Here is a 144,179-nt window from a genome sequence, read left to right as displayed (position 1 = left end):
CTGTGTGTCAGTCCCAGTAAAGGAGGTGTTGCCTCTGTGTGTCAGTCCTAGTGAAGGGGGTGTGGCCTCTTTGTTTTCCTCATGTATTTATGTTTTTACCTACTCCTAAAAATCCTAAAAATCTTTAGAAAGTAATAAGGAAGGAGTGTGTGTGTGTGTGTGTGTGTGTGTGTGTGCGCCACACTCCCTTGTGGCATGTAGTGATATTTTCATTTGCTTCATGTGCCTTTCCATCATTAGGTTTTATAAGCCTGACAAACAAGGACTTTGATCTGAAATTATTATCAAAACTGATTTTCTCCTGAATATTACTTGTTAGATGATTATAGTGGCACAAAGTTTAGTGTTTAATGTTCTTCTTGCTTTATTAAGTATATACTGCTCTTTCCTGACAAGTACACGGAATAACACCAGCGAATGTGCGATTATTCATTTCAGTCCAAAACAGCAAATTTACAGAGTTTGGTTGTCTACATTTAGAATACATACAGTACCATGCTTTTTGTCTCTAATCTGGAATAATCCCAATAAGACATAATATAGTGGTTAAATGTGTCTGGATTGAGAGAAACTCATTTAATGGGCAAGTTTTTATTTAATGGGCTCTGCTAGGGTTTGGGCAGCATTTCAGCATTTCACACTCATGATTCACAGTAATACAGTGTTGGTAATCTGATGAGATCATTCTGGAGTGTTAGTCCAGTGTAAACACTGAACTGCACAGTGTAGGGGTGTTTCATTACTGGGATTGAAAACACTGATTTAGAGACTGGCGGAATAAATGACAATTAATGGATAGACACCATCTGGAGATTGAGTACTTGTCTAAAAGCCTGTCAGAAATCCATTAAAAGCTGCTAAGTATGGTGAAATCAGTCAGGAGTTCAGGAATCAGGAGTTGCAGAAGTGGGAGAAAGTTATAGCCCCCTCTATTGTACATGTGTCAAACTGCACTAATGAAATACCCCAGCACTAGAGGACTTTTAAGCCAGTCTCTCTGCTTTTAACCCACCTAAACTATTAATCTGATCATTTCAGCCGTTGCTCTTTGGGTGTTTTCTAGCTTAATGACTTTCAGCTCCTGGTGTGGCATACTCCTATACTGAAACTGAACTTGGATTCTCAGTGAAAGTTTCCAAGCTTATCCACCCTAATACATCTGATGTCAGTACATCACAGCCTTACTTAGCCAATTCAACACTTTTCTTCATTTGTTCTCAAGACTCCTGGGCAGCACTGACTAATTAGTCCTTGACTGGCATGAAATTGCTGAGTGAATCATCCTAATGTTAAAATCTAGTTGTGTTTCAGTGGGTGGAAACTGAATTATAGCAAACAAGTAACATTGCAATGTGAATTATTGTGCTTAACTGAATCAACTATTAGTTCATTACAATTTATTAAAACAAAAAACACATTGTTGTGTAATGCTATGTTATATTGTGTTGTGTTATGTTTTATGTTGTGTTATGTTGTGTTATGTTGTATTTTATGTTATTTTGTCATATTTTATATGTTGTGTTGTGTTTTATGTTATATTTTATGTTGTTGTTATGTTATGTTATGTTATCTTATGTTGTGTTGTGTTTTATGTTATGTTGTGTTTTATGTTATATTTTGTTATGTTATGTTGTGTTGTGTTATGTTATGTTGTGCTGTGTTTTATATTATATTTTGTTATGTTATGTTGTGTTGTGTAATGTTATGTTATGTTGTGTTGTGTTATGTTATGTTGTGTTATGTTGTGTTTTATGTTATATTTTATGTTGTTGTGTTGTGTTATGTTGTGTTTTATGTTATATTTTATGTTATGTTTTGTTGTGTTTTATGTTATTTTGTCATATTTTATGTTATATGTTGTGTTGTGTTATGTTAAATTGTGTTATGTTGTGTTTTATGTTATGTTTTATGTTATGTTGTGTTTTATGTTATGTTGTGTTTTATGTTGTTTTATGTTATGTTGTGTTGTGTTATGTTGTGTTTTATGTTATATTTTATGTTATGTTGTGTTGTGTTGTGTTATGTTTTGTGTTATGTTATGTTGTGTTATGTTTTGTGTTATGTTGTGTTGTGTTTTATGTTATATTTTATGTTATGTTATGTTGTGTTGTGTAATGTTATGTTATGTTGTGTTGTGTTGTGTTATGTTATGTTGTGTTGTGTTATGTTGTGTTTTATATTTTATGTTGTTGTGTTGTGGTATGTTGTGTTTTATGTTATAGTTTATGTTATGTTATGTTGTGTTTTATGTTATGTTGTGTTTTACGTTATATTTTATGTTGTGTTGTGTTGTGTTGTGTTATGTTGTGTTATGTTATATTAAGTTATGTTGGGTTGGGTTGGGTTGGGTTATGTTATGTTGTGTTGTGTTGTGTAATGTTATGTTATGTTAAGTTGTGTTATGTTGTGTTGGGTTATGTTATGTTGTGCTATGTTATGTTATGTTGTGTTGTGTTGTGAGTAGTGATTAATGAAACTAACTAAGGCTGTCCTTAAGGGGATCTTGACTAAAAATATTATTAACATATTGATAGTGTTCCTGATCACAACCCTCTCATACCTAACCCAGAAGGTTTTGGAATCCCCCAGGAAATGGTGATGGTGATAACGATTCGGTTCACCATTCACAAATAAAATGTGACCTGTACGGGTGAAGCGCGGCACCTTGTGTAACAACCTAAAGAAGGCTAAAGAATAGTGATAAGAGTGTGATAATATTCACACTTAGAATCAATAAAATAAGGTGGCAGTTAATTATTTAAGTACTATGGAATAAATCAGACATTCTGCCGCCTTTAAATATAATTATGTCATGGCAAAGATTTTCCACCCAAACACGTGCACACGATACCACAGAAAAGGGTAAATTTGTATAATGAAAAAATGCACCTTTGTTCCTGCTGCGCGAATCGACACACTCAAAAGAGTCGATCCGAAGGAGCCGACTCATAACGACGGCGGCTCGTTAACTGTAAAATACGCTACTTTAAGAACCTGTGCTTTAATTTCTAAACATGTGTGATAAGAGCCTGGCTATGACAAGATTTACACTTAGAATCAACCACATATTGTGGCAACTGTTTACAGACTAGTAGGTTACTAAGGAATAAATCTGCTATTCTACATATGTAAATATAATTATCTCATGACACTGATTTTCCACCTAAACACCTGCACACGATGCCACAGAATAGGATCAATTTATTACAATGTGGGAGAAAAAAAGGCACCTCTGATTCCTGCTGCGCGAATCGATTCACTCAAAAGAGTCGATCGAAAGGAACCGACTCATCATGATCGCGACTCTCCCGTGGCTCGTTGACGAGAAGAAACCAAACGAGTACGACAGGTCTCGGCTAGAATGTCAACACTCGCTTCGGGTGTCAAATCAAATTGCTGTCAGAGTGAAGTGAACACCGAGCGAGGGAGTGCGTCTGTGGAAAACTCATCAACGGAGAGAGAGAAAGCGGGGTGAGTTGTTTTACATGCACTTAAAAAGCGAGCTCATGGACCTGGAGCGTGGAGCTGATGGTGAGCTGGTGGTTGTGTTTTAATGCGGCGCAGGTACGAGCTGAGGATCTCATGCAGTTAAATGAACTCGGATTTAGTCCTGGAGACTTCATTTAGAAAACAAATGACTCTTATGAATACCTTAGTACTTCCCCCCCCCCCCCCCCCCCACTTACATAGCTGTCTATTTAGCAGCTCCATAAGTATTCTGCAAATAAGTATTACCTTGCCATGGATATACAGATAGACCTGAGTTTACATCAGTCTTTAATGATTTTACATGGAACTTCTTGCTTGGAAATCTGACACTTTCTTCTTCTCTTGTTGTTGGACATATTGGGTTGCCAGATTTGAATCAAGATTCAAGATTTTTATTGTCATATGTACTTGGTACAATTTTGTCCATTCCTCTCAAGACATCAGGGAAAAATGGCATAAGAAAACGATATAATGCAGGACAAAAACAAAACCCCCCACAAAGGAACTGTACACAATACTCAATAAGAACAATAAATATAGAACATTTCACCGTTTTAAAAGTAAATAAATAAAAACGGATGTAATACAAGTAATGTGAAGTGAGAGTAACGATAAAGTGTGAGTGTACTGTAAAGTGTAGCGTTAAAGTGACGATGCATATGAATCCAGTACAGTGTGAAATGTGCGTATGATAGGGTTAGGGTTAGTTGGGGGGTTGCAAGCCCATTTGTAGGTTCTTTTAATATAGATGTCCTGTAGTGAGGGGAGATCTGTCCGATACAAACAGTGTGTACAGTAAAATTTGCTTGTTTACACTGATTCTGCAGTAGAAATGAAAACAAATAGAAACACATAAATAAGCATGCACACAAACAAAACACAAAAATGATGTAATATTTATGTATGTGCAGCATCAAAGCAAGATAAATAGGTGATAAAAACAGACAATATATAGGCCTGAACACTACCTGACATAAATGTACTCTGGTCATATTTACATGACGTGATGTATTGTGCAGAATCATCAAGAGCATCATCATTTGTCCTGTACCATTAGTGTGTATCTTTATACTTATCTTTAAGGACCACTGATGTACCTGTACATCACATGCACCTTCACACTGTCTTATGTACTATAGGTACTAAAGATGTCTCACTCATGGTACCACCTTAACGACAAGGAAAAGTACAGTTTGGTACTTTTATTTCCGAGCGTGTCGAGTGTAGTGTAGTTATTTTAAGAAGGATATTAACATGGGAGATATGACGATATAATATTGACATCGTGATAAATTATGTCACAATACGCATTTCTATGATATTGTGGGTCATTAAATATATATATATATATATATATATATATATATATATATATATATATATATATATATATATATTATATATAAGATGCAGCTGATATGGTGTAAAAATGTTGTACTTAATCGTTAAAATGATAAATGTTAAATTTTTTTTTTATTTTTATTATTTTTTTTTTTACAGATTTGTAAATAGTTTTTCTCCTTTTTAGTGTTTTCTAAGTTTTTTTTATTAGCTGATAATCTGCTCTGTGTATCAGCCTCAGGACATCTCCAGCATGTTTAACATGGCTCCAGAGGAATTCTAATTAATCTGGCAACCCGTGTGGGCGTTTACACTGCCTACATAATGATTAAGCATGCCAGAGTGCATGCAAGAGCTTGAGGCTGTCAATCTGATCCTTGTCCTAGGACAATACATAAACATGGCCGTTTTGTTGCCTTTTATTTCTTAATGTCACTTAGGAAATGTCACATGATGTGATGTAAATGTGTCACTAAACTACATGCTGAACAATGCAGTGTTGTAATGCAATTGAAAATGATGGTTTTATGTCAGACTAGCAACACCCTGATGTGTAATAACTGGCAACTCAGTGTGATCCTAGACAAACATTTAACACAAGTATTATGGCAGGATTAGTTAGACCTAGACAATGTTTTCTCAGATTTAAATCAGACCATGTGGGTGGTGTGTGTGTGTGTGTGTGTGTGTGTGTGTTGCCTCATGCATGGTGTGTTCTTGTTTTCATTTCACAAAATTATAAACATAACAAGTGGACAGATTTCCTGTCTTTCCCAGAGTTGCTGTTTTCTTGATTTAGTCTCAAAAATAGTTCATTTCAACGACGTCTGTTTGCGCACGTGCGTAGACCACAAACCAGGACCAAATCAGCTAAATATATTTTCTGTAACCTTTGAAATTAGGTACTATACAACAATCAGCCATAACATTAAAACCACCTGCATAATATTGTGTAGGTCTGCCTCGTGCCACCAAAACAGCTCTGACCCATAGAGGCATGGACTCTACAAGACCTCTGAAGATGTGCTGTGATATCTCACACCAAGACGTTATCAGCAGATCCTTTAAGTCATGTAATTTGTGAGGTTGGGCCTTCATGGATTGTACTTGTTTGTCCTGTACATCCTACAGACGCGCGATCAGATTGAGATCTTGGGAACTCTTTGTTATGTTCCTCAAACCATTCCTGAACAATTTTTGTAGTGTGGCATGATGCATTATCCTGCTGAAAGAGGGATGCTTGGGTCTGCAGCAATGTTTAGGTGGTAAAAACATCCACATGAATGTCAGGACCCGAGGTTTCCCAGCAGAACATTGCACAGAGCATCACACTGCCTCCACCAGCTTGTCTTCTTCCCATAGTGCACCCTGGTGCCATCTCTTCCCCAGATAAGCGTCAAACACGCATCGGTCCGTCAACATGATGTAAAAGAAAGTGTGATTCATCAGACCAGGCCACCTTCTTCCATCGCTCCATGGTCCAGTTCTGATGCTCATGTGCCCATGACGGTGTACAGAGATCCTATAACAGTGCACCCCCTGAAGTGTATTATTCCTCTTTTACCACAGCTGTTTGCAATTAATAGTATTAGTAATAATAATAATAATAATAATAATAATAATAATAATACAATAAATAACATGTTATGCTTTTAAACCATTTACCATTACCTTCAATGTTGTGTAAAGTCCTTTAGACAGGTTAGTTCGCACTTACATCATAGGAATTATAAACAGTCATTCACTCACCAGCCTCTCTTTTTTTCTAAAAACAAACAAACAAACAAAAAAAACCTTCAACAACAGCAAAGAAAACCTGCAAATTGCCATGTTACAGAGTAACTGAAGACCAAGGTGCTGAAGACTTTCCTGTGGAGGAAAACGTATTGTTACCGTTACTCTCTCCTACTGTTACTGTTATAAAGCACTAACACTGGAGACTCCTTCCATAAATGTTAAATAATAAATAATCCTATCATATCATTAATCCTGGATTGTCAAGTCCCTACCATAGAAACGTGTGATTTGAATTACAGACAGAATCAGAGTCGCGAGTTCAGCAGCATTGTTGTATAGATCTGTATCGCGCCATCCTCAAACCTAATATTGCTTTATAAGCGATGACAAATAACCAAGAACGTTAACCTTTTCTCAAACGAGTAGCTCACTCGGGGAAATCTGTCCTGAACTTTATTTGCTAGCAGGCAGAATTTTAATTATGAAGAAATACGGATGCTCAGAGTCTCATGTAAATGTGAACAGGTTTTGTCATCGGCTTTCTTTGTAGCTGATTTGTGTAGACGTGAAATCAGGTCACCAACCTGACGTGTTCTTCTAAGTACACCGTTTAAAGTATGTGTTTGAGGTTATGACATGTTGTAGCAGCGTATGTGACCAGTAACATGTGATCATAACTGTATTTACGGTACAAACGCATTATGATGGAGGTCTGAGATCATTTTGGATACCGTGCTTGACACTGCATGTACATGCACAGCTAGAGTTTCATGGCTGTTTATGATTAGGTCTGTGTGCTCTGTCATTCTGATGAACCAGTTGCTCTGTGTGTTTCTGTTTACTGCCATGGAAAGAAGGGAGTGGATCGTAGAGATGACATACACCCAAAACAGTTCCACATCTGGAGCTTGTACAGTACGTTCGTTGGAAGAGTGTGGTGTACTGCTTACGGTGGATGTGTTGCATTTGTAGGGGCTTCCAGGACGCAAGAGGGAAGAAGTGTGTCACCAGAGCATCGACTGAGTGCATCCAACCCACTAAGAGTAAGCAAACTGATTCGATTCCAACACGTTGAGTCAGCGTGTGTTTAATACGGGGTGAGAAGAACAGCTTTGTGGTCTGTGGGACTTTATGTGTATTATCTGAAATCACTAAGAAACTTTAATCTCAGGAGTAGATGTTCAAATCCATTAAAGCTTGTGGCTTGTATTCAGTTTGCTGCATGTACGTGCAGCACAAAATGGCAGAAAATGAGGAAAATGTCCTTTCTGTTCAATCATCTGGTAATTAATCATAATTTTCTTCTTCAGTAAGGATAAAAAAAAAAAACAACAACATTCTGAATGCTCCGCACATATTCATATTTTTTTTTGTTGTAAACAATACTTTTAAATCAGAGTTCCTCAAACCTTATTGCAGCCAAATGCCCTGTCCGGTGTAAACGAACAATCCACAGACCTCCCTTAAGATTACAGCATAGGTTATTATTCAATAAATCCCAACTATTCAAATATTATTTACAAGCATCATATCATTTTATTTATTTGTATTGGGGTTATTAGAGTATTTAATACCCAACGTATTTAAAAATGCACATTCAGAGCAGTTTTTAACGACACTTTTCCTCATTTTATTACATTTGCAGTTAGACATACATTGATATTATTTAACATACAGTACATCTGAAAGTCAATTACACGCTTACAATCAAATCCGAACATTGAAATACGCCTAGGACAAAACTAAGAAGACGAAGCCGTTCAGTTTATAACATCAAGTTATGTAAAGTGTTTTACAGATGCTCAATAAAAAGTTACCATAGTGTGAAATGTATGTTAGATAAGACACTAAGATAATAATAATAATAATAATAATAATAATAATAAAAAGATCTAAAAAAGTAAATAGCTGTGCAAACATTTGCATGTCTCTTTTAAGAATGAAATGTATTATAATTACTTTGCATTTTTAACAGCCTCCAACCTGTTTCATGTTCTCTCAATAGCTATTATTGTAAACTTTGTAAAAAAAATTTTGTGCAGGATTGTAAATTCAAATTGTTGTGTTGTTCGGTGATATATATCGCATTTCATGCTTAAATAGAAATGTGGCGCAAAATTTTACAAATTTTACAAATACAGTAGAAGTACATTTCACGTTTATTAACTCAGAAAGCATGGGGGCGCAAACTTTTGCACATATATGTGAGCGTATAACGACAATAAGTAAACTGATACTTGTATAATTCTTTTACAATGACAGGGTGTCCCATAAGTCCAGCATCATAGCATTATATTTTTACTAATAATACACATAGGAATTTGTATATTGAGTAAAATTATGATGGACATATTGAGCAAGTTCTGTAAATAAATGCTTTTGTTTTGCAATTTTTTAAATTTATTTTTTCTATGATGCTAGGCTTTTTTAATATTCTGTATATATTGTTATTCTTTTGCACTACCTGTTATATCGGACACTTCCACACTAGAACTGTGTACTGGTCCGATCTACACTGTCAATTATTGTGCCCGTTGTCCTGTTTTAGTAGTTTAGTAGTTACTGTACTGTCCTGTATTGTTTGCACGTGCACTTGATGTACAATTTCTAGATCTTTTTTTAGTTCTGTGTTGTCATATGTGGTTAGTGTGCTGTTTTACGTAGCACCGTGGTCCTGGACGAACGTTGTTTCGTTTCACTGTGTACTGTTCCAGCTGTATATGGCTGAACTGACAATAAAAAGCCACTTGACTTGATTTGACTTGACTTAAGGGACACCCTGTATAATATTAATGAATAACAAAAGAATAAAAATCACATACCACCTGGCTATATATCACAGAGACTCAGTGCTTTCACTAACTTTGTACTAGATCACATTTCTGAATGTAAATTCTTTCTTCATGTTGTTGCTCATCAGATCTGCACATCAGGCAGAGGACACTTCTTAAAAGCAAAGGGGAGCAGGTCAGCACTCCGGAGAATTGGGACCAGTGTCGCGGTCAGCTCCGCTTCACGTCATTCTTCTCAACGAGGTCTCCGGTTACAAGGAGTGAAAACTACAGGGCAAACATCCGCCTCATTACAAAGCTGAGAAGTAATAGTCTGTGAGTTGGAGTAACTCTAACTTTCTCTTATAATCTTTTAACCTTTTTCACGTGCGACGATGGTCATAACACTTGCGCTTTATATCCAGGCAACAAGGTAATGATTAACTCAGGCGCTAATGCCACACCCGATTTAGCCTTTAACTGCATGTTGACCTTTCCCTCTTAGTAAATGGTGTAAGACAATTAAATACCATTCATATTTTCTGCCTATTGATGCATCCATTATGCCATGAGGTCTATCATGATCTGTCAATCATAGGACTCCTGTTGGAGGTGCCATTTTGTTGGATGTACGCTGAATCTGACCTTATATAGAAGCACGCCATGCCCTAATGGGTGTGTAAGTGTGTATTCCTGACTCTAAAGAAGCACTGTTTTGCTCACATGCAGTGTTAGGAGTTATTAACCAGGGCACAGTGGTGTAAGAAGGTGTGGCAGCATTTCATGAACATGTTAAAACTCACCATTAAAACGTGAAATATGAGCTCAGAACATTTACTTAGCTGAATCAGAGTTGACTCTGCCTTGCTATCTTTGGCCACAAAGACCAAGCGGGCATGCCAGCCGAGGACCACAGCAGCATTAAAATGTTGCGTGCAAGTGTGAACATGTGTGTGTGTGTGTGTGTGTGTGTGTGTGTCTGCGATAGGTAGCTCAGACAAGAGTTTAATCCCTGACCCCTCCCTGATTGTTGGTCGTGTACAGACTGTTTACTTTTATAATACGTAGTCAGAGTGAGAAAGGGCAGAATGCAGCTCATCTTGTTTGGCTCATTTGACTTGCTGCACATTTGCAAGGTATGAACACAGCCTGAGAACACTGCTGAGTTCTGGCCCAAGCAGAGAATGTGAAACTGTCAGTTATGCAACAGTGCTATGTTTTATAGCCATTTTTTTTCCCCAGGCACAAGTTCAAGTCAATCGCATTATTTAAAAACATTTGGATTTTGAGAATGATCTTTGTTAGAGCAAAGGTTCAGTTGTGTGTGATATTAATTTTCATTTTAGAAAACAAAAGTTTTGCCCATTCTCTTGAATGGTGCCAATAATTTCGGGGGTGACTGTGTGCTCAGTTGTCATGCGCTGAATTAGTAAATTGTTATTTTCTATACAGGCAGAGGAAATCTGATCCAGAAACAAGGCTAGCTGATGTACAACATCCAGAGGTACAGTAGACATTTATTTACCCTGAAGATCTAAGTAAACACAGAATCCACAAACAGCTGAGTTAAATAACCCTTAATGCATGTGGATAAGTGCTTTGGCATATTTGAAATATTTCTAAAATATTAATATTTTAAAAAGTAGAATGCACATTTCTTATGTACAAACCTTGGGTCTTATATTTCCTGTTTGTTTTTTGTTTTTGTTTTTTTTTTACAGCAGTTTAGCGAAGAGGATTTCCTAGACGACACATTAAGAGAGTCAACTAGTAAAACATCTAAAGATGTGGCGAAATCAGAAAATCATGATGTTGAGCATGACATATCCAGTCATAGATCCACGGATGGCATACAGCGTGGCTTAGCCCTCTGTGATCAAGGTCAGCCCTCAAAAAACCGCACACAGGGACAATCCGCAGGTTGTGAGCGCGTGACAGAGCTACCAGTCACAGAGATTGGAAGTATAGAGGGGCAATCAGGAGTTAATGACCCTCTAGGACAGAATGTGGAAGGAACGTATTCTCACAGTAATATAATCCCTTTTAGAGAGGATACCGGTTCAAAGGCCGACTCTGACTGCCAGGTTGCATGTTCTCCCACAGCAATAAACCAGGCCTTATCGCTGCCCTCATTCCCTGCTTCTCCTTACAGTAATAATCTAAAATCAGATCTTATCAATTCCACTGCTGCAATGTTTACTTCTACCTTAGTCTCCGTTCTTGGTCCTAATTGGAGCGGGCGACTTAGGAGACACAAGCGAGGCTTTAGTGATGTTGGAACAGATATTGCACAAAATACAATCCTGCCTACTTTGAGTCAGAATGAACAGCAGCAACGATTCCCCCTCCAGCAGATACCGACACGGGGTGAACCAGTCAACGACTTCAGCAGTCGGCTCAGGGGATCAGGAGGAACCAGCAGGAGCTCTGTTGAATGGCAAAATGAAAGCTTCTCACATCTCTCAGAATCAAAAAAAATGTTTTTGAAAACCAGTTCTTTGAGAATGAACAGACATGAAGTGGACCAAACAGCAGAATTTGGCAACCGTGTTCATGTGTCAGTGGACTCCAGTGAGGTGCCAAGGTCCACCCTGTCCCTTCAACTCAGTGACTACAGAAGGACGGCACAGTCAGTGGATCAAGGAGAGTCCTTCTCTTCATTAAGGTCTAGGCCAACAACAAGCACTTTGCTTTTGTCTTCTAGGAGGTCGAACTCAAGAAAACCCAGTCCCGAGTCCTTTCAAATGCAGAAGCAGTTATCCGCATCAATCAGTTCTCTAAATTTACCAAGTCAAAACATATTGAGGATTTCCCAACCACAACCCACCCTGGTTTCCCCAAACGATCCAGCCAAAGAGACAAAAAACATTCTTGCATCTCCTGAACAACTCTCAGCTACACACAAACCCAACCCCTTCTCCAAAAACTGGGGAGAGATGGACTCATCAAGGAAGCAGCGCTATTTAATCACGGGGGATTTTGACATGGTCAACAGAACTCCTGCTACAAATGATACAACTAGGGAAATGCTGTTTCCAAACTATACAACAAGATTCAACCATTCCGAGACTCTCAAATCAGTTCAGGATCATGGAGCAGTTGACCGGCGCATCACTGACAATACAAATTTACAGGATTCAAACAGTAAGATCCCAGAAAGATCTGCTTGGATTTCTCCAAAGGAAAATGCAAATAACAGATTTGTTTTCCCACAATTTCCCTCAAACCTGAATTCTGATAGCATACTTAAGAGACGGATCAGCAAGACATCAATGACAAGCACGGATCTTGGGCCAAGCACGTCTGTGCAGTCTAACAGTATCAGCAATATGATCAACTCAAACAAGACCAGCACTATAAGTAACACAACTAGCCCCAGAACAATCCATTCAATTGCCACCAGTCCCTCTGTCAGTTTAACTCCTGCACCCTTGATTCATGCTGACCAAAGCAACATTCAGAACTCAAGCAGTTCAGAGAAGCCTTCATCGAGCCCAGTGAACTCTATAAGGATGAAAACGTTCACAGAGAGTCTTAGCTTCTCACCTCGGAATTCGTCTTTAGAAGGAACAAGCCCATCTCATTTATGGTCAAACCACCTGAACTCTAAGAGGCAGCCAAAGGAGTCAAATCAAAGCCCTTTAGATCAGTCAAGTCCTTTATCCCCATCTGACTTTAAGCCCAGAAGAGTTTGTACTCCAAGCATCTACAAATACCTAAGGGAATCAAGTTCACCGAAGAGCACACGGGTATCTCCAGCATTGAGCTCTCCTAGTCCTCAAACCTCATCTCTAAAGCAAATACAGGAAGAGGATAAAAATTCAAGGAACCTATGGTTCATTTTTGACTCCAGTTTAGTCGAATCATATGATCCACTTTTGAAACCGGATACCAGTTCCACCAGTTCACCACAATCTATGCCACCTGACACTGGCAGAAGATCAGTGTCTCATCTTAGCAAATCCCCTTACTCCACCCTCATTTCTACAAGAGCAGCAATTAACAGCCTTTCATCTCCACCTGTGACGCGCCATCACACTAGATCTTTTTCTTACGGTAGTTTACCAGTAGATCCTAAGTCTCCCAAGGTTGAGAAAAGATCTTACACTTCTGTCCTCAGAGACCGAATGAGTAAAAGGAAATCATCACTGGGAGAAGCAGTGGGTTCTACTGATATCCAAATTAAAGCTAAAACTGTTTCCATCCATCAAGATGGCATCTCAAAAAGCTCAACAGATGCAAAGTTCCCAGACTGTCAAGCCAGCACCTTAATCCCAGACGCGACACATCCAAAACAGACTGACACTCTTATTAGAAATATCCCTCATGAGGGACTTAATGGCATATTTTTGTCTCAGGGTGAGAAAAGTAATACTTATGAGACTGACAGTTTGAATTCCAAAGAGCTTTCTTTGCCTCTAGGTACAGCCCCAGTTAGTGAAGCGGTGCAAAAAGGAAGAGTAACAGAAATCCTACAAACAAATGGGACATTCCAGGCAAGTCAGAGTCCTAACTCAAAGAGGAGCCTCTTCTCATTAAGAAGTAAGAAGGATAATGTTCTGACGTCGTCATCTTCTACAGATAAAGAGGGTTTGGCTGTTAAAAAGGTTGAGATGACAGGACTTAAAACCCCCAAGAGAGTGGACCAGATGTTGAATCGTTTGAAACTAACATTTGGTGGCAAAGTTTCAGAAGACAGTGACATGACAAGTAGGAGAAAGACTAAAAAGGAGGAGGCTTCAAATGTTAAGGCTTATGAGAGCATTAAGAAGGAAAAGGAAAGTGATGATCTGACAGTTAAAACCAAGATGAAACCTGAAGAGCTTTTAGACAGCAAGGCTTTTGAAAGAACTAAGAAACTAGATCAAATGGAGGATCTGACAGTTAAAAGACAGACGAAACCTGAAGAGGGTTTAAACAGCAAGGCTCCAGAAAGAAGTATTAGTCTAGACCAAACGGATGATCTGACAGTTAGAAGAAAGACTAAAAATGAGACACGCTTAGATATTATGACTTCTGAAACCAAGAAGAAAGTAGAGCACAGGTTTCCTACGAGTCAAACTTTGAAATCTCCCAACTCCCCCGATACCCAAGTCACGTTTATGATCGAATCTTGCAACTCTTCTGGCCCTACGTTAGGTTTCAGATATGAACAACAAGACCGCTCCCCAAATATGGATGAACAGAAAAGACTAATGGAGGAACGCAGAGATGGATTCCTGGGTAGACCCCTTAGCCTTAACTCTCCTAAGCCTGATCATATCAACTGCTATGCCACACTTCCTCCAGGCAAAAGATCCAGACTTGTCCCATCCCCGATACTTTCTCCATTTGAATGTTCTTCAGAAGACGAACAGAACGATAACGTGTTTTCCGTCCTAACAAAGGGAAATGACACCTCTCTGGGTGAGCCTGAGAATGTTGCTCAACCAGACAATGTTGTACAAGCTGGGGGGCAGAACTCATCAGGGGTGGTGCTGTCTTCTCCCTGCACTGATCTCAAGTATGGACTGAAGCGTGGACGATCTGTCTCGGTCAGCAGTGTAGTTTCAGGGCGTCCGTCCGGTCCTGGACGAATCTCGACAGGATCGAGGCAAGGCAGCGTCAGCGACTTGAGCAGCTTGGACGGCTTTGTGACCAAGAGCCGCCATTCAAGTATCAACAGTCCAGTCGGTTCGCCTGAGAATGATGTCACAGCTTCCAGTGGCCATATGTCTTATAAGGGACCTACAGGACGGTTATCATCAGAGGGTCATCACAAGAGCGCAGATAACCCTGAGGCCATCTCATTCTCATGCGATATGGAAGCAGATCCAACACCACCCCCTTCTCCGCCGCATAGCCGACATATTTCCCAAACCCCCAGCCCCACTTCAGCTAGCAACAAGACCTCGCCAGATAGCTTGTCTCCTCGTGGATTTTTACCTTCCAGGAACTACAAGTCCATGTTGTCTGTTTTTGAGGAGTCGGGCTCAGAGACCACTACCGATGATGAATACTATCTCAATAGTGATGACGAAGATGAGAAAGAAACCGAACTTTAGCGGGCAATATCGTGTGTCTTAACGAAGCTGTGTATGTTATTTGTGTGGTTAAGTTTTTTGAAAGCAGTTGTTTTGTATTTGTGCACTTTGATCGGTCTTCCTCAGGAACAAAACACAATAACAGTGTCATAATACGTCCTTCCACAGTCATTTTTAAATCATAAAAAAACCCATTGGCATCATGATGGAACTAGTGAATGTAATGCGATGAAAATCAACAAGCTGAAGCACTTGTTTAAGCTTGCCTTGGCACGGTTCATTTCTTCAACCCAAGCGCTATGTTTGAATCCATTTTCAGTTTGAGATTGTTATTGATAAACAATCATGACAATTTATGCACTGTAGGATCACAGATGATATTCAGCCTGTGTGTTTTGTAAGATAAATGTATGAAGCTTTTTTTTAAAAAAAAATGTATTGATCGTTATACACAGTTTGCCCTTCTTATTGCGTCATTCCTTCAAGCAGATAGCACCGGCAGCGTAAATGATAAAATAATTTTAATCATAGTTGAAAAGGTGAAAGCAAGATTTTTATTATTATTTTTTGGAACCACAGAACAAATATTATAGAGTACAGTATAAATTAAATATAAACGAAAAAATATCGTATCACCATACTTGACATTTTTTACAACAGTATTTTTTTTTTGCTGAGATTTTGCTAACAAAGCAAGACATGAAGTACTAGAAGTTGTTTTTATAAGATCGGTTTTAATTTCAACACACAATTTTAAAAAAATAAATTATTTAAAAATGAGACGACAAAGATCGATTTGAATGTTTAACCAGCTGCTTGCTACTTTATCTTCCTCCAAGTTTTGAAGTCGGAGATGACATTAAGCACAATACTTAAAGAAAAATCTATTTTGATACAATTCTTTGTGACATCAACATACCACTAACTTCTACTGAAAGGTTATAGAGCTTGAAAGGAAGTTGGTAATAAATCATAGAAAATATCTTTTTTTTTTTAGAATAACGTAGTATGTGTTATTTTAATGCAAACGGGACAAATAATCGCATATGAAATTCTCTGTGTCACTACATAGACAAACTACAGTTAGATATTTTAGGATTGTGCAACATATTCTTTGTAATATTTGTGAACACAGCGTTTCAACAAACCGCATTTTCCCTGAGGATATTATTTTATTTATTTATTTTTTAAAAAAAACTTGATGTGATCCAAGAAAAAAAAAAAAAACCCAGTTCATTTTGTTCAACTGAATGCAGAGACATGATTTGTTCAGTGTAACTCAGTAATCCATAAGTATAGAATAGAACACTTGGGGGTGTGCTGTTATCTAAAAATAACTAAGAACAGGGTGTGGCCCGATGTGAAGCGGGGTAACAGTTACCACCCGGACGTGGATTATTTTCCTTTAACAGCACATCCTGCGGTGTTTTATTCCTCTTACAACATGTCGATTTTCCAACAACACCGCGCCATGCTTTTTAACCAGTTACATTTAACATTGTGGAACGTCTGTATTATAACAAGTGCGTTAATATAAAACGAAACGAAAAAATCGTCAAGGGTTATAGAAAAATAATCAACACCTTCTGACCAATCAGAGTCGAGAATTCACCAGGCACTCTGTGTGGTACAGTATAAGGGTGTTCTTAGGCACAAAGCAATTTAATTAAGCATTAATAATTCACAATAAACAATTGTTCTGCCTGTTAACAGTAAACTTTGGTTGTTAAGCAGCATCATGAGCAAAAATTAGTGTATTCCATAGACAGGACAATGGTTTAAGTGTAATGTTTTATTGTTGATGCATTAACACAACTCGACTCATCCAATCAGACTGTACAACCAAAATAATGCCATTAAACGAATAAATAATAAGCACATATCTTTATTATTATCTTCATTCGGCTAAATAACGAAGCAGCAATAATAACTGCCATTACAATACCCTAATGTGCCCTATAACCGCAGTGATAATGAATAAAGCCGTGTTTTGTATTGGTAAATCAGGAACGTGTTAATGTCACTATTAAACATCAACACAAACCAGACAATATTTTCGAAAGTGAAGGTAGAGTTAAAGCTACACACCCACCATGATAGACGGTTTTGTGCTGAGCCTGTGGGAAAGGAGTGGTGGGCAGGTCCATACAGTAACTCAGTCATCATGAATGTCATTAATGAAGCCAGTCCTGAGATCAAAAACAGATCGTGCATGTGTTCGTGTGTGTGTATGTGGGTGTGTGTACATTCAGAAAATATCTTAACCACCGCCAATAAGCTTTTGTTGCTGTGTTGCTTTGGTGACGTTTGTTTGTTCCCCTCCAGTACATGTGTTGCAGGACTGTTATTGAAATTGCAATTGTACGCACAGTATGACATTGTGTATTGCTTACTTGCGTGGAGAAGGGTGAATGGATTGACCAGCTTGACTCTTACAGTAGATTTGATTGTTGATCCTGCTGTCTGATTATCACATAAAGGTAGTGAGAGGTTTTTTTTTTTTCAATCCTTCTTTTCATTAAACTGAAGGTGTATTTGGAGTGTACACTTCTATTTTCTCTGTGTCTGAACCCGGATGCTGCTGTGCTGTGCAATAAAGAGCGGCGCCTTATATTTGTACTAATTTAACATTGAAATAGTATATTCTTTATAACACATTTAATTCCTTCCTATGTGTTTACACACCTATTATAGAACCTAATATAACCTTATAATAAATATATTCTATTTTTTCAGCCTTTTAAAATGAAGTGTAGTAATGATACGTGGAATGTACTTTTATATTGTTGTTGTTGTTCGTTGGAGTAATCTGCACTGTTGCGATTATGATGTAATAAAATGTTGAAATATACTTGTACATTGTTTCCGTCTCTTTGGTTTGTATTTTAACGTTACAGCCACGCCCATACAGGCACGAAGAAGGAAAAGATGCTCAAATGCTCGTATCTACTTTGCAGGTATGTAGAAGCAATGACTCGTTTGTTATTTCCTCGAGTCAGCACCTCTATGATAAGATCAAATCGGCGAGGTTTTCATTCAATGTGAAGTTATTGTTCGTGTTCAAATATCGAATATTTTCATGCGCTGTTGAATCCTTGATTCCTATCGGTCGGAAGTTGTTGATTGATTTCCTGTAACACTGTCGTCAGAGTAGTTAATACTAACATGCTTATTATAATTCATTATCGTTTCTAAAAGAACAACATACTCGGGGAATTGTACGGCAACGCTCTGTATAAAACGTATTTTGTGTTCGTGTCTTCTGTAAGGAGATGTTTATTTTAAAATAAACTCGTCATTCTAATATAAAAAATTGGAAAATTGCACATTTTAAACTTAAATAACGAAGATTAATGAGAAGAAAACTGAAGCTTGACTTCATCGTACCACTGTGTTGATTGTTTTCCTAACATCTGTTTTATGAAGATTGAAAATACAAGACTGAAAGATTCAAATCTGATTCAAAGCTTGTCCTGCTTTATCAGATAGAGAGAGAGAGAGAGTAAACTTAATTACATTGGTTTCATAATCATATGTCTGCAAAGGGAATACAGAGAATGATCATCTCCAGTGAGGTTAAATGAGTCACAATAAATGACGAGTCTCAGACAGTTTTGTTTACATAACAGGGCTTTCACGTCCTCTCCGACCTTACGAGCTGAAGAGGAGGACAAAATGCCGATGTCATCACAGGACCGTTTGTATGACCAGGCAGCCAGAGTCATCCAAAGGACATGGAGGAAGCATGCTGTTAGTGACTTTCACGTAACACACACCTGCATTTTACTTCCTCTGTATGCTTCCAGTGTCACCAAATCAGGATATGTGTGTGTGTGTGTGTGTGTGTGTGTGTGTGTGTGTGTGTGTGCACGTTATTGTCTTTCTTAGAACATCATCATTTTCAAGTACTTCAAGAATCTCGTGAGCTTCAGAAATCAAGGTGCTCCACGTCTCCTGCTCAAATATGTCAACCCCAGAGAGGTAATTCAACTAGAAACATTTTACAGTTAAATATAAATTCAATATGTGTGCTGTGATGGATTGGCACCCAGTCCAGGGTGTACCCTGCCTTGTGCCCCGTACTCCCTGAGATAGGCTCCAGGTTCCCCGTGACCCTGTAGGATAAGCGGTATAGAAGATGGATGGATGGATATAAATTCAATATTTTTGCCACAGCGCTGTTGAATTCTCCATTCTGATCGGTCAGAAAGTGTTAATTAATTTTCTACAACAGCAGCTCTGGCACTAGTTGCAAATCACAGGATTTGTATATTAATGCACTGGTTCTAATACGTTGTCGTTTCTAGAGTAACAGCTCATTCACAGGGTCTTGTATGGCAGGTGCTCTGACATAAAAACATGACAAACAAAAGGTTTCTGTAAGGGGGAGACACTGATTTAACATTTATGGAAGGAGTCTCCAGTGTAAGCAGATTCCGACACAAGAAAGTACTGTTTATAACATAAATGATAACAGGTTACATGTTATTTAATAGAAGAAAAAAAAAGTCGTATAAGAGGAATAAAACACCCTTAAGGATGTACTGCTATAGGAAAATAATCCGTTTTGGATTCATTTATTATTTTCCTATAAGTTGAAGATGTTTTATTCCTTACCTTTATGCATACACGTAACTGGAAACAGAAGTTGCTTTTAAGATGTACTCTAATCACTTTTTTATAAGTGAATATTACTAATACACATCACTCTTAATGACTGGAATCCTATCTAGGGTGTATTCCCGCCTCACATCCAGTGTCCATCCATCCATCCATCTTCTATACCGCTTATCCTTTTCAGGATCACGGGGAACCTGGAGCCTATCTCAGGGAGCATCGGGCACAAGGCAGGGTACACCCTGGACAGGGTGCCAATCCATTGCAGGGCACACAATCACACACACATTCACACACCCATTCATACACTACGGACACTTTGGACATGCCAATCAGCCTACCATGCATGTCTTTGGACTGGGGGAGGAAACCGGAGCACCCAGAGGAAACCCCCACAGCACGGGGAGAACATGCAAGCTCCACACACATAGGGCCACGGTGGGAATTCACATCCAGTGTTCCCGGGATAAACCCCAGATTCACCATGACCCTGACTAGAATAAAAGTTGCTGAAAATGCATGAATGAATCACAGTTATTGTGTTCAGTTTCCATTATGTATTCTAATGCATCTTTGTAGGGGGCACAGTTAGCATATTTGCCTCACAACTCCAGGTATGGGGGTTCAAATCCCACCTCCAGGTACTCCCGCTTCCTCCAACAGTCCAAAGATGTGCATTGTAGTCATGTAGGCTAAAAACAGTGTACTTAGTAACTGAATCTAATCTATATTTGATGCGACTAGCCTTCTCTCAGGTTCAATGTGGAGCGGTTTAAAATGGAAAGGGAAAGCTGATTGTTCCAAGCTGCTGCATTAACCTGCTGCTGCTGTTGGGCAAAATTTGGATCTTGCTTTTTTTTTGCAGGTCCCAAAACTACATCTGGGTTTTTTTTTTTTATTTGTTTGATCCACAGTGAGATCATGCAGGCACTAATCCGTGCTCAGGATCGAACCTGCTCTGCCTAATATGCTCCTATCTTTAACAATATACAACAGTTTCATTTTCTTAGGAAATGAATGTTTGGAAAAACTAAAATTCACTCCTTTTTGCTGACACAATAATGCAAAAGATGTTAAACATCTAAGATTGTATTAAAACATACCATACCATTATAGCATACTGTATAATGGAGCTTCTATATATTCCCATAGCAGGAATGCAAAATGATGCATTATGTGATGTATATTTGTTGTATGCAATTATACACAAGTAATCTGTTGTATAAGAGAGCGCATCTTATGCTCGCTATTAAAGGATCGCATTTCAGTATGGCGTTTCAACCTTTTTTCTCATGAAAGGAAGTGAACTAAAGCAGAAAAACCTGCTACGCAAATGTATTGGCTTTCAAATGCTCTTCTCAATGGCACGGCACACATTATCGCTTCATCTGATTTATTGCAATGTTTTGTCATAGGCCGATATTTTGGATGCCGCTTCCGGAGTCTACATGCGATTCAGACTGGGCGGAGTAAGTTAGAGTTACTCTTTATGCGGATTTTTCTGACAAAACTGCATTCCAGAGGGTTACTTTCCCCATTCCCTGACTTACTGTTTCATTCCAGACCAGCTTTCCCCCAAACATCTACTACAAAATCTTCACACACAGGCCAGTAGTAGACCTGTGTGCCAGCAGCCCCAAAGACTACACACATGCCGGGCAGAAGAGAGCTGTCGCACAGCAGGTCCATAACGGCCTTCCGCTAGTTCAGGATGACCGTTCTGGTTGGTACCGTCGGGTGGAGAACAACGGCTGGAGGCTGCTGTCTGGCAAGGTGGATCAGAGCTCTGATAACATGCTGCTAGTTACATATGTCAGATCAAAAATTATGAATGTTCCTGAAGGGATTGTAAACTAAATAGATTTCTTTAATACACAGATTCTCAATCCTGCTCCTAGAGAACCCCCTGTTATGTTTTTCCTGTTCCCAACACAACTCTTCCAATGAATCTGCTGTTCAACATAGTTACTGGGTTGAGTTAGTTGTGTAAGTTCAGAAGAAGTACTAAAATGCTCAGAACAGGGGGTTCTCCACAACCAGGGTTGACCTGTAGTTTAATATATTAATGTACTGTATACAAACAAGATTTTAACCTGTTAAGCCCTTTTACATTCCCCAAAACGACGATTTATCATATAGTTACTATATGCTTAAAAATAAGAATTTTTTGATAAGGTTTTAGAGCTACCCAAAAGAGTTCTGCTTGGAGCACTCTTTCTAAAAAGGAAACACTCAAGAAAAGCTTGAGAACCTCAAGAACCTGGACTTCCAGATTTAACCTAAAATGATTATTGCTACACTCTTATAAATTGGTCTCTCTGGGTTCCTTAAAGCTTCTGTGTAGACCTCTACAAGAAAGCATTTTCCTTTCAGAGATGATCCAGAGAACTATCCAAAGCCCCTTAACTTAATATAATATTACATTATAATAGTATTATAATAATTATACATAACAACAAGGACTGGAAATTGTGGAACCATTAATGGGGCAGTCTGTATTTTTTTAGAATTAGAAATTAGACTTAGAAACCATATCATTTCAATAATACTTCAGAAATACTTGTAATATTGTAAATCACAATATTACAATGCAATAGAGCTGTTTTTTCAGAAGCTTCTGTTTACATTTGTTTTCTGGCCCTGAAATCAGCTCCGCCTCCATCTGAATCAAACCTGCTCAGATCTGTCACTTTTCCCTAAAATGCGTTCCATGAGGCGTGCAAATATTTACCTGATCAGGACAACAGGTGAAGGCTGGACAATGTTTTAACTGCAAATTGTATTTCACTTCACAGGCACTAGAAGGTTCTAAAAATAAGTAACTGCTCCTTTAATTGTTTTCTATGTGTGATGCATAATTTCGATTTCTATATGGTCTCTGTCGAAAGATTTGCCATCATGGAGACCCCGTCACTCAAGACACGAGTTCTAAAAGGACCGAGTTCCACCACTGCAAACTCATTCGACGGCAAGACGCCGAAAGAAAGAAGAAGATCCGAAAAATTGAGTGGATGAAAAAAATGTGAGAGCACCGCAAGCTGACATGGCTGCATCTAGCTTTATTATGTAATTATTCGAGCATTTGTGATAGTGTTAATACACGTTCACTGGTGTACAGGTATGAAGAAAGGGCTCTACATGCTCACACTGAGCACAGAGACACTGCAGCGCTGGTGGAGAATTCAGCTGAGGGTATGATGTGGGCAATCGAACAGCTCGGACCTGGCACCATCGTAGACTGGGAGGTAGATGAGCTGATCGAGTGGACCAATGCCCTCAACTTTGATGAGTAATTCACCTATGATTCATACACTGGCAATATCTGGATACATGATGCATTAAATATAGTTGAGTGTAAAAGTTTACAGTACTTTAAAACAATGAAACCAATTAAGCATTTAATGGAAGTAAATTATTTATAATGATATCTGAATGAATGAATGTTGAATAAATGTGGATTTTTATTCCATTTTCCTCTCAGATCTTTTTCCCGGTATCCTCCTGTTTGTTCTGGATGTTTTTTTTTCTCTTGAGGGTATGCTGTTTTAGGAAAATAATCAATGCTAGGCTAGTGTGATGATGTGGAGTAACTTTTAAGATGACAAATGCTTCATTCCTCATTCCTTATTTCTCTTATACCGGAGCAACTTGCCAATGCTAAAAAGATTTTTATTCATTAAATAACGACACATTATATTCATATTTAATGCTGTGGAACTCATTAAGGTTAATAAGTAAAAAAATGCAGCTTGTCTTGTTACTGAGAAACCACAAAGCCCTCCTTTCTAAAGAATTTCACTTTCTGGAAAACTTAATGTCACCGTTTTACCTCTGGCTCTTACAGTGTAAAGCTCTGACACTGGAGACTCCTTCAGTACAGGATTTTGCTGAGTTTTTGTTTGTTTGTTTTTGTGATTGTTCTGGAAAACTACTTGAATTGGTGAAATCGCAATTGCACTAAATTGTTTGGCAGCCATTTTTAAAAATCTGTTTATAGTCGCATTTAACGTTGTGGAAAGTTTCTGTTGTCATTTACGTTATAGCAGCTATAACAGTCGTTCCTTCACTTTGTTTTGAAGTGAATAAAAAATGTAGCTTGTTACACTGAAACTGCAAAGTGCTGATACTGGAGACTCCTTCCAAAAATGCTAAATAAACATCTCCTCACAGAAAAACCTCACCATACCATTAATTGTATGTTTTTCTTAAATAACATGTTTATTATTAAGCTTAGATTACAGGAAGAACAAACCGAAGTCCACCATGTAAGATGTTATAGAAATGATAATGTATTAGAACGAGCATATTAATATAATCCTGTGATTTGAATTACAACCAAAACTACCGCCAGAGCTGCCGTTATAAAAAAATGAATCAACACCTTCTGACCAATCAGATTTGATAATTCATGTGATTTATGTACGTGTGTGGGGATGCAAACTTTTGAGCTGAATTACTGTAGTACAGTATTTAGGCTGAACATGAATTAAAATGAGCATGCCATTTAAAACAGGTGCATTTTCCACCAAGAAACATTGGGGTGTGCAAACTTTTGCACTCAGCTGTATAATACCATTACATTTGAACATAAATGTGTTTTTATTTCCTCAGGTACATAAACGAATGGAAGCTTGTGGGTACCAGTAAATCTTCAATGCTTCAGAAAGGTAGTGGCTGCAGATTTCGTTTATTTCTTTAGATGTTTTACAGCAGCCTCTGCTGGTTGATTACTGACATATCTCTCTTTTCAGATAAGCAGCAGGTTCTCTCTGTATATGACCCCCAGAAGTTCTCCCAGCTCATGTGATATAATACCATCAGCGCTTCACTCTATAAGCCACAAGAGGGCACATTGTTAATTTACTGCAGCTTTATAAATGTGAATATATATATATATATATATATATATATATATATATATATATATATATATATATATATATGTGTGTGTGTGTGTGTGTGTGTTGTGCTGTTTAAATGTAAAATATAGGCTATATACAGTACAGTGTCTAAGCTACAGGCTTTATATTTTATATATTGTTTTATACTGGTTTATACTGTCATAATTGTTCACGACAACCAATCACTGATCACCACTGTTTACAACAACCAATCCCTGATCACCATTGTTCACTGACAACCAATCACTGATCACCATTGTTTACAACAACCAATCCCCGATCACCATTGTTCACTGATCGCCATTGTTCACTGACACCAATCACCGATCACCATTGTTTACAACAACCAATCACCGATCACCATTGTTTAAGGCAACCAATCACTGATCACCATTGTTTACAACAACCAATCCCTGATCACCATTGTTCACTGATCACCATTGTTCACTGACAACCAATCACCGATCACCATTGTTTAAGGCAACCAATCACTGATCACCATTGTTTACAACAACCAATCCCTGATCACCATTGTTCACTGATCACCATTGTTCACTGACAACCAATCACCGATCACCATTGTTTAAGACAACCAATCACTGATCACCATTGTTTACAACAACCAATCACTGATCACCATTGCTTACAACAACCAATCGCCGATCACCATTGTTCATGACAATCAATCCCTGATCACCATTATTCACTGACAACAATCACTGATCACCATTGTTCACTGACAACCAATCACTGATCACCATTGTTCACTGACAACCAATCCTTGATCATCATTGTTCACTGACAACCAATCACTGATCACCATTGTTTAGAACAACGAATCACTGATCACGATTGTTTACAACAACGAATCACTGATCACCATTGTTTACAACAACAAATTCTTTGTCCATCCAAACACTTTCATGCAGTTTGTCATGTTAACAAGAAATCGCAAAGCCTTTCATCCTAAAGAATTTCATGTGTTGTAAAATCTTCCTTCTTCATGTAACAATTTCGTAAGCCAAATAATCATGACAATCCAATTAATATGCAAATTAATCAATGACATCATCTGGCGCTTTCTGGAGACTTTTTGAGCGTGCTCTAGCTACTTTCCCATGGAAAGAGTTAGCAGCACTGGCACTTTGTATGAAACAGAAAGTAGTGCACTTTTACTGTCACTTTAGCTTCTCCTGTAGGAAACGAGAACTCGCCTGCCTCCTGAACTCGAACTTTGCACCAGGAAGTGTTAGATGAACTCTACAGAAGTCAGCTTTGATGTACGCAAACATTCATTCTGATTGCATTAGTTTAGTATTTTTGTGAAGGATAATGGATGTTCAGAAGTATTTATTGCGCATCGGCTGCTCTGTGTCGTGTTCGTGCTCTCCGACGCTGGAGACTTTGCGCTCGGTTCATCTCCAGCACTTGCTCGCGGTGCCTTTTGAAGATCTCACCATCCACACCGGAGAGCGCGTGAGCCTCGAGCTCCCGCTGCTCTACGACAAAATCGTTTTAAAAAGACGCGGCGGATTTTGCTACGAGAACAACGGGCTTTTTTCCTGGCTCTTGTCTCAGCTCGGGTTTGAAGTCGAGATTCTGTCTGCTCAGGTGAAGAATCGGTTCACCGGCGCTTACGGACCTCCGTTTGACCACCTGATCATGAAGGTGACCCTGAACGGGCAAAGGTGGCTCTGTGATGTGGGCTTCGGGGCCGGTTTCCAGCTCCCTCTTTCCCTCGAGACGGACAGTCCTCAGACTCAGAGTCATGGCGTGTACCGGGTTCGAGTTCACGGAAATCTGCTTTTTATGGAAACACAGTCAGAGAGTGATGCATCATGGGTGGAGCTGTACAAGTTCACACTTCAGCCATGTCAGAGAGAGGACTTTAAAGCTATGTGTGATTACCATCAGAGCTCCATGAGCTCCATCTTCTTCTGCAAGTCCCTCTGCTCCCTCCTACTACCAAACGGAAGGATTACTCTAATGGGCCGCAAGCTGATTATCACCCACCTGGCCAGTGAAGATGGACCACCAGTGAAGGCCATCGAAACAGATCTTACTGATGAAGAAATCACTGAGATACTGAGGGAGAAGTTTGGAATAGTGCTGATGTCTCCACTGATTACTAAAGATATTGACATTGTGCTCCCATCAGTGAACTATTAGAGTGATACACTATATGGCCAAAAGTATGTGGACACCTGACTATCACACCCATACTGTAAATCCTCATACAACCATGGGTATTAACATTAACACTGTGTTAATGTGTTAACTGGTTCCACCTTTGCTGTTATAATAACCTCCGCTCTCCTGGGAAGGCTTTCCGATAGATTTTGGAGTATGGCTGTGGGGATTTTATTCACTTTTCATTCAATCTCAAGAGCATTAGTGAGATCAGACACTGATGTCGGGCGAGGAGGCCTGGGCTGGAGTCAGTGTTCCACTTCATCCCAAAGGTGTTCAGTGGGGTTGAGGTCAGGGCTCTGTGCAGACCACTCGAGATCTTCCTTAACACACCTTAACAACAGATGGAACAGGTTTGGGCCTCTTAGTTCCAGTGAAGGGAAATTGTAAAGCTACAGAAAACAAAGACATTCTATACTGCTTCCGACTTTGACTCTGGCAACAGTTTAGGGAAGAACCACATATGGGTGTGATGGTCAGGTGTCCACAAACCTTTGACCATACAGTGTGTAATATATTATTACACATGAATCTGTATACAACAGAGTTCATAACAAGTACTGAGACTTGATCTATGGGCTATTATTTCTATCTTTTCATTTATAACCCAACACGATACATTTCTGAAAGGTGTTGACTATTTAGATGTGAAGGAAAAATGACTGAAACCCATTCTAATGACATTTGGTAATTTGGGACATATTTTTGGGGGTTTAGCTCTTTAATTTCATCCTCAAACACACAACGTTATTTATTTGTAGCATACTGATCTTTTAACACCTCAGTCTTTTAGAAAACGTAATATGAATCGATTTGATCATTTATTTCTCGCTGTAGCAGCATAACACAGGATTTCAACAAATAAACGTTGACACCTATATCTAAAACGATATGAACACACTAAGTACTCTAAGTAAATATCGCATGGACATTCCACAACATTAAACATAACTATAAACCTATGTCATTCTGTAATAAATAAATCAAGTATTCGCTGACAAATTGCTGTTGTGTGAGAGGAATAAATCACTTCAGGATGTGCGGTTATAGGAAAACAATTCACTGATAGTAAGAGCAGCTCATTACGCTTCATCACATCACCCTGTCATTGATTATCATCCTATAAATGCATGTATTCCCAAGTATTTTATTTCTTACATTATAATAAAACACAGTTACCTCAGAACTTTCTTTTTTTTTTTTTTTTCATGAGCACCATGGCTCTACAAGTTTACATTACTGATTACAACTTTAGTCATGTACTGTAATGCTTTGAGTGGGGTTTACTTAGCAAATATACAGTAGATAAATTAGAATAGAGTGGATTAAAAGGCTCAAAAACAACCATAAACAGATATTTTCCCTCCCACAAATGTATTTTAAAACGCGGTTCCAAATTACCTCAGAGGAAATTTGTCTCCTTCGGGTTGCCATAGAAAGGGGACCGTTCAAGTGAGAATGTTGAATATCCGAAGATTGGTGAAGGTAAACTAAAACAAAACAATAGAAACAAACATGCACAGGATGTGTATTGTCACATTTTTTTAAAAAGAAAAAATTATTATCAATTTTGGACTAAATTATATATATATATATATGTATAGTCGTGACAATTGCAAAAGAAGAGAAAGCTAGCTAAATGCTAATATTGTGCTCAGGCAGGAGAGCTTCCAGAAATATACAGTATAACTGGCTAATAAATATTCTTAAAATATAGTTTTTAAACTATTAAATTGTAGATTAAATAATGTGGAATAGTACTGCTAAATAATTGTGTGGCTCATAAACAACGTTAACTGCTTAATTTGTCATTTTAATATATATATTTTTTATTTAAATGCAACAGATATGAAATTACAAAATGATGACAAAGATGGCAGAAATTCAGAATATAAGAAAATTTAAATGTGGAAGATGTATAAAACAGAAAAAAAGCAATTATCTGACATTTATAATAATAATAATAATAATAAAAATAATAATGCCACATTTTTCTTGTTATTTATTGTTATTTCTATTTAAGTGCTTATAAGCGAGGCAAAAGATCCAATTTGGGTATCATTGCTCAAAAATTTCACTTGTGTGTATATATACAATAATTAAAATTGATATTTTTCATATTCTTCGTAATAAATATTAATATTCACGGTGATACCGAGTTAGATTTTTTAGCAAGATGATAAATGAAGCCAAAAAATATGTTTTAATTTATGATTTAACTTCTTATAAATATCGCTTAATTTTTTAAATTATATACACCGATTAGCCATAACATTAAAACCACTGATGGGTGACGTGGTTAACATTGATTATCTTGTTACAATGGCACCTGTAAAGATGCGGGGTATATTTATTAGGCAGCGAGTGAACACTCAGTTCTCGAAGTCAATGTGTTGGAGGCAGGAAAAATGGGCAAGTGTAAGGATATTCACAATATTCACAATGTAATGAATATCCTGATATGAATCTTTATATTAGAATGAGCATATTACTTGAAGATGAAATGAGTATTTGGTTATTTCATTGTAAAAGAAAATCAAAAAGTCTAAAATAAATAAATAAGCAATGATAGACAAATGGAGAATTACTAAAAAGATTGAAGTGATATCTTGTGTAGCAATAAAGTGACACAGTCTCAAAGGTTTTCTCTTATAATCACGTTTACACGTGTGTTTTATATTTCATTTTCTGTGCTTTGCAGGTGGCATTGCCGCTGACGTTCCCTGGATCTCTGTACCTCACGTCAGGACGTGTTTTTGCCTCCAGCGAGAACGAAGAAAGCAATTCCTCTCTGATTACAGATGAAGTGTGTATTCTGTGTTACAGGTGTTGCACATTTTCATCAGTATCAATCACTGATGCTCCAGGTTTGAGGCTTTGAGAGTAAAATATTAGGAGGTGTGTGTGTGTGTGTGTGTCTGGGTGGGTGTGTGTGTGTCTGGGTGGGTGTGTTTCAGCTGTCTCTGTATACCACCCCACACTCTCGAGTGCGGCACGTGAAGCCGGAAGTCGGCCACGTGGAGCAAACCATAGCATCAGTGAGGAAATCAGCAGAGCCGTACACAGCATGGTGTCAGGTACGAGCCAACACTAAAGGATCTCGACGATGATACACTTTATTTTCATTTCCCAGCGATGATTACTGTCATACTGTTCCTGAGAAGAAGATCCAGAGTAGAAGATCGTCATGGAGACGCTGGACTCAAAGTCCCAGAATACAACGCAACTCTTCATCGTGAGTTAGAGCAGAGACTCGGCTCGGCTAGTTAGCGATCTAAGAGATGGCTTAACATGCAAGTTTCCTTTAAACATTATATACATATACATGTAGTTGAGTGTTAGATTTTGCCCCCTCACTAGTTTATGAACGATATTTGAAAGGAAAATGTTACCAAAATGTTAAACGTGAAATCCTGGAGCGTATTAATTCACTGGACTTATCATCATCATCATCATCATCAGTAAAATCATATGAATACGTTCATTATTAATACATTGCTGACACCTGCTGGGTATATTTTGAACTGCACTAATAAAAATAAAAATGGTAAATAATTATAAAACATAAATATTGTTTCTAGGCATGGTTTTCAGAACGAATATTTGCCTATAACCTATTTATGTTTAGGTTTTGTTCTTTCTTTCTTTCTTTCTTTCTTTCTTTTTTAACATGTTTCCAGGAAAAGACATCATATGCCCTGGATAAAGCAGAGGTATCCTATTTACTGCTTCTGTCACAAACGTATTCCTGATGTGTCCGTTTCCTTTGAATTAATTAATCTTTTACATCTTTCAGAAATATTATAAGACCATAGAACCTGGTATTAATACATCTATACAGACTGTGAGAGGTGAGAAGGTGTAAAGAAATATTTTATGAATATATTTACTGCGTGCAGTATTATTTCACAGTGTGTTTTTGTTTATTGTTTCAGACACTTATGAGTTTCTGATTAATCCTCCGTCCAAGTTCTACCCAAGTGTCGGTGCTGTGGGTTTTTCTGCAATCCTCGGACTTTACCTCGCCAAAGGTGTGTGTGAAATTGATTATACTGTGAGAGTTTTCATTTTTTAAATTCATAATGAATGATTATTTCCTGTGTTAGTGAAGTGAAATGAAATGCACTGTCGTTTGTTGTCTGTCGTTTTAAGGCGGCAGGGTAAAACGTCTTCTCTTCCCCACTGGACTGATGACTCTGAGTGCCTCCATGTTCTACCCGCAGCACGCTGCCTCTCTGGCCAAGGCAAGTCTGACACAAGAAAGCCTTCAGTACAGAGGAGTTTTTGGTTTCTGGGTAACATAACACATAAAAAAAAAGGTAATCTAGTGATGGAATGACTGTTTAGTTTATGTCTGCTTTATAACATAAGACATAACAGGAACTCAATTGATTCATGGATGTTCCAGAACATTAAATGCAGCTATAAATGGATACAACATGACATATTGTTCTTTAATAAATAAAGAACTTTTTTTTTGGGAGGGGGGGAGCTCTGGATTCCATGATTTCATATAGCAAACCTTAAGGGTTCTTTACTTTGTTCCTGTAAGGGGATCCCTAAAGCAGAGATCTTCAGATATATCCGTATAGGGCGAACTGTCATTCCTAGAAAGCTTAGAATATTGATCATCCAGGTAATCCTTGTTGAAGGATTGTTCAGCTTTTTTTTTTTTTTTTTTAAACATTTAATGCTTTTTCAGGAGGCCAAAGACCAGATATCCAGGTTGGGTTCACAGACACGTGTGCTTTTGGAGGACGTGTGGAAGGGAAAATCACCTGGCAAGGAGGTAAGTGCAGAGAACATGAAGTTCTGCAATGTTTCCATCAGGGTCTCAGACGAATTCCTGATTTATTAGAAATATAACATAGCCATCTTCCCACTAACCCCCATCCATCTATTATTATTATTATTATTATTATTATTATTATTATTATTATTATATGAAATTGTGCTGTATGAAAGGTTTGTATAATCTCTTTTCCTCTTTCTCTATCCAGAAATGAACAGTCACAGGTCAAAGCAAAGTTCATCTCCAGCTAAAACAGACTTGACACTGCTTAGTTCATTCCTATCAGGTTTATTCCCATGTATATATAAATATATAGCAGTGCATACTCAGTATATGAATCAGTCCTGCAGTTCTCTACTAGTGTTTAAATGGTATTTATTGTCTGTCTGCATTCTGTCACAGCATTAAATCATAATTATATTTATGTGGCTTAGCAGTTTAAGTGCAGTTGCCCCATTTGCTCCTGATCTAGGTGATCAGCCAGCATGTGTTTTTTCCATCTGATGTTTGAGGGAAATGGATTTGAATTCAGATGTCTGCAACCTGATTAAATCTTATTTATCAGTACAGATCTTTGGACAGATAACTAGAAAAAGTATCATGAATTCAGTTACAAGTCTTTATATTTTCACGAGACCTTTGTTTGTATGTTTATATATAATATATACACACAGTTCTGTGCAAAAGTCTTTGCACATGCAAAGAAATGCTGTAGAGAAATGATGCCTTCAAAAATAATGAAATGAAATGTTTCTATATTTAAAATAAATATTATACAGTGCAGTAAACAGTGATAAATTAAACAAAGGTGACATTTCCTGTGACCCTTTGCTTTAAAAAAATATGTATATAGTAGATTCAGGTAGAATTAGTGCAGTTTTATAAGGAAATGAGCTTTAAGTTTTATTGAGCATCTTGCAGAACCAGACACGGTTCTTCTGGAGATTTTGACTATCACGCCTCTTATTTTTTCAGCAAAATACAGCAGCCTTCATTATGTTTTTGTTTGAAAAGTGTCTCTTACCTCTTAATATACTGCTTTCTTTACTGACACACAAACATTTTTATGTAATATTTCATTTTGTGCTGGAAAACTAAAACGTTTTTGTACTGACTCGATAATGTCGAAGTCATAAAAAAAAAAAAATCTATAACAAAGTTTGTACTAAAAACAATAGAGTGCCTAAGACTTTTGCACAGGACTGTATATGTATTTATTTATTTTCTATGATCTGTTTATCTTCAGTGCATTAGTAAATCTGTCAAAATCAGCCTCATTAAAACATTTGTTGTACTATTATTATATTTATTGTTGTAATTATTATATTATATTATATATTATATGATATTTATTCTGTCGTAGAAAATAATTTTTTTTTCCAAAATCATTTTCAATGTAATGATGGTAGCAACATAAGTTCTGCTAACTATCAGGATATTTCACCCGAAGCCTGGCTGCTTCTGCCAGGAGATTAAAAAGGTGTTTAGAAGTGTTTTTTAAAAAAAAAAAAAAATAAGAAAACATCTGCCAGGCGTGAGAAACTAAATTCCCTACCAAAAATTTAAAATTAAAATAAAAAAGTGCAGAGGGAAAATAATTAAAATAATGAATTCATTGAAAGCCCTTGTTGTCTGAAATGTAAGTAATTTCATCAGTATAAACGTTTTACCAAATATCGTGTCAATATCAATGTCTGTAGATATAAATTAAAAGGTTTATGGTCATTCTTATCTTTCCTGTGGTTCTTCATTAAACATTTTCATAGGTGTTTTAACTTCAGTTCCAGTCTCAGTCCGTCTGAAAGGTTACAGCTAGATGAGAAGACGAGTTCTGTGAAGTTCAACATTTTGCTGGATGTCAGTGGAACAATGCACTTCTTTCCCAAATCAGGATGTTACACGTTTGTCCAATCAGCTAGCAGGGTTCAGACTCCGCCCACTGAACAAGGACTAGCTGCACAGATATGTTTTGTGCCAGTAGCTCGAAGAGTTTGTGCAGTTTAGATAGACGGTATATACAGGGGCTCCACAGGGTTGGGTGTTGTCACTACTGTTTGTTTTCAATATATACCAGCGAGCTACAAATGAAGAGTAATACAACTGGTCTTTTTAAGTATGCGGATGACATGGTCCTGGTGCAGCCTTGTTCAAAGAGTCAATTACTGAGTGAGCAAATCTATTTTAAAAACACGATGGGCCTTGAAGATTGGTGTAAATTGAGTGCTTTGCAAATCAGCGTAAGGAATACGAAAGAGCTGATTTTTAATGTTAATTCTAGTGAATACCATGTGTTAGGGAAATTGAAGATAAATGATCATACTGTTGAGATTGGGGAAAGTTTTATTTAGGATTATATCCGATTCCAAACACCCACTTTACTCTGGATTTGTAATGCATCCATCTGGAGGAAGGTATAAGGTTCCCAAAGTTCTTAAAAAATGTTTAAACACTCTTTTATACCAGCAGCATTTATAATATTAAATGGAATTAAGTAAGGGTAAGCATCTTCTGTGAGAATGATTACATTGATTGGACGGCTGTTTGTTTGTTGTATGATTATGATTATTGTCTGTGTCTTAATTGTGTATGTGTATAACATTTGTTTTATGAGAAGCCAAATGAAAATTTCCACGTAGGTGGATAATAAAGTTTAATCAATCAATCAATCAATCAATCAATCAATCAACTGATCAAATCTTTAAGGAATTTGGACGATGCAATTTCCTATTGAACATGATATTCCAAATATTTCAAAGACTGAATATGTTCAGATTACAGGCTTGAGTAAATGGACACTAAAAATTTCATAACTTATAATGGATGACTCATGGAAAGGGATGTTTCACACGTTAATTCAAAAATAATGATAATAATGCTTAAATTCTATGGTATAGTTATATTGTGTGATTCCGTTTTTCTAAACAATGATTCATCTACTACACTTAAACGTAGACCAGATGAAGGGCAGGTCTTTTTTTTTCTGTCAGCTACGACTGGGGCTGATTTGTTTGTTAATGTGGACCTCAAACTTGTCAGTCATGACATCATGTTTTGAAACAAAACAATACGAATACAATACAAATCCTACTTTTGTGGTAATTGTTAGACACTGCCATAGTTATACAATTAATACTGATTATACAGGAAAGAATTTGAGGAATTTGAGATCTTGAAACAGAGAAAAAAAGTCAGTTTACTTCATACAAATACTTTATTTCCAGTCATAAATGGTTCTATTTCAGCTCATTTAGATGTATGCGTTCTATACACAGAAGTGCAATCGATCGAGTCCACGGCTACAGCATTTTATTCGAGTAATTTAGAACGGTCCGTTACACCAAATTAACAACAAATGAACAAAGACACGTAGTATTCCCTGATCAAAAAAGTGCATGATATAAAACACACTTTTAAAAAAAATGCAGAAAAAAATGCAGACCAATCCCAGATCGTACCCCTGCTCCACATTTACAGAGTCTCTAGGAGCGTCCATCGTGTGATATCCGATCAAGCCGTTGTGCACTGCTTTGCCTTGAGAAAAGTCTAGAATAAGAGACAGAGATAACAGGAACACATTTGTTCCCACTGGTGCACATCTTGCTTTCTTTGGACCTGCTTTGGCTGCGTGTCCCGATAAGCCACTCTATTTACTCATCTACAAATTGTACAGTCTGGGCCAGTGCAAGAACAGACATAAATCCTCGTCCCACCATATACCTGTATCATTACAGCATTTTTACATTTTGTTCTGATCCTCAATGAGTCTGAAAGAGTGTGTACAGTCCCCATGTTAGATGAACCACTCCTTCTTGTTTTCTTCGATGGTCTCGTTGAAATTGGGCTCCGAGCTGATGATGGCTGCATCGGCTGATTCGGAGCGTTCGGCCCCTTTGGACTCGTTGGTATGGTACGTTCCCTTGTGGCGGAACATGTAGCGAATCAAGAACACCAGCGTGCACAGGATGGTGAAGATCACCACGGCGATGATGCCTAAATCAAGAAGGGAGGATTGTGTGTAAAATTCTGTAAAAGTGAGAGAACATCCAAACACGATCCAAAACAAAAGATGTTTTAAGACTTTCTACCTCCGATTATTGTCGAATTACTGTTCAACCCATCCGGTACGACTCTCTCCTCGTTGTAGGGGAAATCAGCACCTACAGGAAGCATTGTGTGCTATGAATGGTTATGGCTTGTTGTGATATTAGAAGGATATTAGGGTTGAGCAATGCATTATATCACAAGGGTTCACTGATGGCATAATAAGAATGGTGTGTGACGCATTAAAAATACAGAAGAACAAACTATCCATCAATCGACTCTTCAGTAACAGTTTAGAAGGCCTTTTTTGAAATCGATTTTTTTATCATCTTGGTTTGGAACCACTCCAAACCAAATGGCTGCCATAAGTGTACTACATTAAAAGTCTGCTATGTATTACGTCATCACTAACAACCAGTAGATCAATACTGAGGTGTTTTTACACACTTAGCTTTATGTCTGCAACACTTAATATTGTATCATTATTATCAATCCTTTCTTTTTCTTTTTTTAAAATAAGACACTGGGCGCACGGTGGCTTAGTGGTTAGCACATTCGCCTCACACCTCCAGGCGTCTGTGGCGCCTGTGGCGACTGTGCGGGGGTTTCCTCCGGGTACTCCGGTTTCCTCCCTCAAAGACATGCATGGCAGGTTGATTGGCGTGTCCAAATTGTCCGTAGTGTATGAATGAGTGTGTATGTGATTGTGCGATGGATTGGCACCCTTTCCAGGGTGTACCCTGCCTTGTGCCCGATGCTCCCCTTGGATAGGCTCCAGGTTTCCCCGTGACCCTGAAAAGAATAAAGTGGTAGAGGATGGATGGATGAAATAAGACACTGTTCTTGTTCTTTACCTCCATCCAGGTTCCAGGGGTCAGTGTTCGCAGACATCGGTGAGACGGTGAGCGGAGACGCACCGCAGTTGGACTCAACCAGTTTGCCCTGATGTGAGACGGACACGGCAAGCCGTGAACGAAGAGCCGCCTTGAGAGGAGTGATGCTGTTAAACTGCAATCGGGACAGACAGCCTACGAAGCCGGGAGTGTTATACTTCTCTATAAGCACTGGGTCGATGGGACCGGTTTCTACAGAAAGCATAGAAACATACAGGGAGCATCACAACTGTAGCGCTTCTTGTACTTATAGTAAATTCATTACAGAAATCACAAACCTCAAAATTTTTATCCACTCAATAAAGTCTAAGCTAGGTTTATTAATACCGCTCCCTGCTATTTCATCTGTATAATCGAGCTACGCTGTAGTTCTGCAGGATGCAGTTTGAATTTCATTTCTCCACTTATTGATTCAGCGGACTCGAGAATGATAAATGTTTAATAGCCCTCCATCCCTGCGCTGCTCTCTCTGAGGTAACCGTGTCTATCAGGATCAAACTACATACACAGCAAAGAGTTAAGTATCATCTCGGCCACTTCCAGTAAATACGCTGCCTATCCAAAAACTACTGCAGAATTCAGTGTCCTAAAGATATCAGATTCAGAGGTGCATGAATTGCTGAATTGATTAGAGACATTGGGTTTTGCGTGAAATAAGACCCAAGTGAACATTACAGTGGTGGTTATAGGCACTAAAAATAAAGCGTGTTGTATAACGTTTGCTGGGAAATCACATTTTTATATTTGTCAAATGGATGTCATTAAAACTTAACAGTAAAGTGATTCAGATCTGATTTTATTCCAACTATTTGCTTTGTGATGAAATGTTTTGTCTTTGACAACTGCTTACTGGAGGGATGGAGGGATGGATGGATGTAGACTTTTTTAGACTTTTTTTTAGACAGAACATGGCGTGTTCTGTCTAACACGCCATGTTAGACAGAAACTGAAGGAAAAAAAAAATCAGTAGATCCAGATTCATGGCACTGATTGGGAAATATGCATTGATTTAGCTTTGAACTTGACTTGACTTGGCCTGAGCTTGCATATGACATGTGCATAAAAATGCACCACAAACCTCCACCATTCACCAGTCTGCTCACTATCCTCCACCAAACCTCCACCATTCACCAGTCTGCTCACCATCCTCCACCAAACCTCCACCATTCTCCAGTCTGCTCACTATCCTCCACCAAACCTCCACCATTCACCAGTCTGCTCACTATCCTCCACCAAACCTCCACCATTCACCAGTCTGCTCACTATTCCTCCATTCATCCTTCGCTATTCATTACCCCGTTCACTATTCCTCCACCCAACCTCCATCGTTCACCAGTCTGTTCACTATTTCTCCACTGAACCTCCATCATTCACCAGTGTGTTCATTGTTTCTCCACCCAACTTTCACCATCCACTACCCTGTTCACTATTCCTCCACTCAACCACCATAATTCACCAGTTGGTTTACGATTCCTCCACTGAAACACTGCAGTTCACCTGGCTGCTCACTATCCCTCCACCCAACCACTGCAGTTCACCTGCCTGATCACTATCCCACCTCCCAACCTCCCTAGCTTTGCTCACATTCTCCGTAACAGCACACCATCTTTGGCTCACACTCCCTCTAATAGTCAGGCAATCTCACCCATTAACTATTTTTAAAATTCATGTAAAAATATACAGTATCTATTTTCCCAAAATAAACAAGCATCCAATCTACTGTAGTGGGCTGCTAATTTATATCCATGCAAGTGTGTGGTTATTTCAGGAAAAACCTAAAAAGAAGCCAATGGGTAAAAAATTACAATTTAAGGCATTTTACGTGTAATATTTCACTCACGAAATAAAACGGATCATTATTACTGCGTTTGAGTATCTTTCTTTGTTTGTGGAAATGCTGGGAGTTAATCTGACTTACATTCATTAACACTGGTGTGTGTGTGTGTGTGTGAGAGAGAGAGTGTGTGTGAAGAATAGCCAAGCTATAACTGAGAAAAAAGGCATGTGCAGTGATGTACTCCTATTCATGGTTTTTTATGAGTTTTTCTCATCAAATATACATCACTCTTTATGAATAACATGATTGACATTGTTACATCTTAACACATCAATTACCGAGGCGAAACAGCAAGTTTTCCTTAAGCAAGAAATAATGCTTATGCCTGAGAGCACACTGATATCTATGTTTTGGATGAATGTGCCAGGCATACAATAAAACTGTTCTTTTCAGCATTACAGGACTGTCTAATCAGTAGTATATCCGTCTGATTGCCATCAGATCACGAGTGAAGGATAGGATAGAGGAAAAACTAGTTTGTGAATCAGTAGGTTAATCATCAAATCCTCCTGGTAGATTGTTATTTTAAAAAGTTAATGAGGGATAAAGAAAGAGATGGCATGTCCTTCCAGTAACCTTCTGACTGGCATGATTCTGCACTGGAAGACATACACACACACACACACACACACAGGGTCCCAATACTGCAGAACAATCTTATACACCAGCAGCGCCAACTGCAAGTACTCAGCCTCGAGCCTCAGACACAGATACCCAAAATAAGATTTAGTTCTGGCCCTCAATAACAAAGAATATATACATCTGTAAATGACACAAAGCCACACAATCATTTTCATAATTTATGAATATAATATGATATAATTATAGCATGCAGCTACAGTATTATTCTTGGCTGTTTACACAGAATAAGAACATCTGTATTACCTGAAAAGCAGCCAGGTTGCAGTGTACTCTCTCTCTCTCTCTGTCCTATCTCAAAGAAATCACCTTCCCTCCTTTCTCTCCTCCTTTATATCAACACTGTGAACCTCTTATCTCTCTGTGTGGGAGTGTGTGTATCCGCAGCTTCGAATCAGAGTGAGCTGGAGGAAAACACGGATAATGGTAGTATCTACTGGATGGATCTGGAGTCTAACCTTGTCCACTGATGATGTCAGAGAGGTGTAATACAATCAAGAGGGACCATGACTAAGACCACACACACACACACACACACACACACACACACACACACACACACACACACACACACACACACGCACATGCACACGTGTAGCTGAACCACATTCGCACAGGAGCAGATGTCATCAGCCAGCTGTCAAAGCTCAAACAGAATCAAAAGCAAAACCAGTGAGGATCAAGACCCTGTAATGTACTAGATGCAACGCTTTTATACTGAAATTATACACATACGGATTATAAGATTATATATGCAGATTATCTACATAAACAGATTTGAGGAAAAAAAAACATGTTGAATGTGTCATATATCAAGGAGGTAACTCTGGACTTCATTTCCCAGCAGCCACTGCACCATACTACATCATTGTCACATGACCACCTGCACCTGTATCACTCTATTTAACGAGCACTCATATATATATAGCCACTGTTTGTACTGCTTCCTCGTCTTACGTATTGTCTGTCTTGACCTGTGTCTCTGTACCATGTTTTGTTTGATAGTTTATGTTTAGCCTTAGCCACAGTATTTTGCCGAGTTGTCTTGGTGTCTTTGTTTTGTTGTTTGTTTGTTTATTAAACTGTTTGAAGATCTGCGCTTGCTTCCGTATCCAACTTTGTAACGTGACAGAATGAATGATATGGTGAATCTTGATTCTATCAGGAAAGGTGTAAAGGTGTTAAGGTGTAAAGCAGTAAATTTTCACACAAGAACATCTTCAGGACATAGGGGTTTATGGTTTTCATATTAGATGATCTTAGGAGATGATTTGGATCACAGTTTTCAGGCATCCAATTCAATGCTATATCATTTAAAAATAAATAACAAATATTAATAAATGGTTTTTTTTTTTTGGACATTTGACTATATTTCTCTCCAATTTGGTTCACCTGCCAATTCTCCCCATCAGCCAGATATCCCCATGACACAACAGCTACCAATCGAGGAACTGTGGCTCTAACACATGCTTCCTTTTTAAACTGCATCACAAGGCAGCATAACACACTCTGAGGAAAGCGCTATCTGCCCTCTTCCACATACAGACATCAACATCACTGTGATTGACAGGTGAAAGAGACTCTCTGTTTGGCATTGTCAGTAACTGAGCTTCACGAATGTTCCCACAATAGTGCGAATGCTATTCTGTTGCACCAACAGTCAATTCTAAAGACAGAAAAAGAAAGACACAAACGGATGAGCAGCTCCCTTCTCAATTATCTTTACAGACTCAGAACACAATGGAGTATTAACACTTTAGTCTGCAAACAATATTATATTAATCAGGATGTAATGCACGTACACACACACACAGAGTCAGTGGATCAGAATAACTATAAATCTGTTCATGACTTCTTCCCTGCAGAGGGCTAAAATGAATCATCTTCCTTGTCACCTCCCTGTACGAGCCTGTGATGGGTGATGAGTCCTTGCTGCTTTCTGCATAAACTACAGAACATAAACTTTATGAAAGGGTCCAGGAGTTATAAATCACACACACACTTTTCTTTCGGTGAGCTACCACACAGGTTTTACAATATGTACATGTCATTTTATTACCTCCAGATCTTGCTTGCTAAAAGGCGTCAATATCCTGAACAGAACAAATATAAATAAATAGATAAATATTCAATAAATAAATAAATTAATTAACCAACAGAGTGTGAGTCTGCATCTGAGGGGACGTGCTGTTACACCTCCTTGAAGGTGATTATTTTACAATAACAGCATTGTAAAACAAGTGTTTTATTCCATTTCTCTCACAGCAATTGCATCATACATCTCTGTATAGTCACATTTAATGTTGTGAAACTACATGTCCATGGATGTTAGCTCTTGTTATCATGCTATAGCAGCAAAAACATTCATTCTTTCACCACCATATGGATTTTGTATATAATGCTTCATATGTCATATCATGTGTAGCATAATGAATGAGGAAATATTACAACATCACCAACAAAATCATTAAGTGCTGAAGTATGAAAGCCAGCCCACGTGGATATGGGCATACAGCAGGGTCCTAACACCATCTAGTGGCAAAAATAATGTATTACAACAAGCAGTGATTAAATCCGGGCAAATATGAAATGTACAATGTCCAAATTCCTGAAGATCATGCGAAGAAGAAATATTCTCCCTTTTTTTCTTTCTTTATTTTGAATGATATTGTGATATGGACTAATATACAGATACGTACACCTAATCTACAGTATATTCAATTATTACTATGTAAATCTAAGAAGTTGAAGAGCAACATTGACCAACATCTACACCAATCATTACTAACACCTAACCCTATATATTTATTAGTAATTATCACCAAACTGTACTCATCTGAAAATCATTGAATGCGACATTAAACGTGTCTGAATTATTATCTTGGCTTAATGAAAGAGTTCTGTGTTATATACACCGTGTTACAAACTTTCCACATTCAGCCAATTAGGACTCACTATTTGGGCCTTATGTTAATAAATAATGATGTCATCCTGCTGCAGAAATAAGTGAGCATGACAGAAAGCGTGTTATTGCTGAGGATGGAGCTTACCAAAGACTTTTCCTAGGAAGAGAGTCTTGACCAGGTTGAAGTGAATGTCTGAGGCTTCAGGAAGAGTGTAGCTGACCGAAGGATAGTGGTCCAGCTATGGGAAAGACACACACACACACACACACACACACACACACATTATTATAATTGTTGTTGTTGTTGTTGTTCTTCTTCTTCTTCTTCTTCTTCTTCTTCTTATGGTTATAAATGTGTGAATTGCACAGACTCAGAGATTTTGCTGTTAGAATCAGCTCTCAATCTCCACCTAGTGGACCTGTACTGAAAGTACACTCTGACTGCACCGTTGTCCTTCATATTCGTTTGAAGCTATTTATTCCACCAAAGTGTGCTAAATAAATGATCCTCAGTGCTTCCTGAATTTGTAGCTCATCTCTAAGGACGTTGCTGATGAGGCGCTCGGAGTGGCAGATTCAGGAACTTTTAATGTGACAACATTTAATAGCTTTGAGCTTATTTACTTTTATCAGAAGATGCTAATGGCTGACTCTGAGAGAAAAGTCGCAGTGAAACGCTTCCCCGAGGCTCCAAACTCTCTGAGAGCCACACAGCTTAAATGATATCTGCTAATGAGTCGTAAATAAGCTCCAACTTGGCCTTGTGGAACATGAAGGACAGATTAAAAACAACAACAACAACAACAACAACAAAAACACAACAGCATTGAATTACATTTTAAAATAGTATTAGCTTTATTTATCCTCAAGGTGATACAGTAAGTGAGGAAGCCTGGATATTATTAATGATTATTAGTTATGGTCTAAAAGCCCACAGGGTCAGATGGAAAGTGCATAGATTTGAACTGACAGCCTTCTGGTGACTAATTAAGTGTTACTAGTCGCCTCACTGAGGGAATTCCTCTGAGAATAAAGTATAAATTTGAGGGTAAAGCACAGGGGCATTAGCTGGACTGGTAATCATCTGGGACTGAGCCCAGATTCTTCTCCATCAAAAAGAAAAAAACCTTTTAAAAATGTACCTCTACTGTAAATAGACTGTTTCCGTGCATGCAATTCTTACATGTAAGGGCTAATTGCTTACAAGAATGTGATAACTGGAGAAGAAAGGGTTTGAATTTGATTTACTACATAATCTGCACATGAATAATCCAGCCACTCGAATGTCTCGAACCAGCTTCATCAGATATCAGACACCTATTTCCATTATTACTAAGCCTACGTGATGGAAATCCTCAAAACCCATAATACAATGGCGATTTCACTAATGAGCGTTGAAAACGGCTAATAGAGTGACTTTCCAAATCTGCTTGTAAAAACCTTGCTGATGAACCTGCTTGATGTGAACTACCTCAATGGTACAGGTATGAGAAAAATAATGGTCAATTCTCCAGCTCAACATTCTCAGCTCAGCGTAAGTTTTGTTTTATGGAAGCTGTGGTAAGTTAGCTGTCAGTGTATGACATGATCATTATGATTATGATAGATCAAAAGTTGGATCTATCATAAAACTTGCCTCTGGTGTTTTCACTGTTTGCAGGACTACCAGACCGACGATATATCAAACTTTTTGCCTACCTAACATGAGACTAGGCTAGTTTAGTGCCGCTAGCCAAGAAGAGGCACAACTAAGCGATCATTGTACAGTATGGGTTTAGCTGCTACAATGCCGTACAAAGTACTTTAGCTCTCCTTATGCTCTGCTCCTATCATGTTCACGTCACTTAGAAATCATATAGACATTTACCCACCTTGTTTTCCTGCTCAGCATGAGAGGATGTCAGTGTTTCAGTAAAAAAAATCAGCATATATCCATTTTCCCCTCACACTAACTGACTATATGAGGTAGCATTTGGCAGAATTGAGACCTGTCAGCCAATAAGATATGAGCATTTCCACTTATTTTCCTGTACACCCTGTCTGATTGTCTGAAGATAAAATACAATACTTCATTCACTGAAGATTACGTAGTGACAAAACCGTTCCAAGAGGAGAATTATTCGGGATAAAGAAAAGAAAAACTTCGGGATTACAGCCCCGAATGCCGAGGCCAGGTTACGCCCCTGATAAAGCATGCAATGAGAGAGTCGTTTAATGTCCTCAGGGCCACTCATCTCTTCTCATCAAGACTCAAAGACAAAAAGAAAGAGGACATTTTCTCTACATAGAGCTACAAGATACTTTACAAACAAGACAACCCCAAGAGAATTTATTAGAAATAATTCTTGTAAACTAGTTTAGATCAACACTGATCGAAACCTGGAAGAACAGAAGGTAACACAGCTCAAGGACACACACACACACACACACACACACACACACACACACTCTAATCCAGACTACACCTTGGATGCTGCTTCACACCTCGACCTCATCACCTCTCACTGTGCTGCACTGCTTACCGATCGATGCTCGCTCTCAGGAGATGAGTGTATTACAGAAAGTGACAGAGACACTACATGTCCAACTGAAAATAAAACCTGAGTGTTAATGCTAAAGAATATTAGAAGATGAGGGTGTGATGGTTGTGTGTGTGTGTGTGATGGCGGCTCTCACTTGGACGTGGATTTCTCGTTCTATTCTTGTGATGTTGACGCTGTGCGGCTGTCCGTTGGCCATGTTTCGGTGATCTAGATCGACGGTGAAGGGCTCAAGCAGACCCCCGAGATTATAACGAAGCTGTAGAGAACCTGAGAGAGAGAGAGAGAGATAGAGAGAGAGAGAGAGAGAGAGAGAGAGAGAGAGAGTGTGAGTGTTCTTATTAGGAGAGGATTAAGCATGAACAATGAGGTGAAGGAGACACTTTTCTCTTACTGTGCCACTTTCACACACACACACACACACACACACACACACACACACACACACACACACACTGCACTGCACTGACGTTAAAACTCAGTCTGAATTATTTCTGGATGCATTTGTGTGTTCAAGTGTGTCTAAGTCGATACGCGTGAGTGTGACAGAGAGCCATTAAACATTACTTAGCTGTATTGGTTAAACTGAGATGCTTTCTAAAAGTTCCACTTTGTTTTGCACACTAAAGTGACACAAATAAATGATTTGCTAAGACACTTAGAGGAAATCATTACACAGAGGCATTCAATCTCAGGCCATTTAATGAGAAGCTCAATGTTGAAGAAAATATATATTTATTTAATGTTGAGACAAGTCAACTGTTTGAGGACCGTACAGTAGTGGTGCTTGAAAGTTTGTTAGAATTTTCTATATTTCTGCATAAATATGACCTAAAAAAGTCCTAAAAGTAGATAAAGAGAAGCTAATTAAACATATGAGATATTTGTTTTATACTATAGATATTATAGTATATACAGTAAATACGTGAAATACGTGAATCTTTGCTTTCAGTATCTCCTTGTGTAGAGCCCCTTGTATAGCAATAACTGCGACAAAATGTTTGGGGTAACTGTTGATCAGTCCTGCACATTGGCTTGGAGGAATTTTAACCCGTTCCTCAGTACTGAACAGCTTCAACTCTGGGATGTTGGTGGGTTTCCTCACATGAAATTCTTGCTTCAGGTTCTTCCACAACATTTCTACTGGATTAAGTTCAGGACTTTGACTTGGCCATTCCAAAACATTAACGTTATTCTTCTTTAACCGTTCTTTGATAGAGCGACTTGTGTGCTTACTGTCATTGTCTTGCTGCATGACCCACTTTTCTTGAGATTCAGTTCACAGATGAATTAGCTGGTATTATTCAGAATTCATTGTTCTATCAATAATGGCAAGCTGTCCTAGTCCAGATGCAGCAAAACAGGCCCAAACCATGACACTACCACCACCATGTTTCTCAGATGAGATAAGGTTCTGATGCTGGATTGAAGTGTTTTCCTTTCTCAAAACATAACGCTTCTCATTTAAATCAAAAAGGTTATTTTGGTCTCACCCATCCACAAAACATTTTTCCAGTAGCCTTCTGGTTTGTCCATGTGATCTTTAGCAAACTGCAGAAGGGCAGCAATGTTCTTTTTGGAAAGCAGTGACTTTCTCCTTGCAACCCTGCCATCACACCATTGTTGTTCCATGTTCTCCTGATGGTGGACTAATGAACATTAACATTCGCCAATATGAGAAAAGCCTTTAGTTGCTTAGACGTTACCCTGGGTTCCTTTCTGACCTCGTAGTCTATTACACGTCTTGCACTTGGAGCGATATTTGTTGGTTGATCACTCTACAATTAACTGCTAATCCTAGAGGTTCACATAATTTCCCCACTCACAGATAAGGACTATTGGATCATTTTGCTTAATAAATAAATGACCAAGTGTAATATTTTTGTCTCACTTGTTTAACTGGGTCTACTTTTAGGACTCGGGTGAAAATCTGTTCAGTGATCGGTCATATTTATGCCGAAATACAGAACATTCTAAAGGGTTCACAAACTTTCAAGCACCACTCTATGTACCGTTGCGTCGCAGCACTACAGCCATGTAGTCACGGATCCTTGAGCTGATGTACAGGAGGATGCTGGGAGTGCTGGACGTGCTGAAGCTGAAGGTCACGATCTCTCGGGTTAGGTTCGTGTCTGACGGCAGAGACGGGGCGAAATCCTTTCCATCCACGCTGGACACTGAGGACATCACCTCCGGCATCAGGTTATAGCGGACCAGCGTTCCTGCCTCAAAGTAAGCTCCAACATCTGCAACACAAACACACAGCATGCTCTGTTAGCGACAAGCTCAGCTCTATCAGCTCTATCCCCCACCCCCCATCTGCTCTATCTCTCATCACTAATTATAACCGGTGATGATGGGCACAAGTAATAACTGCACAAGCTGTGAGATTGCGAGCCGAAGATCATGGGATATGGATATTGTCTGCGACTTTAAAACTTGCACACACAGGCATGACAAAATGGTTGTCATCATCCGTGTGCTTCTGTAAACACAGTGCTTTGTCTTTGACGAGTACAAGAGTGGAAAATTGCTCATGTGGCTCATTTAGCTGAGTAAGAGTAATATATATGCCTATTACAGCAGCAGCAAAATCTAGCTAATGCACAAACTGTTGCATTTGAGGTAGAACGAAGAGGATAATGGAAAATCAAGAGAGATAACGAGAGAATAAACATATTCAAAGCATGACGCATGAGCATATAGTATAAGTAAATGCAATATAAGTTTGTTGCATTTCCACGACACATATCATAGAAACAACAACTAAAAACATCTGAAATGTCTATAAGGAAGATTTTTGAACCTCAACGCTGCGCTGAGCGACTCGAGGAACTGAACTGACCCAGAGGCAACAAGACTGAGAATTCATTATTGACAATTATACACATGGTGGCTTGAGTAACTGTATGTATGTATCATGAATGTATCAGTTTGAATTTTACATCAAACATTTGAATCGTTATCATGAGTTTACCTTTGCGTACAGGAAGAATATATACTGTAAGTGACCTCCTTTGCACAGCTGATTCTGGACTACTCTCCATTCTCATCCTCCTAGACCACAGTGCAGACTTTGACACCATCTCTCATCGGATTCTTCTAGAACGTCTAGCTAACACTGGAGTCCTTGGCACTGTACATCAGTGGTTCACATCCTACCTCACTGACAAGACACAATTTGTCCAAATAATGAGCTGCAAGCCAGAGAGCTCCCCAGGCGTTCCCCAGGGCTCAGTTTTGGGGCCTCTCATATTTATCATCTATCTCCTCCCACTCGGCAATATCCTTCGACATCATGGTGTTCACACTTTCACTGCTATGCTGACGATACTCAGCTTTACATGTGTACGAAGCCTTCAGCCTCTCTTCCGTACAGTACGATCATAGCCTGTCTTCATGACATAAACTTGTGGATGATTAAGGACTATCTGAAATCAAACAGCGATAAGACTGAGCTACTGTATACATATACATACATACATACATATATATATATATATATATATATATATATATATATATATATATATATATATATATATATATATATATATATAAAATATTGTGTTTTAGTGTTTTGTGAATTGTATTTGCTTGTAGTACTTGTGAAGTGACCTTGGGTGTCGTGAAAGGCGCTTTTTTTTTTTTTTTTATAAAATGTATTATTAAAAAAAAAGGTATTATAAGTGAATTTTCCTGTTTCTAGCTTTTCTCCAAACAGTTCCCTGCAGCATAAGTGTTTAATTCTTGCAAATTTTCTGACCAATGATTAGTTGTTAAGATCATTAAAAGCGGAATATTTTGCCATTTGGGGCTTGACAATTTTTTTTTCTTGCCCAGATCTAAGCAACCATCCGACCAATCAGATCTGAGAACTCAGCTGCGCTGTGGAAAATGATCAGAGCAAGAGTATTTATGATATTATTATGAAATTAGACGGAACGCTAAACACTCGCCTTTAGTGCAGAAGGGTCCGTCATAAGCCGTGTCGCTGCAGTCGCATGAATAGCCGTTGTATTTCTCCACACACTTCCCTCCGTTGCGGCAGTACATCCCGAAACTGGTGCAGTGACCCGAACATCCGGGTTTAACTCCGGGAGTGACCTTTGCTCTTTCTTCCAGGTCTAGGGTCACGCCGTTCATCTTCAGGGAGCGGATGCATCCCAGGAAGCCTCTCTGTCCTCCTGCTGCACCTACGGTATCAATGCAAATGCGGTATCAATTGAAAATCTTGAAATAATACTCAAATGATTTCATACCATGCTGTAGATCCTGGAGAATGAGGCTTAAACAACTTGAATGCATTATCCTCAATACACTTTTCTGTCATTATAGGAAACTGCTGCTTTATAAGTGTGGACTTTATTCATGAACAGCCATGACGCAGTCATCTTTAATAAATAGGAAATAATAAAGCAAGGACAGAGACATGACAGGAATCATCTGCCAAGTGAGAGATGAAGCAGTTGTTTTTACTCTTATCAGACTTTCATTAGAAACTGACTTCACACTGTTTAACACACAATCCAGAGCAGAGGAGTAGAAGCAAAGAAAGACATTAAGAATTCCACAACTACACTCAATTAGCAGTTGACATGGCACTAGATTAATTCCTCTGTGTGTGTATATGTGTGTGTGGGTGTGTGATAGAGAGAGAGAGCGAGAGAGAGAGAGAGAGAGAGAGAGAGAGAGAGATGCTTTTCTGCAGAATTTATAGTCATTTAAGTAAGGAATAAAAGACGCCAGCCTGTGTGTGCTGTTACAGCCCCAGTTCCAAAAAATTTGGGACGCTGTGTAAAATGTAAATAAAAACAGAATGCAATGATTTGCAAATCTCATAAACCAAAATGTTATTCACAATAGAACATGGAAAACATATCAAATGTTTAAATTGAGGAAATGTACTGTTTTAAGGACACAAATAAGGTCATTTTGAATTGATGGCCACATCACATCTCAAAAAAGTTGGAACGGGGCAAGAAAAGGCTGGAAAAGTAAGTGTTACTAAAAAGAAACAGCTGGAGGAACGTTTTGCAACTAATTAGGTTGATTGGGAACAGGTCAGTTACATGATTGGGTATAAAAGAGTATCTTACAGAGGTAGCGTCTCTCAGAAGTAAAGATGGGATGGAATCTGGATGGAAGCAGATGTTGATCTAAAACCTGTATATACCTTTCAGCATTGATGGTGCCTTTCCAGATGTGCAAGCTGCCCATTCCATAGGCACTAATGCACCTCCATACCATCAGAGACGCAGGCTTTCAAACTGAGCGCTGATAATAATCCGGATGGTCCCTCTCCTCTTTAGTCCTCTTTAGTTTAGAGGATGTGGCGTCCATGGTTTCCAAAAAGAATTTCAAATTTGGATTCGTCTGACAACAGAAGAGTTTTCCACTTTGCCTCAGTCCATTTTAAATGAGCTTTGTCGCAGAGAAGATGGCAGAGTTTCTGGATCATGTTCAAATGGCTTCTTCTTTGCATGATAGAGCTTTAACCAGCATTTGTGGATGGCACGGTGAACTGTGTTCACAGACAATGAGTTCTGGAGGTGTTTCTGAGGCCACGCAGTGATTTCCATTACAGAATCATGCCTGTTTTTAATGCAGTGCCGCCTGAGGGCCCGAAGATCACGAGCATGCGATATTGATTTTCACCCTCGTCCCTTGCACACAGAGATTTCTCCAGATTCTCTGAATCTTTTGATGATATTATGTACTGTAGATGATGAGATATTCATAGTCTTCACAATTTTACATTGAGGAACATTATTCTGAAATTGTTCCACAAATTGTAGACGCAGTTTTTCACAGATTGGTGAATCTCTGCCCATCTTTACTTCTGAAAGACTCTGTCTCTCTAGGATACTCTCTTTATACTCAATTATCTTACTGTCCTGTTCCCAATTAACCTCCTGCTGTTTCTTTTTACTAACACTTACTTTTCCAGCCTTTTGTTGCCCCCCCATCCCAACTTTTTTGAGACGTGTTGCGGCCATCAAATTCAAAATGACTTAATTTTTTCCCCTTAAGGTGGTACATTGCCTCAGTTTAAACATTTGATATGTTTTCTATGTTCTATTGTGAATAACATACGGGTTTATGAGATTTGCAAATCATTGCATTCTGTTTTTATTGACATTTTACACAGCGTCCCAACCTTCCAACCTTTTTGGAACCGGGTTGTACAAGGAGGACGTTACTAGTGTTGTATTCCTCTTATACCACAGCAATTTTGAGTCCTACACTTTCTTTTATATAATTATTTTACTTGATCTCAATTTCACACTTGACAGATTACCGTTGTGCCTTAATATAAACAACATAAGTTCTTCAGACCATATTGATAGCATTACTCTTTGCTTTTTTGTGCATTATACGGTATCCGAAACTGGAAATTGTGACTAACTGGAAAGAGTATGAGAAGTTTCACAGATTAAGAACCCAAACTTAGGCTCACACCCTGAGAAGCTATCAGGCCTTGTCCTATCCAGGTTTCGTATGATTTATCAGATTTATCTGTACCTGAATGTTTTGTATAGTAATGTTACCTACTTTCCTGACATGCCCAAGATGCTAGTTTTCCTGGAAAGAGCGGCGTCAGCGTGCGAGAAGCAAAACACATGCAGAAACAGAAAATAAAAATAAAAACCTCCACAAAAATATGAATAAGAAGCAAGCAAACTCTTGGGGTGTGCTGTTCTAGGAAAATAATCAATGATGGAGTTACTGTTACCACCACAGAATTACATATTTGACCATAACAGCACTTCTTAAAATGATTAATTCTTCTTAAACCACAGCAATTTGACGACGATTAGAAGTTTTAAAAGATTAATGAACAACTCATTAATTGTATTGACTTACTATATTGTACTATTGTACTTTTTAATCTGTTTATAGTTGCATTTAATTTTGTAGAACATTCGGGAATCAATTTAGTTCCTGTTATCACTGATTACAGCAGCTATAAACAGTCACTCCCTAACTCTGTTTTCTCTCTGTTGGAATTACTAAGTCAAAAAACCCCCCCAAAAACCCAGCTTGTCATATTATTAAAATTCTCCATCACTGGAGACTCCTTCCATGAACGTTATCTACGTTTTCTTCGTTAAATAATACCATACAATTAATCAGTTTATTATTAGTCTTAGACTATGTGAACTGTCTGCCAGACAAGTCCCTGTGAATAAGCTGTTAGTATACAAATGATAATATAGTAGAATGAGCGCATTAACATAACACTGATTTGAATCACAGCAGGAAGTACTCTAAACGTTAAACAACAGCCTTCGTCCAATCAGAATCGAGAATTCGACAGTGCCGAGGTATAATGAAGAATAAACTGCACTTAATGAGAAATATCTAGCGATCGAACGTGCGATCATGCTGATGTTAAATCAAAAAGTGTGCAATACAGGTCTATTTTCTATTTTTGAATGCAAAAGGAATGACGTGTAAGAAACAAACTTGACGTTTTTCATCAATTCACGAGATGAACAGTGAATACAGAATGAACTAGACAATGAGCTGCTTTATTAATGGAAATGTGGCACAAACACTCAGCGGCTAGAGAGAAAATCCAGGCATTGAATATCATAATACTTCCCAACAGACACATTTACCAGAACACAGAGTCCAAAACTAATCTACAGATTACATTACATCTCAGACAGGAATTTCAGCAACTTTTGCATCCATTTAGTTTCTGAAAGCTCATTACACAGACAGCGGAGCATTTTTGATAAAGACATTGACGTCCTGCCGAACCACTCTGGGGAAAAATACAATTTTCGTATGTTTGTAGACCAAAATGCTCGACGACACAATTGAGAATAAACGATGCAGTGATACAGGAGCTCGTCAGAGTTGGACATCTCGGTGTGTTTAATGGTCGTAGCTATAAAAGTTGAAGCAGTTATTTATGAATTTCATCATAATCACTGAAACTCTAACAGAGCTATAAAAGCGCATGGTTTTTATTTAGTGTTTTACAGCACTAACTTTTGAGAGATAAAAGAGCCTGCTCCACTTCCTTAATGTGCTGAGTGAGCCGAGGAACAAAACAGCACATGAAAAACCAAAGCCATTCATTTTCAAGGATAATTACCTTTTGCAAACCGGTGTTCATACATTCACAGCCATAATGGAACTTTGAAACTATTTTAATTTATTATTTTCAGCCCATTTTTCTCGGTTATGACTGCTCCAGTGAGCTAGAGAAACCGGCATTAAAATTAAGGTGGCAACCTTTCTACCAAGCAAAGAAGTTTATTTAACTCCAGCAGTTGCTGTTTATTTTAATCTGAGCACTAATACAAATAGTTCCTTTGGCTGTATGAGCTGGTCTCAGTATTATATTATACACAATATATGTGTGTGTGTGTGTGTGTGGTTGTGTGTGAGCTTCTTACCCACATAGAGCTGGCTGTAGAGCTCTAGGCGTGTGTGTCCCTGTACAGGTGCAGCTCGAACCTGTCTGTATTGCTGATCCAGCTGAAGCACAGCCTCTTTGACGTTTCTCTCAGCGCTGACTTGATGCCACTGGTCATCGTTTAGCGGTGTTGGTGACTGAACGTTCAGCTCTACCGGCCCGTTCCCCACATCGAAGGAGAACGTAACGAGATTGGGCGCTGGAGAGAAACAACAAGACACACACTCACAGTTTAATGAATAAAACTTAAAGACATGTAATAATCTTGTCCTAAAATATCGATTAGTCTTAGATTAGATATTTCTATCACAGCATGGTTGAGTGCTCAAATCTGATTGGTCAAAAAGTGTGCATTATTTTTGTATAACAGCATGGCTTGGAAAGTAGTTCCGGTGGTAACACAAACGATAGGTTAATGTTAATGTGGTTGTTCTAATATGTTCTTTTTTCTACAGTGACAGCTTGTACACCAGGACGCTCAATTCTGATCGGTCAAGAGATTTTGATTCATTTTCTACAACAGCAACTCTGACAGTAGTGCCAGCTGCAAGGTTTATGCAAATGTTCTCCTACTAATATTCGATCATTTCTATAGAAACCACTTATAAAGAGACTTTGCAAAACTGGATTTAAAAAAAGTTTTAAAAAACTACAGCTACTTGTAATATATAATATGTAATAATATACACATAAGGCTGAGTTAAGCTACGCACACGTATTGAGGATCAACACTGAATTTGTGGACACTGGCACTCAGACCTCGGACAAAATGGAATTAATTCTATTAAGATAAGAGGAGTGTCGAAAAAAGAGGCATGTCTTAACTCTGCAAGATTCTGAACTTGGATTTTAGACCATTTTTCTTGTGCGATATCAGTGAGTGGAGAGTAGTACTGATTATGTGATGCTTGATGATGATGATGATGATGATGATGATGATAATAATAATAATAATAATAATTTTTTTTTTTATATTCCTTTCATGATACCCAAGGTCACTTCACAATATAACACTATTTATTACATAAACACATACAATCCTCAATGAAATGAGTTTGTCTCAGCTGTGTGGTTAGCACGTTCGCCTCACACCTCCAGGGTCGGGGGTTCGATTCCCACCGTGGCCCTGTGTGTGTGCGGAGTTTGCATGTTCTCCCCGTGCTGCGGGGGTTTCCGGTTTCCTCCCCATCCCCCAGTCCAAAGACATGCATGGTAGGTTGATTGGCGTGTCCGTGGTGTATAAATGGGTGTGTGAGTGTGTATGTGATTGTGCCCTGCGATGGATTGGCACCCTGTCCAGGGTGTACCCCACCTTGTGCCCGATGCTTCCTGGGATAGACTCCAGGTTTCCCGTGACCCTGAAGAGGATAAGCGGTATAGAAGATGGATGGATGTTCCATTGACTAAGCAAGCTGTACTATACTGAGACAGGATGACAATGATACCTCCTGTTTATAACCTCATCTGCCGAAATAAAATGTCTCTACGTAGTTTTCCAGGAGATGGTTGAATGCTGTTTACTCAGTTTCAGTGTCTACTCCACTCTACAGATCAGCTAATACGATTAACTCCGGGAATGGAAGTTAGAGTTTAATCGAATGCCATCAGGATGGAAAGTGGTGCGGGAAGTCTTTCAGTAATTGGTTGCTGTTCCAAAATAATTGCTTATATACACAGCTGGTCTTGTTCAAGAACCAGCAGTGATGACGAGTCAAGAGCAGCACGAAGAAAGCAAACTAGGCTGCCTTTTGCGTTCCTTTCCTCTCTAATATCAGACCTATCTCTTGACTAACACTGACGCCATTTCTATATGCTTATGCTATACAAAGTGAAATGTAATGGCTTTCTGTGGCAAAATTAATCACTGTCTTAATGTTGTGGGTCATTTTTATCATCATGGTCGTCGAGAGTACATGAGAGCCATGGAAAAATATAAATGTCTGCTGCAGTAAGCCGAAAAGCACCAAGCCTCTCTGCTGTCTAAAAAAATGCCCATGTCGGCCCTGCACATGCTTCACATTACGGATTCAGTGTCATGGTGTCCATCCGGAATCATTCAAAACCTCATTTCTTTCTCACTGTGATGTGTTCTCATCACAATTTCCAGTGGCTGTATGTAGGGGGAGCTGGTGAGCCATGAGTAACTCTGTTAGCAGAAATGTCACATGGTGTGTTTGAGCTGTGCAAACAGAGGGAACAGAGAAAAGGAGGGAAAGAGGAAACAGAGGAAGAGCAGTCGATATGCAGAAGGTACACTAAAAAAAGTGAGATCAGTAAAGTGCTCAGTGTAGAGTTAAGTGTAGTGCACTTTATTCATTGCATTAGGACTAGAAGAGTCTCAAAAATAAAAACACTCTCCCAAGACTCAAATTTGATCTCTGATTTATTTATTTATTTTTACTGATTCAGGATAACTCCAGAAGAGAACCATAAATCATGGAAATATAATCAATCATATAATATGAGTTAATCTGATCTGTCAAGTAAACTAAGAACAAGAAACACTGGAATAAAACACTCGGTTGTCCCTGAAGTTTTTTTTTTATCCCTTTTATAGAGTAGTTTGCCAATGATGACAATGTTTTGATAATGAATGAATGATGCATTGTACTTTTCTTTGTATAATTTTTAACATTAATGTTTAATGGTTAACCCTTTGTTTGGAGAGTCCATCCATCCATCCATCTTCTATACCGCTTATCCTTTTCAGGGTCACGGGTAAACCTGGAGCCTATCCGAGTATGGAGTAGACACTGAAACTGAGTAAACAGCATTTAACCATCTCCTGGAAAACTGCGTAGATGAGGTTATAAACAGGAGGTATCATTGTCATCCTGTCATCCTGTCATCCTGTCTCAGTATACTACAGCTTGCTTGGTCAATGGAACATCCATCCATCCATCTCCTACCGCTTATCCTCTTCAGGGTCACGGGAAACCTGGAGTCTATCCCAGGGAGCATCGGACACAAGGCGGGGTACACCCTGGACAGGGTGCCAATCCATCGCAGGGCACAATCACATACACATTCACACACCCATTCATACACTACAGACACTTTGGACATGCCAATCAGTCTACCATGCATGTCTTTGGACTGGGGGAGGAAACCGGAGTACCTGGAGGAAACCCCCGCAGCACGGGGAGAACATGCAAACTCCGCACACACAGGGCCACGGTGGGAATCGAACCCCCGACCCTGGAGGTGTGAGGTGAACGTGCTAACCCCTACCAATCAGCTGTATATTATTGTTGCCTTGTTGGAACATGATTTTTAAATTCATAGTAAAAGTATTTGATTTGTGATGTGATGTCGGGGGTTCTGGCATGCTGCAAGCAAGTCCAGAGGCTAAACATCTGTTCAGTTATCGCATGCTCCACAACAACGAGACAGAAAAAGCTCAAATTTCATATGCGGATCTATGACGTAAAACTTTGAAAGATGATATGCTTCTTTCGTCGATCTCATCACTGTTTTTCTTTAAACAAAAGCTATCTTTACATAATAGTCAGATTAGCATCTACTCCACTAGGGCGCCTGAACAAACAGTCTGTGTCTTTCATTCTCCAACCTCTCTCTTTTTGCTCTGTCTTGAATATAAATGTGCTACACCTTCCGTCCTGAAGACTCGGTGGAAAACGTACCGACTGCTAGAATGTGCTGACAGTGGAGACTCCTTCCATAAATGTCGAATCAGCACCTCATTCTAGAAAGCTTCATGATCAACGATTATACGTTTGTATGTCTTTTAATCCTTTTATTATTAGGCTTAGATTTTTGTCAAGCATCCACCGTACAAATCCTCATGAATGAGTTAAGTATTTGAGTGCACGCATTAATATAAACCCTGGATTTGCCCTGCAGCCAGCACTAGAAACTGTTGTGGTATAAGGTTAACTTTTTTATTTATTTATTTATTTTTAAAAATCTGACTGCAGTGTTATTTTAAAACTGTTCAATGTAGATATTGGTGTTTGTACATTTTAATATTAGATTTGAGCTGAGAATGAGTTACAAATATAGTCCTATTCAGAAAGAAGCTTTAGGAAAACTATATTCTAATACAGGGGTTTTCAACTCTAATTCTCAGGCCCGAATGTCCTGCAGGTTTATTTTTATCTGTATTCAGCTCATTGACTCATTATCAAACCTTTTATTAGTTGAATCATTGGGGGAATCATTTGAATCATTTGAATCAGTTGAATCAGTTGCACCTCTGCCATCCTCAACTCTGATCATACATGGAGATAAAGTAGTGTAAGATTACTCTTATTTGAATGAATTATACTAAATAAATATCCGAGAGAGAGAGAGAGAGATATTGTGCGTGTTTGAATTACGTTTATTTTGCGTTTATTTTGTCGACAAGGTTTCAAAACATCGCATTTTAAAATAAATCTGAAATGTGTAGTATTTCCTTAGGTTTAGCATGTGGGGAAAATGCATGCTTTTCCTTTTTTCTGCTTCTGCTGTATTATAGAGCGCTGCAGACCAACTGAATAAACGATGCGACTGTAATTGTGTGGGTGTTTGTATGGATGTCAGAGTTGTGGTTTGTGTGTGTGTACCGAAAATTTGATGCATGTGTGTGTGTGAACAGTTTGAAAGAAAGAAATGATATTGTACTGGAAATCACAAATCACACCCCATTTATACGAGTCAAAGAAGGTTACTGAGCTTTGAAGATTTTCGCATTATGTAAAGAAACCGATGTTTAAAGGGTTAAAATTCTGAAAATGAATGAATGATTGGTCATTATGTTACTATCAGAACTGATGCTGGAAAAAAAATCAACGTCAGTGAAAGTGAAAAAAATAATATTAATATATATTATTTCTATGGCAGTTTTTTTTTTTATATGGACATTTTTGTACTTTATGGACCTGGGTGGTGGTTTTTAATTTTTAATTTTTATTTTTTTAAAAATCTGACACTGCATAAAAAATATGAATGCATCAAAATTAATGTTGTTGTTAATCACTGACATATCAAAGACTGTAATAATCAAAGAAAAAAATTCTGCTTAGCATTTACTATATGGAAAATAATTACTATTTTTCTTTTTTTTCATAAGAAACATCTGTGGCATTATGTAAACATTTAAAGGGTCACAATTCTGAAAATGAATGAATGTTTGGTAATTATGATCAGATGCTGGTAAAAAAAAAATCAACGTCAGTGAAAGTAGAAAAAAAATTATTAATATATAATATTTTTATAACAGTTTTTGGACATGGACATTTTTGTCCCCTATGGACCTATGTGTAACATTTTATTAATTGACCCACAAAGGTTTACTACTTTATGTGACTTTGGTTACAGTTGTTAATTTAGAACGGTGAATAAATTGACCGGAACTACCTGTAGTATAGACGGTTTTAACGCACACCTTCTAGCCAATCAGAATCGAGTATCCGAGCAGACCAATGTACAGTATAACTTCCATTAAACGGCACTGTAACTGTACACAAACACTCTGGGTGGCTGATATGATTAAACTCAATCTCAGACTCATATCAGCCTTACATACAATCAAGATGTGAACTTCTCCACTGCTGTAATACTTTAAAAAAAAAATAAAAATTTTTTTATCAGAAGCACTGCTTTATTTCACACTCTCAGGGGATTTAACTCTCGGTTAAGGGCAGTAAGTTTAGCAAAATCTAAAATCAGGAGTTCGGATTAAAAGAGAGGGTCGAAATCGATGAGCTGTAATGGAGAGCAAGAAATGTGGGAGCGCTTCAATTTCAGAACTGATCTCCTGACTCCAGAGAGGTCCCTCCTACACACACACACACACACACACACACTTAAACACACTCCTAATCTCATGCATAGGCCTGAAGCTGGTCCGGACTACTCATCATTTATAAAAGGGTCACGCTGGCTGTAAATTGGATTGTGTGTTGTGCTGGAAGTAGACCTCAAAGTGTTACGGATGAATATCCAAAGGCAAACCCTCACATGTGTTTGGCAGCTTGGGAAAAAGCTTCGCATGGTGAAATGCTGACAGGTTTCTCTTTTTGCATATCTCAATCGCAAGAAAACCTTTAGCATTTTAAAGCATTTAAAGATTTCTTTCGCAGTCCACTGAAAGACGCCAACGCACCACGTTTTATTGATTTACTTTGTGTTCAATGTAACTTAATAAATGCAATAGAGAAATGATAAATATGACCATCGGACTATGTCTATCTTTTTATCCGCCTTTATTCACAGCCCAGAGATGTTTTTGGCAGTCATGTTTGCTAAACCTCCTCCTTATCAACCTCGTGATCTTTGCAGCGTTTACAACGCTAAGAAAAATTTCCACGTCGTTTTGATGAAATATATATTTATATTGATGTTTTCTTAAAATTGAGGTGTTGAAGTAAGCTACTGGCAGAATTTATTTCTTTTTGTAGACGTTTAGACGATTAGACTTTCCATTTTTGGCCAGAACACACACATATACATATATACACATACATACATTTTATATATATATATATATATATATATATATATATATATATATATATATATATATATATATATATATATATATATATATGTATGTATTACGGACGATTTAGAGATGCCAGTCGGCCTACAATGCATGTCTTTGGACTGGGGGAGGAAACTGGAGTACCCAGAGGAAACCCCCGAGGCACAGAGAGAAAATGCAAACTTCACACATACAGGGCGGAGGCGGGAATCAAACCCCCAACCCCGGAGGTGTGAGGCAAACGTCTGCAAATGTTTTCAAATAATTTATACATAAAAGCGTTAAAAACCAAAACACCTGCTCAGTAAGTAAAATATACTAACTGGTTGATATTATAGCATCAGACTACATTTGGTATTTAATAATGTGGCAGTGAAAAAGATAAAGGATGGAAGAAGCAGGAGGAGTGAGTTTGAAAAATTAAGGAGGACACAGGAAAGACAGTTCTCCCCTGGAGACACACACTCATGCTGCTTGAGGTTAGTTGTGTGCGTGCGTGTGTGTGTGTGTACGTGTGTGTGTGTGTGTGTTACAGAGTGAAATCGAGATACTCACATTTCAGCTCCAGCCGGATGAAGTCTGTGTTGCCCAGATTCTCCAGGAAAACCCCATGAGGTGCAGAGGTCTTGAAATAAAAGGAGATATCAGCACTGGTTTCAGCATGGAAAGTGGAGAAGTGCAGGTAGGAGGACGGTGTGTTGAAGGAAGCGGCGTTCCAGTAACTACCTGCAAAATGAGCACGGAAAATCAGGATGGCATTAATGCATTATTATACAACTGCACTGTAGAGTTCTCAAATATGATTGGACAGAAGGCCTTGATTAATTTTGTAAATGTAGTAACAACTCATTCTCAGGGACATGTAAGGTGGATGCTCCACATAATATAAGGCTAATAATAAACTGATTTGAAAATGTTATATAAGAAAGACAAATTTATAATCAACGATATGGTGAAATTTTCTGTACGGAGTTGTAGATGTGAACAAGTTAATCTTTTTTTTTTGCAATCCTTGCATGATATGTAAACACAGGTGATTTGCATAATCTGAATAGGGCACCAGTACTAATTAAAACATTATATGAAACAGTATTAATCATAGAGGCTGCATTCTGTATTATCGTATTATATTAGATGTCAGTAAGGGGAAGAATATTAACATCATGTATCTGTGTGTCACTCCTATTCTTCCTCTGTACTGAACATACAGTGTGTGTTTGTTAAAGAATAGTTATAGATTTTTTTTTCTGGTCAGTCACATTTCAGCATGGGCACTGACCTTTAAGACTTGAGAAGAAAAAAAACAACAAAAAAAAGTATCATAAGCAAAACAAAATAGAAAGGCGAGGTTACTTTTGGAGATTAAAGATCCGCACTGTAGAAGAATACGGCTTCTTAGAGATTTTGCTAATGACAAATCAATGTTTCTCACTTCCTTTACTTTCTCTAAAAGGTCAACACATTGAGTGAGGTGCTAGCTTTCACAGGACTGAAGTACTTGCTCATTATCCTCTCTGTCTACTAGGTCGCTTTTAGCACAGCATGGCTCGTAAAGCTTAAAAGTCTCAAACTTCTCAAAACTTTCTGCTTATTATAAATTCTCCAGGAACGACACAGGTGGAACTACACGTTCACAGAGGCTATAAATATAGATAAAATATTACATCTTTAAAAGAATGTATACATCAGGAATATGAATTTTCAGGAGAAAACCTGAGCTTTCTGGACACATGATGAATCTGAGGTTTATTACTACACAAAATCCAAAATTGTGCTGTTATGGGCATTTATAGGTGATTGGGGTACAACTTATCCCTTGTTACTCTTGTAAAAGTGGTAAAACGTCAACTTTACATTTAATCATGTTCAACATTCAATCTATAAAAATGCATTTAACCATTAAAAAAATAAATAAACTGAGTGAAAACAACAATATCTTATCAAATATGCAAAATCGACTTAACTACCATCAATGCTAAAGGCATGCTAGTATCTATTAGGACAGTTTTATGCTTTATTTATGTATTTATTTTTTTTTATTAATAATTTAGTTCAATCAAAGTGATCTGATCAGTCAATATCACATTATTGAGAATAAAGAAAAAGGACAAACAAATTTTTTTCCCATAATATTTAGGAAATGTAGATGATGCAACTTTCTGTTGAACGCATGACTTGTGGAATGTGTTCAAGTGACAGGCTCGAGTGAATGTTGGACACTAAAATGTTTTTTATTTTAATCTATGGACTCATGGAAAAGTCTTGTTTAGCTTAAGTTATTTATGCTTGTTTGAAAGCAAGTCTTTTTTTTTCTATAATTTTTGCTTATGAAAACTGTAGATGCTATGAATGCTTACCAGGATAGCTTGTAAGCTAGCAGTAAATGTGTCATTTTTAATGACAAAGCAGGAATTTTTTTTTTTTTTACAATGGTCCACCTTTTGAATATAGTACATTCATACATTCTCAAGCTCTAACAGAAATAAGGAGGAGAATTGAGGTTCTATTAAATGTTCACCCTGTGTTTAACTGATCCATTCTTGCTGATGTCATGATACTGGGAATTAAGTCATATGACACTTGGTAAGACTGCCATCAATAACAAAGTACATTCCCACATTCTTAATGGATATAACACTTGCACATGGAAATTGCTGAGTAATTTCCTCCTACTTCATTCTGACAAAAAAAAAAAAAGAAAAGAAAAAAGTTCTTCTACTAGGGCTGCAGGCCACTAGAATTAAGCTTTCTGATTACGTTGTAACTCGGGATGACCTTTCGATGACATCAACTGAAAGACTTTGCTTTAATTATTGGCTCCAGGCTCTAAAGCACTGAATGGTCTGGCACAAGAGTACATGAGTGAACCTTTGGTCTATTATGTTTCTCCATGTCTTCCGGTATTTAAAAGATGCAGGTTCTTTATTAGTACCTAAGGAAGGCTAAAGCAGGGGGCAGAGAGCTTTTTCTTCAAAAAGCCAACCAGCTATAGAAAATGCTTCCAATTAGTATTCAGGACTTTGACTGGATGTGCTCTTGGCTCATTTAAGGCTCTACTTGACAGTGCTGAATAAAGGAGAGCTGTACGCACTTCCTTGTTGCTGATTATGAACATTGCCAACTTGATGACGACCCTTGCTGTATACATAAATTTAGTTGCCAGACGTATTATATATACAGATCTAGTAACTAATAAACTAGCAACACAATGTAATGTATTGGGGTTCTTTTTCTAATTATGTAGTCCAGGCCTCGGCACATTATGGTGCATATAATGAAGACCTTCAGTAGATGGATCAGGGAAAAAGTTGGCCTGTCGTGTTTTATTCCTTGCATCTCACACAGCCTGTGCATCCTCGACTGCCATTCTTTTATAATTCCTGCTCGCTGCTAAAGTTAATAATGCAAGACAGGGATATTATAGTCCTTTATTACTCTCAGGGTTATTGATCTCATTTAATTTACTAACCGGCTCATTGAAAGTGAGAATTCTTCTCAGGAAATGTGTGCCGTATGTGTGCCGTCATTAAATATCACAAAATCGTCATTTGTTTATTATCTTCAATTTCTCAGCCATATCCATAGGAATTTATTAGCTGGAAATGACTTCAGCACAATAAATCTACAGCTGTTAGAAAACACTGTATCATAAATTTTCCCATATTTCTATATCTGTAGAGTAATAAATCTTTAGTGTCACCTTTGTATGGACAAATGAGCCAGTGTTAAACTCTTTAAGCTGATATTAATTGTCTTGTGTTGGAATGTAATGGTGGGCATCAAAATGTAACCAAAACGCTGGTAAAGTAATTATGATATTTAAATAGAATTATATGAGGGTATTATCTCCATCAAGCCAAAACACACTTTTTCCCTGAGCAGCAGCAGCCTATAGAGAGGATCTGCTTTAGTGCTGCTGGAAATCATTAATCAGTTGGGAATCAAAATGTTGCTACAGGTATTTATTTCCCACTGTAGATAGCAATGTGATCATTTTAATGCCTGTATAAAATGTGGGCTACAACAATACTTTGAACTTGACATATTTATAGCGTAAGTGAGTACCATTTGCCATAATATTTGGTATTCGTGCTGCTAAATGTTCTGCAGAGCCAGTCAGTATTGAAGAATAGCTAGCATGTAGTGACGAATGCATGTAGTAAGAATAGCATGTAGTGACGCTACTAGCTTAGCATTTTAGTAGTGTGGCATTAGGTGAACTATTTTCAAAATAATGTAGCTTTTCAACTTTTTTTCCACAAAGTAGCAGACACCACATGTTAACAACATTATTACTTTGTTGTCGCAAAGCCATTACTGGCAAGTATACCTTCAAGACGTCTACGATAAGAATCAGGTTGCTTTTTCAGCTATCGTGGAACCCGTTCCTCCTGGCACATCTTCTTTAGTTCTCCAATGTCCCAAATGTCTCCAAAGGTCCCTCTGATTGACTCGCAATTTCAAAATCCTCCATAAATATTTAATAGGATTCCAGTTTTGAGATCGACTAGGCCATACAAGCACCTACACTTTTTTTTTCATTTTTTATAAACCAGCCTTGAGTTAATTTGCCTGTATGTCATTGTCATTATGGTCATTGTCTTGTTATGGTCAATGTTCATCTTCTCCCCAGATTCAGGTTCTTGGCTGATGAGATTATGCCCTCTAATATATATATATATATATATATATATATATATATATATATATATATATATATATATATATATATATATATATATATATATCACTCCATTCATTTTTTTCTTTGAAGACGTGTAATGCCCCAGTACTGTTTGCTGAGAAGCAGCCCCATTTCAACTTGGTACTTCACTGTATGTATGGTGTTCTTGGGATCATACATGCAACTGTTCTTTCTTCAAACATGATGAGCTGAATTATTGAGTTCTATTTTTGTTTCATATGACCAGAGGATATTCTTCCAAAGGAGCTCTAAGTTTTCAAAGTGCTTTTAGACACACATGTCTGTGCTTCTTCTTTTTTTTTTTTTTAGCAAAGGTGTTTTGCAGGAGATGGAGGAACGGTGCAGTTCACAGCTTATTGTTCGCTATGAAACTGTTGATCCTGCTGCTTTCAGGTCATCCTGCAATTCTTTTCTAGTCACCTCTGCCTCTTTCTTACTTTCCTTTTCATTATTTAGAGAGTGTGTTGGGAAATTTTGTGAAGCACACCTGTCTGCGGACGATTAATTGTGGATCCATGAACTGCATATTTTCAAAACATATGCATTGATAAGCATGCTTAAGGTCTTTGCTAATGGTATGTAGCTTTTTTCCATTTAAGTGTTGTTTAATAATGTTGTCTCTAAGAACTTTAGGAAGTTCCTTCACCTTCACATTGATTGCTACTTGTGTGAAATCTTTCAAACTAAAACATCTGAAATTGACAACACACAATGGCCATGACTTAATGATCTTGTTCCCTCTTATTACTAAGTAGGGACCATGACTTAATTACTTAATTCCTTCACGTTACTACACAAGTATGGGCTTCATAGATACTGTTACTGAAAGAGTAATCATTCATTTGATGAACACTGATTATCTACATTCTCCAGAATAACTTCAGATATTCACGTGCATTCATGTTGTAAATTTCTCCCAAGCCAAGTCAGAGGTTTTTTTTTTTTTTTTTTTTTTTCCACAGGGAAAAAGTGAAGAAACAATTTATACCAGCAATGCTGCCTGATGCCCTCATCAAACAGGTAACCGTAATCGCATGCAGCTGCTCTAAATGATAAACGTGGTGCAATTAACAAAAATAATGAGGTGTGAAAATGCATCAGTGATAAGCGCAGAAGCAGAGAAGTAGACCTGGAGCTTGTGCTCTCATTTCCGGTCTGACGGTTGCTCTAGATAGCAAACTATACAGAATGCCACTATACATCTGTGGCATTGTTAATAACTGAAACAAAATATAAAAATAGACCCCCTTAGAAATAAATGCTGCATATTAACAGTGTATAAATGCTAAATTGTCTGACATTGCAGAAGGATTAACTGATAGCATAGCAAAGTAACTTGCATTAATACAGTGTTTATCTGAAGCCTGTATTATACAGAGGACTGCGTTACCCCTACAGCTTTAAAGTAAAAAGAAATGAACTCACGGTCTCCATGACAGTGCAGAGGTCCTACTGTGAGCTTGGCCTCTGATCCGGGTCGATTTGTGTCCCCTACAGCCACCTCGCTCACAGGTAAGTGGTCCTTATATACCAGAAGCCCTGAATCCTCTCTCCTGCAAACAAATAGCCATAATAACTGATCAAATCCACCAGAAAAACACAGGACTGTTGAACCCAGTGTAGAATATGACTTAATAACAAATCAAATTCAGTATAATTGTAATCATTGCCACTTATTGGCCAATGCTTATTTTTTTAAGTGCTCCACATTAATGCCTGGCTGTTTAATGTCTGAAATAGAAAATACTCCTTGTAAATAGTTCCCCCAGCTAAACTGACAACAATATGTGTCTTATAAGAATATAAATAGCCATGTGTGAAGCCATTAAACGGCAGTAATGCTGTGCCAGAAACTTGGCTATATGATGTACAGTTTTTGAGGATAAATAAAATCATACATAGCTGCATGACTGTTAGGGGTGGAAAACAAAGTGTGTGTACTGTTAGAATTTTACTCGGTCAAAGGTAAAAGGATGGAGGCAAAAATCTACTTAACCAAAAGTTTTAACAAAAATATGTTCAGTACATTTGAACATAATCAAGTGTTCAAGAGTAAAAGTGACCACAGGTTCATCATGCTCGACCCTGTATGACTAGTTAGTTCACGAATGAATCATCAGTCGTAATGAAAACCTTCTGCTACACACAAACCTAGAATTTGGCTTGTTGCTTAGCTACTGGTGAAAAACTTTTTTTGGAATGCTTACTGGGACACATTTGCAATAAAAACAAAAGTTAACTAGCTAGCTAATTTAACTAACGTACAAAAGTTAACTAGCTAGCTAATTTAACTAATGTACAAAAGTTAACTAGCTAGCCAAATCAACAAGGTCATTTACAAAACAAATTAGCTAAACAATTTAACAAACTAATGTACAATATTTAACTCGCTAGCTAATTTATCTAGCTATTTTACAAAACATAAGTAGTAATGCAGTATATTTCCTTTGCTTGGATGGTGAATTATAAACCCAATATTTCATGGGAGGCAAATGAAGAACCTCAATTACAAAAAATAATAATAATAAAAATAATAATAATAATACAAAAAATTGAAAAAAGAAAAGTCTATGACGTTTGGTGTTTGTGATTTGTAACAGGTATTTTGAAGGTTAAAATGAAAATGTAGGGGTAAAAATGTTTTTTTAAATTTTTTTTTAGAGATTTTATTTCTCTCGGAAATGTATTTGAGTACAATAATTGAGGATTAATAATACTTGAGTAAAGTACACATTTTCTAAAAACACATTTTCTAGCCAGTTTCTGATTCTGTCACACTGCTATTGCTGTAGCTCCTCTCATACTCTGGCAGATTCATCCTGATGCTGTAATCCATCTCGGAGCTTCTGCACTCAATTTCTGCTGATCTGGATGGTCCCATGAATGCTCAAAAGATTCACACTTCAAAAACAATGTATTCCCAAACTATCTCTCAACCTTGATTTAGTGTACAATCTCACCTGAATCCTGCATATTTTGTACCTAAAAACTATTCCTGTAATCATAAAGACTATTCTTATTCACAGCTTGCTTAGACTGAATATCCTTTGTACTTTCAGCTTCGCTTTTCTACACCTGAATAGTGTAATGATTTATAATCCCGGTTATAACTATCCAGTTTCACCCACAAGAGCTTCCTTTCTGAGTCTGTTTTTTCTTCCTTCTCACCACTGTCACCTTTGGCTTGCTCATTAAGGATCTAAATCTACACCCAGCTTTACAGCCTAATGTTCTTATTTGTCATAATTTGTACCGTTTATGCTAGGCTCTCTGTGGTCTTTATAATATAAGAACTTAAAAAACGTTAAAACTGCCCTGTTCTTTCCTCTGTCTTAGTACAGTACAGTTGATCCAAGACTTTATTTCAGCTGTGCTTTAGATTTCCTTGGATTAACGAGATCTTAAATCAAACAAATCAATAGCCTTCGGTTTGTAGGTTGTAAATTATTCTTAATTACTTCTTCTTTGTAAGGTAAATTACGGACGAATTCAATATGTAATGAATAATCCACTCGGGGGTGCGCTGGTATAAGAAAATGATTCCCACCTCTAGAATATGCTTGTTTTAATTGGAAATGTATTCAGAAAATCCACTGAAAGGAGATATATGTGCATGTGGGTGTTCACAGATGCTTAGATGTAATCTAGGTATTTAGGAATGGCAACTCAGGCATAACAACCACGTATACAGGAATATTACAATGCCTGTACGCATATAAACATCTTATTCTTATTATATATGGCTACTAGTGACTAGTGACTTGGAGGTGTGAGGAGGTGCTTATTGTTTTGTAACATCCAGGAATCAAAATTTTCTTAAAATAATCAACGCAAACCAAGGAATTTCTATTAAATGAAAATAAACTATGGCTACATTTCAATTTATTTTGGTGAAACTATACAAGTGTAAGCCAAATTTAAATTATAGGCATATACAACCACTGAAGGAGGTCATGATGTCACATTTCCAGTGAAAATATGCAGAAAGTCTCAGCGTGTGTGCTGCCCAAACAAACACGTTATTAAGTTCAGGAAGGCCATATTACAACATCGTGTCTGGCTTTTTTACATTCCATGAGTCCAATCTACTCACACTCCTGCTGAGTCCCAGCTGGTGGGCTCTCACAAGTGAAATCTCAGTAGCGCGCTCTCTCTCTCTCTCTCTCTCTCTCTCTCTCTCTCTCTCTCCTGGCTCAAGTTAAGGCTGCCTGCTATAATACTGATGCACACTTTTATTTCATGTTATCATCATAATTTTGAAAAAATTGTACAATGAAATTGTTTATTCAGTGGTTACATTAGTGGTATGTGTAATTTAAGTGGCTGGTTCATTCCCTGCATGACTTATTTACACTTGAACACCTGTATACACACACACCTGCTATCTGGAGGATCCACAAGTCTGGGAAGGAAATCTGGGACTCTATTACAATCAGCAGACCTCATTTATCAAGCTGGATACAAACAAATTTATTCAGAAATCATTCTCAGGGGCGTTTACATGAGAAATTTGGTATTCATGAAAATCCGGTTAGTTCAGAAAAAGCGTTTGTATGCTTTGAGAGCTCCTGAGTTTGTGTAAATTTATGTAGAAGGAATATACGTTTACATTGTCACATGCAAATCGCTTATTTCTTTCAATTGCACGCACACATGTACTGAAAATGTTTGTGAAATAACACAACTTTTGTAAACTAGGCATGTTTGGTTTGTCATACAAAAACATCTATATACAACTTCACTAAAAGATTTATAAATGACCCCAATTATCATATATTATCATATACTGAGATCATATATTGCTTACAAATATGTAAGTAGATGATCTGTTTATTAAGCAGGTAATCACCACTCACCACTGTTTCTGATCTGCGTCACAGTTGCAGTAGTGTTTGGGGTCGATGCAGTTGTGCTCAATGCCACAGGAACATTTCTGGATCCCTGGCCCTGAGCCACCCCAGTAGAAGTGTTTCTCATTCCCTCTGCCAACCCACCATGTGTACGGAGTCCCATCTGTAACACACATACACAATTAAAAATTATTCTATGAAGTATTTCTATCTACGTATGTTATATAAATATGCTACAGTCAGTGGGACAAACACTACACAGTCAACAGAACAGGAAGTCTAGTCATTCAATAGGCATAATTCATCATAGTCAATAGACATTCGATTATTATCCATCCTGTACACACTACAGCAAATGAAACAGGATGAACTTGATTAACGTCAGTAAATCAGTATGGACTCCAATGTGAATACCAAACAATGATGAGATCATCCACTTCCTATACAAGACATTTTGAAGGAGAAAATGAAGCTTTATATACAACCTGCAGGATTTCCCAAAAAATATTGCAAAAAAGAAAAAAGAAAACAGGTCTGTATAGTGGAGCTGAGAGAAATAAAGGCAAGGTCATCATCCTCCAGTCTGTTCAAAATTAAACTGGGATACAACCTTCATAATAACAGTTCTACTAGATTTAAAACACAATATAAGAAGAATTTGGCTCTAGGACTTTACCATATTACTCTGTGGTGTTTTTACAGTCTTCAAGGATCACATTTTAAAATGAAGGTGTGATTTGACTCTGACTTTGACCGTGACATGTTTGTTGTTGCCAGTGGAGCTAGAAAGAGTATTTCAGAAACTGCTAATCTCCTGGGATTTTCATGCACAACAGTCTGTAACGTTTATGATATGATGTGAGGAAAAAAAAAACATCAAGTGAGTGGCAGTTCTGTAGGTGGAAATACCTTGCTGATGAGAGAGCTTAGAGCAGAATGGCCAGACTGGTTTTGAATTGACAGGAAGTCTACAGTAACTCAAAAAACACTCTTTGCATCCATGCTGAGCAGAAAGGCGTCTCAGAATGCACAATATGTCAAACCTTTAGGCAGATAGGCTACAACAGTAGAAGACCACATGGGGTTTTATTCTTGTTCCAATCAAGAACAGGAATCCGAGATTACAGCTGGCACGAGTCATGTCACATTTATTTATATAGCACATTTAAAACAACATGAGTGTTGACCAAAGTGCTACACATCAGGCATAATATGAAATACATTATTAAAATAGTAACATTAAATAAACATAAATATATGAACAAATATTTAAACAAACCAGATATAACTAGGACCAGAGAATAAGCAGCTAGACAGGACATATTATAGATAAGCCTGAGAGAAGAAACAAGTTTTACGGGTCAATTTTAAATCAAATGATTGTAGGGGAGGATCTGATAGAGATGGGCAAGCTATTCCAAAGCCTCGGCCCTGACGCCTTTGGCTTTTAATCGTGACTTTGGAACGGTTAGTAACAACAGAGAAGAGGATCTGAGACAACGCTGGGAAGAGCAGAGGAAATCTGAAATATACAGTGGATATAAAAAGTCTACACACCCTTGTTAAAACGGCAGGATTTTGTGATGTCAGAACCTTTCCTAGCTTTATTGTGAAATTTTATCCTATTAATTTAAAGTGAAAAACAACAAGAATCATTTTAGGGGGAAAATGAAAAATAAAAAAAATGTACAATGACCTGGTTACATAAGTGTGCACACCCCTACACTAATACTTAGTTGAAGCACCTTTGGATTTTATCACAGCATTCAATCTTTTTGGGTAAGAGTCAGTCAGTTTGGCACCATTGACATTCTAACTCTGACAGATTGGCTGGGCATCTCCTGGGCACAGTCCTCTTCAGGTTACCCCACAGATTTTTGACTGGATTTAGGTTTGGACTCCAAAACCTTGTTTTAGTTAAGCCTTTACTTTGGTGATCTGGAAGTTTGCTTTGGGTTGTTGTCATGCTGAAAGGTGAAATTCCTCTCCATCTTAAGTATTTTACCAGAAGTTTTAAGGTTTTGCACCAAAATTGACTGGTATTTGGAACTATTCACTATCCCCTCCACAATGACTAAAGCCCCAGTTCCAACTGAAGAAAAAACAGCCCAAAAAGTATGATACTGCCACCACCATGCTTCCTCGTGGGGATGGTGATGTGCTGTGCTTTTTTTGTTGTGCCAAACATATATTGTGATATTATAGCCAAAAAGTTCAACTTTGGTCTCATCAGACCATAACACATTATTCCACATGGTTTTGGGAGATTGGATGTATTTTATTTAATTTATTATGTGGTTAAAAAAGGCTTCCACATTGCCACCCTACCCCATAGCCCAGAGATCTGAAGAATTCTGGACATTGTTCTCACATTTAGGGAGAGACCAGTAAATGCTGCAGTTCTTTTAATGTTGCTGTAGGCTTCTTGGAAGCCTCCCTGACCATTTTCCCCCCGATCTTCCCATCTATTTTAGAGGGACATCCTGTTCTTAGTAGTGTCACTGTCCTGCCATATTTTCCCAACTTGTTGATTATTGTCTTTACAGTGTTCCACGGTATATCCAGTGCCTTAGTAATATTTCGTAAACCTCTCCTGATTGACATTTTTCAACGATATCCCGTACGTGCTTTGTAAGCTCTTTGCAGCCCATGGCTTTTCCAGTTGGATGTTACCAAGATGATGTCAGGAAAATCCTATAGGAACAGATGTACTTTATTTGGGGGTAATCAGTCACTTTAATTGATGGCAAGTGTATAGTAATTAGTATTTACCGTGAGTTTGAACGTGATTGGTTGCTCCTGAATACTGCTACATTCCCAATTATGCAAGCTGGGTATTGGAAGTTTTTCTTTTTTCACCCAAAAACCTTTCTGCATGTTTGCCACTTGATATTTATATATTGCAATTTCACAATAAAGTTAATTTAGTTAAAAAAATTTTACATCAAAAAACCCTGCCATTTCTGTCCACTGTATATAGGATGAGATCACGCAAGGCTTCAAAAACAAACAATAGAATCACACAAGATCATCAAGATTGGAAAAGACCAACTGGGAAAAATTCCAACTGTGAGGCCTTTAGCCTGGGACTGGTAATCCCATCCCTCATCTTCTGTGGGAACTCCAGAGAAGAAGGCAGACTACCCCGAATGAGAAGTTTTTATTTATTTATTTATTTTTATTTTACCAAAGCCTTTAATGTGTGTAGATATAAAGCCATCAATATCTAGTCAAAATCATTCCATCTCACACGCTAGCTCATTTACTGCCAACAAAGTGACATTCCATGTTCCCAAAGACATTTTCCAAAGTTTCCAAAGGTCTTGTCCTTCTAAGACCATCCATCATGTACCAGCTGCCTGACTGGCACTGTGCCTGGACCACAAGATGGCCTCCATTTTGACATTTCGGATGGAGCTTGACCGGGTTACATGGGTGGTTTAGTCACCACTTGGGTACTGTGGGTACAGACCTAGTTCCAAGGTTGGGTTCCAGTAACCCTAATATAGACAGGGTACTGTTAGTATTTTTTGTACCTTTCATGATGGTCTTTAGGATCACTTTTTGTCTGATCTCTACCCTCAGATCTGTTCACCAAGGCTGGTCTTTCTAGGGGGCATTAAGCTCACGGTGACATAGCCTTGAGGTTCATGGAAGTACACATACCCCTTCAACAAGATTCAATCTCAAGTCTCGATCCATAAAGAGCTATATACAGTATAAACACACACAGGGGTCTATGTCCATACTACTGTGCATCGATGAGGTCTGGCCTTGTTACTCTCCAGAATCAATTCCTGTTTCCTCTCTTCTCAATGTGAGTTCTCGTTGTGCCAATCAATCTTCATCATCTGGATATGTTTATTAGAATAAATTGAGAGGGAAAGTAAAATAGGCAAGCCAGGTTTTCCCTATAGAACAGAATTGTAGATCGAAACTCATCTCCCCATCATTGCAACACATTATGGCTCTCTCAAATGAGAATGAAGGACACACTCAGGGAACAGTACATCACTTGATCAATCTCAAATTCAAGGATGTATGACTATCTCTGGCTGGGATAATTGATCTGTGGATTCGTCTTAATGAAAACAGGAATTCAGAGGCCTCTGCTGAAGAACTGCCAAGTTGTGAGGAAAAAAAAAACAGTACAGGCCACTACCTTAATGTTACCAACGAGTTTGTGCTGCCTATTTAACAGCCTTGTCCATTCTACTTATTCTAGCCTGAAATCACTTCTTCCATTCTCTCCTTTATCACCACTGTCTAATGAGCCGTTAAGAAGAAACTCCCTTAACAGTATCTCTATTGATCTACGGTGTGATCTGATGCAACTTGAGTTCTACTTCAATTTGACCCACAAACCCGGAGCTCACACTGGTCTCCACTTTCATGACTCAATCGGTTAATTGGAATTTCAGCGACAGCCAAAATGGCAGCTTCTTGGACCCGAAGAACTATTTCCTCCATTTCTAGCATTCATTAGAACCCCACTCATATCCAAGAAATATTCATATGATACAGTTTCTGCTTTTAAAGGAACAAAATACCATATAAAATATAAATTACCACAATCAAATAAAAATAAAATGAAAGTCTATGATAGGGATGTAACCATAACCATTTATTTATTTATTTATTTATTTATTTATTATTACAATTATTCAGAATGGACAGATTCTGTTTAAGAAAGCTTGCCAGAAAGGGTCACATGGCATCTGATGGAGACTATGTATACCACAGGATGCAACAAAGAAGTTCTTTTTTACTTTCATCTGGGCATTAGTGAGAGACTAGATATGAAGCCCATGCCCATGCATTCACAGCATCCTTAGTTACCGCCTGGTCACAGCCATAGCGGTTTAAATTTAACTAGTTTGTTTAATTTATTGCAGATACAATAATAATACTGGATTAAAAAGCTGTCCTGAAAACATCACTAGTTGATACCTGGTATGGACTCAAATGATGTAGCAACTCCTGAGGTTGAGGAGAATAGATTTGCTAGATTTTCTTCATCGATTAAAAGCCTATATAAGCCTTCTTTTTTTGGCTCCATCTGATGTGACTCATCTCATCAAGAGATCTCAGGTTTTCGTTTGTTCATCTGTCTCTCCTTTGGAGCTCACTCTGTACCATGCTGCTAGGAAAATTGCTCCCTCTGAACGGCAACCTGCAGGGAAACATAACATGGTGGAATGGTGTAGAAACACCCGGCCCTTAAGACGAGCTCAGACAAACACAGGAATCGATCAGGGCAGTAATGTCATTCGATGTGTGGACTCGCCTCTTTGTTGCCATACTGTTGTCATGACATTCAGTTTTTTTTTTCTTTCTCTGACTGCATTGTTAGCTAATCCTGAGTGAGAGGTTCACCTAAAGACATGTTTTGGGAAGTGGGAGGAAACTGGACAACCCCTGGATCTCAGGATTAAATCAGCTAACATGACCTTTTAGAACACAGAGTAAAATCTGTAACCTACAGTATGCCCAACTGGATGAATTTAAGTATATGGCTGGTAATTCAGTTCTTTTTAAGAAATAACAGCACTGAGTGATCCAATCAGAAGACATCCTGTCTAAACCCCACTCCCTCATGCTGTCTGTAAACGTGTCCTCAGTCTTATTAGCATAAGCCTGCTAGTTAATAATCCGTCATGTGTATTCAAACACCACACATCCGACCTCCACTGATCCAAAGCACCTCATCATCCGTTTTATGATAATTACCCTGGACCCTTAATGATGTCCCACATTTTCCATAAACTGAAACAAATCAGCAACTGAAAATGAGGATTAATTGACCAGTGTTAATTGCATTTGCTCTGTGACTAGGACATAAACGTGTGTCTTGCCTTCTTTGTATTCTTTCATCACGTGCCAACATGTTTCTCGATGTAATCTACATTCATACTCGCCGCATCTCTCAGCGGAAAGGCATCAAAAACAAATGTGAGGAGGGAAAGACAGACAGAGAGAGAGAGAGAGAGAGAGAGAGAGAGAGATGTGACAGAGTGGCATAGAGAGTGAAAGAGACATAAGAACCATAGCACATTCTCCCTACTCAGGCAAAAATCAGTAGAAGGGGCTATAAGGCAGTGCACAAGTACATGTGCTCTGGGGGAGAGAAAGCACTTTGTTTTTGTTCCAGTGGTTATGTAGCCTCTTTATTCATACATTACACTGCATTATCCAACTTGCTAGCTCAGAGGTTGCTTACAAATGTACTGGCCATTTGTAAAGTTATTTGTAATAAAAAAGTTTTGAGAGAAACGATATAAGCCAATAGCAGACAGCTAACAGTACTCCACCAGGTAGAAGTCAGATGTAATATCTTAGAAGTATCTTGACAAATTACTACCTTTCAAGCACATCTCAAACAGTTTTGTTTACAGAAACCACTTCAACTATTAAATTGCTGTTTCAGATATAAAGATACTGACTCAGAAGCTGGCAGAAGCACAAGGCATCGAGGCAGCGAGGCAGAGAAGAAAAAAAAAAAAAGTACACGTGAACCTCTGGAGAGTTGTACTGAGTTCAATTCATTCCGATTGCAAATTCTGATTTAGTGGTTGACATGCCGGGCAGTGCCTAACAGCACTCTTTTGTAAGAAGTTTTCAAATCAATGACAGAATGCAGAGATATTTTTAGGCCCAATCAATTTTCATAAGGGATTGGAGACAGAGCTTGGTAAAACCCAGCTAGATTGGACACATCATCCGTTGTCATTCTTGCTCTGCAATGTACGTAATGAAAGACTGGGGAGACATGCTTTAAAAGATTTAATCATGTCTAAAAATCTCTGAATTTTATTCTGGTCTTTACCGAGCAGGGAAGCATGAAAAGCGGGGCTGCGAGGGATCGGCTATGATGAGACCTGATTTATTGCTCTTCCTAGATGAGTTGGATCATTTAACATCATATACTGTATTTTCACAAAATACTTCATCAATAAGAATGGTCTATATTGCTTCCAAATAAACACTGGAGCAAAGACCACCATCTCAAATTGATTGAATCGTGCCAAGAAGGCTGTTTATCCAACTTCATTCCATTGCATAACCTCTTAATAAGAAAACATAATTTTCACATTAGCACATCCATAGGTAAGGAAATAAAACACCTCTGGGTGTGCTGCTATAGGAAAACAATCAACAACATTGTGGTGTGTTGCAATTACCACCCCGAAGTTGATTTTTATTAATTAATTAATGACACATCATGTCATTAACATGTCGTGACTCACATGAGCAACATTCTGGTGCATGCACAAAGAAATTGTGCACAAAGTTAACTTGGTAGAAATGAATACAAATTGTTCTGTGAAATACTTTTGTTAATGTGACCAGACGTCCTCTTTTTCCCCGGACATGTCCTCTTTCTCAGACCTTAAAAAAACGTCCAACCGGGATTTCTAAATTTGAGAAAATGTCCAGGATTCAGCTTTAGTTTCATTATGATGTGCTTATGGTCTAATACTGCATCATGTGCGCGCATATTTGCACTGCTTTAACCCCTCTCTGTAATTCCCGCCTTCTCGCACACCAATTGATCGATAATAAAAGGCTTGCAGCAACCACTGGCCAAATTCCTGCCTCTCAACCTTTAGCCTACTCTCAGCGAACATGCGAAAGTGAAGCGTTGTTGTGTACGGCGTCAACATGACAGCTGTCCTGAGTCAAAACAATGCCCATGGCCATATAAGATCATTTTTAATTTCACACTATCACATTGCTTTGTACTACATGGCCATTCAAATGTGTGAATGACAGCAGAAGGTACTCTCATGGCATCCAATATTTTATTTTATTCCATAGATATTCAAAAGAATGTATGGAATGTAAAACATGTAAAACGTGGGGCAGAGTGAACCAATTATTAAATATATAAATACATACATACATACATACATACATACATACATACATACATACACATACACATATATACACATATATATATATATATATATATATATATACACATATATATATACACACATATATATATATACACATACATATATATATATACATACATATATATATACATACATACATATATACACATATATGTATTTATATAAAGCTAATAGTGTGTCTTTTTCAGTGTATTAAAGTCTGTATTCATAGTAACACTGTTTTGAATGCTATTAAATCTATTGGAAAACCAGAATATGGTCACTGTCACGAACCTCGAAACGGCACGGAAGCAGAAGCGGGCGGCAGGTGTAGAGCGTGGTATCGGGAAGTTCAAGAAACGTAGTCGTAAGACAGGCAATGGTCAAGCGATCAGACGAACAACACAAACGGGGTCGGGCAGAGAGCGTAGTCGAAATCGGAAACAAGGGTCGAGGATAACGAGAAGACTAACTAACTAGATCGGCTTGGTAACACAGAGAAACGAGTTGACTGAGCGTATACTTCGCATTGACTCTAGGTGAATGACATCCCTAAGTACTAGCGGTGAGAGTGTGTGTGTATGATTGATGCCAGGTGTGTCTGATCAGAACTCCGGGGATGGTGAGTGCATGCGTGCATGAGAAGTGAGTGTTGCAATTTGGGAAACCGAGTTCTGATCTGACTGAGCTGTGACAGTCACCCTAGCTTTTGTGGTGTAATGTTACGTGCATCAGCAACAGTGATCTTTTATTTATTTATTTATTTATTTATTTAAAACAAATCTAAACATGTTTTTAAGCTCTAAAATAATCTCTAAATAAAAGTCTTTTAGATCATATTGCTTTTCTCTTGACTTTATTTACATAAGTGGCCTTGAAGTCATTCCAAAATACTCAGGTTACATTACTTTCATATTGTGATACTTGGATTATGTTACTGATTACAATTTTTTATTGTTTTTTGGAAATGCCAATCAGCCTACATGACATATTTTTGTAAAGGGGGGGGATGGGGGGGGTTTGGGGGGACGGGACTAGAGTACCCAGGGGAATCCCATGAAGCACTGGGAAAGCATGAAATCTTTCCCAAAGGCGGACGTGGGATTCAAACCTCCAACCATGGAGGTGCGAGGCAAACATGCTAACCACTAAACCACCATGTCCCCACAATTAATAATTAATATCTACCATGCAAGTCCCTGTGTAAGTTACAAGAGTAATAATAATGAAAGCATGTTATATAATATATAGAGTTTATAGAAAAATAAATCAACACCTGGCCAATCAGAATCGAGCATTCAACGGCACTGTGTATCTTCATGATCATGCCACTGTGCAGGTTTTTCCCTGCAGAGACCTTGCCATGTTGTGAATCATTTTCTTTTGATAAATTCACAGAGCCTCTCTAGAGTCATACAGGTAATGGGGCAGGCCTGGAGAATATTCTGGAAAATATCCAGAAATGTGAGAACCACGGTCTTTTTTTATGACGGTTTATGACAGACTACACACTCCTAAAGTACAGCGAGAAGACATTTCCATCCTCCAGAGGATATAAAGCCATCTCCACAAGTTGTTACAAACTACATCCCTGCTGCAGGGACTGTTTGGAGTGGCTCTTTTTCCCCCCCAGCTGAATCAGAGAGCCAGAGAGTGCACAAGGCCTTGAATAATCATTTCGGTGTAATAAAGAGAAGCAGGTGACTGCTAGTTCTTTCATCCCATTTCAGAGTTTCCTGAATCTCCTGGGAGTAGGTTCACCTTTATGTCTCATGTCAGTAAATAGGATTCTCTTTGTGTGGTCTCTGAAGGTGACACTGTAAAAGAAAGGGGTGAGAATAGAGAAAGCATTTGGGGATTATCCCAGCTGTAGAGAGTAGCAGGGAGTCACAGAGTGAAAAGATTAGCCTTTAGATTTGCTGGAGAAAAGCTACATGCTGTTCAGAACTGCAGGGATCCCAATTTCTGTCTAAAAGCATCTTGGAAAAAAGGGGGCGTGACAGTTTTATTCACTTCAGGACAACATGGAGGACAGCTTGGAAAAGCTGCACACATCTGATAATAAAACATGTCCTTGTGCTTCTCGTTGACATCACTTCTTTCTGGCTTTTTCTAATAACTCCCTGATGGAGAGAAATGAAGCGGCAGGTCTTATTGTAATTAAGTAACAAGTCCAGCACTTCAAACACAATACTTTCTTTCTGTTCAAGGTAGAGTTCATGTCCTGTCTCCTACAACTGAAATTAATTTTTTTCTCTCTCTCAAGGCATGAAGTGAATGGTTGAGAACGACTGAATAAAATCTGCACATGACCACACTATCCACAGAATTCAATTTTCAATATTAAGTCATTAACTAGTAGAATTCTGTAGTTCCAGCATGCAGAGTTCTCCCCGTGCTGCGGGGGTTTCCTCCGGGTACTCCGGTTTCCTCCCCCAGTCCAAAGACATGCATGGTAGGCTGATTGGCATGTCCAAAGTGTCCGTAGTGTATGAATGGATGTGTGAATGTGTATGGATGGAACCCTGAACCTGCTGGATAGATTATATACCACAGTTGGCTTGGAAACATCTAGGGAACTCACAGGAGGACATACATTCTGTGACTGGGGTTAGAGTGAAAGCACTATGAAAACTATGATACAGTAAAAGTGTGGTGAAGTATCTGGTAAAGAAGCTCTGCTCACTGGAAGCAGTAACAAGCTGTACTAAAAGCATTTATAATACATTTTTCATAGGTCACAGATTTATGTAGAATGTCAGGCTAAAAGCTTTCTGCCTGACCTTTTGAAAATTTTCCTGCTGTTGGATTACTTAACTGAACAGAGTAGGAGAATGTTAGATCACTAGGAGACAAACCTAATTGCCAATAACAGGTTTCCACTTTTACAGTAGCATAGAATGATATCTAGCAAGAAAGTTGTGGCAGACAAAGAAAAAGCAGAATTTTACCTCAAAAGTGCTAGTGTACAGTGCTGTGAAAAAGTATTTGCCCCATCCTGATTTCTTCTGTTTTTGTGTATATCCCATACTAAATAGTTTTCGATCTTCAAACGAAATTACTGTTTACGGTTTACTTTATACTGTTACATAACTGTTACAAAATAACATAAGGCTGTCCAGTTCATGGCCATATTGTACTGCATGTAATAATAATAATAATAATAATAATACAATACAGCTGTAGTGAAAGACATTATATGCATTTTTTAATCTGTTTATGAGGAGCATCCACCATACGCGTAAAGATTAAATGGTAAAGTATTAGATGTAGCGCATTAATATAAACCTTGTATAATATAAAATGTGAATGAATCAAAATGAATGAACACATTCAGAATCAGAATTGAGAATTTAAACAGTCTTGTGTTATAATGGATTATTTCATGTCATTTATTTAATCTACTGAACAAGAGTATTATGTAATATAAATATCTTTTTACATTCTTCGTAGACAGTACAGTGGTTTCTCTTCACCATATTCCAATAGAGAAGTTATTTGGAAGAAATACTGTGGGGGAAAAGGAACAGTAAATGTAGCTGTGAGTTTTTTTTTTTTTGGCCCTTACTCTGACAGATGATCACTTCACAAACTTCACACACAGCAAAACATTCAAACAGCTTCTCCTGATCCACCACAAAAAAGTGGAAAAGAAATCAACATGCTCGAGGACAGAACGGTTTCTGTTTTTATAGCCTCCTCACAAAAACACACAAGCTCAACCACTTTGACATGCAGATGGAAAAAACATGTATAGAAATAAAAGAGACAGGAACTCTTTAAACAACTTTTTTTTTTTTTTTTAAAGAATGCTTGCGCATATTTAGATATACTCATATGCATACGTTAGGAATACAGCAAAAGCACGCCTATGCATTTTTTTTCTTCTTCTAAAGAATTATGTGTTTAAACTCATTACAAAGCTGACATATGTAGGAAGTCATTTGATTCTTCTCATCTGAAGAGCACACAAAAACCTAACCCTGATCTTCTGGTGCTGAAAAATACGCAATCAAGAAGTATTATGTGAAAATTGACAGTATGTGAATGTGAAGTTTATGAATCACCGCAGCACAAGATTTGAATAACAACTCTCGGATATAATTAGTGTGTATGGATGAGTGTCTAGGCCTGAATCAAACCCTGAATGCCTTTTACATCAAATATAATTCATATACTTTAAAGACATTGTTCTCAAAATGGAGTGTATAAACCATAGGCAGGGGGGTCTGCTATTTTCGAATGTTTGTTACAGAGGTGAAAACGACAGTTATTATACTGTACCTATAAATAATGGCAATTATGGTAGAATGACAATTTTAATAAAAATGGGCTCTATGGGGCAACGGTGGCTTAGTGGTGGCTTAGCACGCTTGCCTCACACCTCCAGAGTTGGGGGTTCAAATCCCACCTTCGACCTGTGTGCTTGGAGTTTTCATGATCTCGTCGTGCTTCCGGGGTTTCCTCCAGGTACTCCGGTTTCCTTCCCAGTCCAAAGACTTGTATTGTAGGCTTCCAAATTGTCCATAGTGTGTGAATGGGTTGGCATCCCATCCAGGGTGTCCCCTGCCTTGTTCCCCAAGTTCCCTGGGATAGGCTCCAGGCTCCCGATGACCCTGTGTAGGATAAGCGGTATGGGAAATGGGTGGATGGGTTCTTTAGTCTGTGTGGGGTGTAATGCCCCAGTATAGTGATGTGGACACTATACTGTAAAAAAAATGAAACATTAAACCAAGGACCAGACTCTCTGGTCATTAAATATTCCCCCATTGGCCCTTCTCTATCATGTCCCCCTAATAATCCCCATCTCTGAAATGGGTACATCACTCTCTCCTCTCCACTAGTAGCTGCTGTGTGGTGGGCGTTACGCACTAGTGGTGGTTGAGGAGACTCCCCCCACCATACTATGTAAGTCCTAGCAGAGTCAAAGATTGCTTGAGCATCTTTAGTGCCACAAATATACAACCTTTGCGAGCTACATTTTCTGAAAGAGCAACAGGTAAGATAGGAAGAAAGATTAAAATATTAACCGACACCAAACTTACTCATGCTAAAAGACACTGCACAAAGAACAAAAATGTGATTGATCTCAACATATGAAGCAAACCACAAATGCAACCAAGACACAGAATTTGAAACGAGCACAAATTATGTCACTGTTAAACCTGAGCTAGAAAGAGACCTGGATTAAAATCACCCGCTATGGGTATTAATCTGCGTTGTCCTGCGTCTCCTGCTGCCCACCTGCTTCATGCTTTGATAGGTTAATGAGGAAGTATTGACACCTCTGTGTGAGATGCAGTAATTTGCTGGAACAGTAAATAGATAAAAACACACACATTTTCTGAAGCTTCAGGTTGAGTAATTGGGCATGAATTCATCTTGCAATGGAAGTATACAGCGTAAGGCTACAACCAGCAACTATTTTCTGGTATACAAAGGATGTAACATGGCTGAACTTCTGTTTCAACCATTTTGCTGCGTTTTGCTTCTATGTTGGTACTGCACTTTTTACCCCCCACCCCCCACTCCCCCACCCCCCAACCCACCCCCTTCCCCTCTGCTTTTCTCTTTTATTGTCATTCTTCATGTCAGTAGGCTGATGTTTGGCAGGAAGAGAGCTGTGGCTGCCGCCTCACAACAAACATTACAGGTGGCAGATGGATTTGACAAATGAGTTCGCTCTGGTACAGGGAGGGAGGCCAAGCAATTGTGTGTCCAAGCTAAATGAAAAAGACAGTACCACAGTACCACACTACACATATACCGAGCCAAATCCCTGAGGCACTATATTCATCACAGCTCCACTTCGAGGGGGGGGTGGGGGGGATGTGAGTGCAAATATATATATATATATATATATATATATATATATATATATATATATATATATATATATATATGGCTTTCAAATGGCTGCTAGATTTCAGGCTGCTCATCATGGTGCTTTGTCCAACAGGAAGCTGTTGAACAAAATAGGGCCTTGCCTAACGTTTGGCTTCTGCCCAAACAGGGGCTTGGCCCAAAATAAGGCCATGCTGGTTTTATTTATTTTAATGCTTTTCTGTTCACCATGGTGGGAAAGAGTAGTTATTTCAGTTACCGTAGCCTTCCTGTCAGCTCGAATCAGTCTAGCCATTCTCCTTGGACGTCTCTCATAAACAAGGCATTTCCGCCTGTAAAACTGCATCTCTGTCAATATTTTTTGTTTTTCGCACCATGCCCTGTAATCTGTGTAGACTGTTAACGAAAGGTAAAGTTACACACTAAAGCTAAAGGTATAAACGAAACCTAATGCACCTTCCTAGGTACAAGATACATAGATATATGCACCTGTGATGGTAGTAGCCCCAGTATCAAGGAAAAGTACATTTTGATACCTTTATTTCTGAGAGTGTAGCTGGTTCATGCTGGTTTACCTGGTCAATCAGCATGGCCAGTATAAGCAACAAGCACACTACAGTGTTCTTACTAAGCCACTGCTAGTCACCTTATCCCACAGGTTCCCAATCATAGTCCTGGACTACCCCAGGTCCTGCATTAACCCTCTCTCGCCATCTCTGGAAGGGCCACTAATTAGATAATTTGTTGGATTAGAATTGGGAACAGGAAAAACAATAAAATGTGCAGGACAGGGGGTACTCCAGGACCTGTGATTTGGCCCTTCATACAAATGATTCGATCTGCAATGCGATTGTTTATCGTTGCTACATTTTGTCATGGCATGCTAAGCATTACCATTACAGCATCATTACAAGGAAGTTGTTCGAGACTAATTTAGATTAACTACCTCTATCAATACAAACCTCTTAGCCAATGCACTTTTAAGTTTGTCCTTTGCTTCGTAAATGTACTGAATACTGACACATTTCAAGGATAAGCTCTGCTGGTATCTAGATGCACAGATTTGGTAATTCTGCAAATGTTTCTCCAGATACAAATGTTCTATAGCCAATGAACTGGTACAAAATGATCCACTCCTTTGTTAGATTTGAGCATATGTGAGATGGCAATAATCTCCGACTCATGCTGGTTTCAAATTGCAATACACGTTTCAAACAGTTAAAATAAAGGCTCTTCTCAGCAGGACTTTGTTTCTTGGCGACAGTCAGAGTGTTTTTTGTCATCGAGGAGGAGACTAAACTTGAATAAACGTTCGTTTTGCACTCAGCCTGCTGTCTGATCCTCTCAATACAGATGGCATTTCCAACAGTGAGATTAACAAGGACAGTTTTTCTATTAGTCAAATGCTTCTGTGACATTGGTTTCACTTGGAAATGTGCAGTTTTGTGCAGAAAATAGCTTTTTGAAATGTGTCACATTTAAGTGAAAAGCTAAACACTTATCAGAGCAGAGAGAACATTACAAAAAAAATAAAATAAAAAAAAGATCCATGACCTACAGTGGCTGCTGATGCATGTTATTCATTATTTCAGCATGCCCTGGTGTGCAACAGCTTTTCATCAAAACATACTAAATTTTTTCAGCAAAACTTTCATGCTAATCATAAATACCCTGATTTTCACGTCTTCTCCCAGGGTTTCATTTACAGTACAAGTCTCCTATGAAAAGGAGTCTCCAGTTCCAGAACAGAGGTAAAGCTGAAATTTTATATTTTAACTTAATTCCACAATATTAAATGAAGATATAAATTGATGAAATGCATGGCAGTGTTCTTTAACTCTTTTTTTTTTAAACAGAAGCCAAAAAAAAAAAAAAAGGAAATTGTGACTGTTTTGGGGGTGCCCATGTTCAGCATTTAATTCACACTCCACAGTAGTGGTTAATGGCTCATATAAACCTAGACACTCACGGCTGTAAGAATTTGCGATTTTTCTGCAAGGTTCTTTTTTTTTTTTTTTTTTTTTTTTTAAATAACCTAGCCGATTAGGTTGAAATGTTATAATTTTATTGCTGCATTTGTAAGCAAAAATGCTTTCACTGTGCTGTCAGTTATATTACCGCACCGATGTTATTCTGTAGAGGTGTGAATGGTTTTCCCAACACCTCCCCTTTCCCATCACCCTGCCTACTAGCAGCTACGAGTCATGATACTCTACACTCAGAAACCCAACAGGGTCCTGACTAATCTTCTTGTGGCAATAAAATAGTTCGTTTGTTTATACTGATTGAAAATGTCTGATAAGTTGATTTCCATTTCACCGCTGGAATGGAACGCTAGTATACTGTGAGAAAGGGTTCATTAATACGTAAAAGTGTTATTATTGGCAATATGATTGTGTAAGGTGATGAAGTTACCCTGTCCAAGGTGAATATTTTCCTATAACAAGTGTTTTATTTCTCTTACACCACAGCAATTTGCAATATATTTAAGCAGCAATTGATATTGATGTTAAATATGGGGACATGGAATAAGTGCTAATACTCAGCAAATAAAAGTCCAAGAAGTGTCACTCTATTGCAGGTCTGAGTCACTGTAAAAATAAATAAATAAATAAAATTAAAAAACAACACCAGCACAAACATGAAGGCAGCCATTTTACATTCAAAACGAGCTTCCATCACTTATGTGCCAGCACACACAGACAGAGCTGACCATGTTGATAAAAGAAGCAGCTTTTTTTTTTTTTATGTGTTGATAATGAAGCAGCTTGTGTTGTGTTGAACCATCTGGAGCACATGTGGCAAACCGCAGCCACAAAACACAATCAACATCGCTGTCCTCCTGGGCATTCATCACACGAGAGCGAGAGAGTGAGTCTCCAAACCACATGAAGTCCATCCAACTGTGACAAATACAATTTCATCCTCTGAATAACGGGATAATTATGAATAACACTTCACTTAAACACAAACATTTAACCAATAAATATTTATTAAACATCTGGCACAATATCCACTTTAAGCAGTGGAAATGAATGCTACAAAGCCAATTCATAATTATACTTTAGGACACATGAAGGAAAGGCCCCATGGTGAGTTTTGCGAAAAGGGACTGTCATTTTCATTGCTCTGAAAGGTTACGTTTGATGCATGACCATGCAGACTCACATAACGTGTCTGTGGGAGGTAGTTTACAATCCAATCTGAACTTTTTCTCGGAAGGATGGCAAAAAAAAAAAAAAATATCAGGATGAAGATGTACAAAGTTGATAGAGCCATATCCCAAGTGTCACTGCACACAAATGATTGCCTCGGGGTGGTGGGAAAGGGGTGTGGATGAACACTTATGCAACCAAACCTTTTATGCTTTTTTTTGGTTTAATTATCCTTTGTGTCAGAATAAAAAAAAAATAAATGTTAGAACTACTGCATAAAATAGTATTGAAAATTTTAGTTCCATGTTGTAACACTACAAAATGTGGGTTGGTTCAAGGAGGGTAAATACTTATGCAAGGCAATGCGTGTCAAAAGCTCTGTTATTTTATAAAAAGTACTGCATGCACGAGGCATATTTCAGGCTGAAGACTGAACATTAACTTTAATCATTAACAGAGGCATAGTTTGACACTTAAATAATCAGAGAAACGTCTCATTAAGGCGACGTTTCTGAAAATTAAGTGGTATCCATATGTATAATATACAATTGACATGTATAACAGTTGGCATTTGATTTGAAATCCATATGAGATTAGTATAATGTGAGCTATAAATTGCTCGTTAGCATGGTCTGGGTCACAACCTCTACAGAACGTATTCTTTTTCAAGTCCATTTTTATTAATAGATCTACAGTCTGTCATGTTTTAGCCCTTAATAAAGAGTACATAAGGCGGTCAAGGATATATTTGTTGTTTCTCATGGGATCCTGTGTTTTTAATTGAACTGACATCACAGCCACCAGGCAGCACAGGAGAAAATATTTATATTTATAGAACAGACTCTGCTTCTTCTTCTGAAATTGGCTTCAGGGATGCAGCATGAGATCTACTCGATCTAAGACAAACACTGTACAGATTTAGACAACGTTCATGGAATGTTACATGTTATGTATAATAGGAACTAGGGAGCAATATCTGGGTAATATATTAAAACAATTTCTGCTGTGCTATTTGCAAATGTCACACCGTAGGTGTTGAGCAAACTTTTGGAAAGACTTTTGAAAGTCATATTTACAAAATATTCACACTGATTAAACTGGACCGTGAAAGATTGACATCTTCAACTGTCCAGTTTGGGTGAGTCTGAGCCCACTGTAGCATCAGGTCCTGTTCTTGGCTGACAGGAGTGGAAGCTGATGTGGTCTTGTATGTGTTGTATATTCTGAGATGCTTTTCTGCTCACCATGGTTGTAAAGATTAGTTATTTGATTTACCGTAGCCTTCCTGTCAGCTTGAATCTGACCATTCCTTCTGACCTCTCTCATCAACAAGGCATTGCTGCCCTCAAGACCCACGACGGGCTCCACTACTATTAGTCAAGAACAGGAACCTGAGGCTACACTGGGCACAGGCACACAGAAAATGGACAGTTGAAGATAGATAGATCAGCATCCCAAATAGATCTTCCTGCCGCATGGGACACACCCTCACACACTCTTCCTCTCTGTACCTGGAGTGTTGAGTAGGCGTGATGAGCGGCAGGTGTAGGTGACGTGCTGCTCGCAGTGATCTGCCACATCTGTAATGGCGCTGATCTGCTCTATGGTGGCGCTGTAGTTCAGCTGCAGCACGGTACGTCTGTCCCTGCTCGAACCCGATACGGTTGTCTGAGCCGACAGGCTGTTCACCACCGTCGTCCAGACATTGTCCTCTGGAAACACAGCACGGCCGTCACAAGAGTGTTGCGTTACAGCAATGTCTTAAGTGCTCAAGGGTATAATCCCCAGTGATTATACCCTTACCAATCACATTTGGTAATGCGATTATACCAATCACATTTGTTTTGAGTTAAAAAAAAATCATATCTAATAAAGAAGTCACAAAAATGAGCAGCACTAAACATGGTTCTGGGAAATCTTTCTTGTCTGTTGAAATGTTTGACGCAGTGGTAGGTCATTGAGCAAGATCATAATGTGATAATTTGCATTATTATATGACATCAAAAGAACACAATCACCAGTATTTTAATTTGTTTACGCAGCTTACATTCTACGTTCGGTTTGTGTGCTGGTTAAAATGCAAATGAGGTGACCTGAAGAAAAGCTTTATAAATTCCTGCACAGTTTGCACTGGCATTACATGTAAAGCCTTTATTGGGCAATCTAAGTGAGTGATGGTCTAATTAGAAGAACGTAGAAAAACTGATAGCTAAAAATAAATTCTTTTTTGGTTTTTGGTATTAGAGTAGATTTTTTGTTAGTGATGTGGGTTGATTTGGACAGATCTGGCAGCCCTTTTAGCTGCATCAAATTCACAAAAAAAACATTGCCATGATTTTATTAATCAAGTCAAAATCTCAAACTAACCACATGATAAAATCCTATATCCAACACACATGTTACGAGTTAATGACCTCGGTTTAGTATCTTGTAGCTGCATTAAGTTGCGCGCAGACAATACAAAATAGGATGTGCTGGATCAAGTGCTATTTTGTGTGCTGCTGAATAATGAAGGTGGAAGCCATGTTGTTAAATGAAACCAAATTTGTAGTGATTAATGCTGTTATGATAATTACCACTAGGACTATTCACACAGAAATATATTGGTAATATACTATACTCCTATGAGATGTTCGCCTCGCACCTCCCGGGTTGGGGGTTCGAATCCAACCTTGACATGTTCTCTCCATGTTTTGTGGGTTTCATCCATGTACTCCGGTTTCCTCCCCCAGTCCAAAGACATGCGTTGTAGGCTGATTAGTATTTCCAAATTGTCCATAGTATGTGAATGTGTGTGATTGTGTCCTGCAATGGGTTGTCACCCCGTCCAGGGTGTCCCCCACATTGTGCCCTGATTTCCCTGGGATAGGCTCCAGGTCTCCCCCTATGACCCTGTGTAGGATAAGTGGGATGCATGGGTGGATATTTTTTCAATTTCAAACCGACTCATGCTTTTATGTTACATCATGCAAAATAATTTAGATGGATGTATGGAAGGTCAGCCTTAAAGCACCACCTCCAGCTCATGGAAAAGAGGGCTGTCTTTTCTGATTAACAGACAAACATTGTGGTTATTGAAGACACATTCGAGACACATGAAAATAGCAAAAATATCCATGAATCAGATCACTCAAAACGGTTGTTTATACCAAGTCCAAACAGAGCCCAAGATCATTGCAGTGCTCTAGGTCCAGGTTGTCTAAGTCTAAACATCTGTTTGTCTTGTTAACATCCTGTAACACTATGGTGAGTTTCCTTCAAGGACTCGAGGAGTGAAAATGTTTGTTGTTTTCTCTGTAGTGTGCTATTTGGGTTGAACGTCTAGATAATAATCCTCAGGGCATTTCCCAATTAGCACTGAAAACTGTTATTCATTAATCAGTTGTCGAAAGCTACAACAAACTGTACTCCGTTGATACTTATTAAACAAAAATACGTCCGTCATTTGACACCAAGACAAAAAATTTTTTTTTGTGTGTTTAGCATTTTCAGAAAACCTTGTAGTCGTTTTAAAATCTGTCATAATATCCTGTTCACAGTTCACAGCAAATACGTACATCATATACACTCCAAATGCACAGCGTTAATCCTAAATCTGTAATTTAGTTAGCAGTGGACGTTTGGACTTTGGTACATAAATTACCTGTCATGTTGCAAAAGACTCTGAAGGGTCCTAGAGGTCCGCTGCCATCAGGATCAATCCAGTGGACATCTGAATGTTTACCCAGGTGCTTATAAGCTTCACATGACTGCTCGTACAAAGCTAGAAGGAAAACGACATGACACGACTAAGCGAAAAGTTTACAAAGTGAATACGCAGCATTTAAGCAATTACCTTTTTTTAAATTTAAAAAAAAAAAAAATGTATTATCTCTTCCAAATAATGAAAACACTTTATTCCAGGCAGATCGAGATCGAGTGGTCATGAGGTGTGTTATGTGTTACGTAATAGAGCGCACGCTGTGGACGTAAGCACAAAATCACAGACGCTCTGGTTAGATGTGAAATGATTTAACTTTAGTGTGGGTGGTAATGTACAGATATGGTCTTTCATGTAGACTCCAAATCAATAGATTAAAAAAAAAAAGGTTTTGTGCCAGTCTGTGCTACAAAGGTCGTGCCATCTCAAACATCAGTAAAGATAAACATGGTAATGTTTCCGAAGCCTCCGAGCTTCATGTCACACGCTATTTTTTTTTTTTTTTTATAAGTGTAGATTTCAGAGCTCCGTTTAAAAAGAAAGACAGCTTTGTTTAATAAAAGGAGAGACAGAATGACATCCCTGTAAACAAAGGACAGGCAGACTGTCTCGCTGTTGGACAGAATCCCTTTATTTATATTGTCCATTAAAAATAAAGAAGACGCAGTAAACTTATTTCAGTCATTGTTGTAAGGCTGTGCTTTGAATGCTCAAATCTGATTGGTCAGATCAATGGGTTGATTCATTCATTTTAATTAATCACAGCAGTGTTATCAGTTTTATCGTAACTTACACGGATTGTGGACGCTCCACAAAAACAAGTTTTTAAGAAATGTAAAGTGTAAAAATAAAGTGTTTTTGTTTCCTTTTTTGATTGTAAAACCCTTGTACGAAGCATGCATCATAACTCTAAAGTGTTTAGAGATCCTTCTAGAAGTCATGACCAAAGACAAAGCTTTATTCTGTTTCAGTTGTGTTTAAATACTGCATGTTTTATCTTGCTGGTTTTGAACAGCCACAGTGAAATAGGTGAAAAACTAAACAAAACAAAACAAACAAACAAACAAACAAAAAAATGGTTTTGAATATAGTACACTGACTACATTTAAATCTTCAAAATATTCTCTTTTATCATCAACAAAGGTTCTGAGAGCTAACAAACAACAAGCTTCCATTTTTAAAATGTATGATATCGCTATATTTCCAGCACTGGTTGCACTGTAAACCCGGATAAGTTCATTTACCTGAAAAAAATTTGAGGAAACTAATTACCTCAAAATTTTTACATTGATAAATCAATTTCTTTAAGCCAAATACACTTAAATATAACAAAAAATATTTTAAATTACAAAGATTGAGTAAAATTTTAGTTATATTTAAGTGTATTTTAACTTAAAGTTAACTTTAAGTTTGATACATTAGCTAGCTAAGTTCTGTAATTTTAGGTAGTTTACTTAGCTAGCTAGCTATGTTTTGTACATGAGTTGGTTAAATTTGCTAGTAAAGATTTGTAAATGAGCCTGTTATACTAGCTAGCTAATTAAGTGTGGTAATTCAGTTAGTTAAATTAGCTAGCTAGTTAAGTTTTGGACATTAGTTGTTAGATTAGCTAGCTTGTTACATTTTGTAAATTAGCTTGTTAAATTAGCTGGCTAGTTAAGTGTAGTATGTTAATTAGTTACATTTTGTAATTTAGGTAGCTAACTTAGCTGGTTAGTTAAGTTTTACACTTAACTAGCTTGTTAAAATACCTAGCTAATGAAATTTTGATGACGTTCCTTAACGTTCATTTTAAAAAGCTGAATTTTAGGATTGTCTGAGTTAGCAGAATATTATCCTGACTGACTGCTTAGGGAACTAGCTAGTCATGCAGGATCGGGCATGGTGAACGTGTGCTCAGCTCTTTTCCAATTATCAAATTATGTTTGAGGCTTGAATTTTAGTCCATTTGCTTCCATACTTCTACTTATAATTTTGACCCAGTATGCATACTTCTACTTAAGCACGGTTCCTGTACTTTTTCCATCCCTGCTCATTGTTTACGACTCAAGGACAAACAAATTCATTCTCATTTTCGTTCCGACAAAAGGCCCCAAGTCACTTCCTTTATCACTGATGCTACTGACTAACTCAGTCACATTGCTTTATGTACATGAACATTACCCATGATTAAAAAAATGACCTTCCATACCCTATTATTCACTAAACATAATCCTACTGCTCCTATTAATAACCTAATTACAACTTCTACAATGTAGGTCAATCAAGAGTTTTCATATAACAGCGTAGACCAGTAATCATGCTGATTATCGCTCGTCTGCATCAGGAAGTCATTTAAAACTCCAAAGAATTGTGCACTTTGAAAATTATTACTCAGAAATCCAGCAATTATAGAGTAGCCACAAAATTACAGTACAGTACAGTACAGCTGGGAAGGAATTATAAAAGGCAATGCCGTGTATTTCAAACGTAAGTGTACGTACATGTGTGACAGGTGGCTCCAGTGTATCCAGTGGCCTCACAGGAGCAGCTGAAAGTGTCCCAGGTCTGAGTGCACCTTCCTCCATGCTCACAGTGATTAGGCAAGCATCTGAAAAACATGACAGAGCAGAGGAAACTAACTAACATAACTAACTGCCCTGAGGTAACAGAGGCAAATTAACCTCCATTCATAAGGGACTGTTTTTTTTTTTTTTTTTTTTTTAAATATATATATATGAATGGTTAGCTCAGATCCAGGGCTAAATAAAAAGGAGAAATAAAAGAAGTATTCATGCTTAGTCTGCAATTTAAGTAGCATCATTTGGCAGGAAATCAGCTTTTATGTCCATCCATCCATCCATTTTCCATACTGCTTATCCTACACAGGGTCATGGGGGAGCCTGGAGCCTATCCCAGGGAACTCAGGGAGTAGATGCTTATTTCAGAGCTTGTCATTTTCCTTTTCATTTGTATTTTTAATCTGTCTCTTGTCTCTTTTACGTTACAGCGTATTACATTCGAAAAGAAAGAAAATCTGTCCGAGTTTCAGTCAGTATTTTCTATCCCCCCAGTTGTTGATAGATTTAAAGGTAAGTGAATATGTTTAAGAACAGTGTCTCGGCCACTTCTACTTAAATAAAATCCGGCAAGCTCGGAGGTATTAACTGCATGCAGGTGAATTGCATAATCTAAATGCATATGCATAATCTAAGTGTGTAACCTGACTCTGAATAAGCGCAACTTTTCCAGTGTAAATATCACAAATTTTGGACTTGGGTTCCTGACTTTGAATACAACCCTAAATTTGGTCTCTCTAAAATTTGGGGACATTTTATTACATTTATTCATCCAGCAGATTTTTTTATTTTTATTTTAATTGAATCATCTCCTTTAATTGATCTCCTCTTTTTATTACACATTAAAAAAAAAAAAAACACCTTTCTATTTCCTTTTGCTCCCGAATCTTGGAAAGGAACACAAAATGACTGTATAATTATCAAGGTGAGTGCAGAGAGTGAAAGGAACAGAGACGTTTAAGCTATTCACATCCCTACAAACATAATCTTTCAGAAGTGAAGCCCTAATTAAAGAACTAAAGTTTAAAAACAATGAATTGCTTCGCTGTTTTTCTTGTCGATTTAGTTAGTCACCTTCAAAGATGCTTCAAATTAGAAGTCTCAGAAGTAAAACACAGTGACACGTGACCAGATTGGCAGATTCCCAAGGCCTCTCTGTTTCCCCAACCCCCACGCCCCAAATCAAACCCATTAATAGAGCAGAATACAGTGTGAACCCAAATGAAAGGCCAATCCTCTTTGAGCTAATGGTTGTTAGACCATATCACATAGGCTGTTAGAGTTCTGAATATGGAAGCTGGATTAAACATTTTTTTGTTCTGCCACATTGCCTGCATGAGCTATACTGTTTGATCTGTTGGGCTTTATGTGAGGAACATTGGGATTAATTTGGTTAAAACCTGAACCATCTGCTGCTGTAGTGCTGGAACTCAGTGGGAGAGTTTAACACACACAGTGATTCTAACTCCATGACACTGAGGCGATGTAATAAAGACGAAGTTATACACTGAGAATGTTTCTGTAAAAAAGAGAACCGTCTTGGTGTTGATGTGTGGAGGAGGGAATAAACCTGCCTAGGCTTTTTTTTTCCACCTATTCTCCTCACACTAATGAAATTCATGTTTTTTTATTTTATTATTATTTTTTTTATCAGGACAGGGAACTAGGGCTCTGAGTCACAACTGCAACAGAAAATTGTGTGTCAAATGGATTGGGACATTAATGCCTCATTAACAACGGAGACCCTGCCAATCGCGAGTTTGAATCCCAATGATGCCACAGATATCTGTAACCAGGAGTCAAAGAAAGCATAATTGGCCATGCTGTCAGGAAGGGATTGGTGGCATACTCTCTCTCCTGTCAATTATAGCCACATTAGCCAATCACGAGCATTGGTGAGTTCGTGCATGTGGAAGGACCCGGATAGCGCTTTCGTCTGAGCGTGTTACACGTCTCGTGACGTGAAATTTGAAACTTTTTAAAAAATACGCTTGACCATCTCTGTTCAGTTATGAGAAAATATCTGAACATCACGTTTGTAATAAAAGTAAGCAATAAAACACAACAGGACACACCTAGTTATAAGAAAATTATCAATGATGTCATGGTGGAATGCAGCCTGAGGTACAGTTGAGCGTAATAACAGGATTAGTTTCCAATAATACCACATCCTGAAGTGTTTTATTCATATTATACCACATTCATTTACCAGCGATTACTTTTTCATTTGTTATTCAGCGACACCTCGTGCTTTTTTTAAAAAAAATATTTTTTATTTTTATTTATTTATTTATTTTTATCACAGAGCAGTCTATCTCTCTCTTGAAGATAATAAGACAAAAACACAGGTTCTCACATTACTAAGACAGGGGTGTGACGGCGGTCCTACAGCCCACACACACACCTGTCCTGACCCTGAGAGGCCACAGTGGGACAAAAGACTGTCCTGAAGACTTTCCCATGGTGCAAAATCACTGACACTTTTGACTCCTTCCATAAATGCTAAATAAATGTCTTCTTAAAGAAACTATCTCCATATCCATATATTCACCATATCAGTGATGATATTAAAGAACACTTTTTATGAATTATTAGTTTCGGATAATCTCGAGTGTCCTCCAGATAACAAATTTAATGAAATACATTTGACTCACAGGGACTAACTGTTAGAGTTAGTGCTGCCTCTGTAGAACATTTCACAGAATGATGTTTCGCATTCAATGGACAGGTTAAGCCAAGCTATTGATGGTTAAATTTCAAAGAAAAAATAATTCCCCATGGCTGGTGCTGATGGAGTCTAAAAGTAAAATTAAAATGCATTCTTGCCAAGGAATTAGGCAAAGCTGGAGAGAACTCATCAATGCACAAATATAAATTCCATCAACAAGAGCACAAGTTCGGGAAAACCTGGTCCTGGATTACCCCCGTCCTGAACATTAGAGTGTTTTCCCTGCTTTTAACACCTAACCCGACTACTCCAGGAGCAGAGTTAGGAATCGGTGACGCTTCAAAAGCTATGCATGTTATTTTATGTTGTTCCAATGCTATACACAGGTACAGCCATATCAATCTTATAGCAGCATCACAGCTGAGCAAGTCTGGTCTTAGCAACTGAGCAGATTTTCATCTCTATTATCTCTTTGACTGAAGGGGTTTGAGAATGCAGGACCGGAGAGCCGGTCTTGTCTGCTTTGGCTGTTTTCTCCTGTGCTTAGTGTAATGGAAAATGACAGTAATATAAAGCAGCCATTAGGGACAATAAAAAGAGGATAATGTTTCGTTTAAAATACTGTCAACTAATCATGCTAGGACACACACACACACACACACACACACATTTTATTCTTTCATAACACACTGTTATGACAACAAGCTAATTAGGATGACTCGACCCGTACCTTTATGGTACACCAGGAGATATAACGTATGCATGTGAGTACAATCTGAAAAAGTCTTTAAAGTCAATTTAGCCTTGAATTCCTGTGATGGATCTGATCCCAAAACTTGCTTTGCTGAGTAAAGCGATCTGCGAACTGATGAAGGAAAACACAAAAGCAATTATGTTGAAGTGGGCAAGTTTTCTGTATCTGAATCCCAAAAATATGTGTTCAGTTCTCAGCCGACCAAGTGGAGTTATTCTAATCTGTCTGAAAAAATTATGAGATTTCAAGCTTCATTATTATAGTACACTCTCAGCCGAGGAGTCGATGTTTACAGTGGGCTGAGCTGCGGAGCGACAGAGTGTTATTCCTATCATTCAATATGCACACAGGACAGCAATTAATGAAGAGCTGATGCAAAATCACTAATCAATAACCACATTCTGATGAGCTGCAAGTGTCTCTCCGGTAATCTAAAATCCTCAGCGTACCGCTCGTTAATCGTTCGGCTGATTAAAGAGTGAAATTGTCAATAAAATGATATTTAAGGAAAATTTAGGCTCTCGACCATGAAGCACAGTCTGAAATACATACTGTATGGCCAAATGTTTGTGGACACCTGACTATCACACTCATACTTGCTTCTTGAACATCCCATTACAGATTTTGTTCCTGTGTGTGGTTATAATAACCTCCAATTTCCTAATAAGACCTCACTTTGGGCACCGGGGCATTGCCATACTAGAACCTGTCATGGGGAAAGATACATTAGACAGTAACTGAATAGTAAGTTCTCAAAGTTGATGTATTAGAAGCAAGAAAAATGAGTGATTTTGACAAGGGCCTAATTGTGATGGCTAGATGACTGGGTCAGAGGATCTACAAAACGGCAGGTCTCAGCGGTGGGGTGTTACTGGTATGCAGTGGTTAATACCTACCAAAAGTGGTCCAAGGAATGGCAAACGGTGAACTGGCGACAGGGTCATGGGCGCACAAGTCTCACTGATGCGCGTGGGGATCGAAGGCTAGTCCGTCTGGTCTGATTCCACAGAACTGTAGTACAGTACTGTAGTGCTGGAAACGTTCATGCTGGATATGATACAAAGGTTTCAGAACACATAGTGCATCCCAGCTTGATGCATATGGGAGCCGCAGACCGGTCAGAGTGCCCATGTTGACCCCTGTTCACCACCGAAAACGCCTACCATGGATCAGAACTGGACATGGAGCGATGGAAGAAGGTGGCCTGGTCTAATGAATCACATTTTCTTTTACATCATGTGGACGGATGGATGCGTGTGTGTCGCTTATCTGGGGAAGAGATGGAACCAGGATGCACTATGGGAAGAAGACAAGCTGGTGGAGGCAGTGTGATGCTCTGTGTAATGTTCTGCTGGGAAACCTCGGGTCTTGGCATTCATGCGGATGTTCCTTTGACACGTATCACCTACTGTACCTAAACATCGCTTCAGACTGAGTACACCCCTTCATGGCAACGGTATTCCCTAATAGCAGTGGGCTCTTTCAGCAGGATCATGTGTCCTGACACACTGAAAAAATGGTTTAGGGATGTTTTAAGGAACATGACAAAGAGTTCAAGGTGTTGACTCGGCCTCCAAATTCCCCAGATCTCACTCCGATCGAGCATCTGTAGGATGTTCTGGACGAACAAGTCTGATCCATGGAGGTCCCACCTTGCAACTTATAGGAGTTAAAGGATCCGCTGCTAATGTCTTGGTGTGAGATACCACAGCACACCTTCAGAGGTCTTGTGGAGTCCATGCCTCGACGGGTCAGAGCTATTTTGGTGGCACAATGGGGGTCTAGACAATATTAGGTGGGTGGATTTAATGTTATGACTGATCAGTTTCATCACATCCTATGTCTCATTAACATACAACCATGTGTTTTTCTTGTTCCAGAATAACACTGGTCATGACCGATGATTTACCTCATTGATCATCTTTGTTTATCAGTGCTAAATTTATGCTGCCTCACTGCCGGTGCATGAGTGAGAAAGAACTGCAGCACATAAACACACGTTAAAGCTCTATGACAGAAAATGCATGGATAATCAATCACTATTAGTATAATCACAGAGAGCCGGTGCTCATATTCCTTAAATTGAATAAACCGTGTCGATGTCGTGCTCCTGAGCAGGAGACGTGACAAGATGGTCAATTACTCCTCATGTTCTCTTTTGTGATTGTGTTGTGTTGAAAGTCTTGTTCTGTAACACAGGCTATTTGTACAGCTAAAAACTAATAATGTCTGACTCTTTATTAAATATATAATCGATATGTTTTTACCTAGAATGAAACTAGAACTTGTAAGCTAAACCTATACGATCAGATTCAAAAGTTACATTTTTGAATTTAATGTAGTTATTTTGGAACTTAATACACCTCCTTGTTCTTTTGCATTTTCCATAGCTTCCTGGTTCTGTCTCTTTCCGTCTCAAACTGGTACTTGACGTTATTTTGACCAAACAAGAACATACACATTTTAATGCGTAGTGTGGACGATGGAGGTTCATTTGGTGTTCAGACCTGTCTATGATGGCACACATGTCCAAGCTGACATTCTCAAAAGCTCCCAGCATGCCCTGCTCCACTGCCACCAGGTCGGCTAGCTGATCGTCCACCTGAATGAGCTGCATGCAGCCCTGAAATGAGCGTTGTGACGGAGACGCCTGGGTCTGCAGGAAATAACCTGTACACAAAAAGACAAGAAACAGGAAACAGAAACGTCTCACTCTTATTACAGGTCATTTACAATTGATTTTCAAAACTTGACAATCCACTGTTAAAACTCTGACATAATTATAATTACCATTCAGAATGGGTGTTATGCATGGCGTTGCCTAAATGTTAGCTGGAATATTTATGACCATTTATTAATCATATCACAAATCATAAAACTAGTCAGACATCTGATAAAGTACGTCTACTAAAAATTCATATAGAGCAAAATATTGAAAGTGAAACTCAATCCAACCTCATGTCAGGTCTGATCTGCAGGTCTTAGTTTGAAGGTTTGATTTAATTAAATCATTCCCTAATTCATTAGAGACCTGTGCCCATATGGAGACTGTATACTGATGAGAATATGACGAAATGAAGCATGGATGAACCTCTAAACCCAAACAAGCTGCTCAAGCTCGAATAAGACATGAAAACAAATCTTCCGAAATCCTTCCCAAGACTCTGCCGACATCCTCCTGATATTAATAGGCAAACGCCTGTGTCTGGAGAACCTACCGTTTGTTTTCGCTCATGTAAGAAATAACAGTTGGTAGGGAAAAAAGAGCAAAGTTCTGAAAGGTATCTGAGACCATCTGTTGTCTCGTCTCAGACACTTTTCTGATTGTCTGTCTGAGCAGAGGAAAAGAAAGAGACAGCACAGCGAGTGAAAAGTTCCCAATAGTACGAGCTTGACAAGAAACGAAAGAGATATAAAGCCTGCATCTGGTGAGGAACACAGGAAGGAGAGGAGTATACAGTAGCATCTGCCAGAATGTCTATATGAAAAAAGTGCCGGGGGAATTCAGGGAATAAATAAAGACAGGCCATATTTGGATAACCGGTTTAGTGCGGCCTGACTTTGTCACAAGTAATTTTATAATATTAATAAAGAGGACAATGACCGATTTATAACCGTTAACAGCAATAACAAGTATGTGTTGATGTCAGTGTTTGAGAGCCATAGGTGTTTAAAGAGTAATGGTGGTTACATTAATGAATACCCATGTGCTCAATGGATCATTCATAACCAGTAGAATGACCTCTGGGATGCACCATAGTGTTAAATGCTCATCAGTAACATCTGCACAGATGTTTCTTTTTAAAATGTATTTATCTTTTTTTTTTAAAATATCCTTTTGCCTCGAAAATCTGAGGTGTTCCTTCTGCTCGATGAGCTCTATAAGCTCCTTCCAGACTTCAGCAGAAGCACATCGAGGCTTTACCTTCATTTAAATCTCCGCGGAGATAAGCGGCGTGACCTACAAACATGCTCCTGGTTTATTGAGAACTGTAAAGAGGAGCCTCTTGGATTTTTCACCACTAAGAAGCAACTGTAATACAATACGTGGTGATTTTTGTTGTACATTTCAGCAATCGCACAGAAGTGAAGATGAACAGTCGACTGTTTAATAAAGACATAATAAATAAATGAGTTCATTATAGGGGAAACATAGATTATAAGTAGAATCTGTTCAACTGTATGCAGTATTAGGCCTAAGGGATAATATTCACAAATCTGATTCAAATAAGCAAAAGAAGATGGGAAAAAGGACTATCCAGTTTTGGTGAGTCTGTGTGCACTGTAGCCTCAGATTACTACTCTTGGCTGACAGGATTGTGTTCTTCTTCTGTTGTAGTCCATCCACATAAAGGTTTGACATATTGTGCTTTCTGATATGCTTTTCTGCTCACCATGGTTGCAAAGAGTGATTATTTGGGCTATAGTATCATAGCCTTGTGTGGTCATTCTCCTCTGACATCTTTCAATCACACACTGATGTGGATTTTAACTGAAGCAGTTCCTGTATATGAATGATTTTATATACAGTTGTGCTGTCGCGACGTGATTGGCTGATCGGATAATTGCACAGATATGCAGGCTGAACAGGGCGCATGGTGGCTTAGTGGTTACACGTTCGCCTCACACCTCCGGGGTCGGGGGTTCGATTCCTACCGTGGCCCTGTGTGTGCGGAGTTTGCATGTTCTCCCCGTGCTGCGGAGGTTTCCTCTGGGTACTCTGGTTTCCTCCCCCAGTCCAAAGACATGCATGGTAGGCTGATTGGCATGTCCAAAGTGTGAGTGTGTATGTGATTGTGCCCTGCGATGGATTGGCACCCTGTCCAGGGTGTACCCCGCCTTGTGCCCCATGCTCCCTGGGATAGGCTCCAGGTTCCCCATGACCCTGAAGAAGGATAAGCGGTATAGAGGATGGATGGATGGATGAAGGCTGAACATACGTGTGCTTAGTCTCCCATCTCTCTTGTCTTTGTGCTTCATGAACTGTTCTTTTTTCAGCATCTTTTTTAGGATTTGGAGTCAATTTTCAAATCACACTAAAGACCTGTGAGATGCAAGCTGATGCATGCTGTACAGTGGATTGGACCGAGTCCCAGGTTTGATGCGATTAAATCTCATTTACTCAAGCCCGTGTGTCTGAATTTGCATCCTTTCTATTGAAAATGACATGCCAGAGTGTAGAGTGTATGTGCTTTATTATTTTGCGCAGTACAATATCCCAAAGCATGTTTGCCTCACACCTCTTGGATTGGGGGTTCGAATCCCGCCTCCGCCCTGTGTGCGCGGAGTTTGCATGTTCTTTCCGTGCTTCGGGGGGTTTCCTCCAGGTACTCTGGTCCCGCCCCCATGCTCTGCAGGAAGATTGGCATTTTAAACTAGTGTGTGAATTTGTGTGCGATTGTGCCCTGTGCTAGGTTGGCATTCCGTCCAGGGTGTCCCCCACTTTGTGCCCCGAGTTCCCCAGCGGGCCTGTATAAGATAAGCCGTACAGTATATGGATGGATGAATGGATGGTGGTGGAATATCCCAAAGTATTACACATATCTATTTAGTACTGTATATACTGTATGGTCAACTAAAAAGTTTCTGTTTACTAAGTACATTCAGAACAAATTCCCACAGAGATTCAAGCAAATTTATTAGAGAAAAGTCAACCATGATATGTTCATCTACAAGCCATGACTATAAATTATTTTATTTTGTCTAAATATATATAAAAAAATTGTTCACCTCTAGTGCCAGGGAAAAGCTCTTTCCACTCTCAGGAAAGGAAAAATTGCTTGTAAACAAATTAGAGAGTCAGACATTACAGCCCTCAGGTGAAATAACAAAGATGGAGAGAAACACTGATTGATAATTATGACTGGCTGATCCGTCAGGAGTGTATGTGCTGTGAGAGAAGCTTCTGCCCTTTTTTCCAGGCTGGCGTCTATAAATATGCTGTCAGGACTGAGGGGTAGAGAGACTGTAGCTCTCGTTTAGGTTTTCTGAAAATGATTAACGCTGATAAAGCTCATCTACTCTGTGATTAAGGATTAACTAGGAGTTCTGCACAAGGTGGAAGACACTGAGAGCCACGTGTAGGTACGTGAGGAGATGCAAAACAACACGCAGGTTAATGTGGCTATAAAATTCACAAAAATATTACTAAACTGCAGTTTAAAAGCAACAGATCAGAGACAAGGCACGGCATCTGTGGCCAGGAGTCCATGATAGTAAAATTGGCCCTGCTATCTGAATGGGAGGGAAGGCATAATCCCTCCCCTGTCAATCACAGAGACACGGATAGTACTCGGATAGTCCCATGATGCAGCAGTTTGTAAAGATCCAGTTGGATAGCTTCATGTGACAAGAAGGAAGCATGTGATAGCCTTCGCCCTCGCCGGTTTGTAGTTGTATGACAGGGGCGACCTGGCTGGTGGGCGGCAATTAAGGACTAAATTAGCGAGAAAGTTATTGAGTAGTGGAAAAAGGTCAACAAATGATAATTTCAGAACAAGTAAAAGTTGTGGAAGGTATTAAGACAGCTTATATGACATTTGATTACTAATTTGTTATAATGAAAATTGGGCTGATAAGAATCTTATTTAAAAAAAAGAACATGTTAATTACACTGTAATACATTTTTTCTTGTGGTCAAATGTATCTTATTTACCATCTAGAGAGAAAAAAATAGCAATTTTGACCAAATCTTGTTTAATGTTTTTTTGTTTTGTTTTGTTGTTTTGTTAGATGTGAGAAAATGTATGTGTTCATAGCATATGACCAGGCCTGCCAGATCTGAATAAAAAATTAAAAAATCAGCCTTAAATAGTTTCCCTAAAGAGGACTTTCACCAAGGCCCTAAAACAGCCTCACATTTTTGTCATGAATAAAAAAAAAAAGTTAAAAACTAGTGGGAAAAACGCACACTCGGCAACACTGCCAATAAAGCTCTAAAAAAAAAAAAGCGAGAAGAAGGCGCATATTTAAAGCTTGTTTTAGGAGGCAGAGAAAATCACATGCAAAACCAGCCATAGCTAATTTCCCTTTATTACACTGAAAAGAATATGTAATCAACCACACTTTTCATCTTGCCTTTTTTTTTTTCTCTCGCGCTGACTTCCCATGGCGATCTCTCAAATGGATATGTATGAGCACACTTTGCATGTTTCCGCATGTACAGAGCTTAAATTGTGAGTTAAACCTCAAATCCGGTGTACATAACAAGATTTTTCAGGCACAATCCAGTCTAATTAATGTATGTCTGAAAATGGGCACAAACAGCTTTAATACACCTAGTCCCAGTGCTTTATTTGGTGGTGGACTGTTAACTTCACTTTCCTAAGTGACTGCTTACTTTCTTATTTCTAATATTTTGTACATTCTGATTGGACACAGGCAGACAGGAAAGCCTGGAAAGCCCATCAGTGGAAATCCAAGCTAATAGCACACAACATTCTGAAAAAAAGACCTCTAATACTCACACAGACAGACTAGGGAAAGGGGGTAACTCACACCATTATCGCTGTAATCATGCAGTTGTACTCACCTCCAAAGTGGTACGTTCCTCCAGTTATGATCTCCACGGGGGTGTTGGTTCTCACAGCCGAAGCCTCGTCTCCGTCGATGGTCAGCATGGCGAAGTTTTCTTTGGCCAAGAAACGAACATCGTGCCATTCTCCATCATTCAGCCCTGAACCTGTAATGATAGGAACAGTGAAGGAGATGTGATTAAATACTACTCTATTAGCTGATTACTTGATGCATCCATGTTCATACCACATACATAGAGTTTGTGATCAAGATAGAGTCTGGCCATATTTATGTTGCAGGCGCATTGAATCTCTGGAAATCTCTCCAGCACCATACAGATCTAGGAGCTATAAGTAAATTCTCATTACAAGCTACTTATAAAAATAATTGCGACTAAATGTAGTGTTACAACCTTTGGCTGCAAGTCTTCTCGGACATGTCTCTATCAGGTTTGCACATCCGAATCTTGATTTTTATTTTAATTTTTTGCCCTTTCATCTTGGTAAACTCTGTCAGACTGGATGGAGGCTGTTGATTGAACAGCAATTTTCAAGTCTTGTCATAGATTCCCAATCAAATTGAGGTCCTGGGCTTTGAATGGCCCTACACAATCAGGTTCTTGGTTTTGAACCACTCTAGTGTCCTGTTAAAAAAAGAAAACATCCACGCCAGACTCAAGCCTGTCAACTGAAACAGGTTTTCTTTTAGGACTGCCTTGTATTTGGCTCCATCCATCTTTCCCTCAACCCTGACCACTTCCCCAGTCCCTGCTGTTGGAAGGTGTCTGCCCAGCATAATGCTTGTACCACCACTGTGCTTCATTGTGATGATAGTTCTTCTCAAGTTGGTGAGCAGTGCTGGAATTCCTTCAAACATAGTGTTTCGAGCCATTTGATTTTGGCCTCATCAAACCAGTAAAAGTGAAAAAACAATCTTACTACATTGCTAGCGCAGTTACAATGGAGTTCCAATAGAAGCAAAGATTTATCAGGAATCTCAGACATACACTACCAGTCAAAAGTTTGTGGACAGTCGACTGAAATGTTTCTCATGATCTTAAAAACCTTTTGATCTGAAGGTGTGTGATTAAATGAATGAAATCGGTGTTGAGAAAAATATAATCGTGCCGACGTATTCGTTTCTTTTATTAGAAAACAAATATTTTATTTACAATAAAATATTTTTTTAAATGGACGACTCGGAGCAAAATATTCCGAAATAGCAGTGGATAAGTGTCCGGCGTCGGTGTGATCTCCTTTAATACTGTTTAAAAATCATCTCAGGGAAATTCCTCAAGAAATCGGTCGAGAAAATGCCAAGAATACATTTCTGGAAATTCTAGGCAAAAAGCGTGTCTACATTGAAGATGCTAACAGTCCGATATGATAGGGACGAGATGAGTATTATAAAAAAAAAATATATTTTTATCCGAGTCTGTCAGAGAGAAGGATCTATCGCCTTTATGATCCGCCAAAAGCGGTGATACCTGATGTTTGCATAGCCATTAGCGCCAGTTGGGTGCCTTAGGAAGAGAATATCAACCTGATAACAAGTGTTAAAATATTAAATTATTTAGATTATTTTGGATTTTTTTATCACAACATAATTCCCATAGATCATTATTATTATTCTAAAATGTAGGGAAAAAAATAATAACGAAGAGTGAGTGTCTAAACTTTTGACTGGTAGTCTAAGTGGTTGTTGTTAATGCCTAAAAACAAAAGAGAAGAAAAGTGGAGAGATGTTGGTCCAAACATCCAGAATACAGTCCACCTATTTGACGCAGTTACAGCAGAGTCAGCTCGGCTAGCTAGGCTATCGGTACTGACGGTGATACTGTATTAGCGTAAAGCATTGGAAGCTGATCTGTTTGAGCAGAGTGTACAGATGAGAATGTAAGAGGGCTGGATAGACTAAAGGATTAAAGTGCTGCTGCATCACTCACTTTAGGTATAGATGAAGCAAGGGCTAAATGCACGACTATCGATGTAAAAATGAAAGAAAGAGAAAACTGACCACAACCAAAATAAATATTTGGCATGATTCGATAATATTGAATATTGATAGGCAAGGCTTTAAGGATTGATTTTTCCTTTAATTTGGGTACATTGCTTTACTAAGCACTGTGCATTGCGATCTTTTTTTCCACACAAATGTCCAGATCATCAGCGATGTAGATAGGTTGATGAGTAGCAAATTACAAGATGGTCCTTGAATCTCATTTACAACTGGCTGTAGATCTGAAGGATTCATAATGCAGGTTAATAGCCTCGCTGTAATCGCTGATTTCACGGCAAGAACTTGTTATTTACTCCTGAGTGCAGCAAACAGAACACAATAACAACCAGCATGGGGCTCGTTTTGACAGAACCATCCATCCATCCATCTTCTATACCACTCATCCTTCCTTCAGGGTCACCGGGACACCTGGAACCTATCCCAGGGAGCATCGGGCACAAGGCGGGGTACACCCTGGACAGGGTGCCAATCCATCGCAGGGCACACTCACATACACACTCACACACCCATTCATACACTACGGACACTTTGGACATGCCAATCAGCCTACCATGCATGTCTTTGGACTGGGGGAGGAAACCGGAGTACCCGGAGGAAACCCCCGCAGCACGGGGAGAACATGCAAACTCTGCACACACAGTGCCACGGTGGGAATCGAACCCCCGACCCTGGAGGTGTGAGGCGAACGTGCTCGTTTTGACAGAACGATTTAGTTTTTTTACTGTTAATTCTATAAATGACGCTAGGACATGAACTTACTATATTGCTATTGCTTTCCTTCTCCCTGCTCTCTTGGCTCGTGACAGCACTTGGCACACTATTACAGTGCAGTATCGTGCCTGATATTGATAGTGATACGCAGGATTGTTCAGTGTCTCCTCATCACAGCTCTGTGCATATCGAGCTGGAAGACCTTCAGCCGGACACACTCGGCTGTCTGGAGTAAAGGACAGGTGAAATGAACTGACTGCCTTTGAGAGTTCATATTGCAAGACGCCACTGCAAGCCCATTTAACAGGAAATGAATGATAATATACGCTCCGAGAGTGAAGAGCATGAAGATTATGAGATTAAAATGTAATCTGCGGGTGACATTGAAGTTGCGGTTGAGCTCGCAATGAGCTAGCTATAGCAATCATGGACCTATATACCTGTAAGGGAAAAAATAGGGAGCAATACTGCTTTACACACGGAGAGCTGAAATCATTAGTGGAGGATCATGGGAAGTGTAGAGGGGAACGTCGAGTTATTTTGGCTTTGGTATGAAGGTCATAACTATGGACACATTCATATCAAGTTATAATGTATTAAAAAGGCAACATTTATGGAAATATATTAAACTTCATAACTATCTTGATTATGCATTGTGGATTGTTATGCAACAGTTAGTTCTGGTCCACTAATTTAATTGCTTGAGTGGTGTTCCAAGAGTGTTTATATTTCCTATAACCACACTGGGATGTTTCATTGCTTGTATATCACTCTAGTTCAGCTAGAGGAGAAAAAATAAACAGAAAATTTGCTTAAATATACCACAGCACTGTTGAATTCTCGAATCTGATTGGTCGGAAGGTGCTCCAAGGCAAATCTTAATGCACTTGTTCTAATATGTTATTGTTTCTATAGCAACAGCTAATTCACATGGACTTGTATAGTGGACAGTGTAGATAACCTAAGCCTAACAGTCATTTAAAAACACCTAAAAAATAAATAAATAAATAAAAAAATCAACACCATATAGATATTTCTCTGTAAGAAGATGTTTAAGTTCTATAAAAGAAGACTTCAGTCAGTGACGGCGCTTTAATGTAAAAGCTGTTCCCTGAAGTTTTCTGCCGGAAGGAAAGTCTTCAGGATGGATGGTTTGTGCTTTGAGGTTTTTCAAGCTGCATTTTTTTTTATTAGTCTCAAGAGAGAGAGGAAAAAAATGAGTAAGGCTGTTGAAGGAAGGACTGTTTACAGCTGTGATAATGAAAGTGACAACAGGAACTAACTCGTTTGGTTGATGTTCCTCAACATAAAAAGCAACTAGAAACTGATAAAAGTACAGTGAGGGAAAAAAGTATTTGATCCCCTGCTGATTTTGTACGTTTGCCCACTGACAAAGAAATGATCAGTCTATAATTTTAATGGTAGTTGTATTTGAACAGTGAGAGACAGAATAACAACAAAAAAATCCAGAAAAACGCATGTCAAAAATTTTATAAATTAATTTGCATTTTAATGAGGGAAAAAAGTATTTGACCCCCTCTCAATCAGAAAGATTTCTGGCTCCCAGGTGTCTTTTATACAGGTAACGAGCTGAGATTAGGAGCACACTCTTAAAGGGAGTGCTCCTAATATCAGTTTGTTACCTGTATAAAAGACACCTGTCCACAGAAGCAATCAATCAGTCATATTCCAAACTCTCCACCATGGCCAAGACCAAAGAGCTCTCCAAGGATGTCAGGGACAAGACTGTAGACCTACACAAGTCTGGAATGGGCTACAAGACCATTGCCAAGCAGCTTGGTGAGAAGGGGACAACAGTTGGTGCGATTATTCGCAAATGGAAGAAGCACAAAAGAACTGTCAATCTCCCTCGGCCTGGGGTTGCATGCAAGATCTCACCTCGTGGAGTTGCATTGATCATGAGAACAGTGAGGAATCAGCCCAGAACTACACGGGAGGATCTTGTCAATGATCTCAAGGCAGCTGGGACCATAGTCACCAAGAAAACAATTGGTAACACACTACGTCGTGAAGGACTGAAATCCTGCAGCGCGCGCAAGGTCCGCTGCTCAAGAAAACACATATACATGCCCGTCTGAAGTTTGCCAATGAACATCTGAATGATTCTGAGGACAACTGGGTGAAAGCGTTGAGGTCAGATGAGACCAAAATGGAGCTCTTTGGCATCAACTCAACTCGCCGTGTTTGGAGGAGGAGGAATGCTGCCTATGACCCCTGGAACACCATCCCCACCGTCAAACATGGAGGTGGAAACATTATGCTTTGGGGTTTTTTTTCTGCTAAGGGGACAGGACAACTTCACCGCATCAAAGGGAAGATGGACGGGGCCATGTACCGTCAAATCTTGGGTGAAAACCTCCTTCCCTCAGACAGGGCATTGAAAATGGGTCGTGGATGGATATTCCAGCATGACAATGACCCAAAACACATGGCCAAGGCAACAAAGGAGTGGCTCAAGAAGAAGCACATTAAGGTCCTGGAGTGACCTAGGCAGTCTCCAGACCTTAATCCCATAGAAAATCTGTGGAGAGAGCTGAAGGTTCGAGTTGCCAAACGTCAGCCTCGAAACCTTAATGATTTGGAGAAGATCTGCAAAGAGGAGTGGGACAAAATCCCTCCTGAGATGTGTGCAAACCTGGTGGCCAACTACAAGAAACGTCTGACCTCTGTGATTGCCAACAAGGGTTTTTAAACCAAGTACTAAGTCATGTTTTGCAGAGGGGTCAAATACTTATTTCCCTCATTAAAATGCAAATCAATTTATAACATTTTTGATGTGCGTTTTTCTGGATTTTTTTGTTGTTATTCTGTCTCTCACTGTTCAAATAAATCTACCATTAAAGTTATAGACTGATCATTTCTTTGTCAGTGGGTAAACATACAAAATCAGCAGGGGATCAAATACTTTTTTCCCTCACTGTATAAGGTGTAAGTTATTTAATTATTTAAGAACTGTAATTGTGAAATTGCTGTGGTGTAAGAGGGATTAAAACATCTCAGGAAATGATAAACGTCACCATTTGTGATTGCTGTGATTTACGTCAATAATCCTAATTCAAGTCTATAATCATGCGAAGAGCAAGCATGGTAAACAGAAAAGCTGTGCTTGCTATTAACCAGCTCTTTCATTCAAACCACACCATCAATCGCCAACAATGTTTGCGTAGTCTACTGACTTTCTAGATTCTTCTCCAAAGGCATTTTGAAAAATCAATGATTGAGAAAGTAATTCCACCTCTGGCAAGTTCATTATACCAGCAAATATATTTCACATGCGCCTTCTCAATCACTATTGATGATGTGTTATAGATGTGTCAGTGAATATGGCTTTAATAAATTACCCACAATACATGGAAAATCAAGGGTAATGTGTAATATGTCAAGTGTAATGACTTGACACGACCCACTCTACAGTCTGGGCTAAAAAGAAATCAGTCCCAGCTTCTATTTAATATCATTCTGTTTAATTGTATTGAAGACTATTGGTGGTGCTGCTGTTCTTTTTATGCAGACGTGAAAAAAACATTCCACTTTAAAGCATTTGTTAACAGTAAATAAGACAATGTACAGTGGATATAAAAAAAAGTGTAAATGAAAATGGGGTACCACAGTGACCTCACCAAGAACAGGACATCCCTGCAAAATGTATAAAAGGACAAGACAAAAACTTACCAGGGAGGCTTCCAGGAGACCTACAGCAACATTAAAAGAGCTGCAGGAACATCTGACAAGTCTTGATTACTCTCTGCATGTGACAACAATCTCTTGTAAGTATTTTTTATTTTTCCCTTTTCCCCTAAAAATAATAATAATAATAATAATAAAAAAAATCTTTAAAACCTTTAAACAAAGTTCTGATTGTTTTCCACTTAATTTTTATATCTTGTAATTTTATATTGAAGGTGGAAAAAAGTTCTGCCATTTTAACAGGAGTGTGTAGACTTTTTATATCCATTGTAGATGTAAGAAAAAAATAAAGAGGCCTATAATGTATTTTTCCTTAAAAAAAAGGGTGAGAGCTTAGCCTTGATAGTCCATTTATACCAGCTGGATCGGATTCCGCCTCGTTATAGCCCATCTGAGACTCTGTGATAACTTCCCACTTCGCAGATTAATTAAGAAGAGGTGAACCATGTTAACACTGAGTAGACAACTCGAAGTCTGACATATTAACCAGGGCTAATCACTTATCCACCTCCTTAATTAGACCTGCTTTCTCAAGACGACCTTTAACTCTTCAGGTCCTTAAACACACACAGGAAGAAATGATTTAAAGGGCATTTAAAGGACATTTTTCCCAGAAGCAAGTCCTTGCAAGGTTTTGAATAGGAGTAATAAAAGTAGTGAGGCCACCAGAGGCCATTTTTCATCTAGGTACAGCTAGAAGTTTACTTATAGAGGAGAACAGGAGGTTTCAAATGCAGGCGTCAAAAACGATTTGTTTTTCCTGCTGTCCTGCTTCTCGAGAATCTACAGACACCAAGCTGTGATGAGTCAGTGTCAAGTCATTAAATGTTTAAGAAACCAGGAAAACACATTTTCCGCTTTTTTATTTAATTTATTTATTTATTTATTTTTACAGTTTTGGGATATCATATAAATCTGTAGTCCAGATAAAAATTCTCATTCCTTTTTAAACTAATAGCAGACCATTTTCAGATATACCAGCTATTCTGGAATAATATTTGAATACATCTATTGCGAGAAGGTTTTCTATGGAGCTTGGAAACTAACAAAAAGTATCTGAATATGAATTTTTTTTTTTTAGTATTTGAATAATAAATATGTCACATTTAATCAATTTCTTTTGCTTCTGTGTTGTATTTAGCAATTTTTAAAAATTTTTTCCTGATGTTTCTTTCTTTGTTTCGAACTTTTGGACACTTTGAACATCAGAACCCTAAATACATATCTTGAAAAGTCAAATATCAGAAAATACAGATTTTAGGTAAAGCATTCAGGATTCCGTAGGAATTGTGGTAAAATCTAATTGTTAAATGTATCCTTGTTATTCAGAAAGATATCAAATTTATTGCACCAATTTATTCTGTCGTCAGATTATATGTAAGGAAATTCACATCTTTATACTTCAATCATTCTTCATCAGCCACTACAGGACTGGATAATAATCATATTTAAATTCATATTATAAAACTTTACAATGATCCATCAAAAATCCTAATAGCAGTGTGAACAGCCTCTTTATCTCTTCACCTTGTTCAGATTTTGCTGAATCCGTATATTAAGGCAAAGTCTGCAGACTCCAAGGATGAGGGATGAAACGCGGTGTTTATGAGGCATAGAGAATGAATATATGGCAGAAAATAAAAGGGTAATGCATGTTAAGATGCATTATAGCACTATAGGACAAAGGAGATTTCTAAAGCATAAAAAGGTTTTTTGTCTTCAGAGAAATTCAAGTTTGGGGGTGTGTTACTCCTGCTTGTAAAAAAAAGAATCCTGGTAAAATATAAGTTGTGTTTAGAACCTTTAAATCCGCCCACGTTCGTATTTATGTCTTAATCTAAAAATGTGTTGTAGAAACCTTATGAAAATCATCAGATCATGAAAAATGGTTTAGTATATATGTTTTTTTTTTATGTATACACACACACACACACACACACACACACAGATATATATATATATATATATATATATATATATATATATATATATATATATATATATATATATATAAGTGCTATCACTTTGTGTGCTTCAGTTCAGTGGAATAAAGGCTTCACATTTGACCATCTGCAGAAAGTATTAAGAATATTACTGCAGAGGTTATGACTCTAGGCTAGACTTGACTAAACTCTTGATTATGAAGTTGTAGGGTTTCAGGAAATTGCCTGGGATATGAGGTCTCTCAGATCACTTCAGGAAACCAAATATTTAGCACCGAAGCTTCAAGTTGAGACAAATTCATAAATGCCGGAGGCCTTTATTTATTTAGAGAAGGGGAAAGCAGTTTTGGATAAAGCACTGGGAAAAGCAATAGGCAGATCTCATTATCTTTCCCCAAAAAACTTCACATGCCTCGAAGGCATCAGTCCCTGACTGGCAATAGAAAGCGCACCGCCGAGTACATTTTATAAGAAGAAAACAAAATGCATCAAGCGTAACAAAGTCGAGGTTTTTCTTTTTCATGCTATTGCATTAACACAATGGAACGAAGCCATCAGCGATCAGTGTGATTAGTCAACCTGTCACACTTCACAGTTATTGCTCTGCAGAGACAGATTTCAGTGGAAAATGTCAGTTGCCCTGTCAGTTTAGTTTTGTAATTGAATATCCAGCAAAGCCCACAGTTCGTACTTCTTATTAGTTTCGCTCAAGAAAAAAGAAACATGCAAACATCTACTCTAATGCAAACACATTAAATGAAGCAGAATTCAAAACATCAGCGCATTATTAAAACCTGAAGGGAATATATTTTCAATTCAACATCCTGGAATTATAATTTTAGTAACACCACTGGGCACATACAAGCACTTACAGCTGGATTTAATCCCTGTGGATCAAGACTACAGCATCAGTAAGTCAAGAACTGACACAGGGCCTCATTTATCAAGCTGGATATGAACAAACTGTTCGCAGTAACATTTACATATGAAGCGTGTTATTCTTGAAAATCCATTTAGTTCAGAAAAAAAAAAAATACAAAACAAGAGCTCCTGAGTTTGGGCAAATTTACATTTAAACAGACTTTGAATGTGAACCTTGACTGACAGGCTTCAAATCGTATAACTAGTTGATGAAACTGTATACATGCATGTAAGTTTAAATCTCTCACTCTTTTCCAATTGCATGAAATGAATTGAAGAGATTTTGCGAATCTCAATTCAATTCAATTTTATTTGTATTTATTTGTTTTAACAGTGGACATTGTCTCAGAGCAGCTTTAGAGAAACATATAAACACGGGATAGAGATTTTAAGTGTGTGAATTTATCACTATTGAGCGAGCCGGTGGTGAGGGAAAAACTCCCTGAGATGATATGAGGAAGAAACCTTGAGAGGAACCAAACTCAAAAGGGAACCCGTCCTCATCTGTGTAACAACGGATAGAGTGAAAGTAAAGGAAAGTTAATTATGGTTTTTATATGAAGTCTGTTTTGTTGAACTAGTCCACTGTTCACTAAAGGAGACCTGAGTGCAAAATTGTATGTGGTAATTGAGGTCCCAAGGCCATCGCAGCAACCGTCGTCCCAGCAACCACAGCCAGAATGTCCATGTGGAGTTGAGGTCCAAAACCATTTCCATGGTACTTCAAGCGGTACCATCCTCAGTCGTTTCATATGACATATATCCCAAAACAAAACAAAAACCAATAAGACTAGGCAGTTAATTAAGACAAAACAAATGGCACCCTATATAAGGTATCAATGTGTGTCTATGGTAGCTGGCTAAGCTACACTAGAAGTTTAGCGCTCTTTCGTAATTTATTCGTCGTTTTTCCATTTTCAGCTCTGTGCACATTGCCTTTTCTCGAGTTTTGTAGGCATCACTAAATGTACATCAGCCGTGCCATGATGAACATGCTTGGTCATTTACGAGTGATTGGCATTTACAGTATTAACATATGCACGTGAGTACGAAGGAAATCGTAAGGTGAGAACATTTTGTTCACTTTCGTCCAACAAAAACGTTTACTCACAACTCAAAGATTGATAAACGAGGCCCGATATTTATGGTCGAAATCTTACAGATTTTTGAAAATTATTGAATTTGCGACTCAAAATTATATATCAAGCCTTCAAAAAGGTTAAGAGCAAACTCCTGCTGAGCCTTGCCGTGAATAAATCTACTTTTAATATTCTACTTTTACAGCATTTAATTTTTATGCGTGTGAGAGCTCAACAGTAGTGAGTAGCATAATGTGTAATGCTAAAAGATTATCTAAATCGGTTAAATATTAAGTGGAGGAAAATTAATTTCCCATGTGACTGAATGCATGAGAGTAAACTTACCAGCTTCAGATCAAATCTCTTTCTCACGGCACCTGATACTTTCACACACTTCTGTTAGAGTTATCATTATTCACTCACTTAAGCGATCTCTCAAATGCCTCTAATTACTATGCAACAAAACTCATGCAATACATATCCTGTCCAAATGTACATGTTCGTTAAGATTCGATTATATCCTGAAGGAAAAGTGGTTTTGCACTTTTTCTTCACTCTAATGATACTCCAGGATGGGCACACTTTTTCTGTCATTAATTTTTATGATACATTAAGAGCCAGGGGGGTGTAAACTTTTGCACAGGACGAGCCGTGTAAATCGTTATTTTGTTTAAAGATCTTATGATTTTATTTAGTCTTGCCCTTCAGACATTACAAAAGATATTTACGTGTTTTCCAGAAGACAAAATAATAACAATTTACACCAATCATCCTGTTCAAAAGTTTACACCCCCCTGGATCTTAATGCATCGTGTTGCCTTCTTGAGCATCAGTGAACATTTGAAGGTTTTGTAATAGTCATCTATGAGACGAGTCCCTCAGTTGTCCTCAGTGTGAAAAGATGGATCTGGACATGATATAGCCGCTGTTGTAAAGGGGTCAAATATGCAGAAGTTGATGGAAAAGAAAAGAATGTGCAGGACCTGGAGGATCTTTCTGAAGAACAGTGGGCAGTTTAACTGCTCACGACAAACAAGGGACTCAAGAAGAACTCTCACAAAACATAAACACAGTCGTGGATAAGCCAGGTAATGACACACGGTATTAAGATTCAAGAGTATGTAAACTTTTGAACTGGCTTATTTATGTAAATTGAGTTATTATTGTGTTTTGTGGACTAGATGTAAACATCGGTTATGTGAAATAGATTATTCAGGGCAGAACTAAATGCGATTTTTATGATCTCTCTTAATGTTTTTTAAAATCATTAACATTTTGCAGATTCTGCAAGGCGTATGTAAACTTATGACCTGAACAGTAGGTATAACCTACATACTGTACATGTTAAGGTCATGTGACCTACCAATAATCAAAAACAGCTTGCCCTACAACACACAAGGTCTACACCAAGCGATTGTAGTAAAGGTCAAAACAAATGGTTTGTGTTGAAATGAAGTGTACGTAGTAAATTGTAAAGACAATCCCATCTCTGTGTGGAGACAGTACGAATTGGTCATAATTACTGCATACATCCTCCGGCAACGTTACTTAACAGACGCATGTCTGGAAATCTTATTCTGTGTGAATATTGCTTTAGAAGTGACAACAGAACCCATACAGAGTGTTTAGCCGTGAGTTTAACAAGGTTAAATGTGTAAGAAGATCCAAATGAATGCATGAGACTGATTTTGGGTATTAGATAGCCGAAATAGTGGTGTAATAAAGTAGAATTTTCCACAATAAAGCATTGTGGCAACAGAAGCACGTCTGTACCTGACGTCATGTCTACACGTGAGTTCTTCTGCTGCGTGATAATGATGTGCGCCGTGACTTTGCCATCTTTCAGCGTGAGCTCCAGCATGCCATCAGCCAGCGCGCTGAACAGGAGCAGGCCGTTAGGATTCCACGTGCGAAACTGGAAGCTCACAGACACAATGCTGTGCTCCATTCGACCTGGCAGCTGCAGGAAACTCGTGACATTGAAGGAAACCGGGAAGGTGTGAGATTCCACACAGGAGAATGTCAAATTACGCTACAAGTGGAGCAGAAAATGAGAAACGCATTATGATAGTAGCAGCAATACTATAATACTTTTGATGAGGCCTATTTATATGAATAGAGGAACCTTGTTCCCTTAGTATTTCTTCTAAAACTGCAGACATCAAAATCTAATCAAGCTTTATGGTGTAATTCCCAAATGTAGTGTTCGTAATGCATATTTAAAACTACAGCAGTGCATTCAAATCGTTCCGAGGCCTAAACGTTCGGAATGACTAGTGAGCAAATCAATGAAATGAAATGGCTCTATTATATGAGTTCACTGTGCTCTGGGATCTCTCATGTGGAACGCAGGTTTACAGATCGTTCGCAGAAATCGCAGCTACAGCACGTTTAGAATGTGGTGTGAATTCCTGAAGCTCAGCACAAAAAAAAGAAAGAAAAGAAACGGTGCAGCAAGTCAAAGTCGAGTGCCTTCATTCATACCAGCTGTACGATTTTTCTAAATGCACTCCAGCTCGGTTTTTATACTGTATACGGCTTAATCAATCCCGTCATAACAAAATAGAAAAACACATTCAGCTGTTGTGAGTACTTTATAAACATGTTGGCACCGCTAATGAATACATTCGACACCTTGTGTTCTGATGAATTTTAATGCAACATGCCAAACATGAATAATTAGTCCAACTGATTTTGAAAGAACCTTGTCAAAATGCCAGTGGAAAAAATAATTGACTTTTTTTTTCTTCCCGCCATCATATTATAAAAACACTGGTTTTGTCCGTTAAAAAGTTTTAACGTGTGTTTTTGCCAACATTTTAGGCATGTCTAATAGATTTGTCCCAATCCACAGCCTAAAGCTATTCAAGGACAGTCAAATTCATGCCAAGCTCATTTAAATCTAACTTTAACACAAGAACGCATGAGCAAGGACATACAGCAATTTATTCTGTATATGAGGCAACAGTATGGGTTTGAGAAAACGTAGGGGTTTGCAATCATCCAATCAACCAATCATCAACCAAGGCAGTAGTCCATGCTTAAAAAGATATACAGATACAGGTCAAGAGCTTCAGTTAATGGTCATATCAAACATCAGGATACAGTAAGGCTGTGGTAACTCAAACAGCCATTCGTTACAATGATGAAACTATAGCAGCAGACGATCACAGGAGTTCTCGACTGACAGGAGTTGAACCTGATGTTTGCCTGAGTAGGCCATCTGCATCAATATTTAGCATTCTGAGTTGCTTTTCTGTTCAGAATGGTTGTAAAGAGTGGCTATTCTTTTCTATTCGTCATAGCTCAAACCAGTCTCGTCATTCTCCTCTGCTCTCTCTTGAACTATCTCGTCCATAATCACGTTTTTTTTCCCCACTCTGATGTTTAATATGAATGTTATCTGAAATTCCTGGCCTGTATCTTCATGATTTTATGCATCGCGCTGCTGCTCCATTACTGGCTGTTTGGATAATTGCATAAATGTACTGGTGTACAGGTGTTGCTAAAAAAAAAAATTCGACGGTGATTGTAAAAATGAGAATTTAACTCACAAAGCTGGACGTGTCCACTTTCTTTCTTCTGGCCAAGTCTGTGATGTTTTCACCGTTATAGTTGATGCTCTCCATGCAGCCTTTAAAATTTCTCCGGCCTCCCGAGATGGGTTTGCCCGAGTACGGCATCCCTCCAAAACTCAGCTGCAAAAAAGTGGAAATAAGACCTCTTAGAAAAATCTCGAATAAACAGCGCACCATTTTTTTAACCACATGGATGTGTGAGCACAAACATCTGGATGATACCACTACATTTACAGTTTGACAGACATTTTTGCAAGTCAGTAGCTACAGAAGCTTTAACGCTGAGCTAATGCTTCCCCACAGGTTTCTCGATGAAATAGCAAAAAAAAAAAAAAAAAGGTGTGTTGTCCAAGCAAACACTGCCATTCAATAGCATTTTGACAAACTGCAACTCTACAGCTGAAAGTTTAAACAATGGGCCTCAAATTTATTTGAAAACCATTCACAAGTGCATTTACACAAGAAATGTTGCATTCATGAAAATCCAGTTAGTTCAGTTTGATCTTATGTGAGCTGCTGAGTTTGTGTGAATTCACATATAAAAAAAGATTTACTCATGTAAATCAAAAGAAATCCATAAATTCAGACAAATCAGGCTAGCTACTTAATTACTTACATAAGTAATGGCACCCTATAAAAGGAGAACGAGTTTCTGTTTGTGTCTACAGTAGCTGGCACACTGCGGTGGCTGAGCTGCATTATTGGAAGAATCCTATCAAATTATTGGAAGGACCCTGGCGGATATGTCACGTTTAGAACGCTCTTTCACCGTTTAGTCATCATTTCACTGTTTTCAGCTTTCCCTTTTAGGGAACTTTGTAGAGGGAACTGAATGTCAATCAGCTGTGTCCTGAATGTTCTTAAATGCTTGTTGACTAGCAATTATCAACCTATGCATGTGAGTATGAAGCAATTACCAGAACTTTTAAGCACAATTAATTGCTTTGGTTTACAAAGACATTTACAGACTGATAAATAATTGTATGGTCCAACTAGAAAGGCATTAATAATGTAACAATGCCCATATTCTCATAAGTGGCGTATTTGGTTTAATCTTGGAATGATGCATAAAGTTATAATGAAGTGACTGGGATTGCGACGTGGATTTATTATTAGCCACCTTAAGTAAATTCTCAAAACGAATAGACTTGGCAACCACTCTGATTAACTGGAAGCCATGTATTAAGTATGACATTTCACAACATATTAAGTTATGAGCTTAACTTGCACAATTCTTGGCCATGGTTTTAATAATTCATCAACATGGGATACTTCATTTGTGGCCTGAAAATATTGAATCATGGGCACGCCTTACTAAAAACTAGTCATCGTGCCATCTCAGTGTCTCTGCACTCTATTCTACTAATTGTCTTAACCTTTACATTCAAAGGCCACCAGTTATAGACTGATTTTTGTATGCAAATTAAAACATGAATAATGCTGCTTTTAAAGGGACTGCATTCACCTAAACCATCCCAATTGTGTCTAGCATTGATGCGCACGAATCCTCGTAGTGTCAGAGCATTGCTCAGTAGAATAACTGAGCATTCAAACCATTGCTTGCATATTTGATAGCTGAAAATCAATTTTCTATACATCCCGCTAGTCAGCACATTAATATGCATTAATGCTGTGTGACACAATAATCCTGTCACACATTCTTAACGTGGATTAATACTATGCTAAGAAGGGAAATACAATTTATCACAGCATACCCTGGACAAAAACTGTAAGGATGGGGATCTGAATGCATACTGATTATGACAGCGTGTACTGGAGTGACACTGTAGCTTTTAAACACCTCTGAGCCTCTGAGTGTGAACTGAATTCACATATCCTTAGTGAATTAAGAAATAATTGCTTTGGTACATAAGTCTTCGCCCCACTTGAACTTTTCAAGTGTTACAAGCTGGAACTGAAATGGACTAAATTGTGATTATAGGTCATGAATCTACACAAAATAATCCAGGATATTGGAAACAGGTCAGAAATCAATAGAGTTTGCAAAATTATTTACAAATATAAAAAGAAATATTGTTATTGCCTTAGTGTTCACATGTTGCTGCAAAACCACCTTCCCCACAGTGAAGCATGGTTGTGGTAGCATCGTGTTGTGGGAATACTTTTCATTAACAGTGACTAGGAAACTGTCTTGATGGCAAGATGCATGGAGCCAATTACAAAGAAATCCTAGAAGAAGTTAAGAAAGAGACTTGAGACTGGGGCGGAGAGTTTCCTTCCAACAGGACAACAACCTTAAGCATACTGCCAAAGCTACACTGAAACGGTTCAAAACCAAGAACCTTAATTTGTTAGAATGTCCCAGTGAAATCCCAGAACTCAATCCGATACAGAATTGGTGGCAAGAGTCTGACAGAGCTTGAGCAATTTTGCCAAGAAAAATTGACAAAAATATCAGGATTGAGATGTGCAAAGCTGATTAAGAGATATCCTAGAAGATCCATCCATCTTCTATACCGCTTATCCTTCCTTCAGGGTCACGGGGAAACCTGGAGCCTATCCCAGGAAGCATCAGGGTAGGTGGGGTACACCCTGGACAGGGTGCCAATCCATCACCGGGCACAATCACATACACATTCACACACCCATTCATACACTACGGACACTTTGGACATGCCAATCTGCCTACCATGCATGTCTTTGGACTGGGGGAGGAAACCGGAGTACCCGGAGGAAACCCCCGCAGCACGGGGAGAACATGCCAACTCCGCACACACAGGGTGGGAATCGAACCCCCAACCCTGGAGGTGTGAGGTGAACGTGCTAACCACATTAAACTATTTTGTGTTAAAAATATTGTGGAAATGAAAGAGTAAAATTGCAAATCAAGTCCATTTCAATTCCAGGTTGTAACAACACAAAAGTTGGAAAAGGGGGTGAATACTTATGCAAAGAAGTGTATTTAGAAAAAGTTCAAGTAGCATAAAGAATCAAGTTATCCATACTTCTGTCTCCCAAACAAATGTAATATTTCATATAAAAAAATAATAATAATCTACTTGTTTTGACAATACAAGTTCAAGTAATCATTTTACTGACCGGTTGCCAATGAACCTAATTAGTTCCTCCAGCTGTTTATATTTAGTAACACTTTTATTGCCCCTTCTCCCAACTTTTCTGAGACGTGTTGCGGCCATCAAATTCAAAATTACCATATTTTTTTCCCTTAAAATGGTGCATTTCGTTAGTTTAAACATTTAATATGTTTCCTATGTTCTATTGTGAATAACATACAGGTTTATGAGATTTGCAAATCATTGCATTCTGTTTTTATTTACATTTTACACAGCGTCCCACCTTTTTTGGAATTGGGGTTGTATGGTTAGTGTTAATTAAAAGCCATTAACCCTTGCCTCATAGTCGAGATCAAGGTGGTCAAACTCTCCGTTGGTGCGAAAGTGCTGTGTGTGCTGATCCAGGGTGAAGTTGACGTTTCTCCTGTAGCGCTCGATCACCACCGAGTGCCAGTGATGGTCATCCAGCAGGCTGCCGCTGCTCACCGATGTGTGACCTAGGATGGAGCCGTACTGGTTGCTGCCTGTATTTCAAAACAACACAGACACTCACATTAGGGAAGAGCACTGAATGTGTCTGACGCTGGATTATAAAAAAAAAAAAACGTGCTTGTTTCAACAGTAATGCTGCGAAATCCAGACCCAATTCTGGATTTGGAAAACCTGGTATGAGATTATTCACATTTTTCAAGCATGGATTAACAGTGATGAGTAAAAACTCCTACCCTACCCAGGTTGATCTGGAGAAGCAGTCTTCCTCTCCTCAGCTCCAGCGTGATGTAATCACCCTCCTGACCCTCGCCATGTAGGATCACTCCATCACTCTCGCTTGTCTTGAACTTCAGCGCTATCGCATCCTTCAGGATCTTCATCTTCTTCATCTTGAAACGGTAGGAGATCACACCCTGCCCATCAAAGTTAATCACGTCAGCCCCTGAGGAACCGGAATGAGAGATATAATGGAGGGATGGAGGAAAGAGAAGAAATAATATATACTATAATTATGGTTTTGGGTGTAAGAGGTATTCTTCATAGCTGTGGCAAATTGGAGATATTTGTAAAGGAATATTATGCAATTTAAATGAAAACACAGAAAAAACGAAGGAGTGTAGATATTAGTGTTTTGTTCACTATGCAGTAAAGAGAAATAAGTATTCAGACACACTTGTTTTTGTTAGTTAATATACTTCCAGTACATATATCCACTTCAAATTTACACATCTTTTGACTTTGCACTTATAAACATGAACAAAAAAATATAATACATACATTATAAGATATGTAAAAAATGAACTTGATGTTCTGGATGTAAATGCTGCAAATTTGCACCTGATGTCATTATAAAAGACATTGTCATTGTGTGGGAAGTTTTCACACTACAAGTAGCAATCATGGTAAAAGTGAAGGAACGTCCTCAGAGACAACATTATTATACTGTACAACACTTGAGTGGAAAAACCTTCAGAGCCCTAGCAAAGAGCAAAGACCATAGACATCCATGTCAGTACAATCGGTTTGATAATACGCAGGTGGAAGGTTCATGGAACCACAACTAATCAGACTAATGGACTCTCAGGCTCATGATAAGGTAAGTAAGAGAGAAACCAGCAGTCAGTAGAAAAGAGTTGAAGGATGGTCTGAAAGCAGTAGGAACAGTTACACTGACATCAATACACAATGAACTGCACCACAATCAGCTTAGTTCCTACACCTCACACAAAACTCCCCTGCTAACAAAAATAAAGAACAGAGATGTGTGTCTAAAAGCGTTTAGACAAATCAGAACTTATTTGGAACAATATACATTGGTCAGACAAAACAGCATGATATGGGATTGCTTCTCTACAAAGGATACTGGGGCATTACACATCATCGAAGGAAACACAAATGGAGCAAAGTCCATGAGATATTTGAGGTGGACAATTTTATCTCATTACCCAAGAAACTGGTAAGAATCTGGGGACTTCAATGAGACAACAACTCCAAACATATAACCAAATAACTTTAATGATAATGAGTCTTTATTAGTCACATATACATTACAGCACAGTGAAATTCTTTTCTTTGCATACCCCAGCATGTTAGGAGATTGGGGTCAGAGCGCAGGGTCAGCGGGCAGGGTCAGCCATGATACAGCGCTCCTGGAGCAGAGAGTGTTAAGGGCCTTGCTCAAGGGCCCAACAGCAGCAGCTTGGCAGTGCTGGGTCTTGACTTGCCGATCAGTAACCCAGAGCCTTAACTGTCAAGCCACCACTGCCCCCACGTTAAGCCACCACTGCCCCCTGTCAAGCCACCACTGCCCCGTCAAGCCACCACTGCCCCCACATTAAGCCACCACTGCCCCATGTCAAGCCACCACTGCCCCGTCAAGCCACCACTGCCCCCACGTCAAGCCCCCACTGCCCCCTGTCAAGCCACCACTGCCCCCACATCAAGCCACCACTGCCCCATGTCAAGCCACCACTGCCCCCACGTCAAGCCCCCACTGCCCCCTGTCAAGCCACCACTGCCCCCACGTCAAGCCACCACTGCCCCCTGTCAAGCCACCACTGCCCCCACGTCAAGCCACCGCTGCCCCCACTTCAAGCCATCACTGCCCCCACACCAAGCCACCACTGCCCCCACATCAAGCCACCACTGCCTCACATCAAGCCACCACTGCCCCCACACCAAGCCACCACTGCCCCCACGTCAAGCCACCACTTAGGAGACCTTGCATGGCCTAGTAAATCTCCTGATTGAATTCCATTGACAATTTATGGAGAATTTAGAACCTGCAAGTCCAACAGAGGGCCCATTGTAACCTTGGGGAACTGAACATACATACTATAGACATCTTCAAGCTATGATTGACAACAGCGACCTTATATATGAAGTTAAATATGAATTGAGGGAATTTGTTTAACTTGCAAAAACAAAACGAAACAAAAAAAACAACAACAAAAAAGACAGAACATTAAGTCTATATAAGAAATAAAGTTGAAAGGCAGTGAGTGTGAAGGAACTCACAGTATGAGCAGCCATAGATCTCTATCCTCAGGCCTATTCGTCCCTCTTCACTCCAGTCCAGAGGGATAAAGCATAGAAATCGGGTCACAACGGTGTGCTGAAGATTGTGGCGCACCACACTCTCTGTGTTTGAGTTTCCTGTAAATGTCTGCAGATACAGAGGCAAAAACATCTGTTTTATCATACTCATTTACATATAAATTGCTGATAGTGTTCTTATCCAAAAGGAAGACATAGTAATAGGTGGGGAAACTCTTTCCATCTAATTTTCTTTAAAAACCGTCAGCAATTATTGTTTTTTATCAGTTATTACAGGAGTTCATTCCTTCCTCTCACAGCCGCCAGACAATAAGTTTGAAACCAAAGGCAACATCGACTTTAATTTTAATGAAATATTTTTGCAGTTATCTCCAGCACAAGCTCTGGACCTTAGACATTCAGTGAGTGTGTAATTAGTTGGTCAAAAGTGAAGCCATCAAGTTTTAAAGTCTAGAATGTGGTTTAATCAAGCATCTTCACCTTCACAAGTGACTGAAGAAAGATTGAGACTCCTTCATTAGCAGAGGAGCCTATTTAGACATCAAGCCAGCTGTAACTATCACAAGCCACAGCCACACATTCATTGCTTTTTTTTTTTTTCCATTTTATTTTGTTTTTTCTTAGTTATTAAGGCAGTTTATTCTGATCATGACAGTGCCAACAAAACTCTCTAGGGCAATGTAGTGTGAATTAGTAGCCAGCAAACAAAGCCTAGTGGCCTTCAAAACACAGTTTTGGTTCCCGTTTAAAGAATATGGCTCAAATACAAAATGAGTAAGACTGTTTGATACTGTATATGGATCCGATCAAATCTGGACTAACTACTGTAAAAACACAAATTCTGTGTATATCACAGATACAAATTCTTATAAGCTAATGATATAAATCACAGTTCAGAAAACTCTAGTTTATTTACAAATGTCTGAAGCCTGTCACATTCTGCCAGTTAGTGTTATATTCTACAGACTTTTTTTTTTTTTATGGTAAATCATCAAAAGGCATAATAGGCATCTTTCTGCTGGGAGAATGGAAATGAAATGTAATCCAGTATTTAAGAGACTATTATCTGATGGAGAGAGTTTGGCATCTTCATCCAGCTTCTATTCACTCAGGGGGCTTTTACTTTCAGATGAAGACAGGCCTCTATGTGATACAGCAGAGATATAGAGAGATAGAGAGAGTGGAGTCAATGAGAGAGCTCTGCAGTGAATAGAGTGGGAACCCTGAGTGTGAGGGTGAGGCAGTAGGTGTACTATAGGTACACTGTGCTGTATAGGTGAAGTAAAGCATAATGACCGGCAATGATGATCTCCAACACAAAGACAAACAGGAAAGTGTAAGAATGAAAATGAAAATTATATATAGTATACGCATGCCAATTAGGTCTTTAAAGGAAGCCTCACATCAATTTGTCCTTCAGAAACACTTTCAATATAAGTTGAAAGGCAAGAAAATCACTAGACGACAAAATATTTCCAATGTGAAATTAAATGTGTTTGCTGTGGTAACATGATTTCAAAATGAATCATGTCCTACTCGGAGAGCATGGAAGTGTTAAATCCTCAGAGAGTGTGACAGAAACTGAAATATGTCAAATGTTGTAGGAGGAAAGAAGTTTATTAGTATTATTATTATTTTTTACACAGGACGGAGAAGATACTAGCATTAACAATGCAATGGCAGGTTTGTTAAATATAAGCAGGTATAAAATACTTTTTTTTTTTTGATAATATCATCCCTAAGTAGATGGATTTTTTTATTTTTTACTTTTGAGGAAAAATGTCTAGGTGAAAATGAGAAACACTGTGGTTGCGGGTTATGAGGAGTGAAAATAGCTACTATAAATTGCTTCATTTGGTCTCACCAATTTATTCACATTTTTGAGAAGTTGCAAGTCTCCAGTGAACACAGTAATGCAATGGGGGACATATCTGATACCTGCTGATAGCAGATTATTTATCTGATATCTGATACTGTCTGGTAGAAAGATTATTGTGCGGGAGCCCTTCCGATCAATCTTACACGAATACATTACAGAATGGACATGAAGATAAAAGGGGAGGGGTGGGGGGGAGAAAGAGAGAAAGAGAGCAGTGAAAGGAGTATGTTACTACTATTTTTTTCAATTGTTGAACATCCCTAACCTCTTAATATAGATGGAGAATAATAACAAACAATGGTCAATGCCCAAATTGTTTGGGACTGGATTATCTTCAACAAGCACTCACGGAGCTTTGCCCTAATTGTAGTATAATGCTACTAATGATGTTTAAATATAACAGGCTATGTAAATACTGTTGGCTACTCATCATCCTTCCTCTGGTACAGTGTGTTCACAGAAGTGATTAGTAGACACGGTTGCAGGGCCCTCTAGAAAGAAAAAAGTGTGCTGTCCTTTGTTGCATTGTTGCAGCAGGGAGTGATACGAGCAGAAGGCTTGGCTGTGCACGGTCTACCATCACAACCCACTAGCACTGTGCTGAGTCTCAATGACTCTCAACCTTAGTAAATAGTGCGATCAGAATGTTGAGTGAGTCCTACATGGTAATTTGCGGTGGCTGAATGCAGGACACAAGGACTCAACATGTGCAAAATTCACAATCAAAGTCCATAGGAGAGGTCAAAACACAGATTGGTAACATTAAACAAAGATTATCCATACTCATGCAAAGCCATACAAAACTCGTAAACTTGGGCAGGACTTAAAGTAACAATCAAAGCACAAAAAGATTTCCTAAAAATACTATGAGACAACAGGGTATAAATACATCAACTGAATCAAAGATTAACACAGAACAGGTAAACACAATAGGACAACAAACCACTGAAAGGACAAGGGTAAAGACAAAACAAAGACATTGTAAACAAAAGCCTGTTTCTACTGGACTGTAAAGGTGGACAATATGACAAAATATCATGATATTTCTATAATACATATCACAACGTATTGGTTTGGTAACAAATTGCCAGCCAAACAGCAGTGTCACATTTAAAATAAAATAAAAAAGTGCTCGATAGTGTTCTTTTGTTTAATGTGTAGAAAAATAAATTACTTAAAACCAAAAAGGAAAAAGAGAAAACAGATGATAGTAATTGTATATAATAATAATAATAATAATAATAATAATAATAATAATAATAATGTAATGACCATGTAATGTAATGCAATGTGGAGTATAAAATTTCACTCAAAAAATTCAAAAGGTGACAAGAACCTAAACAAACCATATATCTGTGGTCACTTTGGTTTCAGTTGTATTAAATATATATAGATAGGTATGCACTGAAATCACAAAAGAATAGAAAGCACAAAATGGATTGGTGTGTACTTAGTGATATAAGATTTGGGCCAGTAAATAAGCAATGGAACTCGAACATCATAAATCCTCAACATCGGCACCTGATGTCACATCTAAGTACAAATCAAAAGCTAACAGATCTAACTAGAGCTCCATTTATCATCCACCACAGCGGCACTGACATTGTGGAATTACGACAGTGTCCAACATGCATGGGTTTGACAGCATGTAATTCATAGGCACTGTTCATCACAGCAGCAAAGCACAAAATAAAACTCCAAATGAATTATGATGGTTTGTCATTTTTGTGATAAACGGCATAAAATTGCACATAGTCTTGAAGATCATACAAAATAGGAATTTTGATAATAAGAATACCTACAAATAGAAATATACAAATGTGTTACTAAGGGGGAAAAAAGGCAAAACGAACACAAAACAATACATAATGGACATTTTAGACCAATGAAATTGTATGAAATCAACATATAATGAAATGTATTATTGGACTAGTGACATATGATGATTTAATGCTATATTAGTCCTTTTCCTTTAGATTAGTACATTTATTTATTTTCAAAAAGTTCATACTTATGAAATCAATTGTTCTTAGAAGTGAAGTCAGATGCTTGGACCCATCTTTCTGTCAGATCAATAATTGTGTATTGATGTTTCTTAATGAAATACCACAGTCAGGTCCGTAAGTATTTGGACAGTGACACAATTTTCGTCATTTTGCCTCCAATTGAGCATGCTTTTCCCTTCGTGAAGGCAGAAAGACCTTTAAACAAGCAGCAACTGAAGGAAACTCAGCATTTTGTGATGTCTATGGGTTCCAGATTTCAGGCAGTCATTGATTGCAAAGGATTTGCATCCAAGTATTAAAAATAATCCTAATATTTATGATTATGTTAGCTCGTTCAATTATTTTTGAGGAGCTCTGTAAAAAAATAAATAAATGGCTGTAATTCCTAAATGGTTAATGCAATATTTTTGTTAACCCCCTTGAATTAAAGCTGAAAGTCTACACTTCAATCATATCTTGATTGTTTCATTTCAAGTCCATTGTGGTGGTGTATAGAGGCACAATTGTGAAAAGTGTCACCGTGTCAATACTTATAGACCTGACTGTATTTAAAACCACTATAGAAAACTATAATACTATCTAAAACTATCTAAATACTATCGAAAACTATCTGCGTGCAGAATTTACCCAGATGTTTCCGTCCTGATGGTAGGGTTTCCAGTTCCTGCCTGTGTCGCTGTAGAGCAGTCGGTAGCGTGTGGTCCAGTCCGAGCTGCTGTATCGACCCTGAGTGGCGACAGCAGTCACCTGCTTCCTGCTGCCCAGGTCCACCTGCAGCCACGGGTAATGATCAGTGTCGAGAGGAGACCAGCCTCCAGCACCTACACACCCAGAAAGAGCAATCCATTCACATAGCAAACTCAGAAAACTTATAAAGTTTATAAAAAAAAACCTTTAATCTAGTCATTAAACATTAGGATCTGTGTGATTTAGCATAGTTGTAGTGTGTATTTGTATGCTCTCTAGTATAAATTTTAATAATTGCATATAAATCGTCTTTTTGGTAGATGAAAAATTTCACATAAATGTTTGATGAATCACCTGCTAATGTAAATGTGATGATTTTTTTCCCTCTGGATTCCTTTTTTTGAAGAAGAATTCATTTCATAGATTGTACAAATGTAAACAATCTCAGGATCCAGGCCTTAATATCAGACTTATCTTTAATAAGTAATATATCAGTCAAGTCAATAATAAGTAGTGTGAAATGCTCAGTGCAAGCCAGCGTAAATGATTTATGATCTTGGCAAGTCATGCTTGTAAAGAGAAAATACATCTGGATTTTTAGGAACGTTCTGTTCTACTCATAAAGAGAACCTGTATTAATCATCTGTTCAGTGCCTTGAGCTTGTATGCCTTCTTTTTTTTTTTTTTTTTTTTAAATCTCATTTCACTTGCAAAGCCTACAAATAATTCTATGTCTCATGCTTAAGATTTCACCTTTACCTTCCCTATCTCCATCTCACAGATGAGCCGACAGGAGACCGCAAGGCTTTAAATACTCAGAGGTGAAGTGATACTGGACGAAGATGTGAGATATCAAGCCATAACGCAATAACACTCCATAAAGCCTTTTTTCATGCTTGCTAGTATGATAAATATAAAGCAATGAACATAAAAGTTGGACGATGGTTCCCATGTGACTTTTGATACCCAAAGAAGATGAGGCAATGACAAATAACATGTAATACATTATTTGGAATGTGTTCTAAACAGATACAAATACTTATATGAATAGGACATGAATTCTTAATTATTCGTATCCTTATATGAATAGTTAAGAAAGCTTGCGAGGAAGGTTCACACAGCATCTGCTGGAGACTAAATACTAAATGTGTATTGTGGCAGGGATTTCTGGTGTGTGGAAGTGCATACAACAACACCCTTCAGTGATTATACCTCTTTTTGCTGTATTGCAACATCAAATTTAAATATATCATAAGGGGGTTGTTTTTTGCTCATTTTGAAGTGACTGTCTACAGAAATAAAATTAAATACAGTAATTAGATATCAGCAAAATTATTGAAAATATAAGAAGTATAAAATCTGCATAATTGATAAGTACCCCCCCTCTCTTCTTTTAGCAATCTAAATTAGGACTAGTATTTATATACACCTGTGTTCATTTTAAATCCCCCTGTGTGCAATTCTATGCTTTCACTATAAAGCGCTCTGACTTGGAGAGGTATCAATGCTAAAATGACAGATCAGATCAGTCCTGCAGCCATGAGCTTTGAAGCTTTGAGATAAAGTTTTTAGAAGAAAAAAAAAAGATGCATTTAAACATTTTTCCGTCTATAAAAAAAAAGAAAGCTAAGTTTGAACCTTCTTATGAACATTGTGAAATGCATTATAACAAACAATGACACACTACCAAGACCAGGCCAAACTGAGTGCTTGGGCAAGAATGGTCAGAGAAGTGTTCAAGAGTCCAGGTATAACACTGAATGGGTTACAGAGCTCACTGGCTGAAATAGAAGAACCTGTGCAGACCTGAACATTATCATCAGCTCTTCACAGATCCGGCTTCGATGGGAAAGTGGCTAGAAGAAAGCCACTTCTGAGAAAAGTCATGCTAGAAAATCTGAGAGCTTTTGGGGTCTTGTGAGACAGGGGCATTTGGTCTAAAGCAAAAAGAAAAAGAAAAAAGTTTGACACAAACCAAATACAGCCCAAAACCCAGGTAACATCGTTCCTGTGATCAAGCATGATGGTGGTAGCATCATGCTCTAGTGTTGCTTTTCATCAGGAGAAACTGGAAAGATTGTTGCCATCACAGGCAACATGGATGGAGCCAAACACAAGCACATTGTCAGACACACTGTATGCATTTAGTGAGAAAAGAAAGGTTGGTGTTTTGGACTGGCCAAGTCAAAGCCCAGACTTAAATCCCTTTGAAAAGCTGTAGTATGACCTGAAAATTGCTCAGTGGTGGCTCAGTGGTTAAGGCACTGGGTTACTGACCCAGTAGTAGGTCAGGAGTTCAGGCCCGAGCACTGCCAAGCTGCCACTTGTGGGCTCTTGAGCAAACCCTATCTGCTCCAGGGATGCTGTGTCATGTCTGACCCTGCTCTCTGACCCCTGATTCCTAACAAGCAGGGATATGTGAAAAAAGGATTTCACATTGCTGAAATGTATATGTAATAAATATAGGCTTCTCTTTATTCTGCAAATTGCTGCCTACCAATATTCTCCAGCTAATTTGATAGAGTTGGAGAATACAGTATTCAAAGAACAGATCCGGTTTGTTCAGAAGTGGTATGGAGTATGTTTGAAGATGCTGTTTGGTGGTGGTGGGAAGGGGTGTGGATTAGGGGGTTTCTTTTTAAAGAAAGGAATAAGGCTGCACACCATTACTTCATCTTATTTAATTATTTCTACTATGAAATAGCCATTTAAATTGGAAGTGTGCCTTGAATTACCGCTTTTGAAGAATACAGTATTTACATCGCAGTATTTACATTGCAGTATTTACATTGCAGAATGGAAGAAAATAGCAAAATCAAAATGTTGTAAAAAGGGACATTTTACACTTAGGGGGTAAATACTTATTCATTAAACGGTTTTTGTTGTTGTTGTTTTGTTTTTTGTTTCTTTGGGTTTTCTTTTTTTTAGATTTTTTAAAAAATGAATTCTGAATATATCTAAACACTATATTTAATTTTTATTTCTGTAGAAAGTCATTGATGTAAAAAAAAGAAGAAATATAATCACGCGTGTGTGTGTGTGTGTGTGTGTGTGTGTGTGTGTGTGTGTGTGTGTGTGTGTGCATTAGAATCCTATAATCTTTCATCTTTAGTTAATGTTAGATTTTTTCCAAACTTCAAAAGTATTCAAAGTGTATATAGCAAAAATTCCAACATACTTTTTCACACAGTTCAAATACTTTGGTGCCCTTGCATGGGTTGTCAAAAGCCTTGGGATCATCCTGGTCCCCAAACAAACACAACACGGCAAACAGAACAAATGGCAAGGTACAGAGATTTTGACTTAGAGCTGAACATGAATAAATAATTATATGAAAACGTTCCTCTTCCAACAGGCTTACAGTTAAGCCTGGGTTTTTTTGTGCTCAGGAACAATACTGCACCTTTATTGCACTGCCTTTCTATGTAACCAGCCCCCCCCGCCCCCCGCCCCCCCCCCCCCATCGCCTTTTCCTACTTCCTTCTATTGAACCACACTTTAACCTACTTCGCATATCTATTTCATATTGTGTTTTAATTTTTTCTCTCTCATTTTTTTATATTTGTCCTTTGTTTTCTACCCATTTTGTATAGTGCCTTGTTTAGGAAATGAGCTCTATAACTAACATTGCCTTGACTCACCTTGCTCTAGTAATACAAAGAAATCCGTAACATACAGATATTAGAAACCTGTAGTTGGCTAACAGGTGTCTGGATCCCTTCATTAGCCATGATGGTCTTCTATGCTTCTGCTTTCCTTATTATCGCTAATGGTGATGTCATCTGCTCTGGATCTGCCAGGGTGCTATTATAAATACCCAGAGCACAGATGATAATGTGTGACTGAGAGTGTGAAACAGCTGCTAGGAAGCTACCATCAAGACTATTTCCACCACAGTAATGAGAAGCCAAAGTCTGATAAGAGGGAGGGGCTAAAAAAAAATAAATAAATGAAAAAAAGGCTCTGGCACCATTACAAGTGCAGGAAGAAGGAAGATGTCACAGTTAGGAAAAGAATCATGTGCTATTATCAAATTTAGATGATGAAGACACTCTTGGTCCAGAAGTGTGTCTACAGCATTGTGATGGTGTGTACTGTGTCACTGAGATCCTGTTGATGGAGGCAGAGCCTCAGGCATCGTCTCATTGATTATTCATGCAAAGTCCACTGACTCGCTCTAAGACAGGGTTAAATATGAGGATATGCCTTACATTAACTGTGTTATAGATATCAACAATGTAAACTGTTTTTTGTTTTTTTTTAATTGAATTATTTATGAAAAAAATGAACCAAATTCTATTCATAGACCAATATACAATTATTTCATTGAGGTGTTAGACAGTGTGCTGGGTGGTTTGTCTATATACACATCAAATGTCCCCATAATGACTTTCCTTTTGGTTACTAAGCCTGGCTGAAAAAAAACCCCAACAACAATAGAAACCATCAGACAATCTAATGGTTTCCACTACACATACCATTACAAACCATCAGCTAACCATTAAAAATATTACCATTATTGGTACTTTATTGTATCCACTAGACATAACATGCCACCAATAGAAGGCCGCAAATTACCAGTAGAGACCCACAGGGACCATTAAAGTTTCCGTTAACACCAATGCAATTCCCATTAAAACCATTACAAATCCGATGAGGGTTTCTATTGGGGTTTTTTTCAGCCGGGAGGTTACGGTCAAGGTTAATATTAGGGTAACACACAAGTCAATGAAATACCCCACAACTGGTGGTGGATAATGTGCTGGCTGTGCATATTCATGTTTATCTGTATGATGTGGTATGCAGCCTGCATAACTTATTATGCATGATACTGTAGATTACTACAATAATAATCTATCTCTTTCTCTCTCTCTCTCTCTCTCTCTCTCTCTCTCTCTCTCTCTCTCTCTCTCAGCAACATGTCTGACAGGAGCCAGATGTTAGTCTGCTGCTGCCACAGATTTTGTGCAGATTTTCCCCAACACGCACATCAATATTTATAATCGTTTATTGTTCTCTTCATTGTTTATTTTATTAATGAATGGGTTTTGTTGGATTCATGAAACTGTTAGCTATCAATAAATCACATTGAACCAATCTTAATTGTCAAATTATTTTTATCCCATATTGTAAATGATGTAATTTGAGATAAAGTCCACCTTACTTCACCAAGGTCCACTCACTTTAAAGTGTGTGTGTGTGTGTGTTTCAGATGCCTCACCTCCTCTCCTGTTCAGTTTGGCGTATTCAGGGGCATAGCCGGTGGTGAACACAGACGAGCTGCTGAAGGCACTATGGGAAAGGGGCGTGGCCAGCGCATCATCACATTTCTCTAAAGAAAACACCAAGGACAAAGTAGAAGTTACAGTCACATGCATTTTAGTAGCAAACAACAGATTAGCCTCAGCTTTGCCCTTACGCTATACTGAAACATTCCTGCATCATCAAATACTGTACAGTGAGGATGCAGAAAATTTCAATGACACATTATTTTTTTAAAATCATATCATAAAAAAAATAAATAAATACAAATAAGCCACAGTTCAGTTACTACACAAAACAGCTTGATACCTTGAACTGATAAATCTTGGCTAATGTGGACATGGATTAAGCCTTACTTGATAGCATGGAATGTGCACACACACACACACACACACACACACACACACACACACACTTCACTGCTAGCTAAGATAAGCTAACTGGACAGGGTTATTTGTTTGTTTTTTTGTTTATTTTTAGAGGATTTTGACATCACATTTATGTGTTTATACTCTTCTTGGCTAACGCTAGCCAATATGAGCTAATCTGGAAAGATTTCTGAATTGATTTTAAAGTCATATTCATGTTTACAGCCATCATTGCTCATTCTCATCAGGTAGCTATTATGAGCTAATCTGACAGGGTTTTTTCAAAAGTCATATTCTTACATGTTTCATTGTTAATTCTATCCATCTAGCTAAGATACGACCAGGTAAGAAAACTGGACAGATTTTCTGGCAGGGTTTTTATTTATAATATCTAGTGAGATGGTTTATATGAGCTAACTTGGCAATATACTACCTGACAATACACAAATTCAGAGTTTAAACGCCAGTGCAGGAAGTTGGCATATGTTAATGCAGCTCTAAGTGCAGAGACATGAAAACATCAGGAGGAAATATTTTCAGCGCCTTTAATGGGTTCATCATTAAAACATCTCTAAATCTTCTACTACATCAGCTCGCTGTAGATGTAGGACATACTGTAAATTTCTTATCAGCGGCTGGGAGAGGGAGACAAGGAGGCAAACAGATGGAAATAGAGACATAGAGAGAGAGAGCGAGAGAGAGAGAGAGAGAGAGAGAGAGAGAGAGAGAGAGAGAGAGAGTTGACCTGCCATAGAAGATTACACTGGTTCCTAGTGAGTATCTGTCATGTTCCAGTATGATTGTGTTTACTCTGTACTAGTCCTAAGGCAAATCATTCTCTCATTCAGAAATTTCTAGCATCTTGCAAAGTCAGCTTGTGTTAATCAAGAGCTTATGCTGCATTCATGATCGAGTGGGAACTGGGAAATGTTCGAATTCTCAATAGGAAGTTCCAGTTTGAATGGCTCTCCAACTCAACTTCTCAGAGTTGCGATTCCGTGATATAACGTCAGCATGCCAGCTCTCTCAGTGAAAAGTAACAGCAACAATTAACAGCACGATTTACGGGTTAAAGGGTGATACTTTGATCATTAAAATGTTCATTCGATTTATGTAAGATTTTTGATCAAACTGCTCTTTCACGTAATTTTCGGTGCAATTAACATGTCCACGTATCATGTCCACTTTAAAAATAATTTAAGCACTCAACAAACAACTCTTTAATTCCAGTTTTGGTAGACAGCTTACAGTGAGTGTTCATTTTATTAACGACATCAGATGGTTGAGTTTGCATGAACGCTCTATTGTGGGAAGTAGGAGGTTCCGAGTTGGAAAATGTAGAGTTTCCAACTGTCATGAACACAGCATCAAACATCAAACACAAGCCATATTGTCCATCCATCCATCCATCCATCCATTATCCAATACCGCTTATCCTATACAGGGTCATTGGGGAGCCTGGAGCCTATCCCAGGGAACTCAGGGCACAAGGCAGGGGACGCCCTGGACGGGGTGCCAACCCATTGCAGGGCACAATCATACACTCACTCACACACTGTGGACAATCTGTGAATACCGATCAGCATACAATGCATGTCTTTGGACAGAGGGAGGAAACCAGAATACCCAGAGGAAACCCTCGAAGCTCAGAGAGAACCTCCAACCCTGGAAGTGCGAGGACAATGTGCTAACCATTAAGCCCCTCCAAAATTTTCCAATCAAAGTATAAATTCTCAAAAAACAAAGTCAGTGTTGTTTGTTTGTCTGTTTTAACGAAAGGGTTACAACTTTTCTGTTTACCATGTTTGGTATTCAGAGGAACATGGCATGAAGCCAGTACACCTTCAAAAAAGAAATTATAATAATAATAAAAATAAAAATTACATATGCAGCTGACTATCTGCACTAAACATGAAAGTTATTCACATAAATCAATGTTTTTCGAGGTGCAAAGATCAACTCATTATTGTACACCAGTCTGAAGGGAGCAGGTGCATCTCTGTGGTGTGGAGCTTTTTGTGCACAAAAGAAGTTAATTACATTTGGCACTTGTGGTACTACGAGTTCTGTCGCTCATTCTCTCTCTCTCTCTCTCTCTCTCTCTCTCTCTCTCTCTCTCTCTCCATCTTGTTATATTTAATGTCTAGTTTCCACATTAACATGCTTTTGTCCTTCACCTTGCCTGCATGTTTATTCAATCCTCCTCTAATATTCACTGCCATTTTACATTCTGCCAACCCTGATGCTTTGAAAAATACAATTACGCTCATTTTATGCAGAAATTGAATTTCCCTAATGCACCGGACACTAATTATGAAAGACGTTTTTACAGACTCGACAAAGACACTTACAAATTCAGTATTAATATCTGAATAGAAACAGCAGACTCTAATGGCGCTTAATGGAGTAACTTTTATGCCAATTCTGAAACAGCACATTTACCAGAATTCCAACAAATGGACTGTATTTCCAGGTACAGTTAAGGCTGCTATGAAGTCGGAGACCAAATTGAACTGTTTGACCAAATTGAAGAACTTTTCCTGTAGTCCAATAGCTACTTAAGTGTTGTTATTAATGAGTGACGGACCTCCATTGTGGTGCTTTTTTTCATCCCCTCATTTCCACCTGTCACTATTCGTCGTTTTGATGTTCCTCACTCACTCACAGCAGGATGGAGTTGTGATCCATCCATCCATCCATCTTCTATACCGCTTATCCCTTTCAGGCTCGTGGGAACCTGGAGCCTATCCCAGGGAGAATCGGGCACAAGGCAGGGTACACCATGGCCAGGGTGCCAATCCATCGCAGTGCACAATCACATACACATTCACACACCCATTCATACACTACGGACACTTTGGACATGCCAATCAGCCTACCATGCAAGTCTTTGGACTGGGGGAGGAAACCAGAGTACCCGGAGGAAACCCCCGCAGCACGGAGAGAACATGCAAACTCCGCACACACAATCGAACCCCCGATCCTGGAGGTGTGAGGCGAACGTGCTAACCACTAAGCCACTGTGCGCCCTGGAGGTGTGATTTCATATTATAATTAGTTTTCCACTAGATGCTTGGTCTTCTTTGAGGTCATACGCTCCACTACAATTACAGGTTACAATAATGACTGTTACAGTAATCCTGCCCTTTAATGCCACTCACTGATTTCTAAGACTAAACGTTAAGCCTGATGTATCAGTACATATCCAATTCCTTAATGTAAAATAAGAACGAGCATACTCTCACGTGCAGATTGTAAGATTAAAGAGAAAAGTCATTTTGTGGAATTTTTTTTAAATTGACATTCAGCTTGAGTTAATGTTATAATTAAGCCTTTGTGTATTAGGGTGACTTATTTCGTTCACTTGGCACGAGCCAATTGGTGATTAAAAAGTGACAAATAATGGCTGTGCAATAATGCAACTCTTGACTTAATTAACTATTAAAAAACAACAACAAGGTTTATTTCAGCTCATTATTTTTTGGCAGCAATCGCAGCTATGAATTTGATTATAAACAACTTTCTCAAAAGATTAGGAGTGCGTGGATCGAAGATCAAAAAAAGCTGCGTGATTAATATTAACAACTAATAGATGCTATTTCAAATATAGTCTGAGAGGAAATAAAGCTGGTATGTGCTTTGCTAAAACCTTTTCCATGGTGAATTTAAAAAAATAAAAAAAAAATTAATACTATACTGTATATTGTTCTGAAAACAACAGACTTGCCTGAAACGGAAATATGCATGAGACAGGATTTATGTAAAGTTATGTATGGATAAGGTTAGAGAATGCGCCAGGATCAACACTTACTTTAATAAACAGCTTCGTTCTTTGGGATTTACATTTATATGAATATTTCATGATCTTCTTGGGTTAGAAGTATACAGTACATCTCTCACAGATGGACTTCTAGATGTACAGTGGCTTGCGTTAATATTCGCCCCCACCACCCCTTTTAATTTTTCCACATTTTTTAGTACTAATATATGGAAGTGAAATGTAGCTGTAACTGGGATTTCATGTCATGAATATGGCACTAAACCATAACAGGAAGTCAGTGAAAAGAGCGAATTAGGAAGAGAAGCAACCGAGAGGCTTGTCTTTTCCACATTATAATTTCCCACATTGCGACATTTACGATTCTTGTCTATTATTTATTATTTTCATAGAGATGTTATCTGCTAGGTTACAGTGATCGAGAATAATAATAATAAAAAAAAGTGCGTGCACTGTTACAGGGTCTAATTTAAAATCATATTCTAGGTGGTTATTATGATTTGAAATATCCATCAGTCCATTGTGTCCCAATTCTACTAAATGTATTGACATTTACAGCTGCATTGTAAACAGTAATAATTTCTCAGCAAATGTGCTTGAATTTTTCTTGTGTACTCAGGAGGACAAACACAACTATAGCATTTCAACAGGAAGTAGCAGCTAAATAGAAAGAAAAAAAAAATCATATTGTGAACGCAGTAGAAGATGTGTTGTGTTTTATTAGACAAGTCATTTGAAGAGAGTATTATTTTGCCAGTAATTGAATAAAACAGGGGGCGCACGGTGGTTAGCACGTTCGCCTCACACCTCCAGGGTCGGGGGCTCGATTCCCATCGTGGCTGTGTGTGCGGAGTTTGCATGTTCTCCCTGTGCTGCGGGGGTTTCCTCTGGGTACTCCGGTTTCCTCCCCCAGTCCAAAGACATGCATGGTAGGCTGATTGGCATGTCTAAAAAAAGTGTCCGTAGTGTATGAATGGGTGTGTGAGTGTGTATGTGATTGTGCCCTGCGATGGATTGGCACCCTGTCCAGGGTGTACCCCACCTTGTACCCGATGCTCCCTGGGATAGCCTCCAGGTTCCCCGTGACCCTGAAAAGGAGTAAGCGGTATAGAAGATGGATGGATGGATGAATGAAATGGCTTGGACTCTCTACACACAGTAAAGGAAATTGGATTTGTTGAGACGCCATTCTCACTACACACATATTACATTCGCCGCACACTGTCCCGCAGTACGCAAGGTTCATTTAGGTTAGTGAGCTGCCCCGGCTAAATAACTGTATTAATCCTGAGACAATGATTAGTGATAACACATTTACCAACATATGACATTTATAGTCATTTCGTGATCAATCACGTCACCAAAACAGAAAGGAAACTAATTACCTCAAAATTTTTAAGTTGATAAATTGATAAATCAATTTCTTTAAGCCAAATACACTTAAATAAAGTTAATTGAGTTAATTTTTTGTTATATTTAAGTGTATTTGGATTAAAGAAATTGATTTATCAACTTAAAAATTTTGAGGTAATTAGTTTCCTCAAATTTTTTGAGTTAAATGAACTTATCCGGTTTTACAGTGTAGCTACTAATATTTTTTGGCTAGTTATTAAAGCCATAAAGCTTTTTTATTCTTGAAACTTCTACTCACAAAACACATTCTTATTTAAAAAAAAAAAAAAAAGCTTGAGATACACCTGGAGGTCTCTAGCCTCTACTTTGAGAACCACGCCGCTATAGACATTAATTAAGATATTGATCATATTCTGTTTAATCACTTATGATACTACGTAGGTTTGAGGTGTAACACCAATGCTATATAATGACAAGTTAACCCTTTCATGCATAAATGATTCATACACATATTCAGATGAGTTTATATTGTCTATTTTTCCCCTTAAAATGACATGATGTTTTCATTCTGTATGATGTATGAATGTCCGAAATTTTTTAACATTCAGGTTGAAGACAAAATATTAGAAAATATCATTTCTGAACGTACACAATTTATAACTGCTTGGATGATGCAAGGATGGGGGGGACAGACAAATAGCCTCATTTGAAGGAACAGAGCATATGGGGTCTATAGATGAAATGGCTTCCCGCTAATAAGATGAATTTTGCAACAGGTTAAAGTAAGCTAAATGGGAACCCCAGTAGTAGCAGGAGTTCAGAAATTCAATCTTATAAACAAGATAAAAGAATAGGTTCATGACAAAAAAGCTAACTAGTTAGCATGTGTGTTTTGGTATAATTTATTTCCTGGATATTCACTTTAGCTCTGGATGTTCTTCAGAAGGATGAAGCATTCGTTCACAGCAGTAATGATATGTCTCACCAAACCATAGTCTTGAGAAATATTATATCTATGCAGCTGCTGACTGAACTGAGAACAGTGGGGGAAGTAATGACATCATCCATCTCTTACACACACACACACACACACACACACACACACACACACATTATGATCAGTTCAGACAATTCAATACATCACCTGCAACTGACACAACTCTGCACTCAGAGGACACTATTGCAGATCTGTCTTTATTTCCACAACTTGATCTCAGGAGCAGAAATGTCAGATGATCAATTAGAGACTTTTCAGTTGGAGGGCTTAATTACTTCTCATGTTCCTCACCACCATCTGGCAGCTCTTTCAGCTCCTGCACTCCTCAGGCAAAAACTGATTGAGCCCAACATGATGGAGATCCCCTGTCAGTAGCACTTTCCCACAATGCACCACAACTTGGTTCTGAGGATGTCAGCAGGAGTGTTCAGCAGCCTGGAGTTTTCCCCAGCGCATCTTTACTGTGACTGAATTTGATATGTGCAGCATTTGAAGTTTGCATTAATTGTATGAGATTTCAGCCATGTCATCAAACACATAGGCATCTGCTGTTTGACATTAACGATGGAATGATATTTCCTAGACTGAAAATGCCTACAGGGTCAAGCTAACACTTTTTAATACTAAGTTCATGTGAGAGAAGCTTTGGACATTCACAATGAAATAAGCTGTTTTTCATCTCCTGGATTAGCAAAGTGTAATGTTGAGAAGAATATCCATACTGTATTGAGTTCAAACCTTACATTTGCTTCCTGATGGGTGAAGATCTATTTTGTGTAGAAGCTCTTAGCTGAGCAAAAACCATTGATGGGTGTAGGCCCAGTCTGGGCCGAATCCCCACTTTGGGCAGTCGTCTTTTGACAGTCAGGGTTTGACATTGGGCAGAACCTCCTGACTGGATAAAGTCCCATGCTGGGCAGAACCTCCTGACTGGATAAAGCCCCATGCTGGGCAGAACCTCCTGACTGGATAAAGCCCCATGCTGGGCAGAACCTCCTGACTGGATAAAGCCCCATGCTGGGCAGAACCTCTTGGTTGGGCGAAAGCTTCATAAGGAGAGAAGCCACTAGTTGAGCAACAGTCCCATGATGGGCAGAAACCTCTAATTAGACAGAGCCCTTGGTTAGATGAAGGCCCATGTTGAGCAGAAACCGCTGGTCAGGCAGAAGTTGCTGTTTGGGTAGAAGGCCCACCTCAACCTGATATGTTCTCTGAGCAAGTTTCTGGGTTTTGGCACCAAATGTAATGATTGTACACCGATCAGCCATAACATTAAAACCACTTGCCTAATATTGTGTACGTCCCCCTTGTGCTGCTAACACAGCTGTGACCTAAAGGTGGGTTGTGGTATCTGGCACCAAGATGTTAGCAGCAGATGATTTAATGCTCAATCAACACTTTGAATGTTCCTCAAACCCTTCCTGAACAATTTGTGCAGTGTGGCAGGGTACATTATCCTGCTGAATGAGGCCACTAGGGAATACTGTTGCCATCAATGGGTGTACTTGCTCTGCAACGATATTTAAGTAGGAGGTATGTGTCAAAGTAAAATCCACATGAATGCCAGGACCCAAGTTTTCCCAGCAGAACACTGCCCAGAGCATCACACTTCCTCCACCAGCTTGCCGTTTTACCATAGTGCATTCCCCAGGAAAGAGACGCACACTCACCCGCCTTCAACATGATGTAAAAGAAATCATAATTTGTCAGACCAGGCCACCTTCTTCCATTGCTCCATGGATCAATGTAATCTGAGAGCACTCTGAGAAAACAGCAGACCCAAGGGAAGTGTTGCACTTGTATTGGTCTTTCCCCCCATATCCCTTGGTGTGTTCGCAAAAATGAAACTTACAATAAAATTTTTTAACCAAAATAGTGGCTTTCCAGCTCTCTAAGCATTTCTCACTGGCAGAAAGAAAGAGATAGAGAGCAAAAGAGAGAGGGGAAGGGGGGGGAGGAAGAAAATAAAAGACAACGCATGTCTGCAGTGACTTTTACTCAACAGAAAATGGTTTTGCATAGCACATTTCTTGGCCCTGAGACGCATGTCACAAACAACGATTATGCTTTCATAACAAGCACAGACATGCAGAAGATGCACGCCCACGCACCCTGCTGCATTTGTTTTACATGTTGTCTTTCTATTCTTTTCACTTGCACACGTACAGTAAGTGAAGCATAAAGTCCATAAAGATGGATTAAAAAAATCCCACACGTCTACTTCGTATGTGCCGTGAATTTTTATTCAAATCACAACCTACAACAGTGTCATTATTGTGCGATCTGCAGTGATACTCACTCATAAGTCACAGTATATTACCAAAACTGTCAATAATGTCTACCAGTCAGGATACCTGTCTTGCTAGTCTCTTCTCCCAGCACTTGTCATCACTCTTCATCATTATCTGCTCTTACACTGGTGCGGAAATCATCGCTGATTAATTCAGTCGGTTTTGTTCTCTTGCTTAAATTCCACATGTTTGGATTAACAATCAAACATCACATCATTTCTACATTGTCTGCAACAGCACACGATTTGACCGCTGGTGTATATCATTTCCCGTGCTTTTTTTTACAAAGTGATGTAACCATGTATGTTTTTATTACAACGTCGCCTCGTTGGTATTTGCCCTACAAAATCACACTTCTTGCTCTTTTTTTAGTTTATTTTTGTTCATCCATTAAACACACAAACTGACATTTCAATTTCAATGGATTAATCACCTCAAAAAATCTGCTCTTTCCAACATTTAAATATCTTACAAGCTGTTTCATGTAAAGGTTAACGTGGCATGCAAAATAAATGTCAATTTGTAAGCAATGTAAGATAATAATATTAAGAAGAACATCATTTTCCAACCAGGTCTCCTGATTTGTTTTCCTTCGCACAAAGAAAGGGTTTCCAGCAGTACCTGGAGCAAGGATGGGATAGTTGATGTCTCTCCAGCTGTGATGGTGAGAATATGATGGGATGTGTAATGATGAATGTATTTCAACTAGTAATTGTAACTTTACTAGTGTTGATGTGTGTGCAGGTGCAGTGTGGGGGAGGAATCAGTTTAGCCGACATTGTTCAAGATCTGAGATTTATACCATCAAGTCATGTCCGGGAGTTCTTAACAATTCATTAGAAAAAAAGCTTTCAAAACAGCAAGGCTGAGTGAGACATCCTTAAAGAGACATTTCAGCCGATAGGAAGAAAGCCAAGGTTGCTGCTCAGGAGATATATTTGCTCTAGGATGTGTAATAAGCAGGACCCTATAAAGGCTGGTGTTTCCCAACCGGAGACATAGTGTAGGTCTAGAATGAACATCTGCTTGGGGTTTTATAGCTTTTGCCATATGCTGACAAAGAGAGAGCTAAGGCAGATGCTGGATAAATTGTGTTCAAAGAAAGACAACACTATTTTACTCTTCTAAGAAGAATCAGAGTGGAGTCAAGATCAATGATTTATGATTTCTGTTCAATTGATCAGGCAATGGCTAAATGACGGATTGTTGCTTCTAATACTTTCACACGTGTGGAACAGTGAAGATTGCATGCGGAGAAACCGTCGCTCTTCATATCTGCGAGCACTGAGCACTGAGACACACTCGCTTCCTTTCTACTGCCTCAACGTAAACAAGCCATGCGCTAAGGTGAATAAGTAGTTTGTCGTTTTTATTCAGACATGTTTAATTGAAAATGCATGATTTCATCTCCAGCTTTGATAGCATTTGATAATTTGTTATTATTAATGCTTTTTTTTACATCATTATTTTAATTTCTTCATTGTTATTATTGCTTATTTGTGGATAAATTTGTGGATATCTGAGTTTGACAGATGTGTGTAAAAATACAACATGTATTTTTACACACATTTACCATAATAAGATGATTCTCTTACAGACACATTTTTTATGCTGTGCTATAGTAGTAGTGAAAAAACATTTTTTCCTTATAAAATATTATCCTATTATTATTAATAGATTTTCCATACTGGTTAGCTTACACAGGGTAGCCGGGGAGCCTGAAGTGTATACCGGGGAACTCTGGGCATAAGGCGTGGGACACCCTGGATGGCGGGGCACAACTGCAAACACGTTCACACACTATGGACGATTTGGAAATACTAATCAGCCTACGACGCATGCATTTGGACTGGAGGAGGAAACCGGAGTACCCAGAGAAAACCCCCAAAGCATGGGGAGAAGATGCCAACTCCCCACACACAGGGCAGAAGAGGGATTCGAACCCCCAACCCTGGAGGTGTGAGGAAAATTACGTATTTATTATTATTATTATTATTATTATTATTATTATTATTATTATTACTATGATATTCTTACATTCTTTTTCAATCAGCAAATCAATCAACTCTCACTCTATCTGCTAAAAAAAAATTGGCTAATATAAAATGGTAAATTGTGGACGTCGCATTGGGTCACACTGTTAATCAGCTTATTCCTTATTGATTTTTCCTGATTAATTCTAATCTAAACTGCATTTTCGTCCCCACAGTGTGTTTAGTTCACTGACTA

The 144,179-nt window shown here is 38.4% G+C and overlaps 4 protein-coding genes across 5 annotated transcripts; 3 read left to right on the top strand and 1 right to left on the bottom strand.

Annotated features, from left to right (window-relative positions):
• The first annotated feature begins 19,036 nt into the window (after positions 1–19,036).
• c23h11orf65 (chromosome 23 C11orf65 homolog) lies at positions 19,037–23,281 on the top strand. The gene is made up of 6 exons (XM_053610934.1): positions 19,037–19,126; positions 19,250–19,342; positions 21,394–21,447; positions 21,542–21,751; positions 22,867–23,000; positions 23,097–23,281. The coding sequence occupies exons 1-6, from the start codon at positions 19,037–19,039 to the stop codon at positions 23,269–23,271; spliced, it is 756 nt and encodes a 251-aa protein (XP_053466909.1). The 3' UTR covers positions 23,272–23,281.
• Positions 23,282–25,771: 2,490 nt separating this feature from the next.
• LOC128599953 (arylamine N-acetyltransferase, pineal gland isozyme NAT-3-like) lies at positions 25,772–27,082 on the top strand. The gene has a single exon (XM_053612025.1). It carries the CDS (start codon positions 26,212–26,214, stop codon positions 27,046–27,048), a length of 837 nt encoding a protein of 278 aa, XP_053468000.1. The 5' UTR covers positions 25,772–26,211; the 3' UTR covers positions 27,049–27,082.
• Positions 27,083–28,432: 1,350 nt separating this feature from the next.
• Positions 28,433–33,435, top strand: apoob (apolipoprotein O, b). 2 transcript variants are annotated; one of them, XM_053612027.1, is made up of 9 exons: positions 28,433–28,554; positions 29,771–29,875; positions 30,027–30,146; positions 30,750–30,782; positions 30,866–30,920; positions 31,005–31,100; positions 31,222–31,313; positions 31,772–31,858; positions 32,070–33,435. In XM_053612027.1, the coding sequence occupies exons 1-9, from the start codon at positions 28,528–28,530 to the stop codon at positions 32,073–32,075; spliced, it is 621 nt and encodes a 206-aa protein (XP_053468002.1). In that variant the 5' UTR covers positions 28,433–28,527; the 3' UTR covers positions 32,076–33,435. The 2 variants fall into 2 exon arrangements, with proteins under 2 accessions (XP_053468002.1, XP_053468001.1); XM_053612026.1 differs by lacking the exon at positions 32,070–33,435 and having other exon boundaries at positions 28,508–28,554; positions 31,772–32,050.
• A 1,457-nt stretch (positions 33,436–34,892) lies between these two features.
• LOC128599611 (contactin-associated protein-like 2) lies at positions 34,893–133,314 on the bottom strand. Its single transcript, XM_053611387.1, has 23 exons — positions 133,123–133,314; positions 127,842–128,035; positions 123,291–123,438; positions 121,012–121,215; positions 120,621–120,805; positions 117,223–117,366; positions 115,442–115,700; positions 103,281–103,453; positions 98,280–98,428; positions 92,276–92,382; positions 89,736–89,855; positions 87,604–87,804; positions 69,199–69,355; positions 65,768–65,895; positions 60,193–60,363; positions 53,131–53,349; positions 48,676–48,912; positions 46,729–46,962; positions 44,853–44,986; positions 42,322–42,415; positions 36,757–36,987; positions 35,947–36,018; positions 34,893–35,851 (listed from the first exon to the last, which is right to left on the bottom strand). Exons 1-23 carry the CDS (start codon positions 133,277–133,279, stop codon positions 35,652–35,654), a joined length of 3,918 nt encoding a protein of 1,305 aa, XP_053467362.1. The 5' UTR covers positions 133,280–133,314; the 3' UTR covers positions 34,893–35,651.
• Positions 133,315–144,179: the final 10,865 nt, after the last annotated feature.

The sequence above is a fragment of the Ictalurus furcatus genome, chromosome 23, assembly GCF_023375685.1.
Source record: "Ictalurus furcatus strain D&B chromosome 23, Billie_1.0, whole genome shotgun sequence".
Taxonomy (NCBI): Eukaryota; Metazoa; Chordata; class Actinopteri; order Siluriformes; family Ictaluridae; genus Ictalurus; species Ictalurus furcatus.
This window is presented reverse-complemented; position numbering and strand designations above follow the sequence as displayed.

What these genes read in the sequence shown, in the direction of transcription:
- c23h11orf65 (XM_053610934.1), top strand. Translation starts at nt 19,037, where the DNA reads ATGCCGATGTCATCACAGGACCGTTTGTATGACCAGGCAGCCAGAGTC. An exon ending in ATGCTGTTAGTGACTTTCAC is followed by an intron (nt 19,127 to 19,249) that starts GTAACACACACC and finishes TGTCTTTCTTAG; the next exon opens with AACATCATCATTTTCAAGTA. An exon ending in AATATGTCAACCCCAGAGAG is followed by an intron (nt 19,343 to 21,393) that starts GTAATTCAACTA and finishes GTTTTGTCATAG; the next exon opens with GCCGATATTTTGGATGCCGC.
- LOC128599953 (XM_053612025.1), top strand. Translation starts at nt 26,212, where the DNA reads ATGGATGTTCAGAAGTATTTATTGCGCATCGGCTGCTCTGTGTCGTGT.
- apoob (XM_053612026.1), top strand. Translation starts at nt 28,528, where the DNA reads ATGTTGAATATCCGAAGATTGGTGAAG. An exon ending in CCTCTCTGATTACAGATGAA is followed by an intron (nt 29,876 to 30,026) that starts GTGTGTATTCTG and finishes GGTGTGTTTCAG; the next exon opens with CTGTCTCTGTATACCACCCC. An exon ending in CGGACTTTACCTCGCCAAAG is followed by an intron (nt 31,101 to 31,221) that starts GTGTGTGTGAAA and finishes TGTCGTTTTAAG; the next exon opens with GCGGCAGGGTAAAACGTCTT.
- LOC128599611 (XM_053611387.1), bottom strand. Translation starts at nt 133,279, where the DNA reads ATGCATGTGACTGTAACTTCTACTTTGTCCTTGGTGTTTTCTTTAGAG. An exon ending in ACCTTGATCTCGACTATGAG is followed by an intron (nt 117,367 to 120,620) that starts GCAAGGGTTAAT and finishes ACTTTTTTGCAG; the next exon opens with CTGAGTTTTGGAGGGATGCC. An exon ending in CCCCTGGAACCTGGATGGAG is followed by an intron (nt 36,019 to 36,756) that starts GTAAAGAACAAG and finishes TGCTTCCTGTAG; the next exon opens with GTGCTGATTTCCCCTACAAC.